Source organism: Mytilus galloprovincialis, chromosome 1 (assembly GCF_965363235.1).
Source record: "Mytilus galloprovincialis chromosome 1, xbMytGall1.hap1.1, whole genome shotgun sequence".
Taxonomy (NCBI): domain Eukaryota; kingdom Metazoa; phylum Mollusca; class Bivalvia; order Mytilida; family Mytilidae; genus Mytilus; species Mytilus galloprovincialis.
The window spans coordinates 47,248,930-47,381,647 of NC_134838.1; the positions used below are offsets into that span (position 1 = coordinate 47,248,930).

General features: G+C 32.2%; 4 protein-coding genes across 4 annotated transcripts; 3 read left to right on the forward strand and 1 right to left on the reverse strand.

The window, feature by feature from the left end:
* The first annotated feature begins 11,605 nt into the window (after window positions 1–11,605).
* Window positions 11,606–23,135, forward strand: LOC143061166 (uncharacterized). The gene is made up of 6 exons (XM_076233696.1): window positions 11,606–11,797; window positions 13,244–13,279; window positions 16,523–16,651; window positions 20,607–20,737; window positions 21,323–21,419; window positions 23,074–23,135. Exons 1-6 carry the CDS (start codon window positions 11,680–11,682, stop codon window positions 23,133–23,135), a joined length of 573 nt encoding a protein of 190 aa, XP_076089811.1. The 5' UTR covers window positions 11,606–11,679.
* A 10,655-nt stretch (window positions 23,136–33,790) lies between these two features.
* Window positions 33,791–58,649, forward strand: LOC143079732 (microfibril-associated glycoprotein 4-like). The gene is made up of 11 exons (XM_076255322.1): window positions 33,791–33,974; window positions 39,406–39,531; window positions 40,168–40,230; window positions 42,014–42,076; window positions 46,226–46,351; window positions 47,005–47,067; window positions 48,316–48,369; window positions 53,818–53,948; window positions 55,267–55,363; window positions 55,664–55,828; window positions 58,374–58,649. The coding sequence occupies exons 1-11, from the start codon at window positions 33,863–33,865 to the stop codon at window positions 58,619–58,621; spliced, it is 1,248 nt and encodes a 415-aa protein (XP_076111437.1). The 5' UTR covers window positions 33,791–33,862; the 3' UTR covers window positions 58,622–58,649.
* A 12,231-nt stretch (window positions 58,650–70,880) lies between these two features.
* Window positions 70,881–113,683, forward strand: LOC143061181 (microfibril-associated glycoprotein 4-like). The gene is made up of 6 exons (XM_076233697.1): window positions 70,881–70,920; window positions 104,073–104,201; window positions 106,860–106,990; window positions 108,281–108,377; window positions 108,920–109,084; window positions 113,206–113,683. The coding sequence occupies exons 1-6, from the start codon at window positions 70,881–70,883 to the stop codon at window positions 113,451–113,453; spliced, it is 810 nt and encodes a 269-aa protein (XP_076089812.1). The 3' UTR covers window positions 113,454–113,683.
* Window positions 113,684–127,421: 13,738 nt separating this feature from the next.
* On the reverse strand, window positions 127,422–130,293 carry LOC143061197 (uncharacterized). The gene has a single exon (XM_076233698.1). It carries the CDS (start codon window positions 130,014–130,016, stop codon window positions 127,422–127,424), a length of 2,595 nt encoding a protein of 864 aa, XP_076089813.1. The 5' UTR covers window positions 130,017–130,293.
* Window positions 130,294–132,718: the final 2,425 nt, after the last annotated feature.

Sequence of the window (132,718 nt, forward strand, 5' to 3'; positions counted from 1 at the left end):
ACTGTATCAAATGCTTTCATAAAGTCTGTATATACACAATCTACCTCATACCCATCGTCTATAGCCTCTGTCCATTTGTCAATTACCTCTAGTAATTGCAATGATGTTGATCTCCCCGAGATAAAACCGTACTGCTTATTTGAGAATAACCTGTTTAGCTTCATATGCTGTATTATGTGTTCTCTTATGATTTTCTCCAATATCTTACAAACAACTGATGTTAGACTCACTGGGCGGTAATTTTTTGCTTGCGATTTGTTTCCTTTTTTAAATATAGCGCTAACAAGTGCATTCTTCCATTCTTTTGGTACTGTCTTTTCATTCAATGATTGGTTAAAGATCAAGCTCAAGGGTTCAGCTATACTTTCCATTGTTTCCCGAAGCAGTCTGGGGTGTAATTTATCAGGACCTGGTGATTTATCAATCTTTAGCTTTTTTAAGTGTTTCATTATCATATCTTTGTTGATTTTTAATTCAGTTAATTCATTTGCAATATTTATTGAATTTGGTACAGGGATTTCGCCATCTGGTTCTTGTGTAAATACACTTGCAAAGTATTCTGATAATATTTCCGCTTTTTCTTTATCGTCATCTGTTTTTGGAGATTTAGTATCGTCGGGATCAGTGTGTAGATCACCAATACCTTCCCTTGTCTTGGACTTTGATTTTACGTAACTCCAAATAGCTTTTGGGTTTGCTTTTGCATTTTCTGATAATCCCTTCTCAAATTTCTTCTTAAGTTTATTAACTGATGATTTTGTTTTATTCCTTACTCTGTTATACTCAGCTCTAATTTCCGGGTCTTGGTTGGTTACAATTTTCTTTGACAGTATATTTTTCCTCTTAATTAATTCTCTGGTTTTTTTGTCTACTGGGAAAGCGTTTTTCTTCTTTCCAATTTGTGTCATTTTTTTTGTTGGTACGAATCTTTGTTCTAATTCATTTAGAGTGGTTAAAAAGTATTTCCAGTTTGTGTCGACAGAAAAGTCATCTTTAATTTCTTCCTGCCAATTTATCTTATCCAATTCTAGTTTAAAATCATGGTAGTTCCCATGGTCATACAGCTTAGCTATTCTTGGTTTGTTCTTAATGTTTATATAACAGTTGTAGTCAAAGGACAATACACAGTGGTCACTTTTCCCTAGAGGGCTCATGTATTCTAGATTACTAATCATTTCTTCTTCGTTCGTCAATATCAAATCTAAGGTATGCGGAGTATCTGTACCTCTCCATCTTGTTGGTTTGATTGTATGTTGGAATAGGAAATTTTCTTGTATCGAATCTAAAAATCTGTTTTCGATGCTATTTTCATTTTCTCCTTTTGTGTTCCATATCTCCCAATCTATTGCTGGGTAATTAAAGTCTCCCATAATAAGTATATGCGAAAAACCTTTCTGAGTTGCTTCCGATATTAATTCCGTTAGTTTATCATTATATTCCTTTGTGTTGTTAGATGGTGATCTGTATATTAGGCCTATCAATAATTTGTCATTCTGGTTAAGTTTGATCTTAATAAATATGTTTTCTTGGAATTGGGCTTCCATATTTACTTCTGTCGATTCAAGATTTGAGTCTATATATAATAGTAGTCCTCTTCCTTCATCCGTTTCTAGATTTTTCTCATACATTTTATAGTTTCCCACCTCTGGTAATGAGTATTCTGCCTTGGATGGTTTGTACCTATTAACCTTTGGTTTAACTTCTGTTATTCCAATTATATTTGGTTTATTATCCCTTGCTCTTACTATTAATTCGGATAATTTGTTGAATAGCTGGTCTGCATTTGTATAAAAACAGTTCAATTTGGGTAGAACTGCAAAACTATTTACATTTTCGCCGTTAAAAACCTTTTCCCTATTTTTTACAGTTTTATTTACATCCTTTGAACTTTTTTTCACTACTTCTTTATTCTTATCACTTTTCTGGCCCAGGGTGGTCCTCTTACTTTGTATTGGTATTCCCCCGATATGCATTGTTCTTGTAGCTTTTTTGCCTCTGCCCATAGTACTTTCTCCTGTTCTCTTTCACTTTGTGTCAGGTCATTACTAACGTTGACTTTCTCATATTTTGGTATACCTCTGATATAATGCATATTTTTGAATAGAGTGAGTTTCGAGTCTATGCTTTTAAGATTAACCAATAAGGGTCTACTATCTTTCTTACTATCGTACTTCCCTAGCCTTTTGGTTTTCATTATATTTCCTTCCTCCAGGTTTATTTTTGCATCATAAAAAAGTTCATTTATTTTCTCTGTATCATGGTCTATTCTTTCTTGTTTAACCTCGGATTGATTTTCTGTAATGCCAAATATAATCAGGTTTTTCTCTCTTGCTTTTCTTTCATTCATCTCTTCTATCACTGTTGTAACTGTTGCTTTCTTTTGCGGCCCTGTTCCCTTATTTTCAGCTTCCTCCATTTTTTTATGTACAGCGTCCCCTGTTTTAGTAGCTTCATCTTTAGCTATTTCTCTGATCATTTCTTTATCACAGCTATTTTTAATTATTGATTCTTCTACTATTTCCCTAACTCTTGTCTCGTCACATTTAGTGTCAACAGCTAATTCTAAAAATTGTATTCTCTGCTCATAATTTGCCATTATCTCCTTACATCTCGCCTCTATCTTTAGATCAGTAACTATGTGTTCTTCTACTGTTTTCCTACATGGGACGCAGAACCACATTGAGTCTGTTTTGCTTAGAAGGTCATATTCTGGTTTTGATTTATTAAGGCACTTGATACAGAAGTGGTCCTTGCATCTCTGGCATTCTAGAAGTTTAGCATTTGGGTCTTTATATATTGTTGAGCAGATTTTACATTCCCATGGTTCTTCGTTCATTACATCTACTGATGTACCTCTGTTACGTCTCGTCATTACGCCTTCTCTTGATAGTTGATAGAGCTTCTCTATCTATTATCTAGTTGAGACAGTGATAATATGATTCTAGGGCTTCCCTAAAAATCTAATTATACACCTATTTGCTTTCGTTGTATGATAGAGCTTCTCTATCTTACTCTTAAGATTAAAATAACTGTCCTTGTATGTGTAGTAGGGCTTCCCTAACTATTACTGTTATCTTATGTTATCCTTTATTGATTTACCCTTGAGCTTGTAGTATAGGGCTTCCCTATCCTAAATTAAATATTTTCAACTCTTACTTGTACTTTTTCCAGACTGGGACACCTTTATTTATAGTATAGGGCTTCCCTATCCTAAATAAAAAATATTTTCCACTCTCATTTGTACTCTTTCCAGTATGGGTCACCTTTGTTTATTTTATAGGGCTTCCCTATAATTTATTTCCTTGAATTCTAAATATAGACAAACAGGGCTTCCCTATTTATTCTAAATTGTTACATTTGCTATATATATCCAACTCATTTAGGGCTTCCCTATAAGAGTCATTCAGCTTATAATAAGGCTTCCTTATAATAAGTTTGTCTAACACCTATCTTCTGATAGTTCTAGCGCTAGATCAATGAGTTTATAAATCCATAGCTTTGCTATAGTTCGTGTTGGATGTACACCGTCTTGTAGCAGATTATAGTTTTTCCTATATCTTACCCTTCTGTCCTTTTTTGATTTATTTGATATTATTAAATCTTGTGATAGCCTAGGAGTTGCTGTATTTCTGTTGATTAGTTTTATCTGACGATTGTAGTAATCAACTTGATTGCATACTTGATTGTCAATTTCTGTTGATAACTGTACTAATCTGTTCTTTTTAAATTTATTTATCACTAGAGATGGTTTTTTATTTGGTTTCGGTCTTTCATTGCCTTCTCTTCTAATTGCATATTTATTGTTTGCTCTAGTTATAGAATAATATGGACAGTCTATAAACAATACTGTGCTGCCTGGTTTTAAATCTTGAATTTGTTTTTTTACTTCTCTGTATTTGGTCAGAAAGAATTCTATGCTTTGGTATGGGTATTTTCTTGTTTCTATTATTCTATTTACTTTCCTTGTAATTTCACAAGTGCCTAACCATATGTAAACTATTGGGTTATCTGATGGTGACGATTTTAGTTTTTGAAGTAGGTCTCCAATATGATGTTTATTTTCTATGGTTGCCCCTCTTTTGTATATTACTTTGAAATTTCCTTTAACGGAATTCGGTGTAAATTCTTGTAATCCAACTCCTTTACTATCAGTAAAAAGGTATGTTTCTCGGTCTAACGCCGTACCTCTAATTTTTGAGTAAAACTTCTTCCTTTCTTTCAATATTTTTGTCACCGACATATATGTTTTATACAAACTGTATTAAGTCAAATTGTTGCAATATGGAAAAGATTAAACAGTAATTGTTTTATTTTCACAGTAGATTTGTTCCGTATAGGGCTTCCCTATGTCGGACAAGGAGAAAAAAAACGTGGTGGATGACTTTTGTTTTTCGCTACATATTTCTGATGTTGTACGTTCAAAGGTTTAAATAATGTGGTATATATGGATAATATGATGGAATGATGTAATTTGATGTATAAATTGGCTTGGATGGACACAAATTTGTATGATTGACACAGATTTACCAAAAATTTTTTCACTAGAAAAAATTTCAACTTGCTGTAGACCGGAACCGGAAGAAGGACAAAAATAAATTGATAGTATTTTTTTGGCTAAAGACTTAAACGCTTCTTTGCATTATATAGTACAGCTCTTCTATAAAAGCATGCAAAAAAAAAAACTTTGATTGACTTGCTTGCTATGTTTGCTTGGATGTTTTCAAACAATAGTTAGGCGGAGTTTCAATACATACTGAGATTTGATTGGACAAATACAAACTGACAGGAATTGAAGTTAATGTTTATTGTCCAAACAAATTCTAGTATATAGTAAACAGATTACTTACCTGTCGTTTACAAACATCCAAACAATCATAGAAAGCAATTTGATCAATGGTTTGCTTTGCATATATTTATAGAAGAGCTGTAAAATCTAAAAAAAAAAAAAAATCTTGTAGTCATAGATGATTAAATCCTCAACAAAATCTCAATAACTTTGTTGGGACGAATAAATCAAATTTTCGTGGACTTTTTAGCTTTCACCCTGACGAGGAATGTTAGCTGTTCGTATGCTGTTGCACCTGACGCACGGAAACTTTTACATTTCCATCTTCTTTTCTGACCTAGTTTCGTTATTTGATCTGAATTTTCTTAAATATGCAAGGTAGATAGACATTGGCCTTTTGATTTTTTTTACTCGGTAAGTTTTGCCATAATTGCTTGAACTTATGCAATATTAAAGCCGATTTCAATGAGTGTGTAGACAAAGGGAATCTGTGTTGACAAAGGGAATATCTTTGGTTATCTTGCTTGCTGAACAGAAAAGTCATTGTTAGGTTATGTAAACTTTAAGAGTAGACTAGTCCGACAATTGACACATCTTTCCGTATGTAGAACCAGGCTACTTCGAAAGGAGGGTAGTATACCTTACCTAACAATGACTTCACGGTTTAACTAACAAGCAAGCTAACCAAAAATATTACCTTTGCCTACATACTCAATGGAATTGGCTGTAACTAAAAACTCGAAGACATTTTAACAGACAGTGGTCATGTTTGTTGATGAATATTGTTTTTCCTAGATTCACTCTTGAAAAATCATTTGGTAACATTTGGTCAAGTAATTTCAGAAAAGATCTTTTTGTAAATGCGGACGCCAAGACAATACATGAACCTCACATGACCCCTCGACACAGGTGAGCTTCTATATGATCTTATAGAGATTCGGGTTCATAACCAGTTGAAAGTTTTTTGTGTGTGTGTAGATTTGTATTGTTTTAAACTGTTATGACCTTTTAAAGTTAAATGTAGGTGTTTAATCTAAGAATTTCTTTTTTAAACATATATACTTGTTTTATACTTAATTGGTAGTATGAATCTACGAGATATTTTAAATATTTGAAATTACAGGCAAACGGTAGTTTCAAATACTTTTAAATAGATCTTTAAGGATAATGTACCCTTGTGTTGGTCCCATGCTAAACATAACAAAAATCTCTGTACACAGGTTATCTCGTCTTCATTCTCTGACATATTCTAGTCTGCCCTTTCATAAAATAGTGATTTTTTTAGTGTTCTATCGAACTTTCGAGAAAAAAAATACCTGATAACCGTTCAGACAAAAAAATTATGTTGAAATTTTTTTACAGATACAGCAAGTGATTCTTAATAGCTATATGGGACATTTTTCTTTTAAAATACAACTTTTAAATCTTACGAGAAACTATTCCAAGCTTAAAACTTTCACTGTAACCTCGCTATAACTTATCCCCACCCCCACCCCCCCCTAAAAAAAAACCAAACCAACCAAACAAACAAACAAACCCGCAATACTATTGTCATTCTTATAGTCAGCACTAAATTGTTCACAAACAAATGTGTTTCAAGCTGCTAAAGACATATGATTCACACGCTCAGAAAGTCCTTTGTTCTATATGTTTGCTCTCCATTTTTATGCAAAGCCTTTTACATTTTTATTTTATGGGTTATTGTTGAAGGCCGTACGATGACGTATGGTTGTTAACACATACTTCCTTTGGTTTCTTATGGAAATTTGTCCATTGACAACAAACATACCAAATCATCTACTTTATATAAGTATTGTATGAATTACAACGTATTCTGGTGATCTTGCAAAATGATCGTAATCCCGAAAATCGTAAACATATTTTCTTATCTTAAAAGGGGGCAAGAAGGGCTCCATTAACAGGCCAATAAAAAAGATTACAGTTAATTTAAAAAATAAATAAAAAATAGGGGTATTTTTTCTCTCATAATAACAGTAAACAGATTCACAACAATGTCAATTTCAAGAAAGCAGACAGTTCAGTTAATTAGTCAATAACAGTATCAATGATCTTGAATATATGCCACTTTAAACTAAAATATAAAGGCACAGAACCAGGACATAGGAGCACAGAACCAGGACCGTTTTTCTTATCACCAGCACAGCGTCAGGACAATTCCGATTATGGAACTTGCACGACTTTTGCAATATAATATTGTTGTAATATATTTTGCATGGTACTTATGACGCATTAGAGAAAAATTAAGCAACAAAACAGTCGTTTTATTGCCGTCCTGATACAATGTAAACAAACCCACCAGCACAGAATCAGGACCCACCAGCACCTGACAGGACCAAATCACCAGCACAGAACGTTCTCTCGCAGGACAACCATACCCACCGTGATAAAGGGTCTTGAAAATATTCTACAAAATCTCCACAACTTCCATCTACACTTAACCTGTTTGGTCACAACGTAAACTAATACATACCATAACACGGCTATTTTATTTTTCTAAACTTAAATCACCATGGTGATACGGTCTGATTAGTCAGAGGCTAAACGTCAGGTTCGGGTACATCTATTAATTAACGGTATTTCTGTTATTTCATTGGTTATAAATACTATCTAATGGCTGCTTCGTGGCTGTTTCCTGAATGATTATGGGGGAAATGAAGGTCATTTTAACGTCTGATTGGCTATTAATGAGTGGCATGCATTATATGTTCAACGCGTCCGTAAGTAGGGTCGGATTGAAATCATGATACTAGGTTATAGGTACATATTATGATAAAGTGTTCATTTGCTATAGTGATTAGTTATGATGATAACTCACCACAAACTGTCAATTTGGTACAGATTATATAATCATGTGACAATGTGATGATTTATCCTGAAATTATGTTGCTATTTTGGTAAGAAACTGTACATTTATGTATTATTGCTAGTCTCTAAAAATAGAACAGTAATGTGTATAATTTACACTTTAAACTGCGTATTAAAACGGTTAAATGATTGAGATACTTTTGTGTTAGATTTCTTCGTATAAAGCTTAGATTTTAAATAGTTAATACACAAAACGTATGCTCTATGTATAAAAGTAATAACCATTTATTTTTCATTGCTTGGACATATTGATTAGAAAATATTAAAATCACGGAATTTACCGAAGATGTAATTTCGTTTCCAGCACTTTCATCGCTTCATTGATTTCTGGTGTAAATAAACAAACCCGACGATACTGATTAGAAGAATACAAACATTACAAGGTGAGCAATATGGTTTCTTATGTGCAAAGAAGCCTACACCAAGCATCACGGTATTGTAATGGGCAAGGGTTTCAGTGCACTATAGGATACTATAGTGTCAGCTGTTGCAAATTATATAATTTAGCTTTTTACAATGCACAGCTCTATATTTGACAATGACCCCCAAGGCAATCATTTTATACGATCCTTCAAACCCAAAAAACTTGCAACACAGTGAACTCCCAAAAAGATGTTTGCATGTGGAGGAGACAGTTTGATGATCTTTTATGTACTCGTACATGATGATTTATTCTTTGGAGTTGTCAGGAGGCTGATTTAGAAGGGGGCCAGGGGGCTTGCCATCCTTTTCTGGGAAATTTTGTGAGCCTGCACTTATGAAAATTTCAGGATCCGGCACTGGTTGTTGGACCATAATAGTCCCAGTGGCGGGGTAAAACATGTTAGCAGGATTCCGATCCTCCCCCTAACCTTGGACAGTGGTACATGTATAACAGTACAACATAGGAACAAACTATACAAATCAGTCAAAAAAGGCTTAACTCATCAGATTGCCCATTGATATATCAAAAGCACTGAAAACTTCATTTGATATGTCTGATTTCAATTTATTCACATCATCAGGTCTTACACTTAGTATATTTTTTCGTGATGAACATTACTATTTGGTTGATTATGTAGGAAATCACTGAAGCATGACTGGAGAAGTCGCACCCTCCCCAAGCCACCCCCCCCCCCCTTATTGTCCCAGCTGACCTGAGAATCTGTCCCATTTTAACCATTAACGTCATACAACAATTACTTTTCCATTGTGGCATCATATATTTTGTATAAAAACATCAAAATTTTACATGGAATATATGTGATGTACATGCATGCATGTACAGTTTGTAATAGCAGACATATACATATTGTAGCAATCAGGTGTATCCAAAGCAAAATAATTAATAATAAATCAACTCAATGGATAGAAGCATACTGGTAAGTCAAATTTTTTTTCACACAGCATCTGCATAGAGTGATGAGATATAAATCAGGAGATCAACATGATCAATCACTGGTTTTAGAAGTCAAGAATTTTTATATTTTACTTATTTGGGTAGATACATGTACATGTAACACAACATTTATCTTGTCATAATACCTGTACGCTCAGTGTTCTTCATGAAAACTATCACACTGATTTTAAATCATTATAGGAAAGCACAGTGTATAAGCAAACATTTCAGGAGGCAAAGAGTCTATAATAGGCTGACTGCAATAGTCTGTATATTATCTGAAAAAGCTTAGTTCTTGTCAACTTTCTTATTATTTCAAACATTTAAATAGATGTCTCCCAAATTTGGTGTATTTCTATTAGCTTTTTTTAAAGTCATTTTCATTTATTTTTCAACCCGGCCCAGAAATATGTTTAATATAGCTGATTTAGAGAAAGGCGACCTGGGTCACCTCTAACAAAGGCTATATTTATTGTCACTGCAAACATTTTACCTGTTCAACACCAAATGCTGTCAAGTTTGGGGCCCCTGGCCATGGCTCTTTTTTTTCATAATTCATCTTACATGTACATCTCCTTTGAATTTGTTTGCTTATTTGTTCTATGGTCTATCTATGCATATCTATCTATATACATGTACCACATTTTCATGGTCCCACAAAAATGTTTAAAATGTAAACATTTGACTTTTTTCTAGCTTCTCTCATGTGATAGCCATACCTTTTTGGTCACTATTTATGTGTTGCGTTTAAATATGAATTGTAACACTTTACAGTGACTGAACAGGTAAAACAAATACTTCTCAAGAAACAGAAAAAAGAAGACTACTTGGAACAGCACCAGACTACATGTATGAATAAAAACTCAGATCGGAATAGCATGGAGGATATGATATGTCCTTGTGAATAAGCAAGGAAAGCTTTTAATAATAGTGCCTATTTTTTAATTTACTAGATCTTTCATTCATTATCTGTGCAAATTTCAACATAATTTGTCATAAATCCTTATCTAACTTTACTCAAACTTTCAGTGGTGGATCCAGAAATTTTCATTAGCGGGAGCCCACTGACTGCCTAAGAAGGGGCCAACTCCAGTCATGCTTCAGTGATTCCCTATACAAACAACAAAATGTTTCCTAAAAAAGGGGTGGCCCAGGCCCCCCGAAAAACCCTCTAACTCCACCTCTGACTTTAATTTAATATGACAAGTGTTTCATTCACCAAAATACTGGTGCGTTTCTGTGATAAATATCATGCACAATTTTAAAAATGAGAGGGGAAAGAAGATCCACATGTGGTGTACCTGCACATGACAATTGCAAACTGCCCCATTTTTCTTATCACAACCAATCAACTGATCATGCTGATACTGACATTACCAGAGAGTACACATCAAATGAAAAATTACAAATAACTGATACATATTATCAGATATTACAGAATTAAATATGTTTTAAATTTATTACAAAAAAATGTGTTCTCAATCTTGTAGATAGATATTATTGGATCTCATATACATGTAAGTACCAAAGACAACTGTCTATCCAAGTCACAATTTATAAAAGTAAACTATTAAAGGTTGTAGTTTGGTCTTCAACGCAAAGCTTGGTTCACACCAAACAGCAATTTTATATAGTCCATATCAATCATGACAATGGCGTTTGGGGTTAAACCTGTTTTCGTAAGAGTGTTATAGTCTATAGAGTATTACTTCCTGTTTGGTGGAATAGTGAAATAGAAGTCAATACGTTCTTGCTCAATCCTATGTCGCTTTGAAGGTGTCATGATTGTAATCCTCAGCTTAAGCAATGTGTTACTGTAATTTGAATTTCAAAATGACTGAGCAACGTTTTTCGAAGCACTGGTCAACTCCACCATATAGGGAATCACATGACTTTGACAATCAGTAAATTCCAGCGAAAAATATATCTATAAGTATAGAATTGTCGGATAAAAATTAAATAATAGAGTACACAGGAAATGGCAAAGTTCACATAGTCGCGTATGATTAATCTTTTTTTTTTTAAACGAGCAAAAAGGGGGGGGGTGGGGCGTACACACTTTATGTCCCCCTCTGGATCCGCCACTGCCTTCTGTTGTTGTCCATTTTGTCAAGTAGTAATCCTCAAAAGTATGTGTAGGTTATATGCTATTTTTATCAAGTTGATTATAGACACAGAATACATTTTATTATAATATCATTCCCCATTTCCATTCTCAATTTTATTAAGTCTCCTTCCATTATAACACGGGTCCACCAATAATACAACAAAAATGACAAATTAGTAGAAAAAAAGCGCTATGTTTTCATATTGCTTGAAGTGCAGTATTCCAATAAAAATAAACTACTCACAAACCACTGATCTCAATATAATCAGCTAAAATACGGCAAGCTTTTAAGAAAAGCTATTACTTGTATCATTAAATGTCTACGGTCTTTGTCTTTTTTGTTCCATCGGCACACGAAAGGTTTAAATGTAGAATGACCGTTTACCGTCTAACCTGACTGCGTATTGTTTAAACATATGGATTATCTCCCTTTGTTGGTCTTTGTTGTGCAAGTAAACGACAACCCCATAAAGAGTGGATTATTAACACTGTTAGCATTTTTTTTCAAATCGCTTAAAAGATATGAGCTACGTATACGTATTATTATTCACCAATGCCATTGTCGTAGCACTGATGGCCATGTACGTTTACGAAAATGAGAGAAGAATGGGGGAAATTTTAGACAAGCTTGATCGAACAGGTAATGAGAAGTAAATTAAAACAAAGACAAACAATAATTTGTAGATGTATTTAACCTATTTCTAGAAATCCCTTTTGTATGCAAAAACACTTTAACATGAAACAATCGTGAGGCACCTACGAATTCCAATAACGTTCAAACGTATTTGAAAATCGGTGATAATAAACACAAAATATATCTTAAGATCTTTAAGTATCAAAACTAATTAGCTCCATGAAATACGTCATACAATTCTTTGTTTTGCTTAATGCAATGATCAGACTTAGGCACACATGTATCCATCGAAGGACACACATTTTTATTTGGTTTTGTGGAGTTGGGTTGCAGTCTCAATGTAATATATACCCTACAGTACTTTTTATTTATAGTCTTTCACCTTGTATTTAGCAGCTGCGAATTCAGTTAATAAACATTAACTTCTTCGTTTATCAAATAAGTAAACATTGATTATCTTAAAAAAAAAACATAGGTAATAGGGGACAGGATTTTTTTTTAAACCTTCCGCTTTATTTCCAAAATCTATAAAAAAAATCTTTTTTATTAATTCCAATTCTTTCACGTTTTTCTGTATATGAGCGTAAACATTCATATTCTACTATACATAACTTCTATTAGCTATTTACTATCAATTCCATGTTAACCATCCACGGCGGTAACTAATATATTAAAAAACAAATGATTTAACTATTTTGACTAAATATTTTTTTAATAATAATTAACATTTTTTTATTAATTTACCTTGGTCGTTATTCACGATCCAGAGGGTAATTGTGCCTAGGGATGTATCATCGTCATTGGCAACCTTTGATTACAGAACATTTTGGATCCTAGATTTGTGGCCAAGGAATTCCTCAAGCATCTCAAGCTTTTATGTTCGAAAAATGTACAAAATCATTATTTTATTCAGAGAATATATCCAAACTATGATGATTTTGAAAAGAAGAATAAACTCTTATGATGAAGAGATTTATTTGTAAAAGAAGTAAGGTTTTTGAAATAGATATATTTAAACACCAAATTATGGCAATTTTGAAATGTATGATAGCGTTAAAATTCAATTCCTGAAGCAATGTGTATTACGACGATCGGATATCACACTAGGTATGTCTTAGTTGGTATAACCTATACATGTATATATTATAGTACAGTCCCAAAATTTTGAGGCATATTTATATTTTATCATCAATATATTTTATGAGACTAACAATTATTTTATTGATACCCTTTATCAATCTTGAGTTATATTTGGGTATTCAAATTATAAATGCCCCCTCTACTACAATGTATAATCAAATAACTTGACTTGTTGGCTGTGTTTCATCATGTGTTCGAGAAGAACATATTCAGACTTGTTTTGTATATTAAGGAATACGCAGATTGATTTCACTATTATAAGAGCAGATTTTGAAGATTGGTAAACACTTCACTTTCAATTTATGTTTTCAGGAAATACACCTACAGACAAATCTACGCCTGGGGAAGGTATATTAACTTTGCAAAACATTTCAACTCTATTCCGCAGGTATGTCGTTCCAATAATAGGGGTCTATTTCAGGATTTAATGTAATGTTTTTTTCTGTCTATGAGGAAATAACATAAAAAAAAGTGGTGCACCTTGAATAACCCGCATAGCGCCTCATTTATTATGTTATTTCGAATAGACAGAAAAAATATAACAATCTTTCTTTATAATTTAATTCCATTTCAAACCCGAGTTAATCATGAGAAAAACGTTGATGACGTCACGGGCACATGACAAAATTATGTCTATGAGTTGAAACACTGTCAGCCAATCAGAAGACTCGTTACATCCGAAATTAAATTATTACAAAATACTCCAGTCCGATATATTTTTGTGTATAAAGTAATTGTAGACATCACATCATTATCTACGCAAGGAAAAGCCTGTACCAAGTCAGGAATATGACAGTTGTTTTCCAAAAGATGAGAGACTTTTCCAGAATTTCGTTTCAAACGACATGTACATTAGTTTTATGCTTACCTATTTGAAAGTTAGTTTCTGTAATTCTGTTTTAGACGTCAATCTTATGCATCATGTAAGAAAACAAATGTTTCTTGTGATTTTTTTCAGTTTTAAATCTTCACCCGCCTGATTTGACGGAGTTTCTAGAACTGTTGATTCCTGTCATTCTTTCAATTTTTCGACCAAATTTATACAAATTGGCATCTCGTAGTTACGCCATTTACGTGACAGCAAATCATTAGAAAACCTGATCACTAGAAACGCAAGAATCAAAAATTTAATACAAGCATTGCAGAATATAGAGTTTTAGTTGAACATCCAACGGGTGACCGATAAAATTATAAAGTAATCGGTACTCTGTGGAGACCATTTAACTTCAGCGAGGAGGGTTATGTTTTTTTCCGAAACAAATATTCTGATCCTAAATTTGATTGAGATAAAATAATGGGGTCAAGCAGATGACAAAAAAATAATCTTAATCCAGACTTCTCCAATGTCGTATAGTGTTAATTTAAACAAAAAATAATTTGATTGAAAGCGTCGAAAAACTAAAAAAAAAAATGTTCGCAGGGAAATCAACATCTGACAAAAAAACATACCCCACCCCCTTGTGTTACCCCTTGAATTGGAATGGTTTTTCCCTTGTTTAATTAAATAATTCGTTGTGTAAAATCTTGTTTAATTAAATAAATCGTTGTATAAAAACTTGTTTAACTGTTTGCAACTTTTACCTTGAAAAGATAATCATTTAATACTTTTTATTATTTTGAGACGACCCCTTCATTTTATCTGTCAGAGTCGGTGTCATCAGTCGGTACCGAGACTTTCCGTAAATGTCTATTTGGTCTGTTTATCAACGGACTCAAAACAGATAACAATTTTGTCATCCGTTAAACATCCGTTCGGGCAATGTGACCACTTCTATACACTAACCGAATAACGCGAGAAAATATTCAGTTTCGTAAAAATTAAGCGCTTATTACCATAAATTCGAACTAATTCAAAAAATCATATGTAGCATTTAAACTTCTACATTCGAATTGTAATTTGTATAAGGATATAAAACGTTTGTTTCTCATTGGGAAATCGATTGGTTAAATCTTTTCTAAAATTCAAACAAACGGTCGGCTAGTTTCAAGGGTGTCGTGTTCTCTTTACGATACATAGGCATATTTTAAGGAATTGGATGTATGTATATATATACAACTCGTCTAAACATCAACCCAACAATGTTAGATCTGTAAATTTGCTTTTTTGGTTCTTCCCTCGCCGGGATTGATTCGAACCCATGCTACTGTGATATCGTGACACCAAATCGCATGCACTGCAGCCGTCCCGCTAGACCACACGACCACCTGGGCTCTCAAAAAAAGAGCTTTCGCTGGCCGTGTGTTACCTTTCCTCGTCAGTTTTAATCTAGCGGCGTACTACAGTACATGATATATAAGGCATGAAAAGCAAATTTACAGATCTAACATTGTTGGGTTGATGTTTAGACGAGTTGTATATACATTATGTACACAGCCATGTATCGCCATCATTGATGGCGATCCGATGGATACATCTGTTGTAGAGTTGTCACTGACTCAGACGTACTTATGTATATATATATATATATATATGTACTCACCATATTTTCAATCTTTATAGACGCCTAATTCTCATATCGTTGAATCATAATTGAAGGTAGCTAAAAATTGGGGTACCTATGAGCAGTATTGCAAACACGCTGCATGAAAATAATACTTGACCACCTGCATACATGTAATGATGAAATATTTCATTGTATATAATAAAAGATCATTTCGATGATGATACCAAATAATTTACATTTTTATTTATCCTATACTTGGCAGTTTTATTCCTTATAATGTTTTATACTTTCTTAGCCTGTATAGTTTATAAACTTTACGAACTAACTATTTTTACGAAAAGACCTGATGAACGTTACCTCAAAACATGCGTTTTATACAAAGAATGTTCTTTATTATATCGACCATCTCTAAACTTCTTGTTCTATTATTGAAAAGAAATAATCATATTTCTGGGGGAAACATTTAGAAACAACCAGTATAAAAAAAATATCACTGTAAATTTGTTGCGTCCGAAACGCTGTTTTGTATACAACCAGGAGCATTAAAATATAATGTGTAAATGATTCATGACTTAAATCTCATAGGAACGACAATTTTATTTAGAATCTTCTTTCAGACAAGTACTGTGTTTTTTTTTTATCTTTCAACGATGAACTCTATAGTGTTAGACTAGCAACATACGCTTGTATAGAATTAAGCAGTGCTTTTAAATATTCAATTCATCGATTACCACTGAATATAGCAATGCAATGTCAAACACATTAAGTATTCATTCATGTTTTAGCCATATAATTTCTTTTTACAAATTTAAGTATGTTGGATAATATAGTTATCAAAGGTACCAGAATTATAATTTAGTACGCCATAAACTTATTATCAAATTTTCTTTACATTTAGTAAAACTACTTTTTTTTACCTTTTTTCAGAATCTTCCAATGATATTGATTAGTTTAATCGCATCATCATTATGCATTTGTGTAGGTAAACTCATCATGGATACCAGGATTGAATTTTTTATTTGCGCAAGACACAAATAAAAGGGGTTTTGATTACTGTAATATATTATAAAACACTGTAGTATGCTTTCTCTACTTATAATAAATATGCAATTATTGTCGAAGAACACAATCCAACCTTTATTTGAAGGTGTGACCTTTCACGGCGAGACAGCTACTAAAATTTTAGAACTACTTTCTAATAGATGTGAATGGAATCAGAACAAGGAGCGCAATAATAAAAATGAAGAATTGGAAGAAGAACAAGGACCGTGTAAAGGTAATACTTAGAATTCATCATGTTTAAACATAAAAATAGTTGAACTATTATAATTACATTTGCATCTGTATTATACATTTAGATGTTTCACTCGAACATCCAGGTGATATACTAGTACTCAGAATTTTTCTGACTGGTTTTCTTCTGAGTTTTGTTTCAACTTAATTCCCGTTAACATTTGCAACTGATAGAAGCTCTTATTTTGTATGGTACTAGCTTTAACGGCATTGAATGAATATAGTTAATTGTTGTTTTATTTATTCTTCATTTGTTGAGAATTTTGTACATTGACTTGCATTTTTTATATTTGTATGCCCTATCAACTTGAACACATTTTTCCTATGATATGATCTTTCTAATTTGAATGCTTTTGAACCCAATTCCAGGTCGTCCGAACATAGAAGATTATATTACGAGAGGGCATCCGTGTACTATGGACACATTCTTGTCTTTTTTTGTAAAAGTTTGCACTGAAAGACGTCACTAACCAAACTGAAATATGGTGTATATCCGCCAATATAAAGCTTGTTTTCTAACAGAACATTTGTTCAAGAAAAGACTTTCCTTCTAGATGCATGACAAAAAATTTAACAAAATATCAAAAGACGTGTACAATGTTTTTAAAAGATGACATAACAAATATCAAATCACTGGAAAAGCGGTCTTCAATCTAAAAAAACATACTATTCCATATTAAATTAGTAGGGAGGCGGGGCTTTTCAATACACGGTTAGAAGTGGTGTTACGTCCCTTTATAAAACCAAAATAGTATTGAGATTTTTTTTAAAGGTTTCAGCAGACGAAGAAATTAATGATGAAGATTGAAATAAATTCATAAAACACATTTAAAGCTAACAAGTTGTTATTGTTGGTATCTGTTTTTGTACGATCAATGGAAGTAGTTTGGTTTTGAAGACTTGCTGATTTTGATAGGTCACTAGTCTAAATATCACACTTTAAGATAGTCGGTAAGATAATTCGTTACATAGTGTGCTAGTGACGTAACACGGTATATATGGGGTAAGAGCAAAGCTCGAATCCCCATATGGAATTTACTGACCCCAAATATATATATCGTATTACGTCACTAGTACACTATGTAACTAATAATGTTTTCCTATATCTTATCAATAACTTAGCAAGAAGCTTTCTGTCTTTGGAAAAAAAATATTCAGAAATACCGTATAGCGGGTTATTTTCGCGGGTGTAAAATTTCGCAATTTTCATTGAACAAGGTATATGAAATATTTTAGCGGTTATTATTTTAGCGGATTCAAAACTTTTATCAATACTTTTGCTTGTGGACTTTAAATTAGCGGAATTTATTTTGGCGATTTTGTTTTATTCGCGAAACAATATTGTGGTATACCAAATTGACTTGAAAGGATGCATAACACATTATACAGTCCATTGCAATATACACTGTTTAGTAAAAGATCAGTCCTCTAAATATGTTACACGATCAAAAAGGCCAGCCCCGATAAAAAAAAACTCAGGTATTTTGTGATATTGGTATAATCGCTATTTTACGTAATTTTCCTTTGGCCTGATAATTTACTTTCTCATCACAAAAGAGTGATATGAAAAAAAATATAGATAGAAACTAAGGGCGACAGTGCCGTTGTTAATGTAAATTTCAACGTCGACATAGGTAAAAAAGCGATAAATAGATTATCATTGGTCATCTCAATTCGATTGTTCTTCTCACTTATACAGAGATGATCAACGATGATTTATAAAGATGTTTTTTATTTGTTGGAATATGTGTGGTTCTTCACGAAGTAAGATTTGTCGTGCCCTTAATGAGACTTATAGTTGTTAACATACTCGTCATAGGCACCTGGTAGATATGTAACTATTAGTCTCAATGACAATCATACAAATTTCCATGTTTCTACCATTCTCAAAGGAGTAGGTCCGGTAAGGGCCGATTTTGGCCTCAATTTTCAGGTTCATCTAACGTAAGATTTTATACACTTTTTAAACACTTAAGTGACTATTTCAATTGATTCGATTAGTTTATGTGAACAATTTTAACTGATTTAGTCATTAAAAACGCTCAGATTAAGCTCAAGCTTAAGCTTAAAAATGAATAATCTATCAAATATGCCAATAAACGTCACTTTTCATATGGTTTTTGTCAAAAATGAAAGTGACCGCATCCGTGTTCATCTTCAACCTTTATATATATTATGTATTAACATCAAATACAACTTACATTTCAATATTATGAATGAACACGAATGCGGCCACTTTCATTTAAGACAGAAACCGTCTAAAATTTAACTAAAATGCTTAAATTGTGAAGATTTCAGTAATTTAGCATGACTTAATGATGCTAGTATCCAATTTATGTGCATTTTATTGTAAAAAACAGCCCATATTTATGTAGCACAGTCATTCTTATTTCCAATAAATAGCTAAAAGATTACATTTTCATAATTTTGTAAAACTGCTATATTTTGGGCCCAAAAAGGGGTCTTACTGAACCTACTCCTTTGTAGGAAAAAAGAAATTTTCAATGAGAATTCAAAGTCGATTTTTGAATTCAGCATGATAATTAATAGTGTAGAGTGATGAAACCCTCAAACACTTTTAACATTTTTGCTAAATCTTAAAATCAAACTGTGATAATTTTGAATAAAGATTTTATTTTAGTAGAAATAACAATTATTCATAATCGACATCTGATTTACAATAAAATTGAGAATGGAAAAGGGGAATGTGTCAAAGAGACAACAACCCCACCAAATAAAAAACAACAGCAGAAGGTCACCAACAGGTCTTCAATGTAGCGAGAAATTCCCGCACCCGGAGGCGTCCTTCAGCTGGCCCCTAAACAAATATATACTAGTCCAGTGATAATGAACGCCATACTAATTTCCAAATTGTACACAAGAAACTAAAATTAAAATAATACGACTAACAAAGGCCAGAGGCTCCTGACTCGGGACAGGCGCAAAATGCGGCGGGGTTAAACATGTTTGTGAGATCTCAATCCTCCCCCTATACCTCTAACCAATGTAGAAAAGTAAACGCATAACAATACGCACATTAAAATTCAGTTCAAGAGAAGTCCGAGTCTGATGTCAGAAGATGTAACCAAAGAAAATAAACAAAATGACAATAATACATAAATAACAACAGACTACTAGCAGTTAACTGACATGCCAGCTCCAGACTTCAATTATACTGACTGAAAGATTATGATTTCATCATATGAACATCAGGCACAATCCTTCCCGTCAGGGGTTTAGTATCATACCATCATAACATATATGAGAAGAACATAACCCGTGTCATGCCAACAACTGTTTTTTAGAATAAATGTGTTTAGTTCCGATGCAAAGACCTTATCAGTGACTCAATATTAACGCCAAAATATGCAATCTTTAATGACTTGACAACAGTATCGTAATTATATCCCTTCTTAATAAGTCTATTCAAAGGTTTTGTAAGTTTCTGAGGTCAATACTGACACCTTTAGCCTTAATAAATAATATTTCCATAAAAAATTGGATATGAAATACCTGAACGTATTAGAAGTCTACATGTTGATCTATATTTACGAATGATGTCTTTATACCGATGATAAAATTTAGTAAATGTTTTGACAAGTTTGTGATATCGAAAACCCTGGTGTAATAATTTTTCAGTTATATATAAATTTCTCTCGTTAAAATCTAAAACATTGTTACATACACGAGCGAATCGTATAAGTTGAGATATATAAACACCAACATATATAACAAAGCTGGTTAGGTAAAACTAAGCACAATGTTTTGAAGACTCAACTTTAACTATAGAAATAATAAATATATATTGTAGAATCCTAGAAGGAATTTAGGTTAGCCATCTATAAGTGAATTATTATTATGTTCAATTGCTGTAAACTTTCATTTATCAATTAAACATTTGTGCTATATTTTACAAATACTAAATACATTTATTATAGTCAAACGACCATCTGACTGTATGGACTTGGATTCATCTACGTGTAAAAGTGGAATCTACAAGATTTACCCAGAAAAGACTTCCGGTTTCAACGTTTTCTGTGAAATGGAGGAGCATGGTGGGGGCTGGACAGTAAGAACGTATAGATTTGAATAAATGTAACAATTTTTCCTTATCATGGTTATTATTATCTACCGGTTGGAAGCGAAACGCGATGTTCCCAAGTTCAAAAGATTGCCCTCATTTTGTGCATAAATAAATACCGAGCTCCAAGGAAAATTCAAGACGGAAAGTACCTTATCAAATGACAAAAACAAAAGCTCATACATATCTTACGAATGTCAAATAACTGTCTATTCCTGACCTGGTGCAGGTATTTCCTTATGTGGTAAATGTTGAATTAAACCTGGTTTTATAGATAGTTAACCATCTCACTTGTATGACATTCGCTTATAATTCCATGAAATTGAATATCAAAATATTAATACAATGGTAAATTATGTAACAAGCCAAAAAGTAAAACGAAATGTGATAGTATAGTACAAAATAACGTATGCATGTAAATATAAGTTATATAAACTCAAAAAACTTACTCTGTTTGATCAGTTTTTCAGTAAAAAATTGAACTTGATTTCATCCATAATTCTGTAAAACAATAAACAAAATATACCTTATGTTATATGTGTTTCACAACTGTTGATTCAAATTAATATGTAGGTATTCCAGCGGAGGATGAATGGTAAAATCAATTTCTACAGAGACTGGGAATCGTATAAAACTGGATTCGGTAATATGAATGCAGAACATTGGTTAGGTAATGGTATTGACGTAGATTTTATGATGGTCTCATACCACATTTTCTAAACTTTCCCGTTTTAATTTTCTTTTGGGTTTATTTCTAGTATCATCTATAATATATATTCCGTATTATTTTTTCTTGAAAGAATTAAAGCCTAAAGTCTTACAAGTAATTTTCTTTTAAGTCATATTTTACGAGTTTCTTGAAATTTTAATGTTATCAAAATTCGTGAACCAATGTATGCATATATACCATGCATACTGAAATGAGTCCTGTATGCATGTTTTTTTTTTATATGTATTGTACATCTATAACATATAATAAACAAAAAATAATTCATTGTATAATATGTTGTGTCATGTTTACTATTGTTTGTCTTTTCGTCTGTTTCATTTTTAGCCATGGCGTTGTCAGTTTATTTTCGATTTATGACTTTGACTGTCCCTCTGGTATCTTTCGCCCCACTTTTGTATCAGTTAATTGCTTGCATCATCGGTGGTTTGTTCACATTACATCATACGAAACAAATTGATCGTAAAAATACTAAAATGTTATGACTTTAGTTTTGCTCGTAAGATCTTTCGGATATGTGAACGAAGTCGCAGTCAGACTTCCATCTACTTCCTGTTTTTCAATACTTTCAATTACAACTTGTGTATGCTTAACACGACAACGCGTATATGTTTGATTATTTAAGAATATATTTATACACTACAAACCAGTGAAAGTCTGAAATCGCCTATATATATGTACTCGACTGTACTGATTTTTACTCGACCAGTCTGAATTGGTCTGACTTTTACTAGACATTACTCGACCCCAGTCTTAACCATACTCGACTGTACTGATTTGTACTTGACCATTATCTTTGCCATTAAAAATAGTCTGAACTATTACTCGACCAGTCTGAAACAGTCTTAACCCAGTCTCAACCTATTTTTTCAGTCTAAACCATACTTGACCAAATGTCTGAACAATACTCAACCATTCTGAACCATTAGTGGTGAAGTATAAGATAATAGCTGCTGCTTGGGCCAAATCATTAAAAAGATGTCACCTGGTCAGAAAGTATCAAATTCTTAATAAAATTCATTCAAAATTGCAAAATCCTGTATTACTTAAATCGCAAGGCCTTTTGAATTCACAAGATAAGTAATACACGAGTTTAAAAAACATAGGACTTTCTTTTTACATGTATAACACACATGTATTGAGGTATTCAAACCTTATTAAAGTGCTTCTAGTATATCATGTCTTTTATTTAGACAAAAGTTATTTTAAAATTGTAAGCAATTGAAGGAAATTTTTTCTGTAACTTGGAACACATTTCCTTTTTTAAAGGTTACCATGGATTACTATCGAAGTTTTATTATCTTAGTTATATCAAATTGTTGGTTTAAAAACAAAAGGTGTCATTTAATTTATGCTTTATATACGAGTTTATATATATTTCAATAGAAAAAATAGTCACTGCATTATAAACTATAAACTAGACTCAACTGAAACCATAAATCTATACTAGGGTTAAATAATGGTAAAAATTGTCAAGTAACCGTAAAATATATCTGAAACATTCAAAACATTTCGCTGTTGCAAAATAAAATCCTAAATCGATGAAATATACCATAGATATATACAAAAATATATAGTATATGTAATATATGTATAGTATGGTTCAGACAAGGTCAAACATGGTTCAGATTTGGTCGAGCATGGTTCAGACGTGTATAAAATGGTTATGTACTGGTCAAGTACAAGTTCAGACTGTTTAGTATGTTTCAGACTACGGTCGGGTATTATCAAGTAAATTTCAGACCATTTCAGACTAGTCGATTTAAAATCAGTACTGTCGAATACAGATATAGACCATTTCAGACTTTGACTGGCTTATAGAGACAATAAAGGTGATGCAATTTTACATAGGGAAAACTAGATACATTCTTAGCTAGCTCACTTTATGCTTGTTTTAGCCCTTCTTAACCGTTCCTAATTTACTTACTGAAAATGTCGAATGACTATTCTGTAAAGGGACTGTGAATTATTTTTATAAAACACATAATATTAGGAAATGTTCGGCTGTGAAAAGATTTTTAAAAGTTCAGAACTAATCTGTTTCTGAAATTGCTGCCATATGTAGAAAATGTATTAAGTAGTTATGAAAAGTACCAGGATTATAATTTAGTACGCCAGACGCGCGTTTCGTCTAAATAAGACCCATCAGTGACGCTCATATCAAAATAGTTATACAGCCAAACAATACAAAGTTGAAGAGCATAGATGATCCCAAATTCCAAAAAGTTGTGCCAAATACGGCTAAGGTGATCTATTCCTGGGACAAGAAAATCCTTAGTTTTTCGAAAAATTCAAAGTTTTGTATCAAGAAATGTATACAAATGATCACATTATTAAGAATTAAGAATTGTTTAAATCTAAAATTTTAGTAATAAATCATTATTATCAGTATTTAACATCATAACGTATAGAAAATTTGATAGACATTGAAGCATGATCAAAATATGTTTGAATTATCATAATGTGGATAGTGTACAGTAGTTGTCGTTTGTTTATGTAATTTATATGTGTTTCTCGTTTCTCGTTTTTTATATAGACTAGACCATTGGTTTTCCCGTTTAAACGGTTTTACACTAGTAATTTTGGGGCCTTTATAGCTTATTGTTCGTTGTAAACCAAGGCTCCGTGTGGAAGGCCGTACATTGCCCTTTAATGGTTTTGCTTTTATAAATTTTCATTTGGATGGAGAGTTGTCTCATTAGCACTCACACCACATCTTCTATATCTAACACATTTCACTGAGTTTGAAAATCTATAGAATACTAAAATAAATCCAGAAAATGGGTTAATTGTTTTGTTCTCATCTTGTTTAAAAAAATATTTAGTGAAACAGAATTTATTAATGAAATATTATTACAATGAAAAGGTACAATTCTACATAGAATTCAGTTAAGGGATAAGTATTTGAACATACTTAAAACAATACGAAAAAAATAATACAGTGATTTACTAATACAATGATTATAATAAGTTGCACAACGATTCGTTTAAATTAAACATATGTCCTAATAAGTTTCACAAAAAGTTGAACGCATAATCAAAACCAAATTCTGTGTAAAATTCCTACCTGTTTAGTGTACGGAATTATTTCTTTTTCACACCACGTTAAAGATAACCATGCAAGTTTGTAAAACGATTAAAAATCATAAAGATGTTCATGTGTAAAAAGTTTCAGTCTACATTTTGGGAAATATTCACCACATAAAAAGAATATCAATTGCATTGATAAATATCTTAAATGTTGCATTATTTTTTGTGAAGGACCACACTGATTTTATCAGAAAATACAGTGACGAAATTTTTTTCAAAATGCTGGACTTTTTAATCGACAATATATATGTTTAGTTAAAAGGATTGATATTTTAACTGTCGGTATTCCTATGGGTTATAATTGTACACATTTTCTGCTGGACTGGTTTTTGTACTCGTATATAGCAGAATACACTCAGAACCTTGTAAAGACTTAAAAAAGGCACCTTGAAAAATCTTTGTATTTTACTTTCCGATATATTGATGATTTCCTATCACTTAATAACCCATATGCATCTGATATATCCCACTGAACTTGAAATCGAGATAACTACTTATACAAGAAGGACTGCTGCATACATTGATCATTTCATCAATATTGACACAGATGGACGAGTTCACACTTAAATATATGATTTCAACTTCCCAATTATCAATTTCCTATTTCTCAGCAGAAAAAATTGAAAACAACACGTTTAATAATTTCTTGTGTCATAAACGCTTTTCTTGATTTACCTTCATAAGGAACGCTCAAAGCCAAACATTTGAAATCCGAAGATGTATAAATACCGAAACCGTTGAAGAGCTATATGTCCAAAATACCTAAGATAAATAGCCAAATTCTTCTAAAGCCAACTTTGCCTGAGGGGCGTTGAAACTTTAGTTTCTTAATAATTTCAAAATTTTTAAACGGTAACATACCCTCTGTTTCGTCGTAAGATGTTTACATATCTCGATTGATACGTTATGCTGGTGCATGTTCACACTATTTTGACTTCATACACATGAGTGTGTTCCATACGCAGAAACTGCTCCAACAGAGCTATAATGAAGAGTAAAGATAAAAATAACACTTCGTAAATATTATTGACACCATCGCGAATTGGTTGATCTATACCATGTACAAGTATGCGATGTGTTTTTGTCTAAACTAACTAATGACTTTTTTACCACATTTTAGATTGTGGTTTAACATCTATGTCGTCTGTCTCCTAAGTATATAGAACGTGGCCTATTCAAGAATATGACTGTTATACCGAGTGTTAGTCTGAATCGCTATATGACGTTTCTCAATATCTTGTACATCCAACATTCATGTTTTAATTTTTGTATGTGTCTGTTATAGTTGCGGCTGATGTTGTTTATAATCTTAACAAAGTGTTATATTGTTCGTTCATTTGTCTTTTGTGTATTATTTATATTACTTTTACTGTTGGATTGTTTTATGTGATATTCATTTAACGTTGATCGGTACTTAATCATCCCGTCAATGTGTTTGTATTATCTCTAATTTTTGCTGGTGTGTTTTGTATATGCGACTTTTTGTGTTGCTTTGGTTCTGATAACGTGACTCTGTACTTTAAAAGATCCTGTCAGTATGTTATTGTTCTATAATATGTCATTATGATATATTTCTATTCTTAGGCCCGAGACCACAATTAATTCCTCTATCATTTCTTTATAACGTTTTGTCGCATTAAAAAAATTTTGCCTATTCTTTTTGTCTAATTTTTTGTGTGTGTAATGTACAGTACAAGTCCAAAAATATATGCAATTTTCAGAAAAATTGCATCTTTACATCATACAAATTTGGCCAATACACATCCATACCCCTATAGGCAAGACAAGAGATGTTCCGAAAAGTGTAAATATAACCTTTTTGCACCTGGCCTAATCACTCTTTCCTTATTAAAATCAGTTAAAATAAAACATCCAAAAGTTTATTTCAACTCTCTTCTTTCATTTCTACCCCAGAAAAGCAAAGAAATGAATGAGAAAGGGAAAGAAAAAAAATAAAGAAAAAATACACTATAATTAAAGGGAACTATATTCGTGAACAACGAAAAGCGGGGTCATTAATTGTGGTCTTGGGCCTATAGATTAGAAAATACTTTGAACCACAAACGTCAAAATTATTCAATCGCGTAGTGGAATGAACTATTTGTGGATTCTTATAAATTCTATAGAACTTTTGGACTATTTTAAATCTCGGTCTATTTCTGTAACTAATTCTTACATACTTTTGATTTTTTTACCCTGTATGCTAACATTGCCCATGTAAAAAAAAAATTGTTTGTATAAACATTGAACGACAAAAATCTGTGACGTATACAATTTTCTGACGTCAGACACTCGAAGTAATGAATATGTTTGTACATAGATGTTTTTGTGTTCTGTTAAAATTGTTACACGATGATGACTGCTGTACCTAATTTTGACTTTTTTATTTATAATGTCTGTTTAATTCACGCATCATTGTAAATATAATGGAATTTGATGAGACTGTCTACAAAGTGAGAGGTTTAGCGCTATAAAACCAAGTTTAATCCACCATTTTCTACATTTTAAAATGGTGTACCAAGTCAGGAATAAGACAGTTCTTGTCCATTCTTTTTTATGTGTTTTGTCATTTGATTTTGCCATGTGATTAGGGACTTTCCGATTTTATTTTCCTCTGAGTTCAGTATTTTTGTGATTCTACTTTTTGGATAATGTGTTATGTCTTATCTTTTGTAGTCAAAATATTTATAAAAAGCATTCCAATACCATCATTGTCATGAAAATTGTGTGGCCCGTTATTGGGAAAATAATTGTATACAGTTCAAGATTGCATGTTCGTTATATAAATGCGTAACTGTGTGTGATAGCCTGTGAAAGATGTTCGTTGTTGTTCTGCGGTTTGTATGTTGTGTATTATATTTTTTGTGTGTGCGTTTCTCTTTGATAAGTGTTTGTGCGGTATTTCTTTCATGTATTGTTGTAATTTTAGCGATATTTCTTCACATTGTCATATAAACGGGATGTTTGGATAGCCATAGAAACAGGTTCAACTTACCATTTTATCTTTTTAAAAATGTCTTTAAGCTTGTACAAAGTTAGGAATAATGCAGGTGTTATCACATATGTGTTTGTTTTGTTACACTTCAGTGTTCCTGTTGTTCCTATGTTTTCCACTTATGATTAATGTGTTTCCTTCGGCTTTAGTTTGTAATCCGGATTTGTTTTCTCCTAATCGATTGATGACTTTTGAACACTGGTACACTACTGTTGCCTTCATTGATGTTTTAATCGTTTAGAAAATGTGGTGTTGATAGCAACTCTTTTAAACTGTCCCCTCATATCAGCTCCAGTCATTGGCAGACTAACGTGTTCAAGTATGATGACATATTTTTTGCTAGGTACTCGGATGTTAAGAATCGGGCTTAGTGTGTCTATTTAATTCAAACCATGGTTCATATTCCTATAACATTATGTATTAAACATTTGTCAATGGTAGTTGGACATCATCTGGTCTTTATCATCATTCTTTCATCTAGTACATGTATATCGTATTATTTGTTCTTTTAGTTTTTAACATTATCCTAAATCACAGTTGTATTATTAATACTTGTAGGTGATGGTATGAAGGTGCAACAAAATGGAAGCAAGTTTTCAACGATCGATAAAGATAATGACATATATAACGATAACTGCGCTGTAGCGTATAAGGGTGGATGGTGGTATGGTGCATGTCACGAAAGCAACTTAAATGGCCGTTATCTAAAAGGAAGCCACAAATCATTTGCTGATGGTGTTAACTGGCTACATTGGAAAGGTTTTCAATACTCACTAAAGACAACAACTATGATGATCCGAATATCAACTTATATACTTAATTTGTAAAGAGATAAAGCGAACATTTTGCACTCAGTCTTCAAGCATATATTTTATCAGTAAATGACGTGCTGAAAGGGTCTTTGTAAGCTCAACATTTATGTCTTCATAAGTCACTTTCAACATCACGTTTTTGTACTATATTGTTGATAGCAGAGTGTTAATAATATTGATACTATTGTTAGGAAATCTGATAAGAATGCTACAATGTGGACGTGTTCATCTATCTTACATCACATGTCAAGTATTATCATATATTACGTAACACATACATATACACTTTTTGCATGCCTTGTGTGCTTTTAGTTTTCAATGTAGTATATTTTGCCTCTCGATTCTACAATGTATGTGATGTTCTTACACTGAATAGTCTGTCTATCTCTTATTTTATTTTAAACTAGAAAACACCCGCGAAATCGCGGGAATTTAGAGCTTTGTTGAAAGTATGTATACTGTTGATGGGAGAAATTTTGTAAAAGATTTTGTGTCTGGAGAATTTCTGGAGAATTTCAGAAAAAGGTACCAAAATTCATAGGTACTTGGAAACATTTTCATTCCTCTCCCTTGTTTCCAAAGTCCGTTAGGTTTTTTTCCTGTTAAATTCCATTATTTTCGCGTTTCTGTATACTGTGAACATACGTATACTATAAATAAAGTGTATTTGATATTAACTTTCAATTTCAAGTTTCTTCTCATAGGCAATCACTGCTATATTATAGAGAAAGTCTCTTTCAACCCGATAATCATTGTGCTGTCCCCGAGTACTCTTATGAAATATATGTGCAAGTTTAAAACCGGAAGTCCTGTTTGACTTAAAAGCGAAATCGCGGTAATTTTAAGCTTTGTTGAAAGTATGTTATCTCTTTTAGGAAGAATTTTTGTAAAAGATTTTATTTCTGGAGAATTTAAGAAATGATATCAAAAGTCATATAGGTACATGGAGACAGGTCAATATTGTTAAGCCCTCTCTCTTTTTTTCAAAGTCCGTTATCATTTCGTTTTCTGTTATATTCCATTATTTTCGTGTTTCTGTATACTATGAACAGAGACATATATAATACATTATATGTCTCTGCTATGAACATAGTGTTCATATTATTAATATTAAAAGTGTATTTAATTTTCTTTAAACCATTAATTCTAAGTTTCTTCTCCATGGCGATTATATAGAGTACTACTAGAAGTGTAAAATGTGGAGGATTAAACGCTCACAGAGTACATACTTTTGATGGGGTTTTGTGTTACACAATAGTTGTTTTGTAGACTGTAGACTGTTGTTTAACTTTTATTTCTAATTTCCGATTTTTTGCAAAACATTTCTTCGTCTCTCTTCGATATCTGAGATCTGACTCTCCTGTTTGGTATCTTTCTGTAATTTTTAAATCGCATCCCTGTTTTGAATACCTCGTGTATTACTTTATTATAAAGTTAACAAAAGAGGGATGAACGATACCAGAGGGACAGTCAAACTCATAAACTGACAACGTCATGACAAAAAAATAAAAAGACAAACAGACAAATAATTGTACAGAAACACAACATAGAAAACTAAAGACTAAGCAACACGAACCCCACAAAAACTTGGGGTGATCTCATGTGCTCCGGAAGGGTAAAAAGATCCTGCTCCACATGTGGCACCCGTCGTGTTGCTTATGTTATTACAAATGCCGTAATTAGTCTAATTCGGTAGGTCACATTCGTGAAAAGAGAAAAGTATTGTATTTACGACATATTAAGCATATTCGATATCATCTGTGAAACGGTTAGTTCATGAAGGTCTTTTTGTAGTTCAACAAACTTCTTTAGTTTTTTTTTTGTAGTTCATCAAACTTCTTTAGTTTTCTATGTTGTGTCATGTGTACTATTGTTTGTCTGTTTGTCTTTTTCATTTTTAGCCATGGCGTTGTCAGTTTGTTTTAGATTTATGAGTTTGACTATCCCTTTGGTATCTTTCGTCCCTCTTTTCCAAACTACACAATCGACACATTATATGTCATACTAATCAAATCAATTTGCGTAATTGCATCCTGACCACTCTTGTGAACATTTGGAGTTAGAATCACAACCGAACCGAAAGACACGATAAACATATGATTTTTTAACAATATTTTAAGATGAACGCCATCGAATTTAATTTCTCCTATTTATTTTGAAACTGTATCCAATAATTCTTGTAGATGTAATACCAAGAAAGGTTCTGTATTATTTATTTAGGCTAACCGGTGACTTTTAAACAGTGAAACATTCTTGTAGGCATCTATTTGAATTCTCTCCTGGTTTTTCTCATAATTTGTATTGTGTTTTATTTAAGCTGCATGTGCCAGATTTGAAAAAAAAACATATGCAATTTGTAATTAAACTTCTGAGATCATTAATGGCTGGTGTTATCCACATTTGCGGAGTTTATATCATATCAGAAGCAACTGACTTCCAGCAGGTCAAATAATGATATAACTTCTCTCGCCTGGTCTGGTTTTTGATGCATATGATGACCATTTGCTGTATATATTTAGAATTACTGTAATTAAATGCGTTCTAACAGGTCAACCATAATTGATTTATGATTAAGGACCAATCCTTGAGTAACCCCATGGTACATGTGTGAGTTATATTGAGGTAAATGTGGTATATCTATGTGGTATGGCAATTTGTTTTTAGTCATAATAATTAACATCAAGCCAAAACTATTTGAATATTTAAATTTTCTAACAGATGTTTTTAAACGTTGATAAGTAAAAGGCTAATTTTTTCCCATATTATATAACATGACAAAATAAGCAACACAATTTATCTGATTATCTATCTAGGGTCCATTTTCGAAAATTTTATAACTCCTCAGATAGAGAAATTTTTCGAACAGCAATTTAGACAAAGATTCGTTCTGTTCTATGTGTTATTTTTTAGCATCTCTTTAGGGAATCTATTTACTTTTTCTTGCATGTTTGTTTTTCAACGTTTGAAAAAATAATGTATTTGTAATATTCTAATGTACAATATGGTATCTAAAATAACATGACAAAACGTGCTATAAAATAAACCTTCACAAAGTAATTTTGCCGCATTTTTAAATATATCTTGTCTTTAATTTGTTCGTAAGAAAAACTAGGTTGTCATTACCACCGATGCCGAACTCATTGATTTATACGAAATGCATAAAACAAAAAACCGACAAAATTGACTGGTCTGACATTAAAATTACTTCATTTTTAATAGAAAATGTTCCAAGAACAGATATAAAGATTTACTATATTAAGTGTAGAATTGATCAATCATGTTATTGGACGCGTTAAAAAAAGTCGTCACTACAGATGACGCTCGTGTTGGATTGAAGATGAATACAATGTGATTTTGGGACCATCTCAAAAAGAACAAATACTAAATACTTTTGTTACCTGTATGGGCATGATTGATAACGCTGAGATTAAACTTAAGTAATTTGTTTTTTTAGTACACAGGAGAAGATCAAATATATTTTTTCAAGAACCAGAAAATGTTTTAATAAATTCATCTTAGATCAATTTATATCAATCATGTCAATAATCTAAAAAAAAAATGCAAACAATGGTTCGATGGAAAGATGCGTTCAACATTGTCACCAATTTTTTTAATTATTTAGTGAGAGAACATCATCTATATAGCGGAAAATAAAATCTTTCTTCCTCAGAAGTTCCTGTATGAAGTCAGCCTTATAATTACAAAGAAACAAGTCGGCAAGAAGAGGGGCACAATTGGTTCCTATTTTGTAGATCTTTATTTGCTGAACAGTTTATCTTTATCTTCAATAGTATTCAAGATAACAACCAAAACCTGCAAAATTTCCTTAAAATAACCAATGAAGTGGCAGCAACTCAACAATTGGTTGTTCGGTTTGTCTGAAAATGTCAGGGCTAATAAATCTTGACCTTTTCAACATGTTTACCTAGTGTCAGATTTGCTCTAAATGATTTAGTTTCTGCGTTTGACCCCTATGTTCTATTTTAGCTATGCTGGCCATGTTTGTTGATGGATAAAAAAAAATTGATACAATTCATAAACTAGATTCCTGGAGAAACATTCATTTAAAGTTTAGAAGTATTAGGCACAATAGTTTCAGAGGACAATATTTTTAAATTTTAGCAAACTTGATGAACAAATGGTGTAAAATTTTGGTCTTTAACAATGCCCGATTGATGATTTTTTTAATAGTACTATGAATAATGTATTTCAGTGGATATACAGGTAAATAAAAAACGAAAGAATTTATATTTTTGGAAATAAACCCTACATCATATTGTATTCATCGTCCTTAATATTGGCAGAAATATGACTGAGAAAGGTCAAATAACTCTGGAACGACAAATTGAAAAACATTCTAAATTGGCAGAAATATGACTTTTTAAAAGTCTAATAACTCTCGAACAACAAATAGAAAAACATTCCAAATTAGCAAAAATATGACAGTGAAAAGTCCAATAACTCTGGAACAACTATAAGAAAAACATTCCAAATTGGCAGAAAATCGAGTGTTAAAAGTCCAATAACTCTGGAACTTTGGAACGACAAATAGAAAAACATTCCAAATCAAACGTGATCACACATTCGCTAATACCATCAATAACGAAAAATGTGGAGTATTTTCATCTTAGTATTCGAAAAGTTGTGTGACATGTAAAAAGTGCACCTGATCTAACAAGTTATTTGTAAATGTAATATTCTGGACTCATTCATCTGGATTTTTCAAAGTCATAGTTATCTTTAAAATTATTTAATAATTCTACATGGTTTGTCTTTTCTGACAGTCAACTCAAGGTTGTAATTTGTTTTCTTAATCTAACTGATGAAATCCCGTAACTATAAAACAAAAATTCAGAAAAAATCAAAACAGATAAATGATCTTTCTTTTATCAGCCTAACATTGATGTAATGGCGAACGGAGTCAGTCAGAGTATATTGAAAAGTTGTCTTTATTCTGATGTTTTAAAGCCATAACACTTGTTCGATCAAATCTTTTTTTTAAATCGAAAGTGAGCTTACTTTCACATATTTTCAACACAAGTTCCATGATAATTGATCAAAGCATTCTGTAGGTTTTATACGACAAGGAAATAGAAGCATAGACGGACAACGCCAATACTATACCACGATTCATCGGGTAGACGAAGGATCTTGAAAAAATACAATTGAATATCCATAACTTCCATTACTTAACCTGTTTTGTGACAACGTTAACAAATAAATACCACGAAACGACTATTAAATGATTTTTTAAATCATCTCATTAATTGTGTACAGTTTTGAATATTGTTTCAATCGGCACACACAAGGTTTAAATATAGAATGACCGTTAACCGTTTTACCTGACTGCGTATAGTTTAAATATATGGATTTTCTCCCTTTGATGGTCTGTGTTGTGCAAGTATACTACAACAGCAAAAACACACGAAGGTTTATTATAATATTTATCAACACTACTAGCAATTTTTATAAGAAATCATTTAAAAGATATGAGCTACGTATTATTATTCACCAGCGCTATTGTTGTAGCATTGATGGCCATGTATGCATACGATAATAAAAGAAGAATGGTGGAAATTTTAGCCAAACTTGATCGATCAGGTAATGAGAAGTAAAATATATCAAGGACAAACAATAATTTGAACATGTATTTGTGTTTTGTTTCTTTTCACAAGAGTTATTGGACATTTTACAGTTATATTCTGTCAATATTTGTTTTTTTATAATTCCTTTTTTTTTCATAAAAAAAGCGACATACCGTGAGACACATTGAAATTGCAAATATAAACGTTCAAATGTTCTTCTAAATCATTGATGATACAAAAACAAATTATATCTTAACATTGTGAAAAACGTCATAAATTCTTTGTTATGCTTGATGCTATGATTTGACTTCGGCATATATACATGTGTCTATTGTGGGAAACATATTTGTATATTTAATTTTTGTTACGTTATATGTACTGCTGTCTCAATCATTTATTATAGTTTTAAAAATGTGTCCGATGACCTGGCCTACCAACTAAGCAGGCCGCCATGGCTAAATGTAGATTTTGGCTTAGATCTCTGAAACCAAAGCATAAATAACAAATCTGACATGTTAAAATTGTTTAGCTGAGCAAGATCTATCTGCCCTAAAATTTTTAGACAAATCTGACACACTTTGTATGGGTTGCTGCCTCTAAATTGGTAATTTCATAGACATTTTGCAGTTTTTGTACGCAAAAAAAATTTGCGGTCTTATGTTGATATCATGTCGTCGTCGTCGTCTTCGTTTCCGGACAATAACTTTAGTATAAGTTAATAAAAATCTATGTATTTAAACACAAGGTTTATAATCACAAATGGAAGGTTATATTTGATTTCTGGGGTTATAGTCGTCACAGTTTGAGAATTAGGACCCAAATAAGCAATTTCCAGACAATAACTTGTGGAACGGTGTATGGATCTCTCTGAAATAATACCACAAGTTTCCATACTTCAAAGAGATGGTTAGGATTGACTTTGTGGGTTTATGGGTCAAGCTGTTTAGGAATAAAGGGCAAACAGGGGAAAAATAAGGTTTCCTGGTTAATGGACAATTATTTTAGCATTGTTTCTTTCTGTTGGTAATTTTTGCTTTATGTTTGCTAGATCTAGTAAGACATAGCTGTTTCTAGAAACATCGAATACTGTGATTTAAATACATATAAAAAAAAAATCATTAGAGTTACCTCCCTTACAATGGTTTTTGTTATAAAGAAATGTTCAATTCTCCTGAGATGATTAGCTGTCAATTTATTTTTAGAATTTACTTTTAAATACTGATGAAGGAATTTTTACTTTTAGATAGTACCATAAAATGTTGCTGATGAAGGAATTTTATTTTTAGATATTACTCTTAAATGTTACTGATGAATATTTTTTTTTTTAATTTGTATCCATGATTATGATGTCATTTCTATTCTAATATAACATTATAAAAGTGTATACCAAAGGGTTCAGTGGTAAAACATTTTTATACTCAGAAATGGTAGTTCTTTGTTTGTTTTTTGTTTTTTTTATTAAAGTTATCTCACTTACAATGGTTTTGTAAAGAAATGTTGTTTTCTCTTGAGATGATTAGCTGTTAATTTATTGTTAGAAGTTAAATGAAGGAATTTTATTTTTAGATATTACTATAAAATGATGCTGATGAAGGAATTTTTTTTAGGAAATAGCTATTAAATGTTGCTGTTAAAAAAAAAATTGAATTTAACCCATGATAATGAAGTCATTTTCTATTTTAAAACTTTTATGATGTAGTTAAATGGGCTTTTATGGTTGCAAGGTCAATTGGAAATTTGGCATTGTATGACAAGGTTCCATGTCAAAAAGGGAAGGTTAGGATTGAGTTTGGGGGTTATTGCTCTAAATATGCAGAAATTAGGGAGCAAAAAAGTAGTCAAAACCAAGCATTTTTTAAATTTCCAGACAATTACTAATGTTTAAGTGTATGGATCTCTCTAAAATCGTACTACAAGGTTCCATTCTACAAAGAATAGACTGGGATTGAGTTTAATGGTTAATGCTCCAAAGAGAGATTCAAGATTGAAAGAGGGGGTTCCAATTTTTTTGAAGGGGTTCATTTTATTTTTAAAATTTAAAATTTCAAGTTTGTTTTTTTTTTAAATCAAGAAGGAATCTTTAATTGCACAGAAGTGCGCATATGTTTTGTAAAATGTTTGACCACATTTATTTTGTGTCAGAAAACTATATTATGTCACAAATTTTATTAAAATCCAAATTCAGATATTATCAAGCTTGAATATTGAACAAAGGTCCTCCAACTGTTCAGGGTTCAGGGTTCGACCACTGCAGTCGAATTAAGCTGCGCTCAGCGAAGCATTTTATTGGTTATTATCATGAATAGTATTATAGATAGAGATAAACAGCAATACTGTTCAGCGACGTCAGATCTTTTACTCTGAAACTACTGAGACAACATTAACCAAACTTGGCAACAATCTTCATTAGGATATCTTTTTTAAGAAATGTGTCCGATGACCCTACTTTCCAACCAACATGGCAGACATGGCTTAATATAGAAGATAGGGTTAAAATTAAGTTTTTTGCTTATACATGTATCTCTTAAACAAACCAAAAGTATTACAGAGAAAATAGATTAATGCATCAATTGTAAATAAAGACAGGCTTCTTGGGACCACTAGTTCGTTGTTTATGGTCTTTAAACTTTACTTTGTCTTTTGGGTTTGCTCATTGTTTAAAGCCATTAAGTGACAGATTGTTGTTTACATTCTTTGTCTTAGGTGGACAGTTGTATCATTTGCAATTTTTCCATCTCCAAAAGTAGCTGAATAAACTTCACTTTTGAAATGTTTTTGGGAAATTTGAGTATGTATTTAAAAAATTATAAATCTATTTGAAGTAAAACTATTAATCACTATCTTTTTAATGCATTTACAGTTTTGACGTCCTTCAATGCTTAATCATGTAAAAAATTTAATTTATGATCAAAAGTGTCTTCAACAACAGTGCGCACTAATAACTTTCTGGTTTTATGCATACAAGCAAAATATCATAATCAAACATAGGGGACATGGCTGTATGTCAATACAAAAGACTTCTTTCTATAATGAGGTTCAGGAAAATTCAATTCATTTGAATGAAAAGTAAATTTTAAATAATTCAGCCTCCATTTTAACATTGGTCAGGGAGTTGAAGTCCCAGTGAGTTTTGTTAGATCGATGCTTTATAGAGACTGGGATCCAAAAGTTAACTTCAAGCAAAGGAGTATCTAAATAATTTATTAGTATTCAAAATAGATGCTTAATTTGTTTTTGTTTTTTTTTTTTTGCTAATTGGAATTATAACAATCATAACAATTGATTGTGTTTTCGGGATGTAGAAGCAGGGGTTTCATGAAACCCTGATTGTCACACCCTGTGGGCAAAATCCATTGTAATTCGTAACAATAGATCTATTCAATTTACATTGGTTTCAGAAATAGGAACTATGAGCTATAACAATAGAACTGGGTTGTAATTTGAGGATGTCCATTTGTTGTGATTTGTGTTTACGGAAAGTACGTTTTATAAAAATGAGTTATTCTGTTTCAAAATAGTTTTCCTAATCATATTTTACTCTGGTTAGTAAATGACATTATATAGTAATTGACATGGTGTTATTATCAATAAAATTATATGTGCACATTTTATGAGAGAAATGTATGAAGAATATTTCTGCCTCAATGGCATCAACATTTTGTTATTGTATAACCCTATAGATGCATTTCTCTAAACACCTCTTATCTTTGGAATACAACCCCACTCTTCATTCAAAATGTTAGTAAATAGATAATTAAATCTAAACCTGTTGTCCCTTATACCTAGTATTGGTTAAAGCATACTTATTTCTAAGGAAAAATAACTGTAGACAGCAGTAGGTTACCATTTGGGGTATACACACATCATTTGTAGTAAATTGTTGTGAATGTTTCATAATATTGGATTTTCGTATAATTTTAGAAAAATAAAAATAGAAGCGCATTTTCTTACGAAAAGTAAAAGCAGTATTGAAGCTCAGAGAAACATAGTTCTTCAACTTTTAAAGACCCATCTTATTTTATTTACAGATTTTTAGATTTTCATTAGACATTACTTGTATTGATCACAATGTTTAAAAAATACACTTTTCATTATTTTGTATCATGCACAGATGTTGTACATTTATAAAGTATTAAAACAAGTTTAACAAACGTCATATATTACATTTCCTTATGTTGACTTATCTGATGTCAAAGTGTATAAATCAATGTTCAAGTAAAAATTAAATTAAAAAAAATAAAACAATTTACACATAAAAGAGTTAACTTTTTATGAAACATAAAGATATGAATATTGTGAATAGTTTTTCTCAAAATATAGCCAAGAAGGGAAATATATCTTAAAAAAAACTTGCAAATTTATAGAAGTTTTGCAATGTTACAGTTTTACCATTTGTAACCACCACATGTATGAGTTTTCCTGATTTATTACTTGCCTCAAATTTTTATATAATGTTTGCCACTAGATGAAAAGCAAATACGATCAATCAATATTCACATTTAAATTTGTGTTTGTTGGGTCCATTCTAGTTGTTATCAGACACTGCGTACCAGCCAATCTAGTAATGGTCCAGGAAACCAAAGAGCAAACTCAATGGTATCAGTTTTGAAGTAAACTTCTTTTCTATTGGCTATAAGACAATTTGTTCTGGAGTCCATAAATACTGACAGTCTTTTTAACAATTAACAATGTAAAACTGTAAAAAAAAAATGAAATGTGAAGATTCCTATCACAATATTGTTGTAGAAGATTCTCTGATTTGTTTGCTTTAGGCTATATTCTAATTTATCACCGTGATTCAATGAGATATTTAAGAATGCAAATATCTTAATGTAGTACATGTTTTACGTGAATAGTACATGTATGTCATCTATGTCAAATTCATTTTGTTCAAATTCAACTCAACTGAACATTTACAAAACATGTGCCATTAAAATTGTTTCATGTTTGTATAAGGATATTGTTGAAGGGGAGCTATGTTTAAATACAGGAATGATTATTCAAAGGGTGTTTCTATATTAAATATTAAAGTAAATAAAAGCTTTTGGTACTGTTTGATAAGAAGTTTATAATTAGAATGTAAATAATTCTGACAGTTTGAAATATTGAAACCAAGGTCTTTCCTATTACTTTTCTTGTTTACACGCAACTAAGACAAAAACACAACAACACAGTGAACACTATTAACATATGAAATTTAAAATTGCTTTTTAGCAAATAATAATTTTAAGTCCGACTTTTGTGTTTCATCCTTAGATCAAATCATCTATTGGAATTATACATTGATCAATACAGCTTTGTGAGTTATTCCTATCCCTTACTTTTTACAAGGGAGGGGACGGGGTGTTATTATACATATCTGTTATACAATTGCTTAATCTTTAGCGAGTCACTTAATCTTTTCTGCACATATACAAATAGTTAGACCCCTTCATTGTTTATTTTAGATGAATTAGATGCCACTAGAGCAAGGGTCCAAAAGAGTGCTGATGAGGCCATTCTACTCAAAACCAAATTAACAGATGTTCAAAAGAATGCTGAAGAGAAGTCTGAAATGGTAGTATATCTTCAAGGTATGCTATTTATATTTGTTATGACTTGCAAATTAGTATTATATATATCTTTTGTATCGGATTTTAACCTCATGGCTGATGCTTTGTTTAACTAATTTTATGCCGAGTTTGAGAGTACAAAACTTATCAGGTTTTTTATAAGGTCTGATAATCTGTCTTTTGACAAACTTATATGTTTAGACATCTCAAATGGTAATTTTGTCAAAATTCGCACATAAATTACAAGCATATTTCAGACCAAATATTGTCAAGGACATAGAATATAAAACAAAATTAATACTGTATGATTGACTTATATTAGAAAGGATTATGTGTGTTAGAAATTTGATTTTAATTGTTGTTGAGCCAAAAAAGAGACATAGGGATAGTGCTCTGGCAGCAGCATGAACAAACTTAAAAGACCTGTATGCTTAATTCTTATGTTATTAAGTTTTCGTCTATCATGTATTCATTGTCCCTTGCTCATGTACATGGTTCTGTGACTACTTACAAGTAAGTAAACTTTTTTTTATGGAAATTTCTATGTTAGGATAACTTTATTTTAAGGACTGTCAACATAATATCAATGGTCAGTACAGCAGGCAATACATTTAGCTTTAAACTGATTTTTATAACTAAAATATTATTAAATTGCAGAACAATTAAAGAAAGCCGAAACTACAACAAAAGAAGTAAAACAACATATATTAGATTTACGAGGTATGATTATTAATAATCTTACTAATAGGGTGGATGAGGCATATTTATAACATCTCATTGCTGATTTACCATTTCAATTTTGTCAGTTGATATAAAATAAGAAGTTATGCCAATTTCAATTATCAATCAATCTTTCAAACTGTAAACTGTTACATACTTTGTGAATGTATTACTAAATTGTGATTCTAAACTAAAATTGTTTTTTGAAAGAAGTTTTTGTGTTCTTAATTTTCCCCCAAAACATAAAATACATGTAAAGAAATGATTTTAATGTAATACTCTGGAATTAACGTTACTTACATAGTGACAATATGTAAAGCAATTATTTCCATGTATAATATTTCCAAACATGTTATCCACTGCAGAACGCCCGAGGAAAATTCAAAAAGAAAAGTCCTGAATCAAACGGCTATTTCGAAAGCTCAAACACATAAAACGAATGGATAACAAATGTCATATTACTGACTTGGTACAGATATTTTCTAATGTGAAATAAAGGTGGCTATAACCTGGTTTAAAAGCTAACTGAACCTCTCACTTGTATGACAGTCGCATCAAATTTCATCATTTTGACAACGAGGTGTGAACAAAACAAACACACACAATAGGTAAAAATGTCACAAATAAGAGTACAACAGCAACACGAACCTCACCAAAAAATGAAGGTGATATCAGGTGCTCCGGAAGGGTAAGCAGATCCTGCTTCACATGTGACACTTTTCATATATAGATATTGTTTTTGTAGTAACCATAATAATGACTATGTATTTTGCCTCTTGTTGCACATGTAAATATGTGTCTGAGTGTTTCCAAATAAAGTATATTGTTATTGTTATTGTTGTCATCATGCTCATGTTATTACAAAGCCGGTAAATAGTCTCATGCGGTAGGTCACATTTGTGAAAGGGGCACAAAATTGTATTTATGACATAAGGAACATTTCCGATATCATCTGTGAAATGGTTATTACATAACGGTCAACCATATCGTGATGGCGTCCGTAAAATTTACGGAGTGATGGTTCCAACTTCACCATTTGGAACTCTTGGTTTAGAAATGAAAAGGTTACAAATTTGAAGCTGAAATCATCTCTGTTTTCGTAAAGTTTGGTTCCAATCCTCCTTGTCGATTTATAGATGTAAGTTTAATCAAATGGCAAAATCAAAAGCTTCAATATATCAAAAGAATGGATAACAACTGGCATACTCCTGAATTAGTACAGACATTTTCTTATGTTGAAAATGGGGGATTTAACCTGGTTATTTGGCTAGAAACACCTCCTACTTTATGTTAATTTGCAACGCCTTGAAAATGGCTTGTTAGAAATCGAGTAAACTTGCAGGAACACTTGTTCAGTGCATGCATTTGTGTATCTGGGTTTTTTTTTAGCTGGGTTAGACAAAACGCTATATCGCTTTTAGTTTACTGATTTTTGTGTAGACAGGTTGGTGGGCAGAGCAGTGTGAACAACTCCTTCTACAGTGTCAACCCAATTCAACACCCACATAAATATTACACACATTTTTTGCACCTTCTATTATTGAATTATCTATGGAATTTTTTTTTTTTTTTCTCTCACTAACTTATGAACTTAAAGCTGAAAATTTCACAAAAAAGCTATACCAATTTGTGTAGTAGAACTCTTTGTAATACCATAGTGATCTTTGAAACATCACAAAATAATTTCATATATATTGAAGTTGTGTACCTGATACATTTGTATTATTGAATTGTTTTTTTTTTTTTGTTAAGACATTGAGCAGGTGGCATTTATATATTTCAGAAAATTTAGAAGAAGAGAAATCCAAACACAAAGACACAAGAAAACAGCTGGAAGAAGCAAAACGTAATACTCCTATACATACATATTTTTGTCATATTTAATTTAACCAATTCTTATGAGAGTTGTTTCATTGTCAATCATACCACATCTTCTTTTTTCTACTAACAACTGTGTATTGCATTTATTGAATGTTACTAACATTCCCGTAAGATTTTCTTTATTATACGGGTATTAAGATAACACAAAATCAAGAGTTCCTTTATATTATAAGTCATAAATGGTTTATGAAACGCATTGTCAGCCTGAATATTATAGCTTTAATTAAATAGTAATTTGCCAAATGTATGATATTATATTCAAATTCTTACTAACTTCTGATTTTGTAAATATGTGTGTCCGTCAGTCCCGCTTAAGATTACAGTTTTTGTCAAGGTAGTTTTTGATGAAGTTAAAGTCCAATTTTAAAACTTGGAACGTAGTACACATGTTCCCTATGATATATCTTTCTAAGTTTAATGCCAATTTAGATTTTTGACCCCAATTTTACGGTCCACCGAATATAGAAAATGATAGTGCGAGTTTCAGGTTTAAGTGTTTGGTCAAGGTAGTTTTTTGATGAAGTTGAAGTCCAATCAACTTGAAACTTAATACACATGTTGCCTATGATATGATCTTTCTAATTTAATGCCAAATTAGATTTTTTACTCGAATTTCACGGTCCATTGAATATTGAATGTGATAGTGCTAGTGGAGCATTCGTGTACTTTGGACACCATCTTGATTAAAGTAGTTTTCATCACTTCGCGTCCGTCGTCTTTTGTCGTCGTCCGCCGTCGTCCGTCTGGTGTAGACTATTTCAAACTTCTTCTCTAAAACTACTGAACCAATTCCTACCAAACTTAAGATGAATGATTCTTAGGGTATGGTTTATAAAATAAAGTTGTGTTTTATTTTCTGTTTCTTCAAAAAAAATGTCCGCAAAAGCTGAAAATAGAACATAGAGGTAAAATGAACTTTTGGCTTATATCTCAAAAACCAAAGCATTTAGAGCAAATCTGACTTGGGGTTGAAATGTTCCTTTGGTGTAGTGGTATCAGCCCTGGATTTTTCTGATAAATCTTACGACCCATTGTTGGTTTTGCTGCCACTAAATTGGTAATTTTAAGAAAATTTTCATCTTGAATATTATTCATGATTAAGATAAACTGTAAACAACAAAAATTTTCAACAAAGTAAGATCTATAAATAAGTTTATATTACCAAAATTGTCAATTGACCCCCTAAGGAGTAATTGCATTTAAAGAATAAAAAAGAAGATGTGGTATGATTGCCAATGAGACAAATCTCCACAAGGGACCAACATGACACAGAAATTAACAATTATAAGTCACCGCACAGCCTTCAACAATGAACAAAGCCCATACCGCATAGTCAGCTATAAAAGGCCCCGAATTGACAATGTAAAACAATTCAAACAAGAAATCTAAGGACGATTTTACACCATTTGTATATCATGTTTTCTTACTTTAAAAATGTCTTACCTTAAAAAATCTTCTCCTCTGTAACTACTGAATCAATTCCATCCAAACTTAAGCTTAATGATCTGTATGGTATCTAGCATATCGTTTGTGTTTTATTTTTAGTTTCGTCAAAAAAAAAACATGGCCGCTGTGCAAAGTTCTATGCTTTATTGCTATTCAAACCCCCGGAGAGGGTAAAAACCTACAACATAAAAAATACAATCAAAAGTAAAAGGTATTTAGATACAAAACATTATCCAATATTTCACATAAAAATAAACATACTGAAAATTGTAACCAAAATGCAAACCAGTACTAACAGTGCTTTGATTGTGTAAAATTACATAATAAAGTTTCAATCTTATATCTAGATTTCCTTGAAAATACATGTAGGTGTAATATTACTTCAAATATCAATGCGGGATAAATCATAAATTGTTTGAAATGTAAAATGTGTCCAGAACAAAACATCAGTAAACTATGTACCATGTAAAGTTTATCCTGTTATGTGTGTAAAAATACTTGAGCATGCAATATCTTGATACTACAAGTAATAATTTGCCTAAACATTCATTTCAAATATATCAAATAATTACATACAAATAAACCTACACAATCGCACAAAAATAACTTCAAATAATGTTACAGATTTCTCATAGAGGTAAATATGTAGGACGTTCCTTTTCTCATTGAAATGCACCCATTTTACAGATAATTTCAACGCCCCGATATAATAACATTTATAAACATACACTAATTAATCAAATATCATCAATAAAAAAGTTATGAACTTACTTCAAAAGGGGCCAAAAGCTAAATTCTATGTTTTTTTGACAAAGCGCAATGTGAACATCAAACGTATCCGGTGTCATATGACTTATAATCAAAATACGGTGTTGGTAAAAATTTAACCATAGGAAAATTAAATCCGGGGCAGCACACTCCCCTCCTGATTTCTTACTGAAATAACTTAATACCAAAAATAATGTACTTGTGCATGTATCTATGTAAACAAACTCTTTCAAGGTTAATTTTAAAATAAAACCTTACAATCCTTAAACAGTCTATAAACATCAAATCACTACTGAGTCACTCAGAGAGCAAACGAATGAGTTCACAAATTGGTCTCACATAACATTTACGGTCCTTAGCCACACGAATCTGTACCTTTTGGACATGATCATCATGTTCGTAAATGTTCTTTCGACAATAGCCATTGGCCAACATGTACGATTTAGTTCACGGTCTTTCAAAAGAACTATGTCACCTTCTTTAATATCATCCCATGAAGTATTCCATTTACGTCGCTGTTGTAAGTTTGACAGATATTGTTCACGCCACTTCTTCCAAAATTCCTGAGAAAGAACCACAACATGTTTCCATTGAGATTTGTACAATTGTTTCGTATCCAACTCAGGCAATGTCTCCGGAAGACTCCCTTCCTTTTGAGTAAGTAACGTATTAGGTGTCAGAATAGAAGAATCATTAGGGTCAGTCGAGACTGGTACGAGCGGTCTGCAATTCACTATCGAACAAACTTCTGCTAGAAATGTTGTTAGTACTTCATGAGTTAATTCCTTCAAGTTAGCACGCAATAACATAGCATCTAAGATTTTCCATGTCATGCACTCCGATCATCCTTTCCATTACACCCCAAAAGTGGGATGCATAGGGAGGGTTGAAAATCAAAGTTGCATGATTGGCATTCAAATAATTCCGAATGTTTTCATCTTCAATAAAAATAGAATTCATACTTAACTCATCAGATGCGCCAACGAAATTAGTTCCTCTGTCACTTCTAAACTGACGCCCTGGTCCTCTAACAGATATGAATCTTCGCATCGCATTTATGAAAGATGAACTGCTGAGTTCCTCTACCACTTCGATATGTATGGAACGAATTACCAAACACGTAAATACTATCGCCCATCTTCGTACAATGTGAATAGTTACAGAATAAAAAATTGTTCCAAAATATGAATAATTTTTGCTGTAAAAAAAACTTCACACAAATTACCGTTCAACTCATGCTAGCTTCAATATTATTACTTGTCGAGTAATTTTTTTTTACACATTTCTGTTTTATTTGTTTAACACAATCTAAGCTTGAAATCAGTATGTTAAATCACAATTAACAATGTAAAACTGTGAAAATTTGAAACATGTAAAAATTCCTATCACAATGTTGTTGTAGAAGATGCTTTAATTTGTTTGCCTTAGGCTATAGTCCCATTTATCACCATGATTGAATGAGATATTTTAGAATGCAAATATCTAAATGTAGTACATGTTTTACGTGAATAATACATGTATATCATCTATGTCCAATTCATTTTTATCAAGTTCCATTCAACTGAACATGTACAAAACATGTGTTATCAAAATTGTGTTTATGTTTGTATAAGGATACTGTTGAAGGGAGAGCTATGTTTATAAAATTGCTATTATGAAAAAAAAATAATTTTAAGTCCAAAGTTTGCTTTGATAGTTACATCAATAGATCAGATCACCTATTGGAATCATACAATTGATCAATACAGCCTTATGAGTTATTCCTATCCCTTACTTATTACAAGGGAGGAGATGGGGTGTTATTATACATATATATTATACAATTGCTTAACCTTGAGTGAGTCACTTAATCTTTTCTGCACGTACACAAACATTAAGACCACTTCATTGTTTATTTTAGACAAATTAGATGACACTAGAGCAATGGTCCAAAAGAGTGCTGACGAGGCCATTCTTCTCAAATCCAATTTAAAAGATGTTCAAAAGAATGCTGATGAGAAGTCTAAAATGGTAGTAGATCTTCAAGGTATGATATTTATATATTTAACGACTTGCAAATTGGTATTATATAGATCATTTGTATTGGATTTTAACCTCATGGCTGATGAGTTGTTAAACTAATTTTATGCTGAGTTTGAGAGTACAAAACTTATCAGGTTTTTGAGTAGGTCTGATAATTCGTCTTTTGACAAACTTATATGTTTAGACATCTCAATTGGTAATTTTATCAAACTTCACACAAACATTACAAGCATATTTCAAACCAACTAATGTCAATGAAATACAATATAAAACAAAATTAACACTGTATGATTGACATATATTGGAAAGGATTATGTGTGTCAGAAATTTGATTTTAGTTTTTGTTGAGCCAAATACGATACATAGGATAGTGATCTGGCAGCAGTATTAACTAACTTAAAAGATCTGAATGCTTCATTCTTTGTATATAGATGCCTTATGTTATGAATTGTTCGTCTATCATATGTTCATAGTCCTTTGCTCATTTACATGGTTCAGTGACTACTTAAAAATAAGTTAAATTTGTTTGTAATGATAATTTCTCTCTTAGGATAACTTTATTTTAAGGACTGTCAACATAATATCAATGGTCAGTACAGCAGGCAATACATTTAGCTTTAAACTGATTTTTATAACTAAAATATTATTAAATTGCAGAACAATTAAAGAAAGCCGAAACTACAACAAAAGAAGTAAAACAACAGATATTAGATTTACGAGGTATGATTATTAATAACCTTAATGATAGGATGCATGAGGATTGTTTATAGCATAACATTCCTCTTTTACCATTTCAATTTAGTCAGTTGATGTAAAATAAGGAGTTATGAATTCTCAATCAAACTTTCAAACTGTAAACTATTACATACTTTGTGAATGTATTACTGAATTGTGATTTTAAACTAAAATTGCTCCTTGAAAGAAGTTTTTGTTCTTAATTTTTCACCAAAACACGAAATACATGTAAAGAAATGATTTGAATGTACTCTGAACTTAATGCACACTACATAGTGACAATGTGTAAAGCAATTATTTCCAAGTATGATATTTTCAAACATATTATCCACTTGCAGAACGCCCGAGGAAAATTCAAAAAGGAAAGTCCCTAATCAAACGGCAAAATCAAAAGCTCAAACACATCAAACGAATGAATAACAATTGCCATATTCCTGACTTGGTACATGCATTTTCTTTTGTAGAAAATGGTGAATTCAACCTGGTTTTAAAGCTAGCTAAACCTCTCACTTGTATGACAATCGCATCGAATTCCATCATATTGACCACGATGTGTGAACAAAACAAACAAATACAATAGGTAAAAATGTCACAAATAAGGGTACAACAGCAACACAAACCCCACCAAAAACTGGGGTGATCTCAGGTGCTCCGGAAGGGTAAGCAGATCCTGCTCCACATGTGGCACCTGTCGTGTTGCTCATGTTATTACAAAGCCGGTAAATAGTCTAATTCGGTAGGTCACATTCGTGAAAAGGGAACGGGATTGCATTTAAGACATAAGAAACATTTCCGATATCATATGTGAAATTGATATTCCATAACGGTCAACCATATCGTGATGGCGTCCGTAAAATTTACGAATTGATGATTTCAATATCACCATTTGGAACTCTTCCTCTAAAAATGAAAAGGTCACAATTTGAATGCTGAAATCATCTCTTTTGTCGCAAAGTTTGGTTTTCAACCGACCCTCATTGTCATTTATAGATGAAAGTCTTAATCAAATGGCAAAATCAAAAGCTCAATACATAAAACGAATGGATAACAACTGTCATATTCCAGTACCATTTTTTTGTAGTCGAACTCTTTTTAATACCGGTACTGATCTTTGAAACATCACTAAATAATTTCTCATATTTTGAAGTTGTGCACCTTCTATTGATGAATTGTTTGATTTTTTTGTTGTAAAGACATTGCACACGTGACATTTATATATTTCCAAAAATTTAGAACAAGAGGAATCCAAACACAAAGACACAAGAAAAGAGCTGGAAGAGGCAAAACGTAATATTCTTTTACATATATATATATTTGTCACATTTCATTTAACCAAGTCTTATGATAAACCTTATAACTGTGTATTAGGTGAAGTTCTATAAGCCATGAAATTTTCAGATGAATCTAACAACCCATTCTTAGGTTTCTGCCACTAGACTGGAAATTTTAAGGACATTTTGCAGTTTTTAGTTATTATCTTGAATATTAATAGTGATAAAGATAAATTGTTACAGCAAAAATGTTCAGCAAAGTAAGATCTATAAAACAAAGACCAAAAAAGTGAAACAGTATATTTAAAAAAAAACGCATTTGACTAACAGGTCAAACAACGGATGTTCTTAACCCTGCTGACTGCAATTGGCGATTGCAAAATAATCGGATCACAAGATGTAACAAATAGTATCTTTATAATTAATTCAATATAAAACAGAAAACAATAAATAATGTCTCTTCAGTGATGTTAGGAATCGTAAGGCAACAACCATTTTCTTATCTGGGGGGGGCCTGGGATTTTTTTGAAAAAAATATTTTGATGGCCTAGCTGACCGAAAAAAAAATTATATTTTGCACTGAAGCTGAAAAAAATTTTATGCTGTCACCTGCTTGAAAATTTTTTTTGCACTGCTGAATTTGAGAATGGTGAAACTAACAACAGACGAGACAGTAAAACAGCAGATTATAAACATCTGTCCAGTATACAGATTAAGCTAAGATTTCTATTTATAGATCTTTATACCTTATCACTTTTTGTATGTTCCTATAATAGTGTTTGATCCAGAAATATTTATAAGAATTCCAAATCTCCCGCATATATATGTTACTACTGTAAGACCATACTTAAAACTGCAACTATTGTAAACATGAAATGGTCATTTTATAACAGGAATAGATATGGTATCATAAGCAGTCTTTTAAGATAGCCCTGATTGTGTATGACACAGACTTGTATACTGGTAGTATTTTCCGTTTGGAATGTCAATTATCATAGTTGGAAACAGTGGATTTTATAAGTTGGAGCTACTCACTATTTGCCATTACATATGGCAATGGTGGCCACTTCAATTGCAGTATTAAAATTTAAGGATACCTGTATGACGGACTCTGAGAATATCATTATGTAGAAAGTGGGCTAAAAAAACCAACTGAGACAACAGCCAATGCCAGGATATAGACAGAGCCATGCACTTTACATTTTACATCAATTAAAAAATTAAAATGAATTTTATGTTAATTTTATGGTTTTGTGAAAAAAAAATTGTATTTCTGTTCCACATTATAGGAAAAAAAATTTTGCTTTCCTTTTCATAAGAAAAAAAATATTTTGTCGGAGGAAGGTTCTGAAAAAAAATTATGAACACAATAAAAATCCCAGCCCCCCCCCCCCCCCCCCCCCCGATAAGAAAATGGTTGTTGCCTAACGGTAAGTAGAAGGTAATATAATGTACCTCAATTTAGGGATAGACTCTAGTTTTGAAGAGTCGAATTAGGTCGAACGGATCATATTAACCCGAAGGCAAATATAATACAAGCCCAAACGAAAATAGTTAAATAAGTCTAAATTGAAAACAATGTCCAAACCTATAGTTGCGTTGAATAAAAACCTTAAAATGTTACATGTTTACCCTAGATATTTAGATTATTAACATACATAAACTGACTTAGAATACACGCCAGTGTTTCGTAAAATTGGACAGAAATTAAATCTAACAGTTGTTATATTCTTTTTTTTTGTAAATTTTCACCAAATACCAGAGACAAGGGCAACATTGTCATTTTTAACTATTTTGATAGAACGTTTGTATCAAAAGGCCATTTCTTATAAAACTACAGCCCACATCACTCTGAAATTTGCAGAAATTTGCAGAAATGGTTTTCTTATACATAGGTACTCATTTTGCAACATGGAACTCATTTGGACGCAAAATCTCATGACTGGTCACTTATAGTGCGCCAATTTACTTTTTTAACCAAAGTGCTTTATTCATAACCCTTTGCAATACATGTATAAATTTCTTACTAATATAAATTTGATTTCTTAATGATATAAATTATGTTTGCAATAAAAGAAAATTTTATCATATATTGGTGCATTTACATCATAATCATTAGAAACTGATTAATATATAGACATCTCTATAAAAGAATGTCATTGTTTTGTTATTAGTTGTATGTCAATTGAATCGATTCAATTGATATAAAATTATTGAGAAAAAAATATTTGGTTTATCATCATTAGCCATAGAAAAAACATACAAATTGAAAAAATACATGCATATATAGTAAAACACAGATAAACTATCAATCTATTAAGTTGGAATAGACTATACAATTGATTGCTCATTAAACCGTCTTTATTACAAATAGATAATTAAATTTGAGCAAACCAGGAGTTAATCACCAAAATGACACCATTGCAGTCAATTATGTTTGCACATAAGAACATCTTCTTTATTGGTATTTTTAGCTCTCAAATCGCTGATCTTTGTGCTGATTATAAGTTTTACCTAATCTATTACAGCTTGTTAGATATTGGCAAAACTGTAGAATAAGTCAACATTTGTTAATAAAGGACAAACAGTTGACCTTTTTGTAGATCATTTTCACTTAATTAATGGCCCAAAAATTACTGCAAATTTAAAAGTTATAATACATATTCTTAAATTACTGAAAACTTGTCTAAGGTATAAGGTACTAAGAAAAACAAAACAAATTTGACATCGAACAAGTGCCATGGCAACAAATCATTACCTAATTTGCATATTTTGTTCAATTTCGTGATTTTCCTTGTTTTTTCATCAAATTTTAAGTATATTTTAGACTGAAAAAGTATGTGCGCACCGAAGACTTTATATTTGGTGAGGTTATGCCAATAGGTATAATAAAGCTTTTGTTAAATTATTTTGTTGTTTCTCGGCTGCGCAGGATGTTTCCACAACGGAAATAAAATCAGAAAACTGCATTAATTTTGTATTTTTCATCGGTTTTGTAAAAACAGTACATATTATGACGTAATTGTGACGTCATCAGATTAAAATCTTAATGATTTTCATTTATATTTCTTGACCCTATGCATTTCTAAACATTATTTGCCAAATTGAAATAGTTATTTTCATTTTCTTGGGCTAAGACTAGGCCTTAATACCCCTACTCCTTTGCTCTCAGACTATTATAGTTTCGGAAAAAAATGAAATACAAAAAGGGAAAAGCATCGTCTTTTAAGGACATCAACTCAAAATTGAGATCAATTGATTAAAGCCATTAAGACTTGTTTGCAGATCTTTTATTTTCAAGCCCGTTTGACATTGTCTTTTGAGATAATTACTACATGTATTATAAGAAGTCAATTGAAGATTAACATGTGGAGCAAGCAATTCAATGTATCATGTGATAATATTGAAGGATCCTTTTGTTAATAAGACACAGTAATGGAAAGGTAAATCGATTAAAAAAAAGCGATTGCTCGATATAAAACATCGGTTTATCAATAAAAACTACGTTTGCCGATATTTAAGTAAATAATCAATAAAATAGATATACCTTTTGAAACAAAGGGTACACCTTGATTCCTTTTCAATATAAAATGGAAAATGGAAATGGGGAATGTGCCAAAGAGACAACAACCCGACCGTAGAAAAAAAACAACAGCAGAAGGTCACCAACAAGTCTTCAATGTAGCGAGAAATTCCCGCACCCGGAGTCGTCCTTCAACTGGTCCCTAAACAAATATATACTAGTTCAGTGATAATGAACGCCATACTAATTTCCAAATTGTACACAAGAAACTAAAATTAAAATAATACAAGACTAACAAAGGCCAGAGGCTTCTGACTTGGGACAGGCGCAAAAATGCGGCAGGGTTAAACATGTTTGTGAGATCTCAACCCTCCCCCCTATACCTCTAGCCAATGTAGAAAAGTAAACGCATAACAATACGCACATTAAAATTCAGTTCAAGAGAAGTCCGAGTCTGATGTCAGAAGATGTAACCAAAGAAAATAAACAAAATGACAATAATACATAAATAACAACAGACTACTAGCAGTTAACTGACATGTCAGCTCCAGACTTCAATTAAACTGACTGAAAGATTATGATTTCATCATATGAACATCAGGCACAATCCTTCCCGTTAGGGGTTTAGTATCAATACCTTACACATACCGAATAAGGCGAGAACTTATTTAGTTTTATAAAAGTTAAGCGCTTAATACTAGTAAATTCGAAATTAATTTTAAAAATCATGTGTACAATTTAATTTTATTCATTTAAATTGTTGAGTAAGAATTATGAATCGTTTTTTTTTTATCTTTGTGAAACATTTATTTAAATCTTTTCGAAAATTTAAGCTAACGGACGGCTATAATCTAGGATGTCGTGTATTCTTTACGAGACATAGTCAGAAATGTGTATACCAGAAAGACAGTATTTTAAGTTTTGCTTCTAGCAACGAAGAAACGACTCTCCTTCTTATATATTTATTTGCATACATAATCACAATTTGTAAAATATACGGTTTTGAACTTTTTTAAATTGGTCATCTGTTTAGAAATTGGTAATGACACTGTTGGAACCTAAAAAACTTGTAAATTCGATTAAAGAGTTTCGAAAACTGCCCAGGTGTAAAATAAATTTAAGGGAAATTTGCCATACTTCTTTCAGAACTTGGCAAAATACTTCTTTTTTCTTTCCGTCTTGGGGATGGGTTTTTCTTATAACTATGCTTCAAATCAAAACAGAACCAAGGGTATATTGCACAATTAGTGTCCATTTAATATATTAACTGTTTGTTGAAAGATGATCAGTCCTCATTATATAATACACGATCAAAAAGACCAATCCCGATTAAAAAATCTTGGGGTTTTGATGAAATCACTTCAGATTGGTTTTGTTATTGGCATCAAAGTGGTTCTTTAAGAAGTAAGATTTTGCGTGCCCTAAAACATGACGTAAAGTTGTTAACATCCTCGTCATAGATTTACCTGGTAGATATATATGTGTCTTATTAGCATTCATATACATTTCCTTATTTTTAAATTGTTTCTACAATTCTCAAATTTGTAGAAAAAAGGAGTGTTCAATGAGAAAATATTCGATTAAGCATAAGAATAGAAGTGTAAAGTGGGGAAATTAAACCTTAATACCTTTGACATTTAAAAATTTTGGACAAAATTCAAAGTCAAACTGTAATGATTTTGATTGCAGATTTAGGAGTAGAAATAGGAGTTATTTAGATTCCACATCTAATTAACAAAGCTGGTTGAGTAAACCTCATCACAATATCTTCAGGGCTCGTCTTTAACTGTAGAAAGAACATTTGAAATTGAAAGAATTCTAGAAAGATTTTCGGTTGTGCATCTAAATATATATTACTATTATATTTAATTACTGTTAAATTTATCAACTAAATTGACCATTTGCGTTGCAATTAGCAAATACTACATGCATTTATTATAGTCAAGAGACCATCTGACTGTATGGACTTAGATAAATCTACGTGTAAAAGTGGAATCTACAAGATTTACCCTGAAAATACTTCTGGTTTCAACGTTTTCTGTGAAATGGAGGAGCATGGTGGGGGCTGGACAGTGGGTATAGATTATATCAATTATTACAAATTTTCTTTTATCAATAATAACCATTTTGAAGCGACCTGTTCCCGAGTTCAAGAGATAACCTTCGTTTGCTGTATGAATTATGGAAATAAAAACAAATACGATATGGAACTTAATATCAAGAAATAAAATTAGAAGTTAGAAGATTTTTGTAAACAACGAATCTTAACAATAGCTGGGCACAATGAATTCGCAACACCGAAGTTAGAAAAATAAATGAACATGATAATTGTACAAACTAAAGATCGGATGGTGTTTCATGTACAAAATACAAATGAATTTACCTACAAGTATTATAAATGTCATGAAAAATGGAATTATTTAGACTGTTTCATTAAGCACGAAAACAGAATAAACAAACAAAAACCGAAGCTAATCCAAAAGGGGAAAAGTCCGTAAAAATTCTTTTAAATCAAACGTTACACTATTTTAATTAAAGACACAGATTAAAAATTACTGTAATATTCCTAACTTGATGCAGTCATTTTATAGCTAGCCGAATCCCCCACTTGCATAGCAGTTGTTTATAGTACCGCTATATTGACAAAATTTGGCGGACAACACATCAGACATAATTAAATAGTGTGACAATTATTTCGACCAAGCAGCCAAACTGTGTAAATATACATCACAGACATAGAACACAACCGACTTGACAATTCTAACAAACAAATTCTAACAAACCTACTAATACGACATTTGACTAAGTGTAGCTGATAATAGATCTGCCAGAAAAAAATGTTTAAGTGGTTTATAGTATTAAATACATTTTATTTAGAAAAAAAACATAATGTTGTACTAGTATACATCTTAACGATAAGAAACAAATCAAGTAAAATATAAATTCAACGTGGAGGGTTACTTAACAAGTGAAAAAGTTAAATGAAATGCGATGAATCTATGGGTTTGTACTGAAGCAGTTCTTAAAATAAGGTATATATAAGTCAAAGAAATACAATTATTTTGTTTTGTACATAAATTAGTTTTCTCGTCTGAATAGTTTTACATTTGTCATGTCGTGGCCTTTTATAGCTGACTATGTGGTATAGTCTTTCCTGATAATTGAAAGCCGTACGGTGACCTATAATTGTTAATTTCTGTGTTATTTGGTTTCATTGGGAAGAGTTGTCTCATTGGCAATCATACCATATCTTATTTTTTTATGAACAAGTTTCTCTGTTTCATCAATTTTTCAAGGAAATTAGTTTCTGCCAATACTCTGTAATATAAGGCACACAATATATGAACCTTTGTTATGTTTTTTCACGACTGTTCGTTAAATTTTTTTTAGGTAATCCAGCGGAGGATAAATGGTGATATAAATTTCTTTAGAGACTGGGAATCGTTTAAAAGGGGATTTGGTAATATGAATGGAGAACATTGGTTAGGTAATGACATGGATTGCAAATTTTATGATGGTTGCATACCAACTTTTTCCCTAATACCATCTATGATAATTATTTCATATATTTATATTCGGTTTTTAAAGAATATTTATGTAACGTTGTAAGATCTTTAAATAATTGCTTATATGTATACCATTGACTATATCTTTAATAGAATAATACACAACCAACTTATAATATAATTGCTTTCGAGTTATGTACACATAAGATAGCTTTTTATCCTGTCGTTACTTATTTCTAGCCTTAAGCTTGGATTTGCAGTGATATATCATTTTCTAACAGGAAACGAGCATTTGAATCAACTGACTTCACAAGGAACATATATGCTTCGAATAGACTTGTCAGACTTTGAAAACATCAAGAGACATGCTGTATATAACACATTCTCTGTTGGTAGTGAAACTTCAGGATATAAATTAAGTGTCACTGAATACTCTGGGGATGCAGGTGAGCAAATATTCTTGTTATTAGTAAGTCCAAATATAGGCAAGAAAGAAGACTACATCTACATTGTTCTTTCTTCCGTCTGTCCAACAAATATATTCCGTCAAGATTTTTCCAGTACTTCGTAACAATATGGCTTTATATTCGGTGAACAATTTGTTAAGGATAAGTTGAAACAGGTGACTATTTGTATCATCAGGTGTTCTTTCACATTACATCGTACGAAACAAATTGATTGTTGATACTAAAATGTTATGACTTTAGTTTTGTTCGTCAGATCTTTGGGTTTTGTGAAAGAAGTGGCAGTAAGAATTCCATCTACTTCCTGTTTTCAAATACTTTGAATTACAACTGGTGTATGCTTAACATGACAACGTGGACATGTTTGATTATTTAAGAATATATAATAAAGGGGATACAATTTTACATTGGGAAAACTAAGTACATTCTTAGCTAGCTCACAAAAAGCCTGATTTAGCCCTTCTTAACCATTCCCAAATTTTTTACTGAAAATGTCGGCTATCTATTTGGAAACGGGACTGTGCAAATTTTGTTTAATGGAACTGAAAACATGATTTAAGAAAGGTGGTGCTGCGAAAAGATCTGTTAAAGTGCAGTATTGATTTTGTTCTTGTTCTTACAGTACTGTCATATTTAGAAAATATATGAAAAAGAACTGTTTAACTCTACGGTGATATTGCGGCACCCTGGCCAAGATTTACAGTAAATGGGAAAACTTTAAAAAAAAAAAAAAAAAAAAAAAAAAGGACATTTTGTATAAATGAATAAACCTAGTTTTACAGCTAGCTGCATATTTCATTTGTATGCAAGTTGCATTAAATCTCATTAAACTGAATAAAACTAAAAGACACAATAGGTAAAAGTCAGTGACAATAAAAGGAAATGAGCAGTCAACATAGTGTAACAATTCGACATAGTATATAAAAATATATATAACTACGTAGGACAACAGGGTAATTTAATAGTCTAACAACCCCTGATAACATACAAAGAGAGAAACAAAACATACTAGGAAACATATTCAAAAAATCATAACACTATAACTAACTGGTGGGATGTATAAATACCGAGCCACGTCAAAGAGTATTCATCAAAATACACATAGAAAGAAACAGAGGTGAAGGTAAACCGCAAACATATAATTAAACTCAAAACATTAAAGAGTATGGAAAAACCTTGGTCTGACAAGCGAAAAACGTCGATAAGACGCACATCAGTAAATAAAAGTTCAAACCATAACCAGGATGGAGTACTTCAAACCCCACATAAAACTTCTGTGGTGTAAGTATGATGCGTTAATAAAATCACATTTGGTGGTGAATGAGTAGTATAAACGGCCGCGAAGGTTACAAATATGATGTTAATGTCTTCTAATTGTTGAAATTATAATTCTTAAAATTTTAAATCAAAAGTTACCCACATCTAAAAATAAAGTTACGGACAGTCTGCTTAGTTTCGATCAAAAAGTTACGGACATCTTATGCATTTTTTAAAGTTGACCTTGCGCTTTAGTGAACTCTATATTAACAAATTTATGGTAATTGTTAGTCATTTCTTTATTCAATAATCCTATAAATATTTACATTCTGCATGAAAAACGTCGCAAAAGGTACATTTTGTATGAATTAAATATCAACGAGTTTAGAGTCCGCCATCATGGGCTGTGGGTAACTTAAGTTACCCACAGCCGTTTAAGCACAGTGATATTGAAATATCAATTATTAATGCTTTGTTAATCTGCAATATGCACCTTTTGTTTTGCTAAACAATGTTCCTATACAATTTTACAAAAATGCACTTTCCGTATATGTATTATAACGGGAACCTTTTTTTAAAGCATGTGTGTATAAAGCACACTCTTTTAAAGTGATTCCAATTTCTATCAATAAATATCTAAAAATACCACAATTCTAATACTAAATCAACTACCACATGCACACACATTACCTTAAATAAGGAAGCTCAAACTTGTTTTGTAATTTAACTTTGATTTTATTTTTGACGAAAAAGTAAAATAATGAAATTTTACAATTTTAAATAGAATTTAAATATTGGATAAATAGTTGTTGTAAGTTGTATTTCATAATCTGGCACACTTTCAAAATTATACGAAAGATGATGGAGTTATGAAAAATGTGATACTCGTGTCATTATAATTTGGAAAAAGTAAGATTATTTTAATATTTTAGTGTTTTCAAAACAGCCAAAAGATTGTATAAAGAAGTATTTGTATTGTTTCATAGTTATTTGTATACTAATTCTGAACTAGCACTTAAAAGGCAGTGTAATAGATAGTGCTTAAGCGCATTAGTAAAGCAGCAATAACACAAATTGAAAGTATAAGATCTCATTTCAGGGTTCATTTTCTCATTCATATAACATTACCGCTCAAATTTGCATTTAGTATTTGACAATGAACTTAAATTATCATCCGAACTTAATTATTATACTTTATCCAGTATATAGTACTATGTTGTACAGTTTTATAGATTATGATCATTAAAGACAGTTATAATTAAACCTGTAGGAGATGCTATGGAGTCCCATAATGGACACAAATTTTCAACGATGGATAAAGATAATGACGTGTATAAAGATAACTGCGCTGAAAAGTTTAAAGGTGGGTGGTGGTATGAGAAATGCCACTATAGCAACTTAAACGGACTATATCTAAAAGGAAGCCACAAATCGTATGCTGATGGTGTTAACTGGTTTCAATGGAAGGGTCACCACTACTCACTAAAGACAACAACTATGATGATCCGAAGAACATAAACTGATATATCTTATTCCAGAGAATAAAAAAGAGAACACATAATTTTACTTTTTTGATACATTCAGTCATTCAAGCATTCATTTTTACAGTAAAGAAAGTGTTGAAAAGGTCAACATGTCTGTCCTCTTAGATGATTCTTTATCGCTATGACTTTACTGTTATTGGTAGAGGTACAATAAAGTAATCATTTATCTGTTGATATAACTGATTCTACATTTGGACGCTTATCTGCATCTCTACATCTTATTCCTGTTGTGCATAGTTTACCACATATCACATACAATGTTTGCATTCCTTAAGCTTGTAAGCTTTAGGTTACAATTTTGTTTCTTTTGTCTTTTTTGCATATCTGTGTAGTGTCTTGTCCATCCTTTGTCACTAAAAAAGAAACCCGATCAAGTTGAAGGGTTATAATAAAAAGAAGATATGGTATGATTGCCAATGTGACAAATATCTACCAGAAATCAAATGAAATAGAAGTTTGCAACTATAGGTTACCGTAAGGCCTTCTACAATGATCAAAACCCATACTGCAGAGCCAGGTATAAAAAGCCATTAAATGACAAATGTAAAACATTTCAAACGAGATATATAACGACCTATTCTAAATACACAGCAATGAACGAAAAACAAATATGATATAAAGCAACACACGACGTAGGTTGGTCCCCTCCGTAAAACATTCAGTATGCCTTCGGAATATACAAATATTAACAAGAATTTCAATAACGGCCGGGAAACAGACGACGATCACTGAATTAGAGGCTCTGAATTGGGACAAGCACAATTTTATACTGAATGCGGCTGGGTTAAACTAGTGTGTTGGAACGTTAACATGGCCGATGATTTACTAATTTAGATTTATATACTAATATTTCAGAGAATGCTTTTCTGTGATAACATATCATTTGATATGTCTCGATGATGTTGGAAAGAATATATTTGCTAGAATGAGATATGGAATAGGGAACATGTTCCGGACAGGAGAAGATATTGAATGCATACAAAATAACAATATGGGTATTCAAGATAAGATCTGATACCATACCAATCAATAATTTAGCCTTTACTCACTGACATTACCCAGTCACAATTTGTTAGCGTTTTAAATAATGTCTAGCCGAATTTATATTGAATTCATGTGCAAAATAATTGCCGGGTATTTATAACATTTGGTTTGCCTTTAGACAGACAAAATATGTGAAACGCAGGGACATTGTATATCTGTTCTTTTATCATGTTTATGCAACTGAATATCAATGTGAACGAGATTATGCATCAATACGGAGCTCCTTAAGTGCTGTGTAAATATAAGTATTTTTTACCGAGATCAAATATAGGGCGTACTATTTTGAAGAATCGTGCGAACGGCTTTGAAATTTATGCGAATTACTTTAAAACTGGTATCACACAGTGTATGCCTTTAATACTGGGGCCCACATCTTTTAAAATCGTGTGCACGACTTTTAAAATATTGAGCACCACATTTAAAATCTGGCGCGCACAACTTTAAAACAACCCGTGTACAATACATTAAAACTAGTTGGCGTAGCTTTCAAACACACAAAAGAACCCGATCAAAAAATATTTAGTCATCGTCGCCCTATTCACCAAGAAAAGTGACGAGGAAAAACACAAGTCTTGTCTTCTGTTTTACCAATTGAAATGTTGAATTGTTATAAAATAAATGTCATCTGCCTTCCCTGATGGAACTCACCATGTTGTAGCTGATGTGCTCCTCCTCATGGTCAACTGTCGGATGTACGATTAAAGGATCCGAATTTTGTGAGGATTATGCAGTGTAATACACGCAAAAAAAAATCAAATATATGGTCTCATTGGCAATCATACCCGTGACATTTTCTTTTTTTATATTTACACAAAGATGTTATTGATTCAATACTTTTTTCCTTTTATTTCGACATTATTGAAAGCAACTTATTACATAATGTGTACTTATATAATAAGCATGCATGAACTGCACGACTGATGCTACAGATGGGAAGGATCTGCTTGCCTTACGGAGCACATATAATTACCCCGGATTTGATGTGGCTCGTCTAGTGTTAGCTTTTTCTATTTAGTGTTTTGTCGACTCTTGGTTTTCATTTTCCTTTTCGACTTGTGAACTTAAATGTATATTTTGTGACCTCTGCCTCTATTTTAATATCTATAATGTTGATAGTTCAATCTGCGTAAACCAAAAGCTTGGCCTGCTAATGCCGATAACGAAATGTTTTAACTTATAAATATTGGCAGAAATATGTGAAAAGTTTAAAAACTCTGGAACGACGAATTGAAAAACATTCAAAATCGAGCGTAATCATACATTCCAATACCAACAACGTAAAATGTGAAGTATTTTTATCTAAGCATACGAAAGTTGGTGTGACTTGTAAAAAGTACACCTGATCTTACAGGTAAAGTCCTCTTTGTAAATGTAATATTATGGACTTACCCATTCGGAGTTTTTCAAAGTCAAAGTTATTTTTAAATTTATTTAATACCAAATATGCATAAAAAAATCACATTCAACAACATACTCAAGGTTGTAAAAAGTCGTAAATATGGGGGGGGGGGGTCTAAACGGAAAAAAGTATTTTTCTTCAATTAGCCTCAACAATGATCAAATGGTGTAGGAAGTCAGTCAATTGAAAGTATATTGACAAATGGTATTAAATCTGACACTTTTAAGTCCCATAACTCTTGTACACCCTAAAACAATTTCATCGAAAGTGAGCTTACTTTAAATACTCTCAATACAAATAAACTCATCATAGATACCAGGATTAAAATTTTAAATTTACGCCAGACGCGCGTTTCGTCTACATAAGACTCATCAGTGACGCTCGAATCAAAAAATGTTTAAAAGGCCAAATAAAGTACGAAGTTAAATAGCATTGAGGACCAAAAATTCCTAAAAGTTTTACCAAATACAGCTAAGGTAATCTATTCCTGAGGTAGAAAAGCCTTAGTTTTTCAAAAATTCAAAGTTTTGTTAACAGTTAATTTATAATTATGGACATATCGATCATAACTCAAGTCAACACAGAAGTGCTGACTACTGGGCTGGTGATACCCTCGGGGAAATAACTCTCCACCAGCAGTGGCATCGACCCAGTGGTTGCAAATAAACTCATCATAGATACCAGGATTAAAATTTTATATGTACACCAGAAGTGCGTTTCGTCTACATAAGACTCATGTTGCATGATGATTGATCAAAGTATTCTATAAAATACGACAAGTGAAATTATATGACGCACAGACGGACAACGGCTATACTATACCACGATACATCGCGTACATAAAGGGTCTTGAAAGTATTCTACAAAATCACCACAATTTCTATTACTTTACCTGTTTGGTCACAACTTAAACAAATACATGTACATACCGTAACACGGATATTTTATTTTTTTAAACTTAAATCACATCATTAAATGTCTATGTTTTTTGTCTTTTTTGTTCCATCGGCACACGAAAGGTTTAAATGTAGAATGACCACTTACCGTCTTATCTGACTGCTTATTTTAAATAACATATAATTTATCTCCCTTTGTTGGTCTGTGTTGTGAAAGTATACGACAACAGCAAAAGGATACTATTAGCTGTTTTGTTGTTGTTGGATCGTTTAACAGATATGAGCTACGTATACGTATCATTATTTACCAATGCTATCGTTGTAGCACTAATGGCTATGTATATATACAAAAATGAAAGAAGAATGGGGGAAATGTCAGCTAAGCTTGATCGAACAGGTAATGAAAAGTAAAATAAATCAAGGACAAACAATAATTTGTACATGTTTTTTAACATATTTTTTTTTTCAAACCTTCCGCTTTATATCCAAAATCTATAAAAAAATTTAAAAAAATCTTTTCTATGAATTTCAATTCTTTCACGTTTTTCTACTATACATAACTTGTATTTGCTATTTACTATCAATTCCATGTTAACCATCCACGGCGGTAACTTATATATTCAAAAAACAAATGATCTAACTATTTTGACTTAATATTTTTTTTAATAATAATTAACATTTTTTGCATTATTTACCTTGGTCGTTATTCATGATCCAGAGGGTAATTGTGTCTAGGGATGTATCATCATCATTGGCAACCTTTGATTAGGGAACATTTTGAATCCTAGCTAGATTGTGGCCAACGAATTCCTCAAGCATCTCAAGCTTTTATGTTCGAAAAATGCACAAAATCATTCTATTTTGTCAATATATCCAAACTATGATGATTTTGAAGAGAAGAATGAACTCTTATGACTAAGACATTTGTTTTTAAAAGATATAAGGTTTTTGAAATAGAAATATTTAAACACCAAATAATAGCAATTTTGAAATTTTATGATAGAGTGGAAATTCAAAGCCTGAAGTGATGTGCATTACGACGAGCAGATATCACACAAGGTATGGCTTGATTGGTACATGTATATCCCATGTATATCTAGAGTACAGTCCCTAAAATTTTGAGGCATTATTTATATTTTATCATCAAAATATTTTATGAGACAAACAATTGTTTTATTGAAACCCAAAATCAATTTTGAGATATATAAGGGTATCCAAATCATAAATGCCCCCAAACCATAATAGAATAACTCGACTTGTTGGCTGTTTTTCATCATGTGTTCGAGAATAACATATTCAGACTCGTGTTTTGTATATTAAGGAATAAGCAGTTTGATCTCACTATAGTAAGAGCAGATTGTAAAGATTGGAAAACACATCACTTTCAATTTATGTTTTCAGGAAATACACCTACAGCCAAAACTACGCCGGGGGAAGGTATATTAACTTTGCAAAACATTTGATCTCTTTTCTGCAGGTATGTCCTTCCAATAATAGGGGTCTATTTAAGGAATGAATGTAATGGTTTTTCTGTCTATTCGAAATAACATAAAAAAAGTGGTGCACACTAAATAACCCGCATAGCTCCACATTTATTATGTTATTTCGAATAGACAGAAAAAATATAACAATCATTCCTTATAATTTAATTCCATTTCAAAACCGAGTAAATCATGAAAAAACGTTGATGACGTCCCGGTCACATGACAAAATTATGTCTATGAGATAAAACACTGTCAGCCAATCAAAAGACTCGTTACATCCAAAATTAAATTATTACAAAATACTCCAGTCCGATATATTATTGTGTATAAAGTAATTGTAGACAACAACAAAAAACACCACATCATTGTCTACGCAAGGAAAAGCCTATACCAAGTCAGGAATATGACAGCTGTTTTCCATTCGTGAAATGTTTTTGAGATTTTGATTTTGCAATTTTATTAAGGACTTTCCGTTTCGACATAAATATCGATTAATCATTGAAAATTGCGCTTGACCGATATATTTTAGAGAATAATCAGTAACATACATATAAACAAAGGGTATTGATATTGATGTACTGACCAAATAAAACTTCTGGATCTTGGTGTGTGTGGGGGGGGGATACGTTACCAGAAAATCAATAAAAAAACTGATCACTAGAAACTAGAGATGTCAACGAGTACTCGAGCATCGCTCGGTAGCACCGGGTATCGATAACCAAAATTGTACTCGACTAATCGGTTTCATGTTATACTTAGCTGTTGCTTTCTTAAGTTAAAAGAAATAATAGTTTTATTGAGAGCGTCTTTCGGGAAATAACACATTAATTAAAAAAAATGACAAAAGTTAAAATACGATTTGGATGTTAGCGTTTTTAACTGTCATTTAAAATACCCCCAAACAGAGGTAGAATAAATTATGAACAAGAGCACATTTCCTAAATTATGAACAAGAGCACCTCTCCTAGGTTTACACTTTGAACTAATCATTGCTAATCTTAGTCATCCCCCACCTCTGTAACGTCAGAGCATTTATTTTCATCAGCAGGACTGTTAGAAAAAAACATTTAGTTACCTTACAAAGTAGAGAAATCGCCTAGTCCCAGAAATTAAATTATAAAATAAGAATAAATTCGTTGAACCTCACATCAATCCTTAGGAATTGATTAAAGACATCAGTAAATTCTAATCGTCACCCCTTTGTTGATAATTAAATACGTTTTTACCGTTCCTTAATACTTTGAGTAATCATTTTTTTTTTTATAGATATTAACTAATTACTTGATTAGATTATTGCCAGTATACATAATTAGTATGAAGTCATTGAGATATTAACTATCATGGTATAAAATTTCCTATTATCTAGTCCTAAGCAATCATTGAGGGTTCAAGACAACGACCAACCATACATACAATGGGTATAATTTTGTGCTTCCATTTTGTAAATGTTTTACCGAGCGAGTATTGGAGTATCGCTCGATAAATCCAACGAGTACTCGAGTAGTAAATCTTTATCGAGTGGACATCCCTACTACACTAAAAAAAAAAATTACTTGAATTTACTTAAAACAAGTATTCATTTTACTCAAATTGAGTAAAAAAACAAGTAAAAATGTTTGTCAAAAAATGAGTAATTGCTAGTAATGCAAGTAATTGTAAGTATTTACCTAGTAATTCAATTTAAGTAATTTTTCTATGTATCTTAAGTAATTCTTTTAATGAATACTTAAGTAAGTTCCTCCCTATATACTAAGTAATTCTTTTTATTATAGTAGGTAATTCATTTAATACACATTAAGTATTTCTTTTGATTATAGTAAGTAATTATTTTATTAAAACTAAGTAATTCTTATAATCAAAGTAAGTAATTCTTTTGATAAAAGTAAGTAATTCTTTTGATAAAAGTAAGTAATTCTTTTGATAAAAGTAAGTATTTCTTTTTATTAAAGTAAGTAACTCATTTAATACACATTAAGTATTTCTTTTAATTATAGTAAGTAATTCTTTTAATAAAAGTAAGTAATTCTTTTGATAAAAGTAAGTATTTCTTTTTTATTAAAGTAAGTAATTCTTTTAATACACATTAAGTATTTGTATTAATAAAAGTAAGTAATTCTTTTACGTATAAATTATATATATTTATAATATATTTACAGATTAAAATGAAAATTCTACACTGTTTTATTATAAATGCATATAATTTGAAAGAGTAACATACCTTTTAAAGAATTAACATATATACTATATCCTTTGTTATAATCCATTTCTCTTCTTGTTTGTTGTAAGTTAACGTGGGCAACCTCCCCAGCAACTCTTTGTGCTACATTTTCATTTAATTGAATAAGTACACAAAGAGTAGCCAGAAACATTAATACCCACAAAGTGTCATTTTTGTAAGGTTCTCCTTTTCTTTCATGTTTGTCAATCGTGCAAGTATTTCAACAAAATCTGTTTTTCTTTTGTTCAAATTCAAATCTGAATGAGTTCCAGCCAATTTTCAAAATGGCTTACCAAAGTCAAATGAAACCTTAATTCTGATTGGCTGAATATTTTTTCAGTCTCAAATCAAAAACTACTTATTAAAAAACAGGACATATTTTACAATTTTGTACATTTATAATAAATAGTTAATTATTAATTCTAGTAAAACTTAGTAATCTGTTAATGTAAGATTACATTATAGAAATTATATTAAAAATGAAAAATAAAAATTTTAAGATATTTAGTTATGAAAATAAGTTAAGTAATGACTAGTAATTCTGATACTAAGTAATTCCAATCAAATTTTTTAGCTTTTCAAAGTATTATCTAAAGCAGGCTATTTTTTTAAATTTGGACTTATTTTTAATTATGTAATTTGCATGATTTCTTGTGCTTGAAATTCCATGTTTATTCTGCATTATAATTTTTTAAGCATTATATAACAGTTTCCATACAATTTATTTTGCAAAGATATTATTGTGCACGGCACAGTACATTTTATTGAAAATGTGTTATCTTCTTAGTAATAGAAAGTATTGTGCGCCACACTGAACATTAAAATACAGAATAAACATGGAATTTATAAAAACAAATTTAAGCATAGGAAATTATGCAAATTCCATAATTGAAAATATTTTCAAGTTGAAATAATAGCCTGTTTTAAATAAAATGTTATCCAAACTTATGCAATTTTCAGACTGAAACCTACATAATATATATATGTTGAAATTGTTAAATTATGGAGTCAAATTTCATAAGTGCATTTATTATTATATGTAATAAGCCTTATGCAAGCTAACAACATTATGTAGTGCCTAAACCTACTTAGTAAGTTTTTTATCCATGTTTTCAGAAGTAATTCCAGTAACTTTCATACTACATTTTAGTGTTAATTAAAAAAAAATGTGTAGTTCTTGAATATATGACTTAATCTAAGTAATATCTTTCTACTAAAACACTGTAAGTTATTACTTAAATAAGGTCTAAGTATTTCATTTACTCAAGTGAGTAAAATTATTATTAGTATTTGTTTTAATTTAAGTAATTTTTTTGATAGACACACAAATTCAGTAAAACAATTTCTTGTTTCAAGTAACTTTTTTCGTATCTAGTAAAATATAAGTAATTGTTAGTAATAGTGAGTATTTGTAAGTAATTCCTAGTAATAAGTAATAAAAAAGAATACTTAATTTAAGTAAAATATAATTACTTAGTAAAAAAAAATTTTTTGTGTGTAGAAACGCAAGAATCAAACAATTAATATAATTTGTGCAGAAAAAAGAGATCTAGTTGAACATGTCATGGGTGACCTATAGAATTATAAAGGGACGGGTATTCTGTAGAGACCATTTAACTTCAGGGAGGAGGGTTATGTTATTCTTCTTTGCAAAAAAAAATATATTCTGATCCTAAATTTGATGGGGAGAAAATGATGTGGTCAAGCAGATGACAAAAAAAATATTCTGAATCCAGATTTCCCCAATATCGTATAGTGTTATTTTAAAAATAAAAACAGTTTGATTGAGAGCGTCGAAAAACTCCAAAAGAAATGTTTGCACGAAAAACAGCATCTGAAAAAAGCCATACCCCACCCCATTTTTTACACCTTGAGGTCAGATGTTATTCCCTTGTTTAATTAGATACTTCGTTGTGTTAAATCTTGTTAAATCAAATAGATCGTTGTATAAAAACTTATTTAACTGTTTGCAACTTCTACCTTGAAAATCTAATTATTTATTACTTTTTATTATTTTGAGACGACCCCCTTCATTTTATCTGTCAGAGACGGTGTCTTCAGTCGATACTTTCCGTAAATGTCTATTTGGTCAGTTCATCAACGGACTCCAAACGGATAACAATTTTGTCATCCGTTAGACATCCGTTCGGGCTATATCCGGTAAGGTGTGATCACTTCTTTACACTTACCGAATAATGCGAGAACATATTCAGTTTCGTAAAAATTAAGCGCTTTTCACCATAAATTCGAACTAATTCAAAAAATCATATGTAGCATTTAAACTTCTTCATTCCAATTGTAAGGATATAAAACGTTTGTTTCTCATTGGGAAATCGAATGGTTAGATCTTTTCTAAAATTCTAACAAACGGACGGCTAGTTTCAAGGGTGTCGTGTTCTCTTGACGATGTCGTGTTCTCTTGTTTATATACCAGCTTTGATTATTTGGAATATCTTATAATTTTCACTTCTTCGTACTACATTTGTATGAACTTCAAGATTATCCTCCATATAATCTGTACAGGGAAGTTTTAGCTAGCTCTAATTGTATAGTTTTATTGTTGATATTCACCCCAATTTGTATCTAGTGTTAAATTATGTATTTATATGACAGAACTTTCTTGGTATTCTTAATTATTGGAAGAATTTTATACACATAAGTAGTATACCTAAAACGACAAAGTTATTTTTCATTTACCTGTATATATTATTAAAACCGTTTTTTTTCAAAAGTGATCTTTTCGAGGAGTTTAATATTTCGCAGTGGTGTCTTGCCATGGCTTTGTTTGGACTTGTTTGTTTGTTTTTTGGCCTTGAATGTTTGTCCCTAATATTTAATTAACTGTGCATTTGCATTCAGATATCGAAGATCAAATTTATTCGTTCATAGTGTGTTAATTTACGTTTTTTGATTGAGTTAAGCCTGCCAATTGATATTTTATCGTGTGTTTTTCTATGTTGTGATGTTATGCTACTGTTTCAGAAAAAGGGAGAAGGTTTGGTACCATTAAAACGTTTAATCCCTATGTCCTAAATCAGGAATCTGATGTACAGTAGTTGTCGTTTGTTTATGAAAATTATACGTGTTTCTCGTTTCTCGATTTTTTATATAGATTAGACCGTTGGTTTTCCCGTTTGAATGGTTTTACGCTAGTAATTTTGGGGCCCTTGATAGCTTGTTGTTCGGTGTGAGCCAAGGCTCCGTGTTGAAGGCCGTACATTGACCTATGATGGTTTACTTTTATAAATTGTTATTTCGATGGAGAGTTGTCTCATTGGCACTCACACCACATCTTCCTATATCTATATTTTAAAGAATTGGATGTATGTATATATATATTTGTTCTCACCAGATTTGAAATCTTTATAGATGCCTAATTCTTATATTGTTTAATTATAATTGAATGTCGCTAAAAATTGGGGTAACTATGTCAGTTTTTCAAAAACACTGCATGAAAATAATACTTGACCACCTGCATACATGTAATGATGAAATATATCCTCGTATACTATATAATAAAAGATCATTACGATGACGATACCAAATAATTGACATTTTTATATATCCGATACCCGGCTCTTTCATTCCTCATAATGTTTTATGCTTTCTTAGGCTGTATAGTTTATTAACTTTACGAACTGACTATTTTTACGAGAATACCTGATGAACATTACCTCAAAACACGTGCTTTATTCAAAGAAATTTCTTTTATTCAATCGGCTATCTCAAATCTACTTGTTCTATTATTGAAAAGAAATAATCATATTTCGTGGGGATACATTTAAAAACAACCAATATAAAAATAACACTGTAAATTTGGTTCGTCCGAAACGCTATACACGAGGAGCACTGAAAATTATGAGTAAATGATTCATGAGCTAAGTATCTTTGTAACGTCCAGTACATTTAGTTCCTTTTTTTAGAAAGTTACTGTTATTTTCTATCTATCAACGATGAACTCTATAGTGTAAGTCTTAGACTAGCAACACGCGCTTGTGTAGACTTAAGCAGTGCTCTTAAATATTCAATTCATCGATTACCACTGAGTTTATTATTAATGTAATGTCAAACCCATTAAGTATTCTATCACGTTTAAGCCATATAATTTCTTTTTACAAATTTAAGTATGTTGGATTATCTTATTATCAAATTTTCTTTACATTTAGTAAACCTACTTTGTTTTTTACTTTTTTTATTAAAACTTCTTATGATATTTATTAATTTGATCTCGTCATCATTATGCATTTGTGTAGGTAAACTTATCATGGATACCTGGATTGAAATTTTAATTTGCGCCAGACGCAAATAAAAAAGGATTTTGGATACTATTATATATAATTATAAAACACTGTATTATGATTTCTTAAAGGGGCACTAGCTGTCAAATTCATGGTCACTGATTTGACTCAAATTCTCATTTTTGATTTATAACAATGTAAAACATTTATCCAAACTACCAAAAGTCTAAAATAAACAGTATACAGAGCATGGGGTAGATAATATATAGGTTCGTTTCGTGTGAATTTTAGTCCAGACGCCATCTAATATACTATCGATTTGACCTCAGATGACCATATAAGCGATGTAAACAAAAATAAACATACGAATAGATTAAACCAACACGTGCAATTGCAGGTCTGTTTGATTTTATTTTATAGATTAAAAATAGATGTTTCTCATTGTTTTTAACCATATAAGAATGATTTTATGTGCATCGAATTAGTAATCAAATGATTTACCGTAGTTTCACTTTCATTGTTGACATTCTTTTTCTTTAAATAACCAGTACACGTACAATGCATGCGTTGTCAATCTCTAGCTAGGGGTTAACTTGAAGTTCACATGAATACCGGTTAGAATGATGATGACGTTTTCACTTGCAAGTGAATCAGTCAAAAATTATGTTTAATCGCTTATTTCAACAAAATTAAAGGAAATTGATTGCTAAAAGCAAATTATTATTTCATTATTCCAATTTGATTAATGATTGATCTAAAAAAAAATCATACTTTATTTTTTTATATATATCGTAGCTAGTGCCCCTTTAACTCATACTAAATATGCAATTATTGTCGAAGAACAAATTTCAACCTTTATTTGAAGGTGTGACCTTTCATGGTGAGACAGCTGCCAAAGTGGTAGAACTACTTTTCAATAGATGTGAATGGAAACAGGAAAAGGAGCGCAATAATATGAATGAAGAATTGGAGATAGAACAAGGACCGTGTAAAGGTAATACTTAGAATTCGTCATCTTTAAACATTCAAAAGTTAGACGTTTCACTCGAACCATGATCCAGGTTGTATAATTGGAATTTGTTCAAATGGTTTTCTTCAAATATGGTTTCATCTGCAATGCCCGATAACATTTACAACTAATAGAAGTCTTTATCTTGAAGAGTATTTAAGTTGGCTTAAATGACATTACATGAAGATATTTTATGGTTGTTTTAGTATTTTCTTCATAAATGCAATTTTTATATATTGACTTGTTGATACGTTATCTGATTTTTATGTTGAGTCGCTGGATCAGAGACAAAAGCTACTATACATAATCTTAAGACATGTTTTAAAATTAAAGGTGTATAGTATAATTTGAGTGCATCTGCATATTTGCCCAAAATATAATGAAGTAATGTTTTGATGACTGTGGGAAAGACTTTTGCCAAATATTGAAATGTTTTTTCTAAAAAGCAATAGTTGAACTCCAGTTGATTTCAATATTGTTTATGACTGTTCACCAGCATTCGTGAAAGGGTCAACATATTTTAGTACTGAATTGATGAAATCTTCTAGTACAGTCACTTTAGATAAATGACTAATTGGATCATACTTTGGATTCATTTATTTTCGTGGGTACCAATTTTCGTGGTTTGTGGAAAACTTGCATACTCGTAGACATCTAATTGTTTTGTTTTTGGCAAAGTCTACATACATTCCTTTAGAAAATTTGTAATTCGTTGAACAATTTAATTCATGGTTCACCTGTTCCCACGAAGTCCATGAAAATTGTTATCTGGCTTATATTAATTAATCCACAGTACATAAACCACATCATGCCTACATCATGTTTTTTTGAACTATTTGTATGTCCAGCTTATTCATGTATCGTAGTCATACAAAGATGTTGCAGTTGCCTGTTTAATTGTATCACCAACATAATCATTGACTAGAAGAAGTAACTGCCTTGATAATGGCATGCCAGGCCTCATATAACTGCACTTTTGTTTAGATTATTACTATGTCCTCTTCTGCCTCATCATGAAGGAGCTGTTTGAGTCGAGCAATTTTCATTCTAGCTAACATATTGGAAAAACGCCAGTACCTACACGTCATTCCTCATTGTAGACTACATTTCTGAAAGAAGGGTACGGCAGTTACGATTTTCTATAATTTCTATACAAATCTTTTAATGTTATTTGTCTTAAGTACAAAAATTGTGGCATGTATCATAGGGCACTTAGTGTTACTAATGGTACGTCAAAACAAGACTCTTTGAAACTATATATAATGCATATGTGTAGATTTTGGTATTAAATGGCGGCATTCTTGGAAAAAGCAGCCATTTGAAAATTAATTTTTTTCCAAATGTATTATTGTTCCAATCATCCAGGACTACTAACATTCCTAATTTCAACATGTATAAGTGATATTTGATGATTTTGATTTATTATGGCGGCCATCTTGGAAAAAGCTGTCATATTGAAGTTAGGAGATGTGTACATAGCCTATACTTTTTGAAACATCTCTCACTACTGTCATGCCAAATTTGGCCATGGAACTGACCTACTAAATTATAATCCTGGTACCTTTGATAATTATTTACACCACTGGGTCGATGCCACTGCTGGTGGACGTTTCGTCCCCGATGGTATCTGCAGCACAGTAGTCAACACTTCGGTGTTGACATGAATATCAATAATGTGGTCATTTCTATAAATTTCCTGTTAACAAAACTTTGAATTTTTCGAAAAACTAAGGATTTTCCTATCCCAGGCATAGATAACCTTAGCTGTATTTGGCACAACTTTTTGGAATTTTGGATCCTCAATTCTCTCAACTTTGTACTTGTTTAGCTTTATAAATATTTTGATATGAGCGTCACTGATGAGTCTTATGTAGACAAAACGCGCGTCTGGCGTACTAAATTATAATCCTGGTATCTTTGATAATTACTTATAAAAGCTATATATGCAGATTTTGATATTTTATGGCGGCCTTCTTGGAAAAAGCCGCAATATTGAAATTGCACGGTGGGTCCATAGGTAATATGTTTTGAAATACCCATAACTACTACCATGTGAAATTTGGTGCTTTTATCATCAAACCCACAAATTTTTCAACAATCAGCCGGACTATACAGACAAGAACGTTTCAAGAGAAATCACATTAAGGATTATTGTGCGTCTCTTGAGAAAGTGTCTCTCGTGAATCCACACTCAGTGAAAATCTCACAAAAGGGAACACCACGATATGTGACCATTTTGATACAATATAATCTACTACGGCAAATAAAAATATATTGATAGTCTAGATAGTTACCAAAGGCCAGACGCACGTTTCGTCTATATAAGAATCATCAGTGACGCTCAGATCAAAATAGTTAGAAAGCCAAACAAGTACAAAGTTGAAGAACATTGATGATCCAAAATTCCAAAAAGTTGTGCCAAATAAGATTAAGGTTATTTATGCCTGGGATGAGAAAATCCATGGTATTTTGAATAATTCATTCTATTACAAAAAAGTAAATTTTTAAAAATGACCATATAATTGATATTAATTTCAACAACGAAGTGCTGACTACTCGGATGGTAATACCCCAGGGGAGAAACATTGTATCGGACAACCAGTTCTTAATTGCGAGTGTCAAACTTGTGTATTGTCGATTTGAGTCGCTCTTATTTGTTACTCTGTCGGATCACTCTTTGTATTAGCATGCTTTTGTTTAAAGCAAACAAGTTGAGATCCTGTTTATTTTTTTTTTATAATGAGTTAGTGGGTTTGTTTTACTCTAATATATGACTAGTAGCAGAGTTACACATTCAAGGCTAACAAGTTGTTATTTTTGGTATTAATTTAGTGTAAACTAAAAAAAGTAGGTGCTTGATCTTGAAGATTTGATTCACTTTTAAAGGCCACTCATGTGATTTCTACATTTTTAGATAGTCGTTAAGATTAATTCGTTTCACAGTATGCTAGTGACCTAATATACACTGGTCAATGAATTTCATATGATGTTCACTCCAAACCCATATGCAATTTTCCGTCCTCGTATATATCGTATTAGGTCACTATCATGCATTATAACTGATAATATGTCACAAAATTCGATTGAGGGTATATTACATATTACGATATAAGTTTTTTTCATTGTCATCTTCCTCTATATGGGAAAACTAATATCGTCATATTTGCAGTATGACTCTTGTATGAAGTTCACATATACTAGTCAACAAAAGAAACGATACACGACTTTGGAATAAAATTTATCAAAAAGTATTTAATATAAAACAAAATGAAATACACTATTTTAAAAAGCTTTATTTGCAATTTATGCACAAATGATAATGAATATCAAAACCAGTCGGAAAGTGACTAAATTCCGTGTAAACGATCATAGGGTGCACATTATTTTCGCGGAAAGTTGGATAAAAAATCGACACATAATTTTCTAAGTACTAAATGAATTTTCAAAATTGGTCTAAAAATATTCAATATGCTAATCAAGTTATACTCATGTTGTAACTAATGGGTTGAAATATCGTTTTTCAAAATTTTTGGTAAAAAAAAGTGTTTTTTGAAATGTACAAAAAATGCAAAAAAAAAAATGTTTTCGTCGCAAATCAATGCTTTAGATATGAAAACAACACACTGTAAATTTGGAACCTTTCGGATTAGTTTTAAGATTGTTACCGTTTTTTAAATTTCACTTTTCACATACTGTCTATGGTAAATCACTTGATAATGTATATGATACAGGCATTTTCTAAATTTAGGCATTTTGTAAAATGCCTGAAAACTTTAGACATTTTCTAAAATTCCTGCAAGATTCAGTCATTTTACATAATGACTAAATTTTCTAGGCATTTTACAAAATGCCTGAAATTATTTTATAGAATAAAATATTAAGAAAAACAATTGAAATCGTTGAACACCAGAGCTGTTTTATTTATGATAATTACTGAATTAAAAAAACAAGAGCTTAATTAATCAAGAATACATTTTACTGAATTATTACAATTCATACAAGCACAGAACTTGACAATTTTATTTCAATGTCTCAAAATGTTTGCACGACAGAACTGGACACAATATTTTTCCTGGTTTTTTTTTGCAGATATATTGTTTGGCGTAAAATCTTATTTAGCACTCCGACCACATTTGGAGAAATCCGGGTAATCACACTTTTAACTGTTTCATTACCTTTACTGATAAAAAAAAAAAAACACTTAACGTTAGGCAACATAAGGTTTCGCAATAAGCACACACGTCACACATGCATATTCTTCTTTTTCATGTTCCAAAAAAAATTTCAAAGTATATTATCATGATTCGTTTATCCACATCTTTTGACTTAAAACTGACTCAAGCATATCTGCCCATGACGGGTGATCCCTCTTTAGCAGGAAACGCTTCTCCTGTCAAAGCACTGTTTATTTTTCTTTTCTTTGTCAATTTTTAGCTCTCCTAGCCAAGGGAGTCAAGTGAGCCATTCTCATTTCGGCGACTGTCTTCCGTCTTCTTCTGGTAACTTTAACAAACATGTTCTCCTATGCAACTACTAGGTCAAATTCAACCAAACTTAGCCACAATCATCATTAGAGTATCTTGTTTGAAAAGTCTGTCCCATTAATCCCTGATTGCCAAACAACATGGCCAACATGGCTATAAATGAAACATATGAATAAAATACAGTTTTATATTTCTGAATATAATGCATTAAGACCACATCTGACATGGGAGTTGAAAAGTTCATCAGGTTAAGATCTATCAGCCTGATACTTTCAGACGATTGGACAACCCGTTGAGAACTCTATGGCTGTTCTGCAGGGGAGATTGTCTGTTCCTGTCCAACATACCCTCATTTCAATTGCAAGCTGCAGTCAAAATTTCTGTTCTTTATACAGGTCAACCCGCTGTAGAAATAATCCATTCGAAGTATAACGAAATTGTTCATGTCTTAAAAATGCATGACATATTTTCGACTGAAAGCACCAACAAAAAACCAGCAATCGGTCAATTAAAAACGAACTTTTCTCTACTTCATATGTTTATCTTTACTGTTTTAAATCTACAATTGCTAAAAATGTAATTGATAATTGTGTTCTATTGACAGAACAATTTGTCTTTTTGTCATTTTGACTAAATAATCATGAATTCACTGTTGGTATCTGAAATACAAAGTTAGTACGTACTTAGCGTAGTTTCACTAAAAAGAACATATCATAAGTCATAAAAAAATTCCGATCTGGTTTTGGGAGAATAAATTAGTTCTTCCGAACCATTAGTTATTTTCTTTGCAAGATATTGTGTTTTATTTCAACTTTTGTCATATTCATCTCAATAATATCCTCCTACAAATTGCCTGAAACTCAACAGGCAATTTGAGGAATTTTGCCTGAAAATTTCAGTCATTTTACAAAATGACTAGGTATTTTTAGTCATTTTGTATAATGCCTGTCAAGATTAGGCATTTTCCAAATTGCCTGAAAATTCAGTCATTTTACAAAACGCCTAAATTTAGAAAATGCCTGTAACATATATACCAAATATCATTTCTTCGATACATAAGGGAGTCAAAACAATAAATGTCCCTCTAATTTTAAATAACGTGAATTGTTTGTTTTTTTTCATCTGAACCAATACAAAATGTGTTCGAGAAGTACAATCTTCAGACGTGTCTTGTATTTTTAAGGATAATCAGTTTGCTTACACTACAATAAAACGATTTTTAATGCAGATTTAAAAGATTGGTAAACACATCACTTTCCATTTATAATTTCAGGAAATACACCAAATGACAAAACTACGACTCGGGATGGTAAATAAAATGTGTGTTAATATTTCATCTCTAGATAGTCTGCAGTATTCCGTTCTATTTAAAGGTATCCATTAAATATTCCATTTCTTAAATTATTATTCCAGTACGTTATATTTTTATTTTTGTAAACATGAAAGATCGATCAATCATTGAAAATTGCGATTGACCGATACTAAATTGAATAACCAGTAAAAATAGATACTCTATATACCTTTTGAAACAAAAGGTATAAATTGATTCCTGATCAATACCTTACAATTACCGAATAATGCGAGAACATATTCGTTTTTAAAAGTTAAGCGCTAAATACCATTAGATTCGAACTAGTTTAAAAAAAAAGCATATGTACATAATATTAAATAATTTTCTTCATTTAAATTATGGAGCAAGGATATAAATCGTTTGTCTCACTTTGGGTATATCTTATTGAAAATTCACGCCAACGAACGCCTATTATAAAGGGTGTTGTGTATTCTTTACAAGACATAGCCATAAATTGGGGAATAGAATGTATATATATATATATATATAAACTGACCAGATTTACAATACTAAATAGATGAATACTTGTTATATCGAAAATCATAACGAAGAGTCCAAAAAAGGTGGGTATGTGCAAAATTGCAAACACGTTGCATGAAAATACTATCTGACCACACGTGTAATGCCGAATTACATCCTCGTGCATGATGACGATCATCTATGATACTTAATAAATAATTTTTGTTTAAACCTATTAATTTCGGCTCCCTTATTCCTTATAAGGAGTTTGTACTTTCAAAGGCCACTAGTAGCACGATTTCAGTCTGAAACGGTCATTTTGGTCTGATCACATCTTGATTGACTGGATTTACCGCTAGAGAAATTCGTCAAGATATTTAAGATCGTTAAGTCGTCGTTCAGATCGATAGCCTCATCAGGTAAATCCGTTCGTTAAGGCATGTCAAGACGGAAAAGACTGAATCGTCTAGCGGGCTGTTAAGATCCGTTACGACTGGGTCAGACCAAAACAGACTACGGATAGAAAATTACGTTAAGATGTTGTCAGACCGTGTCAAGGCATGTTCAGATTTTAAAAATTTGGATAAAAAACGAGTGACACTTTCCCAGTGATTATCAGGGGTTGCTCCCCTTTTAAGAATAAAATAAAAATTAGAAAGAAGACGGTTTATGTTAACTGAAAGTGTACCATGTCCCCTTAATTAAATAGAAAAAATAATCAACTTTAATTCTTACTTCTTCCTATTTAATTAATTAATATTTTTGATATTAAAAAAAATAAGTAGCTCAAAGTCAAACTGCTGCACAAACCGCTGCGACTTGAGTTAAAAATCTACAGATTGCCGAAGTATTATTTATTTATTGAATATTAAAGCATCTGAAACTGTATAGGCACTGGCTACGGTTACATGGAAATGTAACAATAATAAAAATATTATTGTTACGTTGGAGACTAATTGCCGGAATGCAAAGCTGGGTAAGGAACTGATTAATTACGAATGTAACAATAATTATTGAGGCTACAGTTACATTGCGTTATTGTTACATGAAAAACAGCAATGTACGCTAGATTTATTAAACGTAAATCTTCTATAGTTGTGTTGCTTAATTCTTGCATATGTACTAAATAATTCTTGTTTAAATGATAAATAATAAATATTTTTATTCAACAAATGGTGTTTAAATAGTTTTACGTATTAATGGTTTTGATGTTCTTAAAGATATACTTCTTCAGATAAGTAGTGAAAAAGGCGAAAAATATAGTTCATGATGGTTTGTTGTTGAGAACTCGGGCTGAGAAAAGTATGCCCTTCTAAGTATTTAACTGCACAGCTACTTTTATAACTGTCATTATACTTTGAACAATGGACGAAGAGATTCCTATCAGTACCAAATTAAGGGCAATTTTGTATTGGGTGGAAACATTAAAACTTGGGATGCGTTTGAAACGAAACTGAAACAATATCAAGACACAAACCTACAACTTCATATATACATCAAAAGCAAAGTTTGCCTACTGTGAACTTAAATACTATGCACTTCTGTATACATGTTACGATGATGTATCCATTCTCAATCTCGTCCATGGAGGACGTAATTTCGTTTCAAAATCAGATGGAGCTCACCCAAACCAAAGGTAATTTTTTTCCTATTTTAACCAATATACCTATATACGAATATTGCTTGGAGTTGTTTCATCAAAAATTTGTCGGACTTGAACATGCTCCAAAAACCACTTCAATGACTAGATATGTAGAAACTGTCATTGTAAATAAAAAAAATCAAGAAACTGTATGTTAATATTGTATATATTGTATATAAAATAAATGTCTTTAACTTTTATTATCATTTAGTACATATTACACTTTTATTATCATTAGTAAATATTACACTTTTATTATCATTAGTACATCATTAATTTACACTTTTATTATCATTAGTACATATTACTAGCCCCATCGTACATTGCTGTTTTTCATGTAACAATAACGCCATGTAACCGTAGCCTCAATAATTATTGTTACATTCGTAATTAATCGGTTCTTTACCCAACAATGCATTCCGGCAATTAGTCTCCAATGTAACAATAATATTTTTATTATTGTTACATTTCCATGTAACCGTAGCCAGTGCCAACTGTATAAGTGATTGCAAATACATTTGTGCAATTACTGACTGGTGCCGTGGTGAAAAATTTGTCAACTGGACTTATCAGTTATAAATTAAAGAATTACAGATGTTCTTAAAAAAATACGGGATGTCGGGATGATCATACGGTGACTTGAAAACGCGTAATCATGTTTAATTTAATTTTGATGTATTTTTTTTTTTAATATTGGAAATGAAAAAAAAACATTATCATTTTTTTCTTTATGTTTTCCATATAAATTTCATTTTGGGTAAATTTGAGGCAGGAAAAATCTATTAAATAACGAAAGTTGCCAATCAATCTCGCAGTGCACAAATTATTCGGAAGACTCTTGCAATACTCTACGTAGTTAAAGGTGACCCCAGAGGAGTATCGATTGAGGCACGCTATCGTTGGTGCCATTTTAGATGCTGAAGCCGAACAAACTACAACCTGTAAATTACATCGGAAATAGTAGACACCCGTAAGTAGATTTTTCTAATGGAAACTATGTTATATTGCCACCGGCCTTATAATATCATTCTTAAATGTAAAAATGTATAGATATATTACAATTTGCAGAGTTAGAGCCTAGAGGCTTCTTCTTTCAGTTTCCGCACTCCATCATAACAAATTAAAATTAATAACTGGGCAGTAAATTCCGTGCCAATAAATGTTTGAAACATCACCACCTCAGTCTGACTTGAAAATCCCTTGTATTCACACAACAGTATCTTTCTGAACTTTCTATTTAAAAAAAAATATATGAAATGAGGGGGTGGGGATGGGGGTGGGGGGAATATACCTTTTTGTGTTAACCTGTTATGGCCCTTTTCAAGGTGCTGGTAACTGTTATTTGAGATCAAGTTGTTTGTTAAATGTTATCAGCATTTTGGCATTTTTTGTGACCTGTTTTTGCCAAAATCTAGGTGTTGTTAACCTGTAAACAGACCCCTATTGCCCCCCCCCCACCCCCTGATGAAATATTGACTGACAGAATTCACAAATTGGTGTATTGAATATTTTTCTACATACTGTTATACATAGATATATAGGAAGATGTGGTGTGTGTGCCAATGAGACAACTATCCGTCCAAATAACAATTTATAAAAGTAAACCATTATACATCATATGTACATGTAGGTCAAATTATGGCATTCAACTCGGAGCCTTGTTGACATTAAAAGAATGAAAAGAAGTATTGTCCACTGTCATTGATAATTTTTTACAATATTTGAATAAGAAACTTTCTTAAGGTGCAAATGTAATTCAGACCATATGCATGGCAAAACTTTCTTAAGGTGCAAATGTAATTCAGACCATATGCATGGCAAGGCAATGAATATGAATAAATTATTTGAAAAATAACTAATCTGTACTTCTTCTTAAAACTTAATGTATTTTGAAAAACATGAAAAATGTATTCCTAAAAGTATTAACACAGACTTTCAATTTTTCCTGAAGTTTCATTGGTGGAGCTTGACTTTTCACAGTATGGTGGTCAAGGGTCTCTAGTTCTGAAGTTTGATTATTAACTTTTTTCTACCCTTTATATTACATATAAGAAGCATAAAAAGCAGTAGAAAGTGCTTGCCTAAATAAAAAAATCCCTTTCAGAGAGCTGTAAAATATCATCATACATGTATATGAAAATCATTATTTTCTTTAATTTAAGAAAGGAAAAATGGAGAATTTAATAGCAGATTCTTAAATACTTAGCTAGTACTTATATTGTGTTCAATTTTAAACTATTTTATTCATCTCAGCTTTCTTGTACATGTAATATTCATTTGGTGACACTGACATGACTGATAGTTGATTTACATGATTTACATGTATAGATATCAGTAATAATAATTATAATAAGTTACATTTTTGTTACTAACATCTAAATCACACCCAGCTTCATATAGACTAGTACTAGTGCAAATTAAAATGTTACAGATTAGCACCATCACTCAGTTGAGAAAATATTGTTGATATATATTTGTACATGCATTGATAATTTAGTAGCAAGATTTTCTCAGATTTAAATTTTAAGTGGTTTCTGTGTATTACATTGACCTATGGTTAGAGGAATGGTTAGGATCCGGCTTAGATGTTTAACCCCGCCACATTCTCAATTTCTGTATGGTGCCTGTGCCATGTATCATGTGTATATTTGTTTGTTATTTTTATGCCCCACCTACGATAGTAGCTGGGCATTATGTTTTCTGGTCTGTGCGTCCGTTCGTCCGTCCGTCTGTCCCGCTTCAGGTTAAAGTTTTTGGTCAAGGTAGTTTTTGATGAAGTTGAAGTCCAATCAACTCCAAACTTAGTACACATGTTCCCTATGATATGATCTTTCTAATTCTAATGCCAAATTAGAGTTTTTATCCCAATGTCACGGTCCACTAAACATAGAAAATGAAAGTGCGAGTGGGGCATTCGTGTACTGAGGACACATTCTTGTTTTGTACATAATTTAGGCCAATAATTTTGTTGTTATATGAAGGATTTCACTAATATACAACAGCAATTCATACCTGAAATTTCAACCAAGAAAAAAAGGTGTATAAATGCTCATTATTGAAGGCTGTTTACCATGTTCACCTATATTTGCTAACTGCTACAATATTTGATCTAGTGGAGACTTGTATCAATGGTAATCATACATATACATTTTTGCTACAATATTTGATCTAGTGGAGACTTGTATCAATGGTAATCATACATATACATTTTTGTACATTGTACATGTACACGTACCACGTAATTAATATAAAATAGCTGGCCATTTAGTTATGGAACATTGTCATTGTAAGACCTTAAATTAAGATTTATTTAGAGTCTGATAAAACAGGGCTGTACTGGAGATACAAATGTACATGTAGGTGTAGAGTGGTCATTAAGGAAATGAATTGCAATGACCATAGTCAGAGCAATTTACATATTTTTGTATGTATAGTGCATGTAGTTGTTTCGTGGTAATAAGGGGAAATTGAAAAACCATCTAGTTTTTAAAATGTATAGCAACACATCCATAGCATAATTTATAAGAAAACCACTTCAGATAGCATCACATTTAAAATTGTAAAATCACATTACCATGAAGTTAAAAAGGCCCTTGGGAGAACACTGTTAGTAACTATAGAAAGATGAACAAAAGTTTGCTTGTTTATGGTTGTATGCTGTTCACCTTTAATACATTTACCTGATTATTCAATGTCCTTTGGTCTGTGATGGCATTGTCATATTGTAAATCATACTAGATATCTTTTAACTATAAAATTTAAACACACTGATAAAATTTAATAGCTGGCATGGAGACAGGGCTCACATGCTTCAGAATCATAGGGATACATTGCAAGTGACTTCTCTTTTTGAAACAGATAGGGAGAAGTGGAGATTTGAGAGAGAAGTGCTCTAGTACTATAGTATTAAGTGTCTATGATGAGTTTATATATGTAAATAATGTTCTTTTTATATTGTTCAATTCAAATTGGAGTATACAATTTAAGTCCGAATCTTTTAATTATCATAAAAAAAATTATGTTTCATTGACTTGTTAAAATTGAAAATGTAGAATGATCGATGAAAGCAACTAAATAGAGAATTGTCAGGTGGCAACAGCATGACTAGATTTCACTTTTGATGGTTAGGCAAAAGGAATTGATTGGAAAGCGACTCGAACACTGCACTGATGTCGCCTGCTAGCATGAGCCCTGAATTAGACATTGTATTTTATTTATTTTAGAATCTGACATACATGACATATGACTGTAAGATTTACTTCTAGTCAATTAGCACAAATCTTCTGGAAATCTATTTATGCATGGCAGTCATTTAAGACAATATTGTATTTTATCAAACTATGGCCACGTTCCTAGCTTTAGTTACAGCTAAGATAAAGAGTGGTGCAATTTCACCATCTCTTATAAGGTTACCATAAGAGTCTTGTATTTTCATCACAAAGAAGTGTTCCATGTACTCCTTTGAATTATAGAATAAATTAACATCAGTAAATTAAGTCTCAAATAAACTTTATTTCATCACCAAACACAAACATAAAATCAGGACCATTTTCCCCATTTCAAGCCTCTGTAAGTTTTCTACTATTTTCACCATGTACACACATGCGCAAAGTAAACTTTCGAATACACATCCTAATTGGAATTTTGTACATCAGGAGTTTGTAAACATTGACCAATAAGACAATGATTTAAAACATAATGAAATATTGGCAAGCTAAAAAGGTAAGACCAGTTCGAGTCTATGGACATTTCATGCTTTTCTTAATCCCACCGACTTCATTCTTTTTCATACGGCCGCAAAAATTAAAAAAAAAATATGGTTGTATATTGGTATCACATCGTTCGAAGACGGATTGTTTTCGGATTATAACTTTTGTATTTATATAAGTAAAAAGAAATCAAAAAATTTTAACACAATGTTTATAACCACAAAAGAGGGGTTAAATATCTATTTTTTTGTATGTTAAATTAACTCACATAAACTCTTGTAATATGATAGGGGGTTAGGGGGGATATTTGTATTTGTCAAAGAGACAACAACCCGACCATAGAGAAGACAACAGCAGAAGGTCACCAACAGGTCTTCAATGCAGCGAGAAATAATGTCTGCATCCGTTGATGCATATATATTCTTACGACGCTAATAACGGCGATTTTCTAGTAAAAATTTCAAATATAATTGTCAAATACGTGAGAAAATACGTAACCCTACGACATAAAATCTTTTTTGGGTATTTTGATCTAATTCAAGATAAAATAAACACTTGATCATGATCAAGCATGTCAAAAATCTTCTTTGAAAATTAGTATTATTTGTGCATAGGTCGACTTCCTTCTCTAAGACTATTTCTATTTTTTTTTGTGAAGAATGAGTACAATATAACTGATTTTGTGTCAAATACAGATGGGTACGAAATAATAGCTTAAAACCTTTCAAACTATTCTAGTAATCTAGTGTAAGGATGGTGGTGGCCTATTGGTTTATGTCAAAGATTCTATTGCAGTTAAAAATCGATCTGATTTATCCATTAATACATTAGAAACTTTATGGTTAGAGGTAGAATTTCCAAAATCTAAACCTTTCTTCATTTGTACTATTTATAGACCACCAAATTCCCCTCAGTCCTGGATAGATCTTTTTGAGGAAGAATTTAATGCAGCTCTTTCAGAAAACAAAGAGATAATTTTAATGGGGGACTTTAATATTGACTTGATTAAAATTGAGAATAAAAAAATGGATCAATTTCATAAACAATTTTAATCTTCAACAACAAATTTCCACTGCAACACGTATTTGTGACAAATCTGAAACTCTAATTGATCATATTTACACTACTAATCCTGAAAATATTGTCCATTGTCATGTACCTTCATATGCTTTAAGTGACCACTATCCTATATGCTTAAATAGAAAAATCAATATAAAGATAAAAAAAGAAAATCATATCGAAATAAAGTATAGGTGTTTCAAAAAATTTAATGAAGATGCCTTTTGTACAGACTTACATCAAACCCCTTTTCATATTGTTGAAATGGAAGATGATATTGATATTGCTGTCGACAAATGGTATGAACTTTTTAATCAAGTTATAAACAAGCATGCACCAATGAAAACTAAAAGAGTAAAAACATTTAAACAAGCCGAATGGTTTAATGAAGAAATTAAAAACTCCATTCAATATAGGAATATGTATCATTCAAAAAAAGATTGGATAAACTTTAAAAAGTGGCGTAATAAAACAACGTCGTTAATATTTAATGCAAAAAAGGAATATTACCAAAACGCCATAACTAGTTCCAAAAATAGTAAAGAACTTTGGAATCATATTAAAGAGTTAAATCCAAAAGAGGATAATATTTTTCCACCTAAAATGCAGTATGAAAATCAAACGGTTTATAACAACCAAGATATTGTAAATACTCTTAATGTTCATTTTTCATCCGTAGCTGAAAAACTTATTGGAAATAATACTTCAGATATGGATTTTTCTATGCTACAAAATTTTACTAGTGAAAAATTAAAGAAAACTGAAAATTTTCATTTAAAACTCATTTCCATTGGAGAGGTGTGTTCTCAACTAAAACATCTTAATATTAATAAATCCGCAGGTTTAGATGGAATAGGTCCCAAATTTTTAAAGTTAAGTGCAGAAATAATATCCCCATCATTAACTTTTTTAATAAACAAAAGTATAACTTCAAATCGTTTTCCTCAAAAATTAAAACTTGCAAGAGTAACTGCTATACATAAAGGAGGACCAAGAGATATTCCCTCAAATTATCGTCCAATTTCTATTTTGAATACCATATCTAAAATTTTCGAAAGACATGTATGTACACAGTTATATGAATTCCTTAACAATAAAAAATTGTTACATATCGCCCAGTCAGGTTTCAGACAAGGTCATTCCTGCCAAACAGCGCTAACTAAACTAATTGACGAATGGTTAAAATATTTAGATAATGGAGAAATAGTTGGTACAGTGTTTTTAGATTTCAGTAAGGCTTTTGACCTTATTAACCATGCCATACTTCTAGAAAAGTTAAAATTTTATCATATCGGAAAACATATAATAGATTGGATAAAATCATATTTGTCTGACAGACAACAAGAAGTCCAATACGCTAACATTAAATCTGATAAATCGTTTGTAAAGTATGGAGTGCCTCAAGGTTCTATTTTAGGTCCGCTGTTATTTTTAATATATATAAATGATTTACCACTTCATGTTAAACAATCCAATATGGATTTATATGCTGATGATTCAACATTGCATTTTCATGATAAAAACATTGAAAAAATAAACAGCATATTGCAAAATGATTTAAATGCTATACAATCTTGGTGTAACAATAACAGTATGAAAATCAATGCACAAAAAACTAAGTGTATGAAATTGGGTTCAAAACAAAAACTTAAACAACTATCAGAATTATGTATTACCGTCAACGAAACATGTATTGAGAATGTCCATTCTTTCAAATTACTTGGAATAGACATTGATGAAAATTTAAGCTGGGAAGATCATGTTGATCGTATATGTAAAATTATCTCATCTAAAGTATCACTTTTATATAAAATTAAAGTATATTTGCCAATACACACAAGGCAACTATTTTATAATGCATATATTCTACCATATATAGACTATTGTAGTTCAGTTTGGGGAAATTTATTACAAAAAGATTCAGATAGAATCATAAAACTTCAAAAAAGAGTAGCAAGAATTATACTGGAATGCGATATTTCTATTCCATCTAATTTCATGTTTTCTTCTTTAAAATGGCTATCTTTTACCAAAAGAATAAAATACCAACAATCAATTCTAATGTATAAAATTGTAAATGGGCTAACACCTGATTACTTAGCAATACTAAATATTGATGATGTGCAACGCCACAACTTACGATCTGTCTCTAATAATGATCTTTTTGTTCCAAGACCAAATACAAATTTTTATAAAAAATCTTTTCATTATTCTGCAACCAAAGTATGGAATGATTTACCACTCGAAATAAAGAAATGTCCTAATGTGGAATTATTCAAGAAACATAGTTATAATCATTTTCTTGAAAATTATATGCAAGTCAACTAATTTGTTTTCCTCTAACAAAACTATATCAAATATTGTCATTTATTACCCTTTGCATATTTCAATGATTGAATTGTGTATATACTAGTAATATATATTGTAAATTAATGTATGAATGTATGAATGTTAACTGTATGCATGTATTTTGTTTGAGGGCCTCAATGAAAATTAGACTATTTCTAATTGAGTTACCCTCTTTAAATAAAGAATTTATTATTATTATTATTATTATTATTATTAATCTCTCCATGTCGTATGGCGTAGGTTATGATTAGCCCTCGGGGGAAAAACAGTCAAAATTAATGTAGGGATAATTATGACAAGTACGTGTATTCCAGAAAAAACAATGACAATTACCAAATTCGTTTATTACGTGAACATGAATGCATTTTGTATAACCATTAAATCTGTATATATATAACTGTATAAATCACCCATGCAGGAACATATATATATAATAGTTACATTTACTGTGATCAGATTTACCTTTTATATTTCTTGACACGTGTGTTGTGAGGTTGATTTATTTTTAATAACTAAATAGAGAAAAAAAAATTAACGAATACATGATACATAATTGTAGATAATACAAAAAAACTGGCTGTATGACATTATAAGTAATAACACGGGCCATGCTTGTAAAAACTGTGTGATAGTGGTTAGTTCGTATAATAAGTCAACGTTCGGTATAGTCGGGGACTGTTTTACACCAGGAATGGTGAAATCGATGACATCCAAAACCTTTGATTTAAAAAAAAAATGGAACTATTTTATTGCCAATCAGACAATTATTGTACAACTAAATAATATTTTTGACTCATTGGCACTCATACCACAATGCACATCTTCTTATATCTATCTTTACGATTACGTCGCTTCTATCAGACACATATAATACAATAGTATATGTCTCTGCTTCTATATATCATAGTCCATATTTAGCAAACGACAGTGTGAATACTTTGTGTATGAGTGTCTGAAATGATTCGATGACATACTAGTGTATAATGCAGGCTTTTATCTTTCAAATTTCTTCCTTTATATGTCATGCATCAAATAAAAAGCAGTATTATACATATGAAAATTAAGGTGATAAAATCTAAGGTAAAGTAGTGACTAAGAACAACGAGTCCGTTGTGTATATACCACAAAGGATTTCTTAGTGCACTAAGAAGAAAGTTTTAGCACTAATTAAGGACTCTAAAAAAACGACGTTTTAAGGCCCCAAAGAACATGCCAGGATATCAGAGAATATTAGTATATAACTCATATTTATGGTATCAATAGATATAGTAATTGTGAAGAAAAATGACTTTTAATCAGCGTGTGCCACTCGGCACGTGACCAACGGCTTAATGCAAAGTCCCAATCATCACAATAAAAACGGCTTTCAGACTATTAAATGGTAGACCCGACCCCCAACATAGAATGGTTAGTATTTTGAGTTGGAGCCGTTAAACTGCTCTATAATTTGATATAATTTGTCTCGAAAGCAGTACATTGCATTGTGCCTGAGTATTTGTTAGATAATCACGCGCGATTGATACGGTGCTTTTTGTCCGCGATTTGCTTTTTGTCCGCTTTTGCTTTTTGTCCGATTATTTTGCTTTTTGTCCGATACTTTTGCTTTTTGTCCGTTGCTTTTTGTCCGTTTTGCTTTTTGTCCGATAATTTTGCTTTTTGTCCGATACTTTTGCTTTTTGTCCGTTGCTTTTTGTCCGTTTTGCTTTTTGTCCGATAATTTTGCTTTTTGTCCGACACTTTTGCTTTTTGTCCGTTTTGCTTTTTAGCTCACCTGGACCATAGGACTAAGTGAGCTTTTCTCATTTTCTCATTATTCGTCGTCGTCATTAATTTTTACAAAAATCTTCTCTTCTGAAACTACTGGCAAAATTAAAGCAAACATGGCCAAAATCATCCTTAGGGTATTTAGTTTCAAAAAAGTATCCGATGACCCCGCCCAATAATTAAGATGGCCGCAATGTCTAAAAGAAGAGCATCGCATAAAATGTAGATTTTGGCTTATATATCTGAAACAAAACCATAGAGACAATCTAACAAGGGATAAGAACATTTCGCCTCATAAAATAATGTGGACCAGTCAGAACTTTTCATGTGGGACAATATGAGCTCCTAATTTAAAAAAAAGTGGGACAATCGGGAATTAGCCCTACAGACTTGAGCAATTCTAAAATAAACACTGTTGATGTATCTCTTTTAAATTTTCTATTAAAAAGTGTTTTACATTTACGAATGCACTATATTGTATCTGTATCTAAAATATTAAACGCATTTATTTCGTGATAGAAATTAAGTAAATGCTTAAGTAACCATTTTATTACTTTTCCCCCTCTTTTCGAGTTTGTCAAACAAAAATAAACTACTTTGTTGAAAATGCTGTAGTGTTAACCAAAGTTTCCTTAATCTTATTACTTGAATAACCTCGAACTTCCTCGTCATTTGGATATAGTTGCTAAATAATTCCGAAATGTATGGATTAATACAGTTTATCTAAATAAATAGCTACACATGTATTACGTAAACTTTGTGATAGTGTTCCAAAAATGAAGTTTGTTTGTTTGTTATATTTGTAATATTTGTAATGTTTAAGAAAAATAAAGTTGTTGGAAATATGACGAAAATATTACCAGACTTAAAAAAGTTTTTTTTTAACTGAAATGTTGCAAAATATTTTGGAGCGACTGTCAATCGGCCATTCGCATATAAGTGCAAATGGTGACTATATATTATTAGCGGAAAGAAAAAACTGTGCGTTTAAGCAATAACATGTCGTAAATGTGTGCACTTCCACATGTAGAAAACGCCGACACCATTTAACATAATGATAAAACTATTCAAACGAGAAAACCATTGATTTACAAAACACTATACGACAAACAAATACAGAAACAAACAACAACTTTTGAATTACAGATTGAAACTCCGTTCCTGACTTATTCGTATGATTATCATATATAATATTTAGCGCGGTTAAACATCAATTTAGAATTTCAATAACGAAACCATCACTCAAGGATTATTTGATTTGATAAATTTCTAAACTATTCTAAAGTTTCGAGCATATAAAAAAGAAGATGTGGTATGATTGCCAATGAGACAACTATCCACAAAAGACCAAAATGACACAAACATTAACAACTATAGGTCACCGTACGACCTTCAACAATGAGCAAATCCCATACCGCATAGTCAGCTATAAAGGCCCCGATAAGACAATGTAAAACAATTCAAACGAGAAAACTAACGGCCTTATTTAAGTAAAAAAATGAACGAAAAACAAATATGTAACACATAAACAAACGACAACCACTGAATAACAGGCTCCTGACTTGGGACAGGCACAGATTTAAATAATGTGCCGGAGTTAAACATATTAGCGGGATCCCAACCCCCCCCCCCCCCTCTTAACCTGGGACAGTGGTATAACAGTACAACATAAGAACGAACTATAAAAATCAGTTGAAAAAGGCTTAACTCATCAGATAGACACAAATACAAGTGGACGTGGCCGGGTACTTATACATCCCGACACAAAAAGTCACAATGAACAGATCTGAGAGTACGCGCAGTTATCTGACAGCTATTTCAAAGCCACTAACAACTAATAAAAAGTCATGCCTCTGAGACTTAACGTTCGTTTAAGTCTTTGAATATCCCATGTATTCTACAAATTGGTGTACGTACACCATTGCTCACACGTTTGAGGATGACAGACTAACTTACGACCAGAATGAATAAGAATTAGTCTATATAACAAGATCTAAAATATTTCTAGTGTAAAAGACTTTAACCTCGCCACATTATTTATGTATGTGCCTGTACCAAGTCAGGAGCCTGTATATTCAGTGGTTGTCGTTTGTTTATGTGTTACATATTTGTTTTTTCATTTATTTTTTTGACATAAATAAGGCCGTTAGTTTTCTCGTTTGAATTGTTTTACATTGTCTTGTCGGGGCCTTTTATAGCTGACTATGCTGTATGGGCTTTCCTCATTGTTGAAGGCCGCACGGTGACCTAATGCTGTTAATGTCTGTCATTTTGGTCTTTTGTGGATAGTTGTCTCATTGGCAATAATACCACATCTTCTTTTTTATAAGAATGCCAACTCCTCACACGTACAATTATTACTTCATTTTCTTTTTTTCACTCATCTAATTATTATATCTATTTTAATTCAATATTGTATCCATATAAATGTATATGAACGCTTACATATATATAATTATTGCGATATCATATATAAGAGAGAGGCAAAGTGTACCAAAGGATAATCACACTAAAAAGGGTTGAAACAAACCAACAAAGCCGCAGCTGAATGAAAAACAACAAGATACACAACAGTCCACAAAACAAATGGTCCGAGAACACAATTAATTCGTAGTGCATTTCTTTTAGAACATAAATGAAAATTTAAAAAATCCCACCTGCGCTTTCTCAATGAAACTTTTACAGTGTGTCGTACTAATTTTGGGACAAATTATATCAAAATTATAGAAAACTTCATCGCGTCTAACTCAAAATATGGACAATTTTGTGTTTAGGGTGTCTTGAAATCTTTTGACAGCTTCCGAAGTGCTAATTTTAACCTTTTTCAGCTGGACCAAATCACTACTTTCCTGTAAAATTCTGGACCCAAATTTTTTTACAGTGTAATTTCACCCCCCCCCCTTACTTACAATGTGAGGCATTAAACAAGGAGAAATAAATTTGGAGGGGGTATAAAAATTATTGGCAAGTAACCCACTGTTATCACTAGGGACTAATAACGAAAATCAAGGGACGACAATTGTGGTCTCGGACGAAATCATTGAAATTTAAAATCTGAGCAACAAGAACCAATGCAACTGTGATGATGTATGGTTAACTGGAAGAGTAAGATAATCCTGCTCCGTCCATTAAGTTTTAAAAAGTCATGTATTAAACTCAAACTCTCGAACACGTTGTCTTGGAAGATCTTTATTCCAAGGGGGTCCTTAATAGTTGCTTTTTGATAATCCTATAAGGAGTTTATAATTTAACTCCTTGCGAACACTTTCATAAGGAACGAAAATTCCTATCTGCATCTTTTTGAAAAGATTGTAAATATTGTTTAAATTAAATAGGGTATCCCATTTCAAACCCAGCGTCTCGGAAAATCTCATTTTAGGGCACTAGACAATGATTAAATGTAGTAATTTGATAATAATACATGGATTTCTCGCGAAAACATCGTTAAGGCGAAATTTAAAGTTTGTCTTGGCTGATTGAAGAAATTTCACAATAAAAACTGAAACGCAAAACGCATAAAGATGTTTATTCAGGACAATAACTTAAATAAAACAACAGCAGAAATACATATAATGTATCACCAATGGAGGTTGTAAAATACTGTAGGTGATACTTAAACGTAATGTTCTATTTATTTTTTTTGTCGTTAAGGGGACTGGAGGGTATTAATCCATTATTTTTTAAATATACATGTAGGATTTTGCTTGTTTTTCTATAGATGAACTTTTATCATATACTAAATAGAAAAATCAAATAAAAACATGGGGTTATCGTTCACTTAAGCTCACAATCTGCCCTCGAAAGAAGCAACCATTTTTGTTAAGGTACTTTTTTTTAAGTTGAACTAATAGGAGAAATAGAGAGATATATATATCGAAATAAAAAAAGAACTAAATTACAGAAATCGATTTAATTTTACAACTGTTTAGTTTACGTAAAGCATATTTGAAAAATATCTATAGGTCACCGATGAGTTGAAAAAGATATTTTAATTCTAATGCCAAAACAAAATGTCATTATTGCACTAAAGGGAGACAATTTGGAGCTTTTACAGTGATATAAACATTTGAAAAATAAATCTGAGGCCAAAATCATTCGATTTTTTGGGTTGATTTTTGAGCCAATTCATAAAGTTATAACTAATAGTGTAATAAATAAAATTTGTAATGAAAACAAAAATGATAAAATTTTTGCTGAAATTACCCTCGAGCCTCCGAAAGAGCAAGTATTGCACAAAAAAAAAGGAATCATCCTTTAACGGAAACAACTCTTGAAATCATCGGCTATTCGTCGATGACTAAAGGCTATTTATTTCTGAAATCTAAATTTTGTTTTGCTGTTCTGAGTGTTCAAGATGTTACATGCAGCTAAAATATTGGTAAAACATTTGAAAAAATACTGATCTGTATAAAATTTACACAAAAGTAAACGAATGAAAGCCACTGGAATGCAGTCCAGGACTCGGATAAATAAGCACATTTAAACAAGAGTGCACACACTGAAATGTCTCGCCTACTTTACTCATCATTAATATTATGTTGATAGCCCTAAGTATAAAGATTTATTACAACTGCCACATAAACTTAACATTAACCAAGATAGCTAAACAAAGACCAAATGAATTATGAAAATGAGGTAAAGGTCAGACGAACCATACCAGGCAGACATGAACAGCTAACAATTCTTCGATACAACAAATATACTTGACCTATTACTTATAGTTTAAGAAAAACAGACCAAAACACAAAAACTTAACACTGTGCAATGAACCGTGAAATTGAGGTCATGGTCAAATAAAACCTGGGAGACTTATATATAGATCATAAGATATTTTCATGCACCAAATATAGTGACCTTTGGCATATAATATTAGATAAAAAGACCAAAACTCAAAAACTGAACTTTGACCACTGAACCATGAAAATGAGGTCAAGGTCAGATGATATCTTCCCGCTAGACATGTACACCTTACAATCATTCCATACAACAAATATTGTAGACTCATTGCATAAAGTATGAGAAAAACAGACCAAGACAGAAAAATTTAACTATAACCACTGAACCGTGAAAATGAGGTCAAGGTCAGATGACACCTGCCAGTTGGACATGTACACCGTACAGTCCTTCCATACACCGAATATACTAGCCCTGTTGCTTATAGTATCTGAGATGTGGACTTGACCACCAAAACTTATTCTAACCTTTGTTCACTGATCCACGAAATGAAGTCGAGGTCAAGTGAAAACTGTGTGACGGGCATGAGTACCTTGCAAGGTACGCACATACCAAATATAGTTATCCTATTACTTATAATAAGAGAGAATTCAACATTACAAAAATTCTGAACTTTTTTTTCAAGTGATCACTGAACCATGAAAATGAGGTCAAGGACATTGGACATGTAACTGACGGAAACTTCGTAACATGAGGCATCTATATACAGAGTATGAAGCATCCAATTCTTCCACCTTCTAAAATATTAAGCTTTTCAGAAGTTAACTTACGCCGCCGCCGCCGCCGCCGCCGGATCACTATTCATATGTCGAGCTTTCTGCAACAAAAGTTACAGGCTCGACTAAAATGACAGGTTATATGAACTGAGTGGCAATAAAAGCACAAGTCTAACACTTGCTTTTTAAAAAATTAAAATCTTTATTTAAAATGGTCATCTTTAAACAAACAAAAATTGAATATGAAAATTTACAATTCCAACAATAGATCGATATTAAACAGAAATGTTTCATTATCATTTTTCGGCTACAATTGGTATATGAACCATCCAAATGTCAAAATATCAACATAGAGTATTTACAAAGAATGTTTCTGTTATGTTGTGCAACTAAATCTCTACAGCAAATGGTAGTGACAACACTAGATGTTAATTAGGATCCAGCGAAAAGCCAGGCTTTTGTCCACGAAGGTAGCAAATTGTCGGTGTGACTATCGCTGACGGCTTTTGGTAACACACGATATGGTTGTTGGTCATGTTGTTATCACCAAGGGAAGGTCATCGTGCTCTTAATTTCCACACAAACTGATATAGCTCCAAAGGTTTAACAATGAACACCAATGGACACTCATGTCAATTGGAAGGCCACGCGGAATCAATATCGGAGATGTTAAAGACAAATGCATCGGTCATGCTGGGCTTTTGTTGCTTAATGTCTAAATGGACATGGCCTATAATTAAAAGATCCTTTTGCGGAATTTGTGGATTATTTGGTCAACTGTATACAGTCTACGAGCAATTGCATCATGGGAAAAGCCTCATTAGATAAACCCCAATTTGTTTGTAATTGGTTGTCAGAAAGACCTGGCATATAGTCTTATATTTATTGAACTTACTTACTTACAATAAGGGATAAGCCAGCGAGTAAGTCACCAAAGGGTTAGGGAAGTACCTTGGTATATAAAAAAGTCGAAATAAACAATTGCCGGCTGGCCAAGAGATTCTCCACGTGGGGTATGATGCCAGAGGTAGAAGTAGGCATTGCCTTAAAAAAGGCACAGATCACTTAGGCCCAAGACCCGTACGAGTTTGACAACAATGAATTAAAAGGGTAAGGTGGTACCTCTGTTTGCAACGAAGTCGAAATACACTTTAATAATTGCCGGCTGGCCAAACTAAAAGATTCTCCACGTAGGCCATTTTACCAGAGATAGAGGAGGGCATTGCCATACAAATTTCTTATAGCACTTATGCCCTAGACCCGTACGAGTTTGACAATAATGAATCAAAAGGGGGAGATGGTACCTCTGTTTACAACAAAGTCGAAATAAAGTATTGCCGGCTGGCCAAACTAAGAGGTTCTCTACGTAGGCCATTTTACCAGAGATAGATATGGTAATTGCCTTTAAAATGGCATATAACACTAATTCCAAAGACCTGTACGATTTTGCCTGCAAGGGGTTAAAAATAAAAGGTGTTACCTTTGTTTACAACGAAGTCGAAATAAACCTCTACCTCTGGTATAATGATCCACGTAGAGAATCCCGGAGTTTGGCCTACCGGCTACAGTTATTTTGACTTTAATGTGAACAGAGGTACCACCTCCTCATTTTAGCTCTTTACTGACAAACTCGTACGGGTATATGCCATATAAGTGCTATAGGCTATTTTAAAGGCAATGACCACCTATACCTCTGGTAGCATGGCCCATGTGGTGAATCTCGTAGTTTGAACAGCCGGCAATATTTCATAACGACTTTGCGATATACTAGAACACCCTCCTTTCCCTTTGCTGGCATAAGTGCTATAAACCATTTTAAAGGCGAGGCCCACCTCTACGTCTGGTATCATGATAAACGTGGATCATCTTTTATTTTTGGCCATCCGGCAATAGTTTATTTCGACTTTTTTATATACCAGGGTACCCTCCTTACCCTTTGCTGACAAACTCGTACATATCAATGGAATAAGAAGTATGGGCCATTTTAGATGCAATGTCCACCACTACCTTTGTTATAATGGCCTATGTTGAGAATTTCTTTGTTTGGCCAGCCGGCAATAATTCATTTCGACTTCGTTGTAAACATAGATACCACCTCCCCCTTTTAACACTTTGCTGAAGCACTGGTACGGGTCTACGGCATAAGTGGCCATTTTTGAGGCTATGGCCACTTCTACCTCTGGTATCATGGCCCATGTGGAGAATCTCTTCGTTTAGCCAGCCAGCAATAGTTTATTTCGACTTTGTGATATACTTAGGTACCCCCCTTACCGTTTGCTGATTAACTTACACGGGTCTGGGACATACGTGTTATGGCTATGTTAGAGGTAATGCCTACCTCATCCTCTGATATAATACCCCGCGTATAGAATCTCTTAGTTAGGCCAGTCGGCTTAATTTATATTTTCGTTGTAAAAAGAGGCATCGCATCCCCCCTTTAACCTTTTGCTGACAAACTCGTACAGGTCTAGGGCGTTAGTTTTATCAGCCATTTAAAAGGCAATGCACACATTCAACCTAGAATTAATGGCCAACTTGGAGAATCTCGTACTTAAGCAAGCCGGCAATAATTTATTTCGACTTCTTTGTAAACAGAGGTTCCAACTCCCTTTTAAACCCTTTGATGATACCGCGTACTTCTCTAGGGAATAAGTGATTTAGGCCATTTTAGAGGCAATGACAACCTCTACCTCTGGTATCATGGCCCACGCGGAGAATCTCTTAGCCATCCAGCAATAGTTTAGTTCGACTTTATTATATACTAGGGTACCAACCTTACACTTTGCTGACTAACTCGTACAGGTCTAGGTCATACGTGCTCATGGTCATTTTATAGAGGCAATCCCTTCCTCTGCCTCTCATATTATGGCCCGCGTGGATAATTTCTTAGTTTAGCCAGCATGCAACAGTTTATTTCAACTTCGTTATATACCGGGCTAATTCATCCCCCTTTTAACTCATTGTTGACAAACTCGTTCGGGTCTATAGCATAAGTGCTATGAGCCATTCTTAAGAGAATGACTACTCCAACATCTAGTATAAGGGCGCACCTAAAAATGTCTTAGTTTGGGCAGCCGTCACTATTTTTGGTGGACTGTGTGATATACTAGAGTATTCCCCTTACCCTCTTCTGACCAACTCGTACGGGTCGAGGACATAAGTGCCATGGCCCATGGACCATTTAAGGGGCACTGCCTACCTATACCTCTGGTATAATGGCCAACGTGGAGAATCTCTTAGTTTGAAGAGCTGGCAATAATGAGGTTTATTTTTACTTCGTGATATACCGGCGAAACTCATGCCCCTTTTAATTCGTTGCTGATAAACTCGTGTAGATCCAGGACATAAGTGCTATAAGCCATTTATAAGGGTTTGACTACCTCTTCTTCTGGTATAATGGCCTACCTGGAGTATGTCTTAGTTTAGCCAGCTTTCAATAGTTGTTTTTTAGACTTAGGGATATACAAGAGTATTCCCCTTGCCCTCTGTTGACCAACACCTACGGGTCTAGGATATTAGTGCTTCGAGCCATTTTAGAGGTAATGCGATATATTGTAAAAGACATGAAATTTCATGTACAAATCATTTATAATGTGAGTATGGTCTGTATTTAACTCCTAAAAGGACATGGTATTTTGAAGTTCAAAATGAAACCTGCCAAAAATATACACATTTTATATCGGACATAAAGCAAAATTATCGGACAAAAAGCAAAACGGACAAAAAGCAACGGACAAAAAGCAAAAGTTTCGGACAAAAAGCAAAATAATCGGACAAAAGGCAAAACGGACAAAAAGCAACGGACAAAAAGCAAAAGTTTCGGACAAAAAGCAAAATAATCGGACAAAAGGCAAAACGGACAAAAAGCAACGGACAAAAAGCAAAAGTTTCGGACAAAAAGCAAAATTATCGGACAAAAAGCAAAAGCGGACAAAAAGCGAATTGCGGACAAAAAGCACCGTATCACGCGATTTTATTATTGAAAGGAAATGCTTTACGAAATAACTAAGATCAGTTTATTTGTACTCGTAACAAAAATGAGAAAAGATTGGGCTGCCTCTCTTCAATTTTGTCCAGTTACCAAAGTAAAATCAAAATTAAATTCTCCGGCAATGCACATGGTGATATATATTGTATATGTCATTCCAACACTTACACTTGTTCTTTTATTTGAGTGGCTATTTAATTACCATTTTAATTCAAAGCTTGGATTTGAATCCTTCATTCTCCAGTACGTTTGAATTTCTACATACATCACAGTAAGTAATTAAAGATGTGTGTTAAACGTCAATGCGAAAGCATACAATCCATTAAAAAAGATATTTAGAAGGCACATATTTATCTTTCGTCTGACAGCACGTATACACCACAGTTATCGTAAATTATATAAACATATATAAAAAAAAAATCGAAATAAAAACCCATTATTTTTTTAAGACAAAAAGAGAAAAGAACTGATAAGTGCGGATAATCCATGCGCCTTGCCTCCTTTATGTTTCGATATTTAAAAATAATTATTTTTTTTTATCTATCATAACACGTGAAACTACACCGGTGAAATCCATATATGTCATAAACTTACAGCTGGTCCTAAACATGCATGAAGTATTTGCCACTGGACTTTAAACAACAATCAATCACACTACAACTTATAGTATATAGTTGTAAAATACAAAATGTATATTATAATGATACAATTAGCCAATAAATAGAATACAAATACACACTACTTTATATAACTGACACACTTTAAAGGAATACTCTCTAAACTATATAAGTAGAGAAGCTAAAAGTTTCCTGTGAATACTAAACAAACTTCCGAACAGTACATGTTTTTAATGGTTTTCCATGCGGCGCTCAAATATTTTGCATGGTCTTTGGGTATAGTGTTTAGACATATATGATATTGTAAGAACCTTTAACGTATAATAGATTCAAATTCGTTATTTTGCTCAATATAAAAAAAAACAAGCATGTATATTAAAATCTGACGGTCAGACATCACTAATACGTGTATACACAAATTCATTAATTCTTTATTAACGTTTAGCCCTACGGCACCTTTGTATTAAGAATGATGATGAGAGTAATTGTAAAATATAATACACGGGTGTCATTCGGTTTATCGAGAGAAATGATCGTGAAAGAATATCTAACGGCGGTCAAGTATTGAGAGACGATCGTGAAAGTTCTGGTAACGGATCGTGAAAGACCATTAATGTACATTCTAGTTCAGAATCTTTGAAAAAATCGCTTAATTTTCAAAACGCGGAACAAATCCGAACAAAAGAATATGTCTGTCAAAATGGTTTAACTTCCTCAACATAACTGTGAAATAAGATAGAGAAAATATGCAGTACTTTATGAAAAAACACAAAAGGCGCAATGCATGTCTATGAAATTAATTACAAATAACACGCTTTTTGTACCTATAATGGTCATATTTCAGTTTATCGTGATATATTTGAAATTTAATCTTTGGTGTATCTGATAGTACAGTAAAATTAAGGTATGTTCTTCTCTTGAAAGCATTAATTTGTATATGAAAACCATGAATTTGTTGAATATCCATCAAACTTGGTCGTGAAAGATCAGGCAACGCATTATTTTGATCGTGAAAGATAATGCGTGACCAGACTAATTGCTAGTTAACCATTTGATAAACCTGCAACTGGTTGAAGCCTGTAACTATTTTGATAAGGATGAACATTAAAGCTATTTTTTTTTATTCAACACTTTACCTCGAAAGTTAAAAAAAAAACAACAACTAAAAACGTGTCTAAATAAGTTTGAAAGATTCAGCTCTGAGAATTGGTCAAGTGCAATTCAGGCAGACCGACACTATTTAGCCAATAATATGGTTATGCAACGTTTAAACCAAAATGATATCTATCAAACAAAAAATTACAGCAAAACAGTATCTTTCATGAGTAATTTGAGATTGAACGATAAACAACATTTTGTGCAACAGTACTTTCTTAAGTTCTGTATATACAACGCAGATGTGGATTGATTTAACTATATACTACAGACTATAGAATACCAGAGCACAAATGCTGTAATGTCTCGTCTGCTTTACTTATGATAGTTAATTTTTGGAACGTCTATAATATCAAGGGTTTTACTAGAAGTGTCAAATGCGCTTAATGTGCTTAATATATTTGTGTTCATCTGATGAGTTAAGACTTTTCAATTGATTTTTATGGTTCGTTCTTATGTTATACTGTTATACCACGGTCTCAGGTTAGGGGGAGGGTTGGGATCCCGCTAACATGTCTAACCCCGCCACATTATTTATGTATGTACCTGTCCAAAGTCAGGAACCTGTAATTCAGTGGTTGTCGTTTGTTTATGTGTTACATATTTGTTTTTCGTTCATCTTTTTTTATACAAATAAGGCCGTTAGTTTTCTCGTTTGAATTGTTTTACATTGTCATATCGGGGTCTTTATAGCTGACTATGCGGTACGGGCTTTGCTCATTGTTGAAGGCCGTACGGTGACCTATAGTTGTTAATGTCTGTGTCATTTTTGTCTCTTGTGGATAGTTGTCTCTTTGGCAATCATACCACATCTTCTTTTTTTTTTAAATCATGATTGTCAATGGTTCATAAAAGGAGTGCAAGGTCAGATGAGCCATGACGTACTGTAACAGATCTCTACAAATATACTGTAGACCAAATAAATGTGTTCCGATCCTTACAGTGCCTTAGAAAATGACAAATGTAAAAGTTATGCTTGGCCAATTAATTCGAAACATAAGGTCAAAAGTATATGAACCCTGACCGAGAGCCAGACATAGACATCTTACTATCATTCAATATATCAAATACAATTGACGTCATCATGGTCATATATGAAACATGCAGACAGACATGTACACCATACACGAAATACCATGGCGCTATAGCATGCAGGTATATATTCAAAAGGCTAGACAACATAAAACAAGCATTGCCGAATGATGCATGATAATGAGTTCGATGTTATTTGAAACCTTGCAGAAGTCGAAAATGTACACCTCACAATCATAACAACAGACAGTTATCCTAAAGCTTAACGAATCCGCGATACGGACTTGACCACAAAAATGAATCTTCATCCATGAAATAAGGCAAATTCGGGGTCAGGTGAATCCTGTCTGACGGACATGTAGTTTATAGGATCCGATATACAAAATGTGGGTATCCTATAACTCGTGATAAGTGAGTACTTCACATGACAATAAAAAGCTTCATCCTACAATTACCCAACTATTTTACATTTCATTTTCTGAAAATATCAATACTTTGAAAAGCTTAAACCTATTGAGGATGTTGACCTATATAGCTTTTCGCAATACCAATAACAAATATTAATTATGATATAATTGAAGAATAATTTGAACGTCTTCGTAGTATCAGATCTTTCACGATCCTTTTCACGATCTTCAAAAATGCGGTACGTGATCTTTCACGATCCGAAAAATCAATTTTTGTGTAAATAATTCTTTATTTACCAAGTTTCAGATTATGTTTATACAAAATAACTATGAGAACCATTTGATTAATTCAAATAGAATGCCCTTATTCGTATTAAAGTAGTTTTTCTAGTCGAATTTGTGAAAAAATCATGTTTGTTTACATTTTTTATGCAAGTGAAATGTTGAGAAACAATCTGCCTTTTGTTGTTTTGTAATAACTATGTACTTTTAAAACTGGATATTCTCACATACTGATCATAATGTTGAACCATTTTGACAGACAGTTATATTTTGTCGTAAATTTGTCTGTGTGATTAATTAAATTGGAATATGTATTGACCTTTCATATGTCTTCTCGATTAAATGTCTTTCACGATCCGTTACCAGAACTTTCACGATCGTCTCTCAATACTTGACCGCCGTTAGATATTCTTTCACGATCATTTCTCTCGATAAACCGAATGACACCCGTGTAATAGGCATGTACTTTCTTACGTTATGGATCAATGATTCTGTTACCTGTTGACCCGGTTGATTACTAGCACGTGCCATTGAACTCGACCATTTTAACTAAAACAGATTTTTTTTTTAAATTAACGCCATATATATATATATACTAAGTACTATATACATATTATATGAATTAGAAAATAAATATTATAAGGATACATTGTTTGAATGAAACTTTTTAAAAGGTGATACTTTAACACCGTCCCGACAGAGACTGAATGCAGTATTATGATCAGCTTTCGGAATTCGGAAAGTCTTTTTTCGAATTTCCGGATGTCGGGAATATTTTTAATATAGAGTAACTCGCACGAAAAAAATTAAACATACAAAAAAAAGCAACAGCTTCAACGGTAAACTAGGACATATATCAACAGACAACGAATTAAAGCAACTGTCATACATAAAACACAAATATGCATGTGTTAGTTTGCCTCCGCTGCATTTCTGTGGATTGTCTCATTGGCAATCATACCACATCTCCTGAGGTAACTTTTTTAGGTTACGTTAAGGATTTTCCGTTACTAATATTCAAATACGAAAAATAATTTCACCGGTGTTCACAACATTTTAAGGTTAAATTTATGGCATACATTTTGGAGTATATACAATTAATATACGCCCTTGCATTTCATTTATTTTCAATATATATTTATATAAACTAACATTTAATAAATACTAAACAACATGTTTAGACGAATAATTTATTAGTTCCTTAACAAAACAAGAAAAGAAATAACGAATCAACAGAAGATTTAATCTTTATTTTTTTTAATTAATCAAAATATACTTCAAATTCTAATATTAAAATACATATATACATGTATATTAATCTAAAATTCATTATCGAGTAGAAGGGGCGCAACTCGTGGTATCAAACCGGTATACTGAACGGATCTAAAAAGGGTCTGAAAATTTTGAACGTAATTTTCTATCCATGGTCTGTTTTGGTCTGACACGCTCTTAACGGGTCTAAACAACCCGCTAGACGATTCGGTCTTTTCCGTCTTGACATGCCTTGACGAACTGATTTACCTGATGAGGCTATCGATCTGAACGACGACTAAACGATCTTAAATATCTTGACGAATTTCTCTAGCGGTAAATCCAGTCAATCAAGATGTGATCAGACCAAAATGACCGTTTCAGACTGAAATCGTGCTACTAGTGGGCTGTCTATGCCACTGGTGGTAGAGTTTTTCTCTCCGAGAGTATCACCAGCCCAGTTGTCAGCACGTCTCTGCTGACAATAATTTCCATTGATATGGTTATTATTATGAAATAACTGTTTACAAAACTTTGAATTTTTCGACATACTAAGGATTTTCTACTCAAGTTATAGATTACCTTCAAGTTAGCTCTATTTGACAAAATGTTTAGGCTAGCGTGCAGCATTTTGGTTCTTATTTTTTATGAGTTTATTTATACACAGAAATTTTTGTATTTGCAATTTCTCTGATACTTGTTCTGGTGTTGGAAAGAAAGAATAACATTTCATGATGAAACAAATACATTTAGAAATAACCAGTTTAAAGACAACACTGAAGAAGTGCGTCTGAAACGCTTGGATGTATATATACCTTTATCAGGAGCGCTCAAATCTGTTTCCTTGAAAGCAAAGATGAGTATATTTTTCATGAATTAAATATCATGGAAAATCAAGACAGGTACTGTTAATATTTTCTATCAACGATGAACTCTAGTGTTAAATAGGCTAGCATAACCACATTAACAAGGGACTGTCCACATTTCTCGCTCTCTGTATCTTTCTATTTTTCAGGGTCCTCTATATATTGATTTTGTCTTTTCTTGAATATGCATTAAACGTTTTCATTTGAATTTAAAACAAACAGCAAACGTTTTATATTAGAGTCGAACATTTTATTTTAACCTTTATTTGAAGTTGTTGACCACCTGCATATTGCCGAAAAAGTTGCCGACAAAGTTGTGGAATTACTTTCCGATAGATGTGTATGTAAACAGGACAAAGAGAACAATGATAACAATAAAGGTTTGGAGGAAGAGTGTAAAGGTAAAACGTTAAAAAAGAAACTTTCACATTTACACTTGTTATACTTGTTTCGTAAAGTTAGATGTATCAATCGAACATACAGATGGTATTGTCGGAATTTGTATTACTGGGTTTTTTCGAAGTTTGTTTTCACTTATAATCCCTGTTACCATTTCGAACTATTCGAACTAACAGAAACTATTCATTTTGAAGAGTATTTGCTTAATTGAATTTTATTGAATAAAGTTTATTGGTGTGGTATTGTTTTATTCGTCTGTCTATGCACATTGTATATTGTCTAATAAATAACTTATCTGACTTTTTAGTTTAACCGCTGTGTCACATTTAAATACCAAAAACTCAAATTGTATTCGAAAGCGATATTGAAATAAATTATCTATATTGGGTTGCTAATCCAAATTGCACGGAGGGATCGAATCCTGAGAAGCAATTAGTGCATTTTGAATGTACAAATTCAGATGAAATTTGCAAGAGGAATCAAATTAAGGTCATTAGGGCAATTTCTGGGAAGAATCTCCCACGAATACACATTCAGTCAATTCTATTTTACAAGATGGAACAAAATTGGTGACTGTTCTGATACAATCAAATCTACCACCACGAATAGAAACATCTCGAAAGTCGAGAATCCGGAACAATATATCGGGTAGCCATCGTCGTTCTTTTTCATAACAGTGTCGGAGCATCGATGATGTCCAATAAATGTGAAAATTAACACACATAAAGTAAACACTGAGATGTAAACAAAACTAAAAAAAAAGAAAGTTGACAACGAGAAAATACCATTGTCATTTTTGCCGTACGATTCCAGTTTAAATTTTTCCACATGTAGTCAATGATATAGATATTGCAGAAGTATTCTTTATTTCACTGGGATATGAAATGCAAGCACTCGCTCAAATGTATGTTATTAAATGAAAGGCCATCACCAAACTATTTAAACAACAAAAAATTATGTCCAATTTTACCTGTTTTTGTGTCACCCGAAGAAACAAGAAATGAATGTGATCAAACTTGTCCGGGATTTGAATATTAACATTACGTTTTAAATTTTGCACCAAAAGACTTCACTAATCAAAATAAAACAATTTGCATATTAGAAAGACAATATTTATAGCTTTGCAACTAACAGAAGATTCGTTTCAGACGCGACCCTCCTTCTTATATATATTTTGCATACATACTCAATATTTGTAAAATTTGCGGATTACGCCATTTTAAATTTGTCATCTCTTTTGAAGTACAAATATGAAGTTGAAAAATTGGTAAATTCAATTCAAGAGTTTAAAACTTCCCAGTGAGTAAAATAAAGTCAAGTGAAATATGCCATACTTCTTTCAGAACTCAGCAAGATGCTTTCTCTTCCCCTATTGGGAAATGTTTATTTTTAAGAACTATGCTTCAAATAAGAACAGAACCAAGTCGATCAATAGTGGTGCACAGTTAGTACCAAGTGTAATATCAAATATTTGTTCAAGCTGATCAGTCCTCCTTATATATGATACACGATCAAACAGACTAGTTCCGATTAAAAAGTTTGGAATTTCGATGAAATCGCTTCAGATCATATCACAAAATTTGGGGTAATTTGCTAATTTGCATACCGGCCATTTTGTCTTATCATAATGACAGCCAATACAATAGGATTATATCAGCCCCTTAAATAAAAATGCCAATATGCCAATACCTATGAGTAATGAACAATTTGTTCGCATATAGGTGAATTGTACATGTTTTTATGCTTCTGTTCGTGTACAAATGGACATTGTCTACTCTGAAATCTTTCGGCCTTTTTAGTTTAAAAATCGGAAGCGTAACCATAGTATTATTGCTATATAAGATCATATAAAATGACGGAAAATCGTAAAATAGCAAAATTCTTTTAAAAATATGATGATTTCAACCTTCCCATTTCGTAAAAATTCAAATTTTAAGCATTTTCCTTAGAATTACACATTTGTTTTTGTAAATTTCCGCCAAAGGAAGTTTTTAAAGATACATTAGTTTTAGCTACATGATGGAAAAGGACTGGATTATCCGAGAGTCTAAAATAAATTATATTTTCAATCTTAAGCTAAGGGAAGTAATTTGATTAAAAGGGACAAAGTCAAGTGGTGCAAATCATTTGAATAAAGTACCTATGATTTTGCCTTATGTGGGTTTTGTTATTGGCATCAATATGGTTCTTTAAGAAGTAAGTGTTTTCGTGCTCTTACCAAGACGTAAAGTTGTTAACATCCTCGTCATTTTTTTATTGTTTCTATAATTCTCAAATTTGTTGAAAAAAAGTGTTTAATGAGAAGAATACGAGATAAGAATAAAAGAGTAAAAAGAAAGAAAAAAAAACTTATACCGTTGACATTCTAATTTTTGGCAAATTTTTAGTCAGTCTGTGATGAGTTTGATTGAAATGTTTCAGTTTCCACATATGATTGACAATGCTGATCTAGTAAACATCTACGCAATGATTTTAGATCGATCGAGGGGTTGTCTTTTACTGTGAAAATAATGTTTGTATATTGCATGATTTCTAGAAAGACTTTTGTGTTGTACATTTGAATACGAATTCTAACTTTAATAATCAATTACTGTTAAAATTTATAATCCAATTGACCATTTGCGCTGCATTTTATAAATTAACACAGGCATTAATTGCAGTTGAAAGACCATCTGACTGTTTTGATTTGGATAAATCTACATGTAAAAGTGGAATCTACAAGATTTACCCTGAAAAGACTTCTGGTTTCAACGTTTTCTGTGAAATGGAGGAGCATGGAGGGGGCTGGACAGTTGGTATAGATTAAATCAATTATTACAAATATCTTTTATTAATATCTACTGTTTTGAAGCAAAACTACCTCTTCTCGAGTTCAATAGATATCCTTCATTTAATGTCAACCAAAAAAGAAGAAAATATTTTTTTGGAATGTGAACAACAACAAAATAAATCATAATAAAACAAAAACGATATGGAACATAAAATTAGAAGTTATAAGACTTTTGTAAACAACGAAACTTAGCAATAGTTGGACACAATAAATTCGCAACCCCGAAATTGAAAATACATGAACATAATAATTGTACAAACTAAAGATCTGATGGTGTTTCATGTAATACAAATGCATAAACACAAGTATTATAAAATATCATTAAATTATGAAACTATTCATACTGTTTTATAAAACATGGGAAAAGTATTCACAGACATACAGAACTCCGAGGTATGTTCAATATGTAAGAGCAAGACAAACAGACAATTTGAATAATGTGGTATTAAACAACTTGACTTACATTGATTTGGCTCGTTTAATTTAAAAAAAAATTTAAAAAAATATTTACTTCCACCATTTGACAGAAGTATAATTGTTTTTTGTGTACAAGTTGTAATGTTGTTGAAATTATAGTTTGTACAGATTTTGTGTAACAGTTATCACTGTTTTATGAACTGTTGAACAAAAAGGATAAAGCAAGCACACAATCGTTTGCTTCGCATCCTGCTTATAAGACCACACAACGATTTTATATGGATATGAATATGGTAGAAGGAAACAAATAAAACTAGAATTTAAACCATTCAGGTATCCTCATTTCTAGTTTGAAGACAAGTAGAATAGTACTAAATGTTAGGTATATTATTTTGAATTCAAAAGATTAAACTCAACTGGTACATTTTATTATTAGATATACCTGTATCACCTGTTGCAAGGAGGTAGGTGTAAAAAAACGTGTACAACAAACTCACATCTCGTACACAACATATACATTTAATAAAACACAATACCATACTACGGTACTAGTAACATTTTCCTATTAAAGTACAAATCAGGTAAAGGTATAGATGCAAAGGTAGCTTATATGTTGCGTATGGAATGAAACGAGGAGTCTAAAGAATTGTACTAAGACTGAAGTTTCTTTAATTAGTTATACATAATTCATATAAAAACAAACATGTTTAACTGTTTTAATCAGTTTTCAGGAAAATACGGAAATTAATTTCAACCAATATTCTGTAACATTATGGACAAAATATAAACCTTGCTATATGTGTTTCACAACTGTTGATTCAAATTGATTTGTAGGTATTCCAGCGGCGGATGAATGGTAAAATCAATTTCTACCGAGACTGGGATTCGTATAAAACTGGATTTGGTAATATGAGCGAAGAACATTGGTTAGGTATGGGTTGCTAATTTTATGATTGTTACATACCACATTTTCAAAACTGTTGGGGTTTTCTTCTCTGCCTTTTGAGTTTTTGTGTATACCGTTTTAATAGGTATTCGCTTTCTCTTAATAGTACTACAATTTTAAGTCTTACAATAAATCACATTTCATGTAAATCTTTTCAGTAATAGAACGATTCGGGAAAATGTTGCTGTGTCTATACAAATCGTATCAAAAACGAAATAGGATATCCTGATTTTTATACATTATTGTCAATTAGGAAACTATCCATTAAAAACCTTTCGTTCTTTAAACAAAAAAGCTCTTTTAAAAATGACATTAATTTTCAATTGTAGGAAGATTCATAAATAATGGTTCACCTGTATACCATTGACTATAATTTTAATTGAATAATACACAACCTAACATATATATTACACTTGCTTTCAGCCTATTCACAAAAAGACGTTGTCTTATTTCCTTTCGATACTTATATGTCGAAATTTTTTCAAGTCCGTTTAAAAGCTTGGATTTAAATTAATACGTCTTTGCAGGAAACGAGCACTTGTATCAGCTGACTTCACAAGGAAGGTACATAATTAGGATATACATGTCAGACTTCAATAGCAATCAGAGATATGCTGAATATAGCCAATTCTCTATTGGTAGTGAAACAGCAGGCTATAAAATAGATGTCACTGGTTACTCTGGGGACGCAGGTGAGGAAATTCTCTTTACTTCAGTAGGTCAAAAATGTAGGTTAGAAAGAAAACTACTATTATATTGTCCGTTCTTCAGTGTGTCCAACAAATATATTCCGTCAAGATTTCTCCAGTACTACTGAACAAAATGGTTACAAATTTGGTAAACAGTTTGAAAAGGATAAATTGTAACAGGTGATCGTTTTTATGATTAGGGGGTCTTTTCACAAAACATCGTACGACAAAAATTGATCGTAAGTTATACTGAAATGTTCATGCCTTACTTGTATTTTTTCTCGTAAGATGTTAAGAAAAATGAGTCGCGTCAGACTTCTATCTACTTCCTGTTTTTCCAATACTTTGAATTACCTCTGGTGTATTCTGAACTCGATAACACATACATGCTTGTTTATTCAAGAAAATATAGGCTCAAAAATTTGAATTGGTGAATATTAGTTACATTCGTATCTAGCTCACTAAGCCTGCTTAATTCCTTCTTAACCATTCCAAATTAACTTAGTTATACACAAAATGTCGGCTTTTTTTCATTTGAAAAGATTTATAGCTATTTGTAGAATATTACTGAACTAGCACTGAAAAAAGCATTGAGATAGATAGCTAAACTAAAACTTGCGCTTCGGTAAAAAAGGAAGTATGCAAATCGAAAGGAAGAGATATCAGCATGAATTAGCCAGAGTGGACTAACGGCGAATAAACATAGTTAGAACAAATCTGACGAAAACCGAATGTTGTTTAATATTCATACGGTTGAGTGTACAGAATTATTATATTTATATATTTGTGTAGGTAATATATTGTCGCTTGTATCATTACGGTGCTGTTTCAATGACGTATATGTCTCCAAGAGAACGCAAAGAAGTGACTTATCGAAAACTGCGTAATATCAGTACAGATGGTATAATTCACGATTTGGTCAATTCGGAAATTTTTCAGAATCAAGAAAGACCTTTCGAAGACTTGGCGAACTTATATTCTACTGAGCTTAGTTCCATACTTGATAAACATGCACCATTAATATCTAAAAACTTAATACTACGACCTAATACCGAGTGGTATACAGACGACCTCCGTGTCGCTAAAAGAAACCGCCGCAAAGCAGAACGACGTATGCGGAAAACGAAACTGACTATTCATCGTCAAATGTTCCGAGAGTCTTGCATTACAACAAACCAACTTCTTATAAAATGCAAGAAAGACTATTTCTCCAGTAAAGTTTCCGAAATTGGACACGATCAAAAACAACTGCATCGCTTGACTAATGATTTGATGGGAAATAAAAGAGAAATATTTCTACCCGAGCATGAGGATGACAAGTTACTTGCCGACAAGTTTTGTGAATTCTTTGTTGGGAAGATCAGTATAATTCGTGACAGCCTGTCAACAACAAACACCTCCTCAAGTGACAGTAATCCTATGAGAGCTGACATTAAATTTGAAGGTAATCAACTAACATCACTGTCATCAGCATCCAATGAAGAAATACGGAAAATAATTCTAGCGTCTCCAACAAAGTCATGTGAACTCGATCCATTACCAACCCAACTTCTAAAACAATGCTTGGACTACTTGTTACCAGCTATTACAAGTATAGTCAACAGATCGATATCGGAAATGTGTGTTCCAACGCCTTTTAAACAAGCGGTAGTGAGACCACTATTGAAAAACCCGAGTTTAGACAAAGAAGTGTTAAAAAACTATCGGCCGGTCTCATTTACCATTCATATCCAAGATAAATGAGAAAGTCGTTGCCACTCGTTTTGAGAATCACATCACGTCTTATTCTCTCTATGATCATGTTCAGTTAGCGTATCGTGCCTACCATTCTACGGAAACCGCTCTCTTGCGCGTCCATAATGATATTGTGTGCGCACTTGATAATAACTGTGTCGTCTTGCTTATGCTTGACTTATCTGCTGCATTTGACAGTATCGACCATACAATACTTCTCAATCGTTTAGAGTTTTCATTTGGGATAACTGAAGAGGCACTGTTGTGGTTGAAATCATATTTGACAGATAGAACTCAGCGTGTTTCTATCGGATCGGTACAATCGGATGATATCAGACTCGGCTTTGGTGTACCACAAGGCTCTGTGTTGGGACCAAAACTTTTCTGTATGTTTGCCAAACCAGTCGGAGAAATTTGTAGGCGACATGGGATGTCTTACCATTCATACGCTGACGACACGCAAGTGTATCAAGTCATTAAACCTCTTGGAGACTGGTCGGACCTCTCCAATCGTCTTGAGAACTGTTTGTCGGATATCAGTGCATGGATGAGTATCAACATGCTTAAATTAAACAAAAGACAAAACCGAATTAATTGAGTTTGCACCAAAACAACAACTAAAGCAACTATCCAGTTTCCACCTAACATTCGATGGAACTATATTGACTGATGCTTCTTGTGTGAAAAATCTTGGATTTTGTTTTGACAAAACACTTAGCATGGAACAACAAGCTAGTGCAACGACAAAAGCATGTTTTCATCAGATACGAAATATTGGTCGCATTAGATCCCTGATTACAGATGAGGCATGTAAGACTCTAGTGTGCTCACTCGTTACATCACGACTAGATTATGGTAATGCGCTGTTATATGGAACAAATAGCTGTGTAATAACAAAACTACAGCGTGTGAAAAATACAGCAGCACGGCTAATAACGCGCAAGAGAAAATACGATTCAATAACACCTGTTCTCATTTCATTGCACTGGTTACCGGTTCATTTTCGTTGTCAGTACAAACTCCTGCTGTACATTTTTAAAGCAATTCATGGCAAGGCACCATCATACCTACAGGAATTAGTTGAACATTACAAACCTGGTAGAGCCTTGCGATCGGAGAAAAGCATGCTGTTACGGCTACCAAACGATGTTAGGACAAAACGCTATGGTGAACGACGGTTCGATATTGCCGCACCAACTCTTTGGAACAGCTTACCTTCATCCTTACGAAATGAACAATCTCTTGACGTTTTTAAAAAGGATCTTAAGACATATTTTTTCCGAAGTGCTTTCATTGATTTTTTTGTAAATTTTGAAATTTATGAACAATTTGTTTTACCAGTTGATTGTATTGTGAACTTTTACTTAATAATTTTTAATACTTGAGTCACTGTGTTATAATGATAATCATTATTTTAAATTTAAACAGAGGAAATTTTAAATTTTTCTTAACTCATTTTTATTTTTTTGAAACTTTTTACTTTTCTTTTGTTTTGATTAATTTTAAATTTTTGATATTTTTTGTGTGGGTTGTACATTCTTTTATATTATTCAATTTAACCGACAATCAATGTTTTCATTTTACACGCCACTGCTCAGAAATTGTATTTATGTGATTGTATATTTTGCTTTTACCTTATGTATCTTATTTTTTTTTATTCATGTTAAGCGCTTAGGGTAATTTTTCAAATTATATAATGCGCTATATAAATATTGTATAATAATAATAATAATATATCTCTTTATCTACAACAAACCCGGTCACCTTTCCTCGATTGCGGGAGATCGAGGGCTTGATTCAAATCCGAGTCATATCAAAGACTGAAATATCTTTATCTGCTGCATCTCCGCTAAGAACTCGACATTTAAAACTAAAATGAAAGTCTCCTAAGCTCGGTGTCAAGATATTGTGTCCGGATATGGTGTCATGTATATCTGTGCACTGCTGTTTCTTTGGGTACTAACGAGTTCAAAATCAGGCGCGTGAAGATCATTTCAAACGGTTATTTAAAAAAAAACCAATTATATAACATGATCGCCCCAATATGATGTATTTTTCACTGGACGTGCATACGTTTTGTTCGTTCTAGAAAGTGAGTTGATCGATTTCTTTTGAAAAACATACAAATTGTTTACCAAAACCTTCAAACCTTCGAGTGGTTGATTCTATTATCATAAGAAGGTAGCTGACAAACATACATATGCCGATAAAATAAAACAAAATTATATGGAAATATTAAAAACTTAGGTAAAGGTGTCTTAATTTTTCGTCTTAACAAAATATATTTGTAAAACATCATCTGATCTTTATAATTATACTTTTATCCAGTTTATAGTACTATGCTTTATACATTATGATCATAAGTGACAGTTGTATTATTAAATATGTAGGTGATGCTATGGAGTCACACAATGGAAACAAATTTTCAACGATGGATAAGGATAATGACATGTATACAGATAACTGCGCTGTAGCGTATAAGGGGGGATGGTGGTATAATTCATGCCATCAAAGCAACTTAAACGGACTATATCTAAAAGGAAGCCACAAATCGTATGCTGATGGTGTTAACTGGTATGAATGGAAGGGTCACCACTACTCACTAAAGACAACAACTATGATGATCCGAAGAACATAAACTAACATACATAAATCCTGAAAAAATAGAGAGAACAAATAATGACTGAAGTCTTCAATGTAAATTCTTAGATATATTCAGTCATTCAATCGTACATTTTAGCAGTAAAGAATTTGTAGAAAATGTATTCGTGACATTAACGATTCTGTCCTCTTATATAGCTCTTTATCGCTGTGATTATGACTTTATAGTTATCGGTAAAGTTAAAAATAAAGTATTCCAACATATAACTAATAATATTTCTGAATTTACATTTGGACGCTTATCGCCAACATTAGATCTCACATATCACATACCACATACAATGTTTGCATCCCTTAAGCTTGTATGCTTTAGTTTACAATTGTGTCTCTTTTGTTTCTTTTCATATCTGTGTAGTGTCTTGTCCATCCTTAGTCACTAAAAAAGAAAGCCGATCACGTTGTAGGGTTATAATATAAAAAAAAAATGTGGTACGATTATCAATGTGACAACTATCTACCAGAAAATAAAATGAAGTAGAAGTTTACAACTGTAGGTTACATTACATCCATTCAACAATATCAAAACCTATACCGCATAGTTAGGTATAAAAAGCACTGACATGACAAATGTAAAACAACTCAAACAAGATATATAACGGTCTATTTTATATAGTGCCACATGTGAGAAGAATATGCTCACCCTTCAGGAACACCTGAGATCACCCCCAGTGTTTTGTTGGTTTCATGTTGCTAAGTCTTTAGTTTTCTATGTTGTGTCTTGTGTTATATTATTTGTTCTTTTTGTATTTTTCGTTTCTAGTCATGGCGTTATGAGATTATTTTTTATCTATGAGTTTGACTATCCCTGTGGTATCTTTCGGCCCTCTTTTAAATATAAAAAATGAATGAAAAACAAATATGATATACATCAAGTTGATCAACAAACGACAGCAACCGAATTAGAGGATCTGTATTGGGACAAGAACATACTGGATGCAACTAGTTTGTTGGAACACTAAATTTCCGATGGTTTACTACTTTAGATTTATATAATTCTAATATTTCAGGGTCGGCTATTCTGTGATGTCATATCATTTGATATGTCTTATCAATACATTCACAAGATTAGCACTATGGCTGTTACACAAGAATCTAGATCTGCTTACTCTTTGATAGTCCCTAAGTCAACCCCGTTTTATGAAAGAGTTTGTGTTCATCAGAAGTTAGTTTTTATAGTATTGGTTGTTGTTTAGCATCACGGTGTGAGGTTATTAGTTTTATGCGCTGTCTACACCATCTTTGAATTAAAACTTAACACGTATCAGACCTCATTGGTCGCTTGATGATATTGGAAAGATTGTATTTGCTAGAAGGAAATATAGAATTTGGGAACATGTTCCGGACAGTAGAAGATATCGAATACGGAAATGGGTATTCAAGATCCGATCAGATACTATATCAATAAATTCACAAGTCTTTACTGTCATTACTGGTTTATAGATATACGAAGATCTGTCATGGATACTAATTTGACAACTCTCAATCAAAGTCACAATTTGTTAGAATGTTTATATAATGTCGAGTCGAATTCATATTGAATTCAAGTACACAATTATCGCCAGGTATGTAGAAAAATTGATATTGCCCTTAGACAGATAAAATATGTGAAACACAGGTCATTGGAAATCTCTTCTTTTATTCTACTCATGGTTTTATAAGTTCCGTCTCGACTTGGATACTTTAATTTATAGTTGGTAACTTCTGTCTCTATTTTAAGATTAATAATGTTAGATAGTTCAATCTGTGTACACCAAAAACCTGGTCCCTGCTAATGCCGAATAAATCATAGTCCTAAATATGAATGAAGCATTTTTCACTGGAAGTAAATCAAGCAACAATCAATCAACCGATCCGATTTTTTAAAACAGATTTCACTGTTCATTCATGTAATCTTTATGTGTCTTTTTTGGGGTGTCATCGGAAGTACAGAAGAACAAACTAAACAGATGTTTATGGGAGAGAGAAAAAAACAGAACAAAACGTACACTAAGAACGGCATATCAACACAAAAAGGGTGTCGTGTTTATGCAAAATGATAAAAAGGCTTATAAGGACAATTATTTGAAGTCCGTACGGAGATCGATAGTTGCTTGCAACTTGCATGTACACTGGTAAACATGCCACACATGTGAACATGCGTGCCACATGCGTTTCACATGTGTGTCACACGCATGTGAAAGAGACGTTTCATGCCACGCATGTGATACGCATGATTCACATATGTGATCATGTGTTTCACATGTGAATTACATGCGTAAGGAAATACACCTGTGATACATGCGTGATTACTGCATGTAAAAGGCATGGTGCCTGTATTAAATATTTTTCAAAATGTCCTCCTATTTGTCCAATTACCATGATTGTTGACATGTATCTTTGTTCTCATGTGAAATAAATGTGTTATACATGTATTCCATATATACATATACACAGGCAAATTTTGTTCAGGTAAATTTCATGCGAGATTTATCTCAAACAAGCTTATAGTTGTCCATGAAACTCAGGCCGTGTTCACATTGAACTAAACTCGGTGTTGTGTTAGTGTAACTCACACATAAACTAAACATAATTACGTTCCCATTGATAAAACTCAATGTTTACATGTAGTGTAAATCATGTTTTGTCTACATGCAGTCGATAGTCGATGTAGGCCTAGTGTAGGTTAAGTGCACACAAAACTAGGCATTCAGAACTTTAATTTTCCCATGTATATTTGAAAAAGAAACAATTTTTATGTAAAATTGATACTTATAACACTTATTAATAAAGTTCTTTACAGAAATATTTGTCTAAACTTGATATATTTATTTGTTATAAAAACGCTCTTCATAGCCTTATTAACCTCTTATTAAGACTCATCCATCATCACTGCCGAACACATAATTAATTTGAAAAGGTCTTTCCGAATCGACTAGACGTACACACTGACAGAAATATTTGCCACTGGTATTTACTCAAACAACGATTCACTCATAAATGCATTACTGAAAAAGGGTGAGGTTAATTGTTTGTTTTTGTAGTATCTCAGATCCGTTAAAATTCAATTAGAAATAATAAAAAAAAAACATTACCCCCTCCCTTTGCCAAATACTCATTGGAGAAAAAATACCAATTGAAACAAACAGAAAAGATAGAAATGTAGTGATCCTTAACATCTCAATTCTTTTTCTTCGTCTGGTCTGTAAGCAAGCTGATGCAGCCTTCGTTTTTAATGCCGGTAATCGACACATCTTTGAACTTTGAAGGGGGGGGGGGTGTTCTGAGTCAGAATTTTTCTCGCGCGAAAGTTTATATTTAGTTTTTTTCTCTCGATGGTACCAATTCAATATTTAACACTATAATGTATGGGAAATCTTTGGATTCAGAATAATTGTTCATTCTAATCATCTGTATGACCCGATTTTTTTTTAAATCAAATTGTGGAAAATCCATCCCCCCTTTTTTTTTAAAGTCAAATGGTCGTTCCCTTACTGTTCAGAAAAGTTGTTTGAAAATTTGAATTCGGTTCTAAGTAATGAACTTTTAAATGACATATAGTTTACAAGTGTGAACAAATCTTATGTACAGGTAGCTAAACAAAGTGTATAGATGTGAACAAATTTAATGTGAAACTAGTGTAGATTACATTAAACCAAATGTAAACATGTTTACTGTACACGGCATTTGGTGTGAACACGGCCTCACATGCAATTAATGTGAATTGAGCTCTTAACATTAAATTCATGTTAAATTTTTCATGTGAAACTAACATGAATCGAGCTTTCATATTAATTTTTTAAAATGAATTGAAGGGGAATTGAGCATCAATCACACAAATTCACAGTATTCTAGCATATTAAAGATAAGGTAATGCAATCTAGTACACATTCTATTTTGATATATATAAATATTCTTCTTGGTCTTGACTATGTGTTCATACTTCCATTGTATTTTACTTTCTTGATCCAAAACAATACAAATAATATTTATCTATCAACTCACAACTCACAATATCTCCAATGCAAGTGATAAGATAATAAAACAAAGAAGGCAAGCAAGTATCCAGGTCACCTAAAGTTCACTCCTAGAATTTTGTTGGTTATGTTCAAGTCGCAATATTTTTTTAAAGTGATGTAAGGTTTGGTGATTCATTTGTAGAATATGTATGCACTGATGTATACTTCATTTTGTGGGTATCACATCAGTCATGAGACAATCCAATCACATTACGGAAATTGTCTTGCTTTCTGAGATTTTGAAGAAAAAAAGTAGTTCCCCCGGCCACATATTCATTTGCCTGTTTCTTTGGTTAATTAAGTAGATCGTGACATTGTTTAGACACCCGTTTATTGTTGAGGACTGTATGTAAGAACCTTAATGTCTTTCATGTGTTTTTGTTGTGTTGCTGTCTGATTGTATTATACCTCATATCTCATTGTATTAAAAACTGAAATAGAAAGTTCTGTGAAATATATTTGATATAGCATAATGCCTTACAGTTATTTACAACCATTTCCTTATTATTTCAAAACAAATTTTGACAAACAACAAGAAAATACCAATAGAAGATCTCAAAGTTTGGCTGCACAATAAACTAAACATTCTTGTTATTTCAAATATTTATATAAAATTCAGTTTAAAACACGCCTTATCCATTTTTAAACTATGATTGTCATTTTGACACAATAATTTGAATCGTATTATATTCTGAAAGTACAAGTGGTTGAAAATGTATACACAATATTTAATTCCATGTGTTTTTAGATTTCTTGAATACATCACTGCTATATCATGAATACATGTCTGTTAGTAATGTTTACGAGTTCTCTCCTGCATGTAATTTCTGTAATTGCTGTTACAATGTACCCAAGGCCTCCTTCATACATTTGCACTTGATTATCGAAGTTATCCTTCTAAGATGTTGCTTGAATGGTAAAATCCTGTAATACATTATCAGCCATCGATCATAGTCATACTCTTGGAATACAGTTGCTGCAATTAAAAAAAAACACCATGTATTTTTTGTAAAACATACATAAAATATTGCCTTACCAATCAAGGAAAAATGATAACATGGATTTAATAACAAATGATTTACATGATTTACCAAACTTACATATATATGGCTCGAACCCCAGCGAGAGAAGAACAAAAATTTGCAAAAGCAAATTTACTGATCTAACATTGTTTGGTTGATGTTTAGACAAGTTGTTACTATATATATACAGAATGTACACAGCCACGTATCACCATCACTGCTGGTGATCCGATACATGAATCTGTTGAAGAGTTGTCACCTTGCAGACGTACTTATTCATATAAATATTTCTGTGACTGTATCTTACATTAATTTGTAGGATCCTTTACTTTAGACAATTTAGCTAATCTGTAAAATTAACATCTTTATGCCTTATATATCATGTACTGTAGTACAACGCTAGATTAAAACTGACGTGGAAAGATAACACCGGGCCACCCAAAGCTTCATTTTCATGAAGCCCAGGTGGTCATGTGGTCTAACGCGCCGGTTACAGTGCAGGCGATTTGGTGTCACGCTATCTCAGTACCATGGGTTTCAAATCCAGGCGAGGGAAGAACAAAAATTGTTATTTTTTTTTGCTTATTGTCTTTTATGTAAAATAAAATCACACCCTTTGTTTTCTCTTTGGAATTGTTTTAAATCTAATTCCCGGAACCTTTTATAGCTGTCTAAATATTGTATTGGTTTCGCTCATTGTTGAAAGCTGTACATACAATAATCAACAACATTGACCTATATATATATATATGTTATATATAAAGTTGAATTCTCTGAATCATCATTTTTATGTCATGCCCTCTCACAAATTCCGACTTCTTTATTTTAGTAAGGACTATAGATCTAGATACTAAGTGCCTATAGAAACACAATTCCTCATTTTTCAAGCCCCTTTCTTGCATGCCTTAACTTCTTTTATTAAAATAACAATACCAACCAGATGCTCCGCAGGGCGCAGCTTTATACGACCGCAGAGGTTGAACCCTGAACGGTTGGGGCAAGTACGGACACAACATTCAAGCTGGATTCAGCTCTAAATTTGGATTGTGATTAAATAGTTGACACAGCATAGGTTTCTGACACAGAATGAATGTGGTCTAATAAACTTAAAATTTTTGTTTTGCCTTTGAGCAATTCACTATGCTGTTGAATATTATTCCTTTCAAAACAATGTTTGAAGAAATTTTCTTTTTATTTATGAAATTTCAAATGAGAAAAATTGACACCCCCCCCCCTCAATTTTTTTCAAATTTCTAATGGAGTTTGCAACAATAATTACTCATTTAAATACATCATAAAATATTAAAATGTAAAAAAAAGTGCTTGTTATCACTGAATGGTAAAGATTGTTTTAATTTATCAGTTGGTAGTAAAAGTGAATATACATTGTATGTTGTATAAAACAATGATTTAAGTTGATTCAACTACTATTCTGGACAATGAAAGATAACTCCAATTGAAATTGTGCAATTAGATATTTCTTGCTATTGCGCAATACTGTGCAATTGAAAATACTTGCTATTGCACAATACTGTGCAATTGAATATTTCTTGCTATTGCGCGATACTCACAGTGCAATTGAAAATTTCTTGCTATTGCACAATACTGTGCAATTGAAGATTTCTTGTTATTGCTGAGTACTGTGCAATTGAAAATTTCTTGCTATTGCACAATACTTCATATAATAATTTTGGATCCTGATTTGGACCAACTTGAAAACTGGGCCCATAATCAAAATATCTAGGTACATGTTTGGATTCAGCATATCAAAGAACCACAAGAATTCAATTTTTGTTAAAATTAAACTAAGTTTAATTTTGGACCCTTTGGACTTTAATGTATACCAATTTGAAAACAGGGCCAAAAATTAAGAATCTACATACACAGTTAGATTCGGCATATCAAAGAACCCCAATTATTCAATTTTTGATGAAATCAAACAAAGTTTAATTTTGGACCCTTTGGGCCCCTTATTCCTAAACTGTTAGGACCAAAACTCCCAAAATCAATCCCAACCTTCCTTTTATGGTCATAAACCTTGTGTTTAAATTTCATAGATTTCCATTTACTTATACTAAAGTTATGGTGCGAAAACCAAGAAAAATGCTTATTTGGGCCCCTTTTTTGCCCCTAATTCCTAAACTGTTGGGACCTCAACTTCCAAACTCAATACCAACATTCCTTTTCTGGTCATAAACCTTGTGTTTAAATTTCATAGATTTCCATTTACTTATACTAAAGTTATGGTGCGAAAACCAAGAAAAATGCTTATTTGGGCCCCTTTTTTGCCCCTAATTCCTAAACTGTTGGGACCTCAACTTCCAAACTCAATACCAACCTTCCTTTTATGGTCATAAACCTTGTGTTTAAATTTCATAGATTTCCATTTACTTATACTAAAGTTATGGTGCGAAAACCAAGAAAAATGCTTATTTGGGCCCCTTTTTTGCCCCTAATTCCTAAACTGTTGGGACCTCAACTTCCAAACTCAATACCAACATTCCTTTTCTGGTCATAAACCTTGTGTTTAAATTTCATTGATTTCTATTTACTTAAACTAAAGTTATTGTGCGAAAACCAAGTAAATGCTTATTTGGGCCCTTTTTGGCCCCTAATTCCTAAAATGTTGGAATCAAAAATCCCAAAATCAATCCCAACCTTCCTTTTGTGGTCATAAACCTTGTGTTAAAATTTCATAGATTTCTATTCACTTTTACTAAAGTTAGAGTGCGAAAACTAAAAGTATTCGGACGCCGACGACGACGACGACGACGCAGACGACGACGCCAACGTGATAGCAATATACGACGAAAAAATTTTCAATTTTTGCGGTCGTATAAAAATGGTATGCCTATAGCTCTATGCATTCTTATAACATTTAGTTACAACTGCACTAATTTTTTATTATCTCTGATGTGGAAGTTTATTATGGTTAATTTGATATGAAAGCTATCAAACATTACAGATGAAAATCAAAATGCTCTGAAACTTTTTGTTAATGTTGCAGTTGTTCATATTGTTTGTATATACATGTACATGTACATATATTAAGGAGTATTAACTATAATAAATGAACAGAGTTCCAATGTCCCCTGCATTGCACATATTTTGTCTATTCAAAGTATATAAGAGCAATAACTAAAAACAGCACTTTTTTTCTTTTTAAAACCTAGCAGCTACCACCAATGGACTTTCCTTTTTTGAAATTGCCATGGAATTCAGTATTTTGTTATTAGTTATACCATTTGGAAATTAAATACTGTAACAAATACATACCAGTTACATATACTGTAGCTATAGGATCTCCTCTATATCTAATCCTGTCGTTTTTTGTTTTTTTTTAAAACATATAATGTATATCAGCTGGTACATTTTTGTACATATAGCTTTCCTTCTGCAGACATCTCAGGAGCTACTTCTGAAAATTTAAATTCCTGTGATTATCATATACAAGAGTGCACACGCTGAAATGTCTTGCCTTTTTTTTTTACTTATTATTGATACTATGTCATGTATGTTGATAGTCCTAAATATAAAGCTGTATTACAACTGTCACATAAATTAACATTATTAAAGAAAACTTAAAATTAACCAAGAAAACTAAACATTGACCAATGAACCATAAAAATAAGGTCAAGGTCAGAAGAAACATGCCAGGCAGTCATGTACAGCCAAAAATTATTCCATACAACATATAGTTGACCTATTGCTTATAGTTTAAGAAAAACAGACCAAAACACAAAAACTAAACAATAAGCAATGAACCATGAAAATGAGGTCAAGGTCAAATTATAACTGCATGACTGACATATATATACATGTAGATCATAAAATATTTCAATACACTAAATATAGTTGACCTATTGCATACAGTATAAGAAAAACAGACTAAAACATAAAAACTTTACTATAACCACTGAACCATGAAAATGAGGTCAAGGTCAGAGGACACCTGCCAGTTGGACATGTACACCTTACAGTCCTTCCATACACCGAATATACTAGACTTATTGCTTATAATATCTGAGATATGGATTTGACCACCAAAAAGTAGCCTTGTTCACTGATCCATGAAATAAGATCGAGGTCAAGTGAAAACTGTCTGACGGGCAGGAGGATCTTGCAAGGTATGCACATACCAAATATATTTATCCTATCACTTATAATAAGAGATAATTCAACATCTTAACAATCTTAACTTTTTTTTCAAGTACATGTAGTCACTGAACCATGAAAATGAGGTCAAGGACATTGGACATGTGACTGACGGCAACTTTGTATCATGAGGCATCTATATACAAAGTATGAAGCATGCAGGTCTTCTACCTTCTAAAATAAAAGCTTTTAAGAAGTTAGCTAACGCCACCGCCGGCTAAGTTGCAGGCTCGACAAAAATCACATAAATGTGTTCTCTCAAACATAAATAAAATTCTTAAAATAGAAAAGGAGCTTACACCTATAATGGTTTACTTTTTAAATTGTTATTTGTATGGAGAGTTGTCTCATTGGCACTCACACCACATCTTCCTATATCTATTTACAACAATAATAAATAATTCACAAAAATTTCATCAAAATTGCTGTATTAAAGCATTTTTGAGTTATTGTCTGAAACAGGAAAATCCCCTATCTTAAATGAATAAATATGTCCAGTGGCAAATATTTTATGTTTTCTAAACAAGAACAACTTGTCAATTCATAATATAGGTCAGTCTGACTACTACTAGATAGGTTTGTTATATAAATGATTATTTGAACTTCTGACATCTCAAGTGTGTGCATATGGAGCAGTAGGAGGGGAGCAGGGTAAGGATGCCTTGATGCATACTTGACATTGGAAAGAGAGAAAAATAAGCAACAGTGTACATGTATAATTATACTTAGAAAAGTTTTAAATAGATTACATCTTATTAATTAATTTAACTGCAATTATACAGATGAACTTACTTTGATACCGGCTAGGACATTCGCACCTACATGTACATGCTCACGAGTGGTTTTAATACTGTACTTTCATGCATTCTTTTGGTAACAAGCTAAAATTGTAAATCTAATTTAATAAATCAAGAAATCCAGACAAATAATAACATGATAAACTGATGCTTACTAATGTATCCCTTTACTATATATATTTTTACTTTTGAGTGAATGGAAAAGGAACATGTTTACAAGCAAACAACCGAAAGAAGATCATCAGTTAAGTTTTTGAATAAATATGAGTACAGTATGAACTTTCTGATTTTAATTGATTTATTCTGCTATATACAGTAAAAAGTCATTTTAGGTTTTAATTACCGTCAGATGTTTAATAGATCTTGTTTAGCTATTTCAAGTTAATAGGCAACAAGAATGTGTCCAAAGTACATGGATGCCCCACTCGCACTATCATTTTCCATGTTCAATGGACTGTGAAATTGGGTAAACAATCTAATTTGGCATTAAAATTAGAAAGATCCATGTCATAAGCAACATGTGTACTAAGTTTCAAGTTGATTGGACTTCAGCTTCATCAAAAACTACCTTGACCAAAAACTTTAACCTGAAACTTGCACTTTCATTTTCTATGTTCAGTGGACATTGAAATTGAGGTCAAAAGTCTAATTTGGTCTTACTTAAAATTAGAAAGATCATATCATATTAATAAGCAACAAGTGTACTTAGTTTCAAGTTGATTGGACTTCAGCTTCATCAAAAACTACCTTTACCAAAAACTTTAACCTGAAGCGGCACAGACTGACGAACGAACAGACGAACGTAGGCACAGACCAGAAAACATAATGCCCCTCTACTATTGTAGGTGGGGCATAAAAATAATAAAATACACCTGGCATTTTGATATAGGATAGATTAAACTCATGAACATATAATGTAACATGTTGTCATTTGTGGTAAAAAGAAAAAGATGGCGGCAGGGGTAGGAGTTGTGAAATATTGTGTAGAGACTAAAAGTATTATAAAGAAGTTATAAGTGGTGTTATAACACAATGATCAGTTATTTTGTGTGAAACATTGATCGAACTAATGATCCAACTATATTATGAAGAACTTTATCTGGTATGAATCATAATAAACGAAAAACAACAGATACTCCGTCCCCAAACAAACCAAAAAAGATGGCTGACCTGAACGACTCAGGTTCAAAACAGTATTCTTTACCTTCAACACTAATGCAAGCATGTACTAATCAATATTCAACACCGAACTTAAATGATACTCCGCTATCTAGTAATGTAATTTCCACATCTAGACAAATTCTTTATGGAGCAGACAATGGCTATGCATTCACCCCATATCACTTACAAGCCCCACATACAACACCAGCTCAGATGGGACATCAGACACCGTCAGTGCCAATCCCTATGATGCACCCTATATCAACTCCACCTCGTCCTGATTTATTAATGTTTATGCATGAAGTTAGAGAAAAATTGCAAAAACTTGACATTCTGGAAGATATATTATCAAGGCTAGTAGATATGGAAGAACATTGTAATAAGCTGGACAGTGAAATTTGTGGCATCAAAACTGATTTAAAAGCACAAACATCAAATATTGTGTCATTAGACAAGGGTCTTGGTGGTCTACATTCAAAACTACAAGAAATAGAAACACAAAATATAACATTAACTGATGAAAATTATAAACTGCAGGAAAAAGTCATTGATCAGCAAAAAAGGTCTATGAGAGACAATCTTATATTTAAAGGCATTTATGATGATCATGATCCAACAGAAAACACAGAAGAAACAGTACAAGACTTTATTAAAACAGAACTGGGACTTGAAAGTAAAGATATAAATTTTCATGTTGTGCACAGGCTTAGGCCCAGACAGGACAGAGGTCCACGCAATATACTTGCAAAGTTTGAAAGGAGAAAAGACAGAAATAGAGTTTTGGAAGCAGCAAAAAAAGAACTCAAACAAAAACCCCAATATTATGTTCATGAACAATTTCCAGTAGAAATAATACAAAGAAGGCGTGAACTAATACCAATTCTGAAAGATGCTCGTGAAAAGGGACATGAAGCAGTATTGGTAGAGGATAAATTGTTTATCAATAAAAGGCGTTTCGATCCACGTCAATGTGTGCCTCAGATAAACCAACAACATCAACAAGGACCCCGACAACCAACATCTGATCATGGACCTCAACAGCCACCATCTGACCAACACACTCCGATGTCTGTACCTGGGAACAACAACAGGACCATGCCGATGAATCCTAGAGTCTATACCACTACAGAACACCACAGGACATTATGACAGGCGTACAAGAGGACAAAGGAAACGAAACAATAATGTATTGAATCAAAATAAACACTTATCTGGACTGAATGTTTATTATCTTAATGTATGTGGTTTACAGTCTAAACTAAAATTTACTGAATTTTCAAACATCTTTCAAAAATATGATGTATTAGTTTTTGTTGAAACTAAATTAGATGATTTAGATATAATTGATCTTCCTGATGGTTTTTCATATGTAACAAAGAATAGAAAGGGTGCAACTAAAAAATCAGGTGGAATTGTAATTATATACAAAAATATTTTGAAACAGTTCATCAGTTTTATTGAAAGTGAAAGTCAATATGTACAGTGGTTTAAATTCCAAAAATGTCTACTAAACTGTGAAAAAGATGTTTTATTTGGTGCTGTTTATATACCACCGGAAAATTCTAAATATGCAAATACTGATGCATTTGAAGAAATTGAAATTGAATTATTGACATTTGCTGATAAATTTGATTCATATGTCTCTCTTATTGGAGATTTTAATGCAAAAACGGGAACACGAGATGATTTTATTGTTCCTGATGAGTCATTGATTGGTATTTTTGAGTTAGAAAGTGATGATGAAATTTTGTCATACATGTTAGATTATGAACAATTAAAGCTTCAAAATATACCGTTATCTCGAATGTCAGAGTGTCATTGCAATATTAATAATTATGGTCATAAACTGTTGAATATGTGTAAAAAACTCAATGTTTATATAGCTAACTCCTTCTTCTTCTTTTTCTTCCAATACAGTGCAGTCCTCTAATTGAGTATTATCGCACTATTGCCCATGCTGGGTGTGACAACAAAGGTACAAGAAAATATTTACAGGTGCAAGTTAAAAACAGTCTGATGGTGCGATTAAGGAATACTGCAGCTCAGTACCCCCTGCTTGAAAGCATCTAGTGAGGTACTGTCCACCAAAGGTTGTGGAAGGCTGTTCCATATCCTTATGCTGTCTGGGAAGAAGGAATGGCTGTAGGTTGAAGTTCTGGCATAAGGTACAAGAAATCGTGTTGTGTGTCCTCTTGCTACGGATGATGTAGAGTGTAGCTCTAGCGTTGGTATTGCTACGAGGCCATTTACTATCCTGTACATCATTACTGCTTTGCAGTTGGCCCTCCTCTCGGCTAGTGGTTGCCACTGTAGAGTTTTTAGCATTGATGTTACACTGCTGGTTTGTTGGTAGTTGTTCAATACAAACCGGGCTGATCTTCTTTGCACACTTTCTAATTTCTGAATGTTAAGGTTGGTGAACGGGTCCCAGACTGAGCATGCATACTCAAGCAGTGGTCTTACTAGCGTTGTATAGCATACAGCCTTTGTTTGTTGGGGACAGTGCTGAAGATTTCTTTGGATGAAGGCCCTGGTTGAATTAGCCTTTTTAGCTATACTCTCTATGTGGGTGTTCCAGTTAATAGTTTTATGTATCGTGACGCCTAGATATTTTGCCGAGTCAACCAGTTCTAAATTGTGACCATGAATGTTGTAGCTTGTTAGATGTGGTTTGCGCTTGTTGGTAACGCGTAGCAGTTGGCATTTGCTGGGGTGGAATTCCATTTGCCAATCAGATTCCCATCTGAGCAAGTTGTTCATGTCTTCTTGTAGTAACTGCGAGTCATTTTGGATCTTTCTGTACAGTACACAGTCATCAGCGAATAGGCGGACTGTTGATGACTGAACATAGTCCGGTAGGTCGTTGATGAACAGAAGGAACATGAGTGGTCCAAGTACGCTCCCCTGTGGTACCCCTGATTGGACTGGTGTGAGATGTTTTACCATCCACAACAACTCTCTGATTTCTGGAGCTGAGGAAGTCCCTGATCCATTGGAGTGTTGGCCCACTTATCCCATAGTACTCTGCTTTGTACAAAAGTCTCTCATGAGGGACTTTATCGAATGCCTTGGAAAAATCTAGCAAGATAAGGTCAATCTGTTCACCGAGATCTATGTTTTTGGCCAGGTCCTGTATTGTGAGGATAAGTTGTGACTCGCAGGAACGGTTCTTTCTGAATCCATGTTGAGCGTCGTTTAGGATGCCGTGTATATCAAGATGTTTTGCAATACTACTGCATATTATGTGCTCTAGGATCTTGCATGTGACTACAGTCAATGAAACTGGACGGTAGTTACTGGCACGTGATTTATCTCCTTTCTTGAAAATAGGAACAACGAAGGCTTCTTTCCATTCAGGTGGTATGGTGCCTTGATTTATTGACGCTTGAAAGAAAGTGGTAAATGTTTCTGCTAGGTATGGTGCAAGCTCTTTGAGAAGTCTTGTCGGGATCTCATCTGGCCCAGCTGCTTTGTGGATGTTCAAGTTGCTTAGCAGCTTTTGTACGCCATTTTCAGTTACATGTATTTTGTTCATTGTTGGGTGTGGACTCTTTCCTTTATTCGGTATGGTTTTAATATCCTCACTGGTGTTGAATACAGATGAAAATTGGTCATTCAGAATGTTTGCCTTCTTTTCACTTTCTGAGTAAGTGAGTCCATCTGTATCTTTGAGAGGTGAAACTCCAACAGATTCGCATTTCTTACTTTTAATAAATCCCCAGAATCTTTTAGGGTTAGCTGATAGTTCAGGATTAATGATGTCGTTAATGTAGTCTCTGTAAGCCTTCCTACATTCTTTCTGTGTTGCGGCTTTTAAACGATGGTATCTGTCAAGATCAGATTTTTTCTTGGTCTTTCTTGCTTTTTCAAAGCTCCTCTTTTTCTGTCTTGTGAGTTTTTTAATTTTCTGGTTAATCCAGGGTTGATTGAATCTTGAGGATGACATTTTTGATGGTACTGTTTGTTCAAGTATGGTAAGTAAGCTGGTTTTGATAAATTCCCACATTTCAGTTATAGGACTCTCCAGGTTAAATTTCTCCTTAAAGTCTGCATTTAATTTCATAGCCTTTTCAACTTGTTCTTTGGCATCCGCCTTTTTCCAAATAAATATTTTTCTCTTTACAGGTTTGTTGATTTTAGCTGTTATATCAGTGTCAATGTATACAATGTCATGGTCACCAATGCCTGGTAATGGTTCGCATCGATTCACCAATGAAGGCCGATTTGTTAGAAATAGGTCTAACGTGTGGTTTTTTCTTGTTGGAAAAGTGACTATCTGTTCCAGGTGGTTGTCTTGTACTAGGTCGAGGAAAGTACTGTTTATTCGTATTGGATTTTGATGGTCCGTGATAGATTGTGTTTTCCAGCATATATCGGGTAGATTTATATCACCCCCAAGCCAAACAACTGATGATCTGTTTTTTCTTATCAAGTTGTCTACTGTAAGTTTAATTTTCTCCATGTAGTTAATGTCACTGCTAGGTGGTCTGTAAATACTACCAATAATGAGCGATTTGTTGTTATGAAGTGATATTTTTATAAATATCGACTCAGTGTCATTTTCAATGTCTACAAGCTCACTGATGTAGTCTGATTTAACGGCTACAAGAACTCCCCCATATCCATCCCATCTATCCTTCCTGTATACAGTGTACCCGTCAGGGAAGATCTCAGAGCTACTGATGTCATTACGTAGCCAAGTCTCTGTTCCTATGAGTATATTTGGATTTGCAGAGTCTAATAGGTTACAAAGTTCTTCTTTTTTGTTTTTAATACTCTGGAAGTTGACAACTAGTACTTTTGTGTTCTTCGGTTTTTGGTAGTTGTTCCTATCTGTTTTATTTGTTTTTATTGGAGAGGAAGTGTATACTGGTGGACCTGGACTCATGGTTGCGTTTGAGTCAGATAAATGTTCAAAACTGTTTGATGTGTTCACCATAAAGGACTCAAATAAGCTGGATGAAAAATTTGGCATGCCGCAAGTGATGCAGTGCCATGAAATATTTGAGCTTGCTAGAGCATTATATACAGGAGTTGACATGTGCATGCATTCTGCATGGTACCATTTGCTGCAATCATCGCATGCTACTCCTCTGTCCTTCCAAGTAACTGCTTTGTAACATACCTGACAAGGGTATTTTGGAGCCCTGGGACCAGGGTTTAATTCTATATCAGAAGAATTTGTCAGAAGTAGAAGACTAAGGTACAGGAGTGTATGTTGACCTGGATGTTTTACAAGTCTGACGTTTCTTGGTTTCCGACTATTTATCAGGAATTTAATGCTGATTTTAAGGGTTTCAGTTTCATTTATTATATTCTCAGGTGTTATATGTTCCTCAAGACTGTATTTATAAACTATACAAAGCAGAAAAGCTAACAAGGTCAGCGATCTTATGTTCATTGTTTCCATTTTTTTCTTTTAGATAACTTAGGGTATAGCGTGGAGGCGCCCACACTGACCCACCGCAGTTTGTTTACGTTTGTTGAGAACCGGAAGTCGACTAGCTGGTGAATAGGTACGACTCAAGATTGACTGTTTCTATTTCAGGATCGTAGTTTTGTATGAAAAAGTGATTTGTGTATGATTTCAAACCAATAATAAGCCAAACTAATCAGGCAGATTTCATAAATGTATGAAATATCTTTAGAATTTCAACTTTCTTCACTGTGGATTTTGCAACCGTTGTTGTCACACCGGGCATGCGCAGTGTTTCCGGGACGTTCAACTCCAGACTTGGTTCTGATATAGGTATTGGACGTACTACTTGTAAAGATATCAGTGTTATTGATTATTTGCTTTTGTCATCCAAATTGTTCTCTATAGTAGATGAATTTGAGATACTTGATTTTGTACCACTTTTTTCTGATGTTAACAATGCAATACACATTGTTTTTAAATCAGTATTACCACATGATGAAATTACACATGATACATCACAAAACTCAACTTCAATCAAGTGGAACGACAATAACAGAAACGAATTTGTAAATACATTTCATAATAGTCAAGATCAGCTGACCAATATAATGAATGACCTTGAAAACATACACACACGTGATACATGCACTCAACAAGACATAGACAACATCACCGGAGAAATAAATGAGCTTTTCCAAAATACTGCAAAGGCGACACTTTCAAAACCGCACTACAAATCACGAAAGAAACCGAACTCAAAACCCTGGTACACAAATAAATGTCTCACTTCGAGAAAAAAATTTCATAAAGCCAGAAAACGTTATAACATTCATAAAAATGAAGTAACACGCAAACAACTACTAGAGACAAGTAAATCATACAAGATGGTTACAAACCAAGCATACAAAAACTATCAATTTGACTTTGAACAAAAATTGAGAAATACGTCAAAAAAACAAGGGAAAGAGTTTTGGAAATTTTTGAATAAATTTGTTAAAAATAAAGATCAGAAATCTGAAATATCTGTAGAAACATTATATGATTATTTTAAATCCATGAATGAAAATAATGTACATGATGAAATTGATATAGATATTGATGTTAATAATTTACCACCAGATATAGAAGAATTGCTAAATTCTCCAATAACAGTAGAAGAAATAAAATGCGCTGTAATAAAATTAAAGAATAATAAATCTGCTGGATATGATAATATATTAAATGAATATATTAAATGTACATTAGATGATATGATTAATGTGTATGTAATATTATTTAACATTGTGTTAGATACAGGTATTATACCAGAATGTTGGACCAAAGGAATAATGGTTCCAATTTTCAAGAACAAGGGTTCCAAATCTGACCCGAATTCTTACAGAGGTATTACTCTCAATTCATGTCTTAGTAAAACATTCACTGCTGTGCTCAACAATAGATTGAATAAATTGTCAGATGAAATAGGCTTAATTACAGGAGCACAGGCTGGGTTCAGAAAAGGGTTTTCTACTATGGATAATATTTTTATTTTACATTCACTTATTTCTCTATATTTTTCATTTGGTAAAAAAATATTTTGCTCGTTCATTGATTTCAAAAGTGCATTTGATACAGTTTGGAGAGCTGGACTTGGCAAAAGATGGTACAATATAATATTCAAGGCAAAATATTGAGAGTTATACATAATATGTATCAGAATATCCAGACATGTATTAGAATGGGAAAGGATATTTCTGCATTTTTTAGTTGTAATATAGGAGTGAAACAAGGGGAGAATTTATCCCCCTTTCTGTTTTCTCTCTTTTTGAATGATCTGGAGAAATTTTTACTAGATAATGATGTTAAAGACCTTGAAAATATATCTGATAAATGCAAAGAAACCTTATTATGTTATGTAAAAATATTTATAATATTATATGCAGATGACACAGTTATTTTATCTGAGTCAGAGGAGGATCTGCAACATGCATTGAAAGTTTTTGAGCAATATTGTAATGAGTGGAAACTCACAGTTAATACAAGTAAAACTAAAATTGTAATTTTCAGCAAAAAGAAATTCAAGGTTAAAGCAGATTTTGAAATCTATGGTAAATATATTGATGTATTAGACTCATATACTTATCTGGGTATTGTATTTAATTATAACGGCTCTTTTTGTTCAGCTAGAAAGAAATTATTGGAACAGTCCAATAAAGCATTGTATGCACTATATAGAAAGATTAGAAATATTGCAATACCCATAGATATACAGCTAAAGCTTTTTGATTGTCTTATTTTACCTATAATGATTTACTCTAGTGAAGTATGGGGATTTGAAAATAAGCAGGGATTGGAACGGATGCACTTGCAGTTTTGTAAAAATATTCTGCACGTGAGGAAAAATACGCCAAATTTTATGGTTTACGGGGAACTGGATCGTTATCCCATTGATATTACTATTAAGCTACGTATGGTTATGTTTTGGAATGATATGCTCTCAAGTGAGAATAAATTATCTTATACATTATATAGACTTATGATACAACTTCACCAGAGTAAACCCACACATTTTAAATGGGTTACGTACATTAAATCCATTTTTGATGAATGTGGTCTTACTTTTATATGGAATGATCAAATACCTATGAATAGAGAAATATTGAAATCTCTTGTCAAACAAAAACTTGTTGATCAGTTTATACAACAATGGTTTT

Coding starts and splice junctions, on each gene's coding strand:
- LOC143061181 (XM_076233697.1), top strand. CDS start 70,881: ATGAATGAAGAATTGGAGATAGAACAAGGACCGTGTAAAG. Junction 70,921..104,072: donor AGAACAAGGACCGTGTAAAG/GTAATACTTAGA, acceptor CTTTATTTGAAG/TTGTTGACCACCTGCATATT. Junction 109,085..113,205: donor TGGTTACTCTGGGGACGCAG/GTGAGGAAATTC, acceptor TTAAATATGTAG/GTGATGCTATGGAGTCACAC.
- LOC143061197 (XM_076233698.1), bottom strand. CDS start 130,016: ATGGAAACAATGAACATAAGATCGCTGACCTTGTTAGCTTTTCTGCTT.
- LOC143079732 (XM_076255322.1), top strand. CDS start 33,863: ATGAGCTACGTATTATTATTCACCAGCGCTATTGTTGTAGCATTGATG. Junction 40,231..42,013: donor ACATATATTAGATTTACGAG/GTATGATTATTA, acceptor TATATATTTCAG/AAAATTTAGAAGAAGAGAAA. Junction 47,068..48,315: donor ACAGATATTAGATTTACGAG/GTATGATTATTA, acceptor CCAAAAATTTAG/AACAAGAGGAATCCAAACAC.
- LOC143061166 (XM_076233696.1), top strand. CDS start 11,680: ATGAGCTACGTATACGTATTATTATTCACCAATGCCATTGTCGTAGCA. Junction 11,798..13,243: donor AGACAAGCTTGATCGAACAG/GTAATGAGAAGT, acceptor TTATGTTTTCAG/GAAATACACCTACAGACAAA. Junction 21,420..23,073: donor GAATGCAGAACATTGGTTAG/GTAATGGTATTG, acceptor ATATATGTATAG/TATGGTTCAGACAAGGTCAA.